Below are 112,428 nucleotides of genomic sequence, written 5' to 3' on the forward strand. Positions count from 1 at the left end.
AACCAAAGAATTAACGCCGTAGCTTATTTCTTTATTTCTTTTTTCCTAGACTGTTTTTTTGGAAGTAACATGAGCATTTTATCAATAGTGATAATGGTTTTACATTCTTGGATGGGTAATAAAGACTAAGAGTCTAATATGAAAATTGTGGCAGTGAAATGAAATTAATATTGCCTTGACCAATATACACTAATAATGGCTACTCTTCAAAAAGTTTTATCTTGATTCATATTTAGGTTTCTTAATGAATTGCAAGAAAATCAAAATATGATAGTTGTAATGTAGTAAGAAAATAAATAGGTTCTCATGAACTTTGTATTTTCTAAATAACTTAATCTAGTAAAACTTTTGACCTAGGTATTTACATATTTCTATATTTTAAGGTTTGTCAAAACCTTAATCTTTCTAACATAGATTTTCTTTGTAAAAATTATGGTTGACTACATTGACTTATATTAACTTGTGCTGAATTGAACTCTATGATGGTATATATGCTCTTGCAACACAATGCAATATCACACATCCAAAAAACTACCGTAAAATATTTTTTGAGATGGTAAAGATAACATACTAGTACTATGGGTAGTATTGCAAAAAAAACACTCACAAGTTGTCACAAATGTGACTTCAGTTATCGAAAATTATTTGGTGGCTAGTCCTTTCAAATATTCTTTCCCTTCTGTCATAATAGTAAAAGGTCAATATTGCTGAACCCTTTATCAGTCCTTCTTATGCTAGTAGAGTTGACTAGGCATTTCGAGTGTACTTAGACCGGATGAGCATATGGATGGAATTCCTACATACTATTAGTTTAAGCATACTTAGTCCAGTAAGGAGTTCCCATCTCATTGTGTCTTACACTGGCTAGTGACAAGATTAATCCCTCAATATTGCTAGATGATAACTTACCATGTCTGCCAAACACCTTCGCTATCATACCTTTTGCATTAGTCTCATTTCGGTCCCAAATGCTAATTATGGAAAGTGTCTAGATTTGCTCATTTGGCATATCTATAGAATGTAGAGATTGTCATGAATACAATGGTGTTTGTCCCGTGTCCAAATTCACAATCTAAGGACATTTCATATTTAGTAAGTTTCAAACTTGTATTAGAGACTAACTCCTTATACTAAGGGAGGCTTGGGGTGAAAGCCCAAAGCATGTGTTCCTCAGGGGGGGGTAAATGTATAGTAGGGATAGTGGGTAGGTATGGCCGACTAACCTAAGGTATAGTCTAACTCCTACTTGTGTGCCTGTAGCACATGTGATCATGGGATGAGATTTGGATATATTGTCACCGTGGATCCTTGGAACCTTGGGGGATAAATGGGGATAAAATAGCTACTAAGGGCTCTCTCATCAAGCAATTGCTCCTTTTCCAGTTGGCTTAAGGGGAGAGAGATACGGTGCGCTACAGTTGGTATCAGAGCAAATGGCATGGGTTCAATTCCTATTGATTAGTGGCTACTTAAAAAGTATAATATACCCTTGAGCAAGGTATATTCCTACCCCTAAAATTTGAAATTGTACGTATTGGGCATCCATGTATACGTCCTTCCTCTTGTGTGGAGTATCCATGGACGAAGGTATCCACCATAGGACTGCGGTACCGGTGGATGATTAGTTGCCTCACATGGAATAGTTGGTTTACACAATGGAAGGATTGGTAGATTGAGTGCAAAAATGGAAGTGTTAGTTCCCTTTGGCTCAGTAAGGGTTGCTAGTCAATAGTCAATGAAGACATTGACATATCTGAAGGGGGGGTGAGTGTACCGCATGTGATCATGGGATGAGATTTAGATATACTATCACCGTGGATCTTTGGAACCTTGGGGGATAAATGGGGATAAAATAGCCACTAAGGGCTCTCTCATCAAGCAATTGCCCCTTTTCCAGTTGGCTTAAGGGGAGAAAGATAAAGTGCGCTACAATGCCTGTCCTTGTTCTGCGTTCAGTTTGGATCTAAGCCCAAGTTCCATACCATGCTTGTGGGGGGTTCCAAATGGATAATAGGGATAGTGGGTAAGTCGGGCATGGCCAACCAACCTGAGGTATAGTCTAACTCTTGCTTGCGTGTCTGTCCTTGTTTTGTGTCTGGCTTGGGTCTAAGCCCAAATTCCATACCATGCTAGTTAGTGGAGTATCCATATCCTCATGTTAGGTCATCGGTGTGCTGAAATAATACCAAACTCCGTTTGGCTCTGTTTTGCGTGTTGGTCCTAACATTGGGATGTTAGATGCTCTAGGACTGTTCTCTTCGCTCCTTGGGCTATATGCTTCGGAATTGCTCCATGGTCCGGTTCCATCGCTCCTTGGCTCCATACTTGGGAGTTTAGCTCCGTTCTTTCGTTCAGTGGCCCAAGGCTCTAAAACTCGTGTTCCACACCACTGTCCTTTGGACATGTGTTATGTGACACGTGGCATATAGAGGGTTTAGGTTCTACTTTATGGTTATCCTATGGTAAAACACTATAGGATAAAGGGTAAAAACTACATACGTTATATTTGGTATTAGAGGATACGTCTCAATGAGTACTATCTAATGAGATTGGGCAACTAATCTTATTGCATATGCAAAGATGAAAACGATGATCTGAGTGGGTATATATTTAGGTGCTAAGACTTTGTATTTGTTCCTTGGATATGGATTTTTGTTACCATTTTGTACCATATTGTGTAAGCTTGCTCTTGGGCTCATAAGTTGGGTGTAAGATGTTTTGCTTATACAAGTTTGTGTTTAGGCTCGTGAGTAAGACACATTAGCAACTCGAGGTTACACTTTGAGTTGGCAGGATTAATGTTAGCCTATCAATGGTTCCATGAGTTGTTCTTTATACCATGGGAAAAAGTAAATCTTCCCTGGGTTTGCTTCCCTAGGTTAAAAGTCCCTATCTTATTGCATGTTGAAAATGATGGTTTTATAAATGGTGAAGACTTGGGTTGCAATGCCCAATTCTTTTCCAAAAATCCTTGTTATTGCTCTTTGAATAGCTTAGTATTGGATTAATTTTGAGTTTGGTGGAAAAAGAGTAGCATGAGCTTGTCCATATTATGAACAAAAGTTAGTGGTGTTGGGTGTTATAAATCTCTATCGATGGAGTATGGCATTTATGTTGCATTTGTCAAATCGAGTTAACACTTTATACTCACATAAACCTTTGAAGTAATGATATTGGCATTGCTCGTGGTGTTGCTTGATTGATGATCAAGACATTGTGATTTTTATATCATATCCATGTGATGATGAGTAATGTGTTTACGAAGTTGCTTGATTACACGATGATAAACCCAAAAGTGATTGATGGCAAAGCTAGTCTACTTGTATAAAGTAGCATTGTAGTAGCTTTAACTAGATTCTCGATGGTGGTCCATTATGCTAAATTTAAGTTGGTACCTTGTTTCCGTAAGAGTTTGCCCATGCAGTGTTAGAAAGGGTTATAGCATTCATTTGTTATAGCTTGTCGGTTGATCTGTTAATACTTGGAGTAGATTGTTGGATGAAGAAGGTGTGAGGTTTGAAGCATTGACATTGCTAGCACTTGTGTTAGAGAAAAATGGCATTGTTTTTTTGAGTGATGAGGAATTTCTCCTTAAACCTTGATTTTCCATGTTATTTTTTTTATTAGTGTTTTGGCTTTACATTGGATCTTGAAGGTGATTAAAGAAGAGTGTTAGTGCAATATGGATATCTGAAAATATGGTCCTCGTGATCAAACCTTAAATGTTCATTTTGCATTTTGCGGATATCAGTGTTAAATGTCACAAGTATAGGCAAAGATGTTTGATGCTTAAGCATGCTATTGGGTCATAAGAATTTGTGTTGAAGTGAACTTATATGAAGTTATGGGTAAAAAGAAGTTAATTAAGTCTTGAAAGTTTGCATTTTTAGACTAAGAGTCATTCTTTCTCTAGGATGGAAAAATTTCTACAAATTTTCTTAGACTTTTCTAATGGCTAATCTGTTGATCACTTTATTTGAAAACCATGCTGTTTTCATAAGCCAGTACAAACTAGTGAAAGAGTTGGAGTTGACTGTAGTTAGCTTAAACCTTAGTAAGTAGTTTGTAAGATGTAACCCAAAAAGGATGCTAACTTTTGGGGTTAAGGCAATTGAGTTGGATAGTGTTTGGAGTTGTTATAAAAAAGTGGTTGTTGTGCTTTTCTAGAAAAATGACCCTTGTGCCTTTCTTTTATAGTGTTATGTTTAGTGGCAGGTTGCACTTTTCATTTCATTAGACTCTATGAGAGTAGTGAGCTCTCATTGATCTTGACTTGGTCTTAGTAGCTCTACACCTTAGCTGAGGATAGTAATGTCCAACTTAGTTGTTTGAGGTTAAAATGTTGGTACCCATATTATAGCTTTGTCTATGAGGAGGTTGTGTACCAATATGAATCCATCTCGTGGTCTTCACTTTAGTTTTGGCTAAGTGTTGATCATGCATAGCTAGCCTCATCAATGTATGTTCAGAATTGTTAACTAAATGCATTAGTGAGCTTATTGTAGTTGAGTTAGATTCAAGTGGTCATTTAGTTTGTGTTTGTCTATGTTATTTTGTACCTGGGATATTATGTTCATATTGGACAAGTATATAACTCGATGACATGAGTTTAATATTTGGGTCTTGTGAAGGCAAGTTGAAGGGTGATTGTTAGTTGCTTTGTGATTAGTGATTACCTATAAACTTCATCGAAGACTATTGACACTTGCTTCACTCGATGAAGATTTAGCAATGATAGACTTGTTTTACCAGATGGTGTTACGAAGGATCATGTCATTAAACTTACATGGGTTTTCTATGTTGGCATGTCAACTCTACTTCTGTCAATATCATTTTGTTGCATTTAGTTCGTAATATTAGATTTCATTGAGTCTTGGATGTGGTGATTCACTCCTTGAGGAAGTGTTATCTGTAACTGAGTTTTGTTGAAGATTTGGTCTTAGATACTCTCTTCATCAACCACTTGAGATGGCTCAATTTAAGGGTGGTGTTTTAGAGCAAAATGATACTCAACATCAGACCTGTAAGAGCATTTTGCTCCAAGGTCCATACCAACTTCTTTCAGTAAAGGAAAAACGATACTTTGAGCAAATGGTCTTCATGTCACCAATAGAAGCCCATGGAGTATATTTCATAGATGTGTTATGGACCACTTCCTTCACTACAGTTGCTACTATTCATGTTGGTGGAGTCATTATCTTCTTCATCTGATCATGTAACATCTCAAACAAAGGTCCTATTTCTATATATCTTCTTTTTTCACATGCCAAGGCTTTTGAAAACTACTCTATAGCACATATCAAATCTGATAGATGTGATCTATATATATTTATATTCCTTTTCCCTACCTTAGAGGAACATTAGCTCCAATGCTTACTCTTTGAGAGATTCATAATTAGGGTGTATACAAGATTCTCAAGTGGTTGGTCCTAATGAAAAAGATGATATTAAAAGGTAATAAAAAGAGAAGAAAAAAGAAAAAATAACTTAAAAAGAGTGATGTCCCCATTAAAACATCCTAACTTTCCACCACCCCAACCACGACTTAAGTTGTGGTAAACAACTTATATCTTATATAGCCATCTTCACACCACCATATTTGAGTTTTATTTGTTTTTGCCTCATGCTCTTCTTCAGAAGTGCAACCTAAAATTATTTGTACAACTTCTTAAATGCTAATTGCAAACCTAACTTAATAAAGTGGTTATGTTGGTTTAGGCTCTAACTCCGATCAACTCACAAGTCTTCTCACAACCTTTTAGGGGTAAACATTTCCAAAACTACCCAGATGCCATTTTATTAGCCCTAGCCCATCTACTTGAAACACAAAGCTAGCAAGTTTACCAATCCGCTTCAGTACAATATGGGATAGGGACTTCCAAAATATTTCTTGAGCCATCTGGTCTTATACTTTAAACTCTATTATTGCAATTATCATGTTGGAATATAGTCTATGGAAAGGGCAATACTTAAAACCATATTAAGACAGTGAGAAAGAATAACTACCTCATATCATATACATAAGCTCCCATGGTTGTCCAACCCGATACCCACTCTATATGGTCAAAATATACCCATGCATTAGCAAGGTCATTCGACCCAAACATATCCATTTATGAGAGAAGATCTATACTAGAGGTAAGGCATATGGTAAATATTTTGAAGACAAAGAGGTGCTCCTGATGACTTGATCTAGAAATAAACTCCCATAGATAAACTTGTAGGGATAGGTTTGTTTTAGTTCAAAGTCAATTTTTTACAGGAATTTCTCCTCTCGAGATTCACACATCTAAGATTTTATCCTAAATAAAACAAAATGTAAGAGAGATATTATTGAAAGTAAACGCTAATTGTAGGTTGTATGTATCATAGTAACTCCCACAAGCTATCTTTGTCTAGTTAAGAGCATATTCAAAAGATAGTGTTGAAAGATTTTATTGCAAGCATCCTACTCGATCTAGGTTGCAAGAAGATCAGAGTTGTATATGAGTTTCTCACAATCTCTATTTGCATTGCATCTTTGAAATGATTGATTGAAATTCTTTATATCCCTTCCTGCATTGGATGTGTGTGCGTGCCAATATGTATTATAGCTCTACTAGCCTGAATCCAATACCATTGGTGTCATGGATGGTAGGATTGATTTCACATCCTTCAAAAAATATAGAGTTTTTACTGCACTCTCAATTGCATGCTCATTTATACAATCCAAATACCCACCACAATAAACCATAGATAGTATGCCTTCGAAATGATAGAAATGTATAGTTTTGATTTTGCACCAATTGTGGACATCCTGCTTGGTCTCCATCCCCTTTTATTTCGAGTTGACAAAAGGTGGTAGTTCAAAAAAAATGTTGCCATTGTTTATGGATGGGAGCTTGCTAATATGCTTATGTAGAAATGAGTGCATGTCGATAAAGAGGTGGGAAAACTGAAAAGTATTGCAAACAATTTTGAATATTAGTGAAGTTCGAGTTGGCAGATTCTAGGCTATCACTAAACTAGCATCTTCACTAAAACTAGAAAAAGAGGAAATGATGATAATTGACTCTTACTTCACATTTGTTTTGGCATGATCGCAACCTCAAACTTTAATTGGAGATCCAAAACCTCAAATCTCTTTAGACTTGGAATGTTCTAAATCCTAATATTGTCCACCTTCACCCACACTTGAAAGAAGAAACTCCAATTGTTCAATTACACTAGTATTGTTGTGAATTATAGCTCCAATGAAACAGAACCAAAAAACAGATCAAAATATCTGTAAAAAAAACTTTCTAAAAAAAACTTTGGGAGAAAGAAAGTGGTAATGTAAAAGAAAGCTCTCCATTTTATTGCCTTTAGGTTTTGGAAGTTTAAGCTTTTATGATAAGATCTATCAAAAGTATAAAAAGACTATGTTGTTATACAATATTAAAATTTTATATTGTCTTCCAATTTTTATACCAGATTCAAAAACATGCTTAAAGTTATCATATAGAGTATTTAAAGTTAGAATGAAAAGAAATATCACCTCAAATGTGTATCATTACTAATATGTCATTATGTGAAAAGTAAGCATGATTTTATACTAGGATCTACCATCAATTAACGTTTTTATAATAAAGTCTTTATGAAGTATAGAGGACTATGTTATACAATATTAAAAGTCTGTATACATCAAATTCAAAAACATGCTTAAAGTTATTATGTAAACTAACTTTCGGCAAAACGGAAAGAAATATCACCTCAAACATGCACCATAATGTGAAAGATAGGAATGATTTTATTCTAGAATCTACCATTGATCAACTGTTGCCAAAAAAATTAAATATTGTACATATTTTTAGTACTTCATCACATTCTTTTGAACTAATTTAAATATATTCCATCTATGTACTACCATCTATCACCTATAGTAAATTATCTATCATATTACTTTGGAAATAACACTTTATGATTTTAAGAATTAGAATCTTATATTTTATAACAAGATTCTATGACATGCAAGAAAACACATAATTCTTATTTATAATTTCATACTACTATCAATTCCATACATACCATGGCATAGTCATATTATAGCACACCTCTATTATTAGGTTATAACTTAAAAGGACTTTGTCACATGATCAAATCTGGGACAGAGTAGAAATTGTAGATTGCTAACAAATAATTGTAGAAAGAAATGCACATATGAGATTTACTACATCCACAATGAACGGCTGTGATGAAAGTTAGGTTAAAGTTAAGGTAACCACTAGTATTAGGGTTTTTACAAAAAGTAAAGTGGAAAATTGACCCAGTGGGATCCATCAACATCAAGAATAATGCCACCAAGAGTAAATCAATTTTTTTTTCCTCCTCTCCCTTGTAGTGCAACCTCAATTTGCAACACTTCCAACGAACTGCCACCTCCACACTCACCACATGAACTGGGCTGCACATTGCTACTGCACAAGAACAAGTAGGTTGGGCCAAGCACCACCCTGCACTGACAAGCAAGGCCACCCCCATATTGTGCTGCATAGACCAGGCCCATACACCTCATCCACGGCAACACCGAGCCCCACAGTACATTATCATACCGTGCGTGGGTGCTGGTGGGCTGTATGCTGTCTTGGCCCACAGTGGATCGGCTCAGCCAGGACAGCATACCATGCAGCACATATGGGCCTCAGTGCCATGCCACATATAGTGGATGGGTTGCAAGTGGGTGGACAGACTAGCATGGTGTGCTATATGGAACTCTCTAAAGAGTTGCTAAAAGGATAGTTGGAGTCAATTATAATTTCCTATTTATTTGAATTTGATTTGATAGAGCCTTTTCCACAGTTAACTGCTAGCAATGAGTATGTCATAATTGCTTCCAAGCACTTGACTCACTAAATGGAAGTTAGTGCTCTTACTAATATATCAACGACTGCTATTAGGTACTTTCTCTTCAATTAAGCGGTGTTCTAACATTCTTTTCTAGAGTGAATTCTTTTGGATAATGATCCTATATTTATAGATGAGGCATTTCACATTTTAACATCTCTATTGAGGATATGTCTATAACCAACTAAAGGGAACAAGTCAAAAGTTTAAATATAAAAGGAAAGGGCCCATAAATAAAAGCACACCCCTTTTTTCAATTGGTTAAAAGTTTTAAAATACTTAGAGTTAAATGTCCTTGGGTTTGAATAATATTGAGTTGGGTGAGCTCCCAAAAAGTTTAAATTCAAGAGCTTATAATACTACACTTTCTTATCATCTATGAAATTGGTTTTAATTTAGACCACTCACTCTTGTATACAATTGATATATACATTTTTATATTCCCTTTCCATATTTCATGCACTCACAACTGCTATTAAGCATACTAAACATTACTCAACACACAACAAATTATTTATACTTTGTTTATGGTTTATATCTTTATTTCAGTCAAAGCTCAAGACACCAAGATGAAGAAATTTGAGATCATCTTTAGGGGCTGATTTTCCAACATGAGGTAAGGTCTCATTTATTATCTTCTGTGCACATATTAAGGTGGCTGTGGTATTGTTCACACAAAGTGTTAGATGACTCTAAAAGTAGTGGACAATAACTTTTGGTACTTTGGCTATAGAGATTCCAGTCCTGTCATGCTTGCAGAATTGCAAAGGGTTCATGGATGACTTTGGACCCTGGTTCCATTGTTGTTCAGAGATTTTGCTCGAGGTGGCGTCTGGGCTCTGCACAACATTGATACTGGTGCACTTATTTGTCCTTGCAGGTGTTTCATATCATTGACAGGGACACCTGTGGCTGCTGTGGTGATTCCTACAGTAGATCAAGACAGGCTACTGCATATTCAAAATCAAGATTGCAAATTTTGAGAGATTGGTAAGTTTATGTGTGTGTGTGGATGTGACAGAGATGACTATCTACTATTTGCCAGATGCAGAGATGGAATTATGTGTTCAGACCTAGCAAAGCAAAACCCTCTTTCTTATGTTTTTGCAGGTGGTGGGTATCATTTCAACTTTGCATCATGTCTCTTTACAAAGATACTCTCCTGAAAATTAATATTTTTCCAACAATTGCAGCTGCTATCCAGCAGTTCAAATGATGTTCAAATGATGTTCCCTGTGATAGCTACACCAGATCAGGAATGAAGCAAGAAGCAAAGAGCAGGAATGCACTTCATTTTCTTTGATTGGGTCCAAATGATGTTCCCCTGTGATAGCTACACCGGATCAAGAATAAAGCAAGGAGCAAGGAGCAGGAATGCACTTCATTTTGTCTGATTGGGTCCAAACTTAATCAATTGTTGCTTGACCCATTCTTCAGGCTAAAGTCCTATAGCATGTAAAGCTAGACTTTTTTCTTGCAAAAGTTGTCAACATATTTTCTTTTCCAGATGTGGAATTTAAGAGTATATACCAGGTTCTTTTGCACTAACCAGAAGCCACTACCCTCCATCAAGTAGAGGTGAACTCACATTTAGGAACATGGAGAGGACCAAACTTCTGTTAGTTATAAACTGTGTCAACAGTCCAGTAGTTATGTCAAATTATTATTGATAACTCTTTTTTCCTTTTTTGACAGCCCCTAATGTCTTTAGGATTTAGGGCCCATGGGCAACAAGCTAGCTCGCACGACGCAGGCGTCCCCGACGGAGTACTACCTCAACGATCTCCCATCGGAGTTCAATCTGGTGCTCAAGGAGGTGATCGGCAAGAGCGAGCGATTCTTCAAGGCGATCCTCTGCGTGCACGACGAAGGTCTGCTGCTCGTCAAGGTGTATTTCAAGCGCGGCGACGTCCTCGACCTCAGGGTAATCCTCTCTCTCGCGCAATGCCACTGTCGATCGGCTGTGGTTTGATTCTCGCAGGAACACGCGCGCAAGCTCAATGAGATCCGGGAGCAGTTTCGAAATGTCGAGAATTCGCATGTCTGGCCATTCCAGGTAGGGATTCTCCTTGTCTTTCTTTGAAGCACTCTTCTTTGTTTTTCTCTTGTACTTTCTAGCGCTGGCACGAGACGGACAAGGCAGCTTATTTGCTCCGGCAATACTTCTTTAGCAATTTGCACGAGAGGCTTAGCACTCGTCCCTTCCTCAGCACGATCCAAAAGAAATGGCTAGCATTCCAGGTAGAGATCTCGGGCAAAAAAATTCTCTATGACTGACGATATGATTTCTATAGTTGCTACATGCAGTAAAACAAAGTCATGATCGCGGTGTATGCCACGGTGAGTCTCTGGCTTCGCCCTTGTTTTCCTTTTTTCTTTGGTCGTTTTTTTTTGCTTGTGGTGAGCTTTGGAATTCATGCAGGAGATATCAAGTGCGAGAACGTATTGGTAACGTCTTGGAACTGGATATACCTTACAGACTTTGCCTCTTTCAAACCAACCTATATCCCAGATGACAATCCGGCGGATTTTTCATTCTTTTTCGACACTGGAGGCCGTAGGCGATGTTATTTAGCTCCAGAGGTACTTTTGTTTCTTTCTTACGTGGTTACTGGTCGTGACATTATCATTGTAGCGTTTCTATGATCCGAAAACCGAGTCACCCGTGTCGCCAGGAGGACCGCTCACGCCTTCAATGGATATGTTCTCTCTCGGGTATGTCAAATATGTTTCCTTGAATCTTTTACATTTTTGTGACGTTTTATCAGTTGCGTTATTGCTGAGCTTTTTCTCGAAGGACAGGCTCTATTCGATCTCTCGCAACTTCTCGGATATCGTAAGAGACTTTACGATCCGTTGCCGTCTTTGGAGAAGGTTCGGCTATTTTGTGGCTCTAAATGCTTCTGTTTTATACGAAGTTTATTGATGGTTACAGATCTCAGACACTGGAATCAAGAATATGATATTGCAAATGATTCACATAGTTCCCGAGTCTCGGCTTTCTTGTGACGATTACTTGGAAACATGGGCTTACGACGTGTTTCCCAGCTATTTTTCTCCAGCTTTGCACAACCTGTTTTCTTGCTTAACTCGGACTATGGATCTGGAGAGCGATTCAAGGGTAAATTTACGTTTCTTTCTTCGTTCGTGCTCACTCTTCTCAAACCAGGTTGCACTTATTCAAAGTTCATTTTCCGAAATTCGAAGTTTGATGATTCGCGATGCCAAAGACAAAAGTTTTTCTGCCGACTGCCTAGATAAGGAGCTTCGAATAACTTCACCATCACCGCCTTTGCAAAGAAAATCTCGTTCTTCTCATGCTCAAACACAGCATGACTTGCTGACTGACATCAATCTGCTGTTGAAAGAAAGCAAGTCCTCGATTCAGCAGACAAAGCATCAGTCAGATTCAAGCGTTTCCGACCGTTTTACCTGTTCTTATCGACTGAAAGCGGCAGCTGTGAAAATGGCAGAAGTGGCACCAAAGCACGACGAAGAGGTACCGGGTTTAATTTTTTATCATTTTCAATTGTTTGCAAAGATTTTAAAAGTTTCTTGCCGTTTGCAGTTCAAAGAAGAAATTAGGAAATCCAAGGCACCCACTCACGAGGGAATGGTTCTTATTGCGTCTGCACTTTGTGCTTGTTTGCGGCACGTAAAACTTCCTTTTGCAAGACGAGCAGCTGTGCAACTTCTGTACAATGCTTCTGTGCTTTGCGACGACGACGCACGGCTGCAGCTCATTGTTCCGTTTGTGGCTGCGCTTTTGTCTGATTCAGCTGCTATTGTCCGCTGTGCCGCGCTGCAGACGCTTTGCAACGTTCTATCCATGGTTCAGACTTTCTCTCCGAGTGACGCCAAGGTATTTCCAGAATATATATTTCCGCTGCTGTCCATGTTACCCGATGATCCAGAAGAAAGCGTACGTATCTGTTATGCCGACTGCATCCACAAAATAGCGGGCACAGCTTACAGGTTTTTGGTTTCACAAAGTTCCGAGGGTGGTGGTGAGGAACTTAACGAGAAGTCACGCTCGGCTGGTTTTACTACAGAGTTGGCGCAGCTCCGTGAGACTATAGGACGTATTATTCATGACTTGGTTATGGGCCAGAAGCAGACGCCAACCATAAGGCGTGCTCTCCTGGAGCATATCGCGCCGTTATGCGAGTTTTTCGGAAAGAAGCAGTGCAACGACTTCCTCCTGCCAGTTTTGCCAGCGTTTCTAAACGATCGCGACAAGCAACTGCGGGCGCTTTTCTTCGAACAGATTGTTCACGTCTGCATCTTTGTTGGCGAGGTCAGCTCCGAAGCCTACTTACTTCCGTACCTCGAGCAGGCACTGAGCAACGTAGAGGAGCCCGTTATTGTCAACGCTTTGGAATGCTTGGCCGCTCTCTGTGTTTATAAGCTGCTGAAGAAGAGAGTTCTCTTGAAGACTGTGGAGCGAGCCTCCCCACTGCTTTGCCACCCAAGCCAGTGGGTGCGAAGAGCAGCCATCACGTTAGTTGCTGCCAGCGGCTCCAACCTTTCTGGAGCAGATGCTCACGCGTACCTGATACCGCTTCTACTGCCGTTTCTCAGACGGGAGCCACTGTCGATATCTTCTGAAGCAGCGCTTCTGGCATGTCTCAAGCCACCGGTTTCTCGTGACGTCTTTCAACGCGTTTTGAGCAACGTGATGCTGACTTCAAATTCAACAGAGGCTGCAACAGAGCGGCCTAAGCCTCGTCAACGAGTTCCCGATGCAACTTTTGGTCATGGCAGAACTCCGATGATGAAGATACCACTACAAAGGAACGTCCCCGACTTTGAAGATGGTGAGAAGCTCAAAGCTATGGAGGGATACATTCGAAACTTGTCTAGCACGATGCACAGCTGGGATTTGGAGAATCCAGAGAAGATGGATGCTTCGGCAACCGGCGCAGGGTTCTTCTCAAACTTTGATGTTGCAACGGACAGTATTCCGCTGTATTCTCGTCCGCCAACTGATAGAAGGTTGGACAACTCGGGTAATGAGGAGTGGAGCCGGATCTACCGTCAGCCTATGGACACTCTCGCGTACTCGCAGTCTGATATGATGCAGAAATCTATGATGCAGAAGTCTATCATCGCTATTCCATCAAAGTTCACAGGGTCCATTTACGGGAGAACTCCTTCACATGAAACAAGCACCGAGCCCGCATTCGATGCTTTCAACAAGTTCTTGAAGTCCAGCGCTAGCTCAGACAGCAGGTGGAGACCACGCGGTGTGTTGGTCTCGCATTTGCATGAGCACCAACGAGCAGTAAATCAAGTGGCGGTTTCTTCGGACAACAGCTTCTTCACGAGTGCGTCGGACGACGGGACTGTCAAAGTGTGGGACTGCCGCCGCTTGGAGAGAAGTACCTCTTTCAGATCGAAGTTGACGTACTCCTTTGGGCAGAACGAGCGCGTCCTTTGCTTGGCGATGCTAAGCCCGGATCAACAGGTTGCGGCAGCGTCGAGTGGTGGAGAGATTCGCGTGTTATGCGTAGACTACATCGCACGGGAGGGCAATGTTCCGGAGCGGTACTCTGGCATCTCAAACGTCCGGAGGACAGACGCGCAGGAAGGCTCGGTTCTAGCTTTGCAGGCTTTCGGGGGTATGCTTCTATACAGCACTCAGAAGAATGGACTTCACCTGTGGGACTTTAGAGAACAGCGGGACGCCTGGCTGCTAAAGGCAAAACCGGAGCAAGGCTACGTTTCCGCTTTAGCTGCCGATCCTTCTCGCAACTGGCTAGTGTCGGGAACATCCCGCGGTGTTCTAACACTCTGGGACTTGAGGTTCCAAGTTCAGGTTCACTCGTGGCAGCTTCCGTCTTGCCACCCTGTGGAGGCTATGTGTGTTCCCGTTGGCTCCTCGCTTCCTCGACCTTTTGTTTACGTTGCTGCTGGCCGGAACGAGGTTGCTGTTTGGAACGTGGAAAACGGGAACTGCCAACAGGTACTTCGCTAATCTCGTCCTTGTTCTTTTGTTCACGCTTTGGAGTTTTGCAGATTTTAAAGTCAGGCGTGCAGTCCAACGGGACAAGCTTCGTTGCAAATCTCCAACCGTGGGGCCGAAGGACAGGCCCAAAGCAGCAACACCAGGAAGCATCCAAGCTCTCGGACTACAAAGTCGAGGAGCTGAGCGATCCTCCTCCGAGGATTCCAGGCGTTCGAGCTTTGCTACCGACAACGGCAGGAGCCTCGGTTATAACTGGAGGGACCGACTGTAGAATTCGTTTGTGGGATCACTTGAGGTTCGTGGTTTCTCTTCAATTTGCTTTGCTCTACAAACTATGACAACTGTGTGGATTGGATTTGCAGGCCGGAGGCTAGCTACTGCATCTGCGGTCCTACAGTGAAGAACGCTCCTCCTTTCCGGTATTCCTCCAAAACCGTTTGTGGACTACACATCACTCAGGTACTGTAGGAAAAGGTTTGAGGATTTGTCTCGATTGATGGAGGTAATGGCAGGAATCGATGCACGAAAATGTGCAAAGCGAGGTCGCCTTGGCTGCGGTTGATATGGCTGGGTGTCACCGAGACTCCATTACCAGCTTGGCTGCGGCTAGTCAGCTGCTAATATCGAGTAGTAGAGATGGTACGATCAAAGTATGGAAGTAAAGCTTATTAGTTTTCAATTCCACCGTACAAACTGTTCCACTGCCATAGCGTGAATGGAAATCTAAAATCTAACACACAACTTGGACCTTATTCCAGTTCCAACTTAGCTAAAGGCAACATAAATACGAACTACTTAGCTAAAGGCAACATAAATCTGACCTGAAATATAATTTGTTCTTTTAACCTTGCTTCTTTGCTCACACTTAAGATTCACATTCCAGTTTTCGAGATTCATGGCCGTGCTGTGAAGCTGGGAGTAAATGTATAGGCCCGAACGTCTGGAAAGCGTTTTTTTGCCAAGTATGAGAGCTCCTCATCCGAGTGGCTAGAACACTCCCACTTCTTGTCCACCAGATGAAACGCTAACAGAGGATACATGCGGCTGGAGACCACAATCACATCACCTGCTAAATGAGCCATCCAGTTTTCATTGGGACAGTCGACATCACCAAGTGGCCATTTGTCGCCAATGGTTTCTCCAAGTATTTCTCGGATGCAACCATGGTAGAGTGCCAGCCACTTATCAGGCTCCTCGCCTTTCTCCAACACGCTCAAAGCAACTCTCCGGAAACCACCCTTACTTCCCTCCCTGTGAACCACTAAAATCCTCCGGCCTTTGTACATAAAACCCCGGATAGGCCAGCTGAAGCAGCCATCCTCTAGCTCCAGAATCCTCCCATCCCAGTCGCCTAATGGATTCGTACGCACCAACGGACGACTCCATGCCATGGCGTCGAGGTCATAGTGGTTGTAGCCAAAATTCCATACATTGCTCGGGGATTCCCCGGCCACCCAGCTTTCCGAACCGGAATTGTACTGTAAAATGTAGGCAGTCTCCTCAGTGTCTCCCTCCTGGACGTTGAACACCGCAATCCGGTAGATCCCAGTCTCAGGATCCACATCCATCGTCTCAACTTCCTCCACCTCCTCGACACACTGGAACACCTTCCAAGCGTTTGTGAGTGGATTGCCCACAGCCAAAGAGCGTGAGCGGGGAGTGTTCTCTTTCGGCCACCCAGCAAGCGTGCCACAGACGAGCCCACTCACCGTGAAATGGCTCACAAACATTGGCGAGGGGACGCCAGGCGGGGCGAGGGGGAGGGCAGTGGGCTCGGGTGGCAGGCCAGAAAATGGACGCCATAGAAGTGCAGATTGGCGGCCAGAGGAGCGAGTCATCCGAACCACCCATGCAGTGCCAGGATGCTGCTGCTCGCGGTGGCAATCTAAAAACGAGCGGGAGGTAAGAATGCAGTACCAGGAGCGGCAAACCAGACGCATCCGGGCCACATTGTGGAGATCCAGTCGCAGGAGGATGCTTACCAGCAGTTCATCCTCCCCCAGACGGTCGAAGGCGGAGCCCATCGCCATACTAAACCTGTGCCCTAACCGGGATAGGTTCATTCTATTCCTTTTTCTTTTAATGTAGTGAAAATCATTAAATGTTGCTTTACTAGATCTTAATAGCTTTTACATGATAACATGATATGTATACCATGTAAAAGTTATTAAGATCTAGCAGTTTCCAAAAGCTGGCAGCCAACGGGAGCGACTTGTCCGGACCACCTATGCAGTGCCAGGATGCTGCTGCCTGCTGTGGCAATCCAGAAACGAGCGAGAGGTAAGGATTGCAGTGCCAGGAGCGGCAGACCACTCGCATCCCGGCGACGCTGTGGAAATCCAGTCGCAGGAGGATCCCCACGAGCAATGCCCGGATCGATAAAAGAAATATCCCTTTTATTTTGGTTAATTAAGCTGAAATTATAATATTAATTAAAAATAAATTATTTTCAGTTATTTATATTCCTTGGCCAGGGAGGACGTCCGATCAATCCACGCTCTCTCGCCTCTCAGATCTTGGAGCTCGTGATTGTGATCCCAGGGGATTTCTCGCTCTCGGGTTGAAATCTTTCGTAAATTTGCTTCAGCTCCCGGGCTCAATCGGGGGCTGTGCATATCTTGCAGCTCGAATCGGTCGCATTCTGAAGAGGAAGCAAAGGAGAGGTGTTCTAACGCTCTGGGGCTTGAGGTTCCAAGTCCAGGTTTACTCGTCAGGGAGGCTGCTTGGCTCCTCACCTTTTGTTTACGTTGCTGCTGGCCGGAACGAGGAACGTGGAAAATGGGAGGTACGTTCTTTGGCAAATCAGGCGTGCAGCCCAACGGGACAAGCTTCGTTGAAAATCTCCAACCGTGGGGCCGAAGGACAAGCTCAAAGCAGCCACACCAACTACAAAGTTGAGGAGCTGAGCGATCCTCCTTGGAGGATTCCAGGCGTTCGAGCTTTGCTACCGTCGACGGTAGGATCCACTGGAGGGACACAGACTGTCACTAGAAGTTCGAGTGGTTTCTCTTCAATTTGGTTTTGGCTCTTTCTCTTGACAATTGTGTGGATTGGGATTGCAGGCCGGAGAGCAGCTACTGCATCTGCGGTCCTACAGTGAAGAACGCTCCACCTTTCCAGTACTCGTCCAAAACGGTTTGTGGACTACGCATCACTCAGGCACTGTACATAAGAAAAGGTTTGAGGATTTGTCTCGATCGACGGGGGTAATGGCAGCCTCCATTACCAGCTTGGCTGCGGCTAGTCAGCTGTTAATATCGAGCAGTACGATCAATGTATGGATTGTAGTTTAAACATATTAATAATATTCAACTGATTTCATTTCCCAACATATTTCTTTGCTCACGCTTAATTCCAACTGGGGTTCACATTCCAGGTTTGAGATCCATGGCCGTGCCGTGAAGCATATACGAGTGAATGTCCGGAGAAGCATTTGCTTGCAAAGTACGAGAGCTCATCGCTTCTTCTCCACCAGATGAAACGCTACCGGCCTGGAGACAACAAAAATAAGCCATCCAGCTTTCACTACGAGCGCCGATATCGCCAAGTGGCCATCTGCCACCAAGCATTTTTCGGATGCAACCATGGTAAAGTGCAAAACGCTCCTCATCCTTCTCCAAGACACTTGAAGCAATTCTTCCTTCCTTCCCTGTCAACCAATAAAATCCGTCGTCTTCTGTACACAAAACCCCGGATATCTACAATTCTCTAGCTCTGCGTCATCCTCTAGCTCCAGAGAGCTCCCATCCCTGAATGGATTTTCACGCACTGGAACGACACCATGTCATGGTATCGATCTCGTAGTGGTGGTAGCCAAAATTCCCTCCACAAGTCCATCCACTGGATCCACTACTCGGGGATTCTCCCGCCACCCAGCTTCCCGAACCGGAATTATAGTAGATTTCTTGCTCCTTGATGTGAAGGAAAAAAGGGTGAATTTTAGTTTCAATTAAGCTTAAATTATGGCTAAATTGCTGAATATTTTAGAATATTTTACCATCTAATGGTTATTATTTATTTAGATTAATTTTATATTTATAATTTTTTAAAATTCTATCATCTAATGGCTGATATGCAATAAGATAAATTACAAACATGCTTATAATTATAAATTTTAGTTGATCAATTGGATTAATAAGTGCAACTTTATTTTTATTTTCGGCATTACGTGGCGTTACGCTCGAGAGACAGGCACCCGTCAAACTAGCAGTGACGGCCCCTCACTAACGCATTGCAATTTTTTGCCATTTCTAAGTAGCTAGGTTTCCTGGCCTGGACGCAGCAGCAGGAATAAAAGAGGACGCTTTGTCCGATCGGTCCATCGCGCATCGCCTCTGCTATCTCGCCTCTCAGATCTTGCCGCGCTGCGCAGCGCCTGGAGCTCGTCATTGTGATCGCGGGTAGGAGCAGGGGATTTCTCGCTCTCGGGGTAAAATCTCTCGAAATCTTGCATCAGCTCGCGGGCTCAGTCGGTGGCCCTGTGTATCTTGCAGCTCGGATCGGTCGCATTGCCTCGCACCATGACGAATTTCTGACAGTAACAAAGAGGAAGCAAAGAACAAGGCATCGAGAGGTATGGCGACACACGAGCATTGCTGCGGTCCTACTTTCTGGGGATACATCGCCATCATCGTTGCTATTGTCGCGTTTGCCGGTTTGATGTCCGGCCTCACTCTGGGTCTCATGTCTCTGGAGCTTGTGGATTTGGAGGTGTTGATCAAGTCGGGCAAGGAGAAGGATCAAAAGCACGCAGGTACTTGTCTCTGGGATTTCTTCTCTCCCTTGCTTACTCCGCTCCTCTTTACAGGGAAGATCTATCCTGTCGTCAGACGGCAACACCTTCTTCTCTGTACTCTTTTGATTTGTAATGCTCTTGCGATGGAGGTCAGTTTTTTTCCTTTTTCCCCATTCATCGTTTCTTACACAATTTGTACTTCTTTTTCAACTTCGTTTGGTGTCGCCTTTTAGGCTCTTCCAATCTTTCTAGACTCGTTGGTTCCGGCTTGGGCTGCCATTTTGATATCTGTGACACTGATTCTTTTATTTGGAGAGGTACGATCCATCTAGTTGCTGTAGCGAGGTTTTGATTGTGTCATGTGTGTGCCACATACAGATTTTTCCTCAGGCAGTGTGCTCAAGGTATGGATTAGCTGTTGGAGCGACCATGGCTCCTTTCGTTCGTTTGCTCTTGGTCTTGTGTTTTCCGGTTGCGTATCCCATTAGTAAGGTACGTGGCTCTTTTTTGTTTTCCTTGGTGTCCGTTTGTTTTCTAGTGAATTCAGTCTGAAAGCACTGCAGCTTCTCGATGCCACACTTGGCAAGAACCATTCGGCACTGTTCCGGAGGGCGGAACTGAAAACACTTGTTGGCTTCCACGACAAGGAGGTGAGATTTTGTGATACATGATACTCTTAAGTTGAAATTTTTGGTGTATAGGCCGGAAAAGGAGGTGAATTAACTCACGATGAGACGACTATAATCACTGGCGCTCTGGAGCTGACCGAGAAAACTGCAAAGGTTGCGATGACACCTCTCTCCTCTACATTTTCAATTGATGTGAACGCAAAGCTTAACCAGTATGCATCTTACATGTCGAACGTCTTGTAGTTGCTGATGGCTCTTGTTTGAAAACTTTGCCAGGGAAACCATGACTGCGATTTTGACAAAAGGCCACAGTCGTGTACCTGTGTATTCTGGTAAACCAACAAATGTAATCGGCTTGGTCCTGGTATGTGCAAGCTCTTTGTCCAAGTGTCGTTTTCTGATGTAACAGCATGTGTTTCAGGTAAAAAATTTGTTGAGTATACGACCTGAAGATGAGACGCCAGTTCGAAACGTGACGATACGCAAGATTCCTAGGTAATTTCTTCACTATCCAGGTCCCGTTTTTCTAACATGGATAATGTCGTAGGGTGCCAGAGTCCTTGCCATTGTATGATATACTGAATGAGTTTCAAAAGGGACACAGTCATATGGCCGTGGTCATTAAAGATGGCGCCGAAAGTTTCAAGAAGGGGTTAGACCGTAGGCTAAGCTCGAAGAGGCTTGTGAAGAATGCCAATGGTAACGATGCTGGTTGCCTTTGAAACCAACGTAATTTTTCATAGTTTCCTTGCAGGCTTACTAACGACGCAGGCCTCGCAAAAGTTCAACGTTGCGGTGGACATAGACGGCGATCCCGGAAGCGAGCCAGTGCTTGTAAGGAAGCTCACCAAAGGCGAGTCGGTCGACCAGCGAAGACAAAACTGGCAGAGAGCCCGAACGGACGACATACTGGACGTTGGTCCCGCGCTGTCAAAGCTCTCTGCCGACGACGAGGCCGTGGGGATCATCACAATGGAGGACGTCATTGAAGAGCTCTTACAGGTAACACTTTTGAGTGCTGCAAAGATGATTAAAAGAAAAGAAGAAGAGGGGAGAGCATTCGTCAAAGTTGAGCTGTAGCTAATGCGTGCTGTCTTTTTGTTCCAGGAAGAGATATGGGACGAAACAGACGAATACGTTGACATCCACAACAAGTAAAGCTCTCCTCCATTAGCTAGTCTCCTCCTCTAGTCGAATTTCTTAATCGTTTTCCCGTGGTTTGTCTGTGCAATGGTGGTCAGGATCAAAGTTAACATGCTACCACCCGAGGACAAGTCCCCATCCCCATCGGCACTCTCCTCAGCCTTTCCAACAGCAGCAGCCTCGCCTTTATCATCGCTCCAGCCAACGCCGAGCTTCACGTCCCCAGTCCCATCTCTCCAGCACACTCCAGCCCCCGACTCTCCCCAGAGTCCACACCTGTACGCTCCGGGGCCTACGCCCACCAAGCTCGCCTCCCCATGCACGCCACGCGAGGCCTCATCGCCAGCCTCCTCCTTTGCAAACTTACCGCCGCATGGCTCCCCTGGGAGAATGACACCACTGCCAAGATCACCCGCCTCTAGGAATCGACACAACCACCAGCAGCAGCAGCAGGAGCTCAAAAGCGATGAAACTAGTCCACAGCGATCCACAGTTAAGTGTGCTGGATTCTCTCTTTTGGCTCTTTCTCATCCATTTTTTCTTCGCAGGGGTCCCCACTCTCTTACGTGAAACTCGATAAGAATCCGGGGACCGATTAACTAAGTTATCAACACAGGAGAGAGGAAGGAAAACAGCACTATCCTAGAGGTACCTTTCCCGAAAGCGGCCCAAAAGCTTGTTTGTTGTCCATTATCCTTTCGCGTTGTTGTAAACTAGTATATAGTCGCCTTCGCCTGGAAACATCCAGAAGAAAGAGGAAGATATATATATATATCTTGTATCGGGTCAAGAGAAAAGAGAGAAAAAAAAAAGACCAGACAAAAGAAATGATATTTCAAATATAAAGCGAGAGCTTTATTTACTTTTAGCAACCGCGATACTTACAATTTAATAGAATACAACAAAAACTCGTTAGCCAGGATACAACAAGAAAAAAAAATGAAAGAAAAGAAAACCATAGGATCGATAATATCAATCCTTCTTGCCATGCTTACTTCCCTTCTTGCAGTTGGAGATTTTGTAGTAAACCGACATGAAAGCCGACTCCGCTCCATATCTGCAAGGAACAGAAGAGAAAGAAACGATTTTAGCCCGTATGAGAAGACAAGAACGAAGATATATGGAAGAGAACGAACTTGTTGCGGACCGCGTTGTACAGCGACGGATCAAACATCTGCCAAAACTCCCCCTCCGACTGCTCAACCTCCGCATAGAGGCACTGATACGACCGGTTGTCTCGTAGCCACTTCTCCATGTTCTTGGTGGCCTGGACGCCATCCCACACCTCGCATCTCAGCACGGGCCCGGGCACGCCCCAGATGCCAACATCCGTCCACATCTGCGCGTAGTCCGTATCCCCTGGTTGTTTGTTGCTGCTGAATCCAGGCTCGCAGTCGAGCATGGTGCCCATCTCCGTCTTAAACAGCCGGTGGGGACAAAGCCATAGCGGATAAGTCTGCAGCCAAAGCCAGCCAAGAAACCAGACCGGTGAGAAGAAAAAGACCAGACTAAATGGACATGACCGGTGAGAAGAAAAAGACCAGACTAAATGGACATGACCAGCCAACAAACTCAAGCTCGAGAAAAGAATCCAATCTGACACGCACCTCAAAGTTCTCGTGACAAAACTCCAGGCAGGCAGCGAGCTTGTGATTCGGTACTAGCATGTCCTGGCAGGCATGACGCTGGATGTAATATTTTCGAATCCCGTCCGTTTGCGTCAGCTTTAGCAGGCTCACCTGTGAAGCAGTAAACAACAGAGAAAGAAAAAGGAGCTGATAACGCTGACGAAGAAAAACGATAGGAGGAAGGAAAAACTCGTCCAGTACCTTTGGAGGCATGAGCCAGCCGAGTAAGAGCCTGAAGAGCGGGTGATTCCCCATGGGAACAATGAGACCGCCCTCCCAATACAAGGAGCGAGTGTGCCGGTGGTAGTACGAGCGCACAGGCACATACTCCACAAACGTACCCCGCTCCAGAGCGCTCTGCGCGTGGATATGGAACCACGGCTTCCACCACCACCCGAAATCGTTGATCACATTCCCCTTCCTCGCCGCTTCTTCCCTGGTGGCATATCTCCCAGTTGTAATCACTGCTGTGGATCCCGAGTATACGATCCCTTCCACAAAATCAGGAACCTGGACCATCGCCTTTTTACACTCGAAAAGAGGAAGAAAGAAAAAAGAACGTACCTTCTCGGGATTGTCTTGATCGAGATCCCGTGGACAGAACAAATCCTCGTACACCTCCGCGATCTTGGCGAGGCTACCAACAACCGGGGTGTAAGTCACCTTCATGAACTCCTTGACGGGAATGAGCCGGATCTCCACTCCAACCAGCAGCCCAATGGATCCATGCGACCATGGCACCGCTTTGTAGAGATCCGAGAACTCGTTGTCAGCGGTGGCGCGGACCACCCTCCCGTCCGCCAGGACCAGCTCGAAAGCGCTGCAAGTCTCGGCAAACAATCCATAGATGTGGCTGCTGCCCTCGATCCCATACCCGTTGATGACGCCGCCAATGGTGAGGTCGTCCAGCTCGGGGAGAACCTCCGGCGCCACGCCAAACGGGAGCGTGGCGGCGCTGAGCTGCGACATTGTCACCATGGGCTCGCACTTGATGAGCAGGCGGCGGCGATCGATCCACACCACGTTGCGCAGCTCGCCCAGATCCACCTCGTAGCGCGCGCCGCGCTTGTGCTCGGCGTTGCGCAGCGCCACTCCCAGCCACGGCCGCCGCGCCGTGCACACGAGCCCGTCGCGCTGGGGGTCGCGCTGCTTGACGCGCCGCCGGACGCGCTCCACGGCCGCTCGGTGCGATTCCTCCGACGGCAGGCCATGGAGCAGCGTCCAGATCGTGGGCAGCCACCGCACAAGCTGGTAGAAGAGGAAGGAGAGCGGCAGGATGACCGGAATCACGACGATCCACCGGAACTGGATGAGGAAATCCGCAATGGAGGGCGCCCGCTTCTCCCTGGCCCTCTTGTCCTCGCCCCGCCGCTGCTGATCCATGGCGCTCGGAAAGAATCGATCCAAGCCGCCAGGGATCGATCGCCCCCTCTAGAGCGTCCACCAAACCCTAGAGCGCAATGCGCTACAAAGAAGAGAAGCAAAGAAGAACAATGGTATTCAAACAAAATCCCTCGCCACCCTTCATGTCCAACGATAAGTATATTCCTTCACATTCAATCTTGGCCGTCGGATCATTCACCTCGACAAAAGCATAATCCTCAACCTAAGAGAATATTTTCTCAATCGCAGCTGTTGGATTATTCATTATTTCTCCCAAAATATATATATGTACAAATATAAATGTGAATCAACCATCAAACAAAAGCTATCTATCCTCGATCAGTTCCCCGCCGTCCGATCCCCGCCCAGCGAAAAGAAGGAAAGAATCTGTTTCTATAGCGTAGTTTTGCTCGGCCTCGAGAGGCTGCTCGAGATCCCCGCCGACTTAAACTTGGAGCTCAGGCCTTGCAAATCGACCAGGTCCTCAAACAGCTTGTCCGCCGGATTGGATGGCTTGGAAGTTCCACTCCCTGTTGTTCCTGGCGATGGACTCCCAGTCGCGCTCGAGCCCGCCGGAACGAGAGCCAGGTGATTGAAATTCATACCTGGCTGCTGCTGCTGCGAGTAGGCCATGCCGTTTTGGTAGTATGAGCTCGCTCCATACTGATAGTTATACTGGTCCGCGTAAGGATACTGCTGAGCGTAAGGACTGTAACCCGAGGATCCACCATAGTAGCCAGCACCAGCACCACCACCGGAGCCACCGGAGTTATACAATTGCATTTGCTGCTGGGACACCCAGGGAGCTGGAGTTGGCTGCGACGGAGCTTGCGAGCCTTGGACGCCACCATAGATGAGAGCTTGCTGCTGGGGGCTCAGCTGTTCTTTTGGGAGAGCCCAGGGGGCAACGTAACTCTGGGGACTGCTCGCGTCGTTGCTGCCCGGGTTGTAAGCACCGCTCGTCGCGGTGTAGCCACTGTTGGGGTTGGTCGAGTTGTAAGGACTGCTCGTCGCGTTGTAGCCACTGTTGGTCGTGCCGTAGGGACTGCTCGGATTGTTGTTGTAAGCTGGTGCTCCTCCCGCTGCCTGTTGATACTGGGGAAATGCAAATCCCTGCGAAGAACTTCCACCACCATTGGCAAACTGCTGCTGCTGCTGCATAGAGCTGTATTGAGGAGGACTCGAGTATGACCCCGAGCTCGGGGGCTGACTGGCGAAAGATGTCCCGTTTGGAATCTGTTGTGCTTGAGAAAAGGACGGTTGAGTCTGCGGCTGCTGTGTCGCGTGAAATGCCGGACCAAACGGATTTCCGGCCGAAAGATCGGGTTGCGATACGGGAGAGCCTGATTGTAAAACGGACGGAGGCGTAGCGGGAGTAGCAGGAGCTGCCGAAGAACTCCCCACCAGGTTTTCTCCACTGAGAAGGTCTATAAGGTCTGCTGCCTTTTGCGGGGTACTTGGCTCTTTCTTCGGTGTTGGCGGAGCGGGCAGCGCGAGTTGCACGAAAGGATCACTTGGCTCGGTCGGTTGAGCAGGCTTGGATGATCTGGACAAGCAAGGAGATTGAAGATATTCACATGAACTTTATGACTTACCTGCGAGATAACTGAGCAAAATCATCTTCAGGTTCTTGTTTAACTGGAGTTTTGTTTTGAGACGCCCCCACCACCGAAGACGGAAGTGGCTCCTTGGGTAAGGCCTTCCCTGCTGCAATAGCATCGTGCTTTTCCAAGACCTTTTGTAAATCGTCATTTAGTCCCAATCCTTGACGGAGTAATTCTTCGTCACTGAATACGCAATCAACGTAAGTTCCTGAAAATGAAGATAAGATTCTTACGATGTATTATTCACAAGATGCATGACCCGTTGCTGCGTCGAGCGGCACTGCTCCACCAGCTCCACTATGAGCTCATCCTTAATAGCCTAAAAGATTTTGCAAAAGAATAAATGTTAAAAGCTACATTCTATACAGTGCTTGCCTGCTTGTCACGGGGGTTGACAGCATTTAGCATCTCCAATAGAACCTCCACTCTTCCACGAGCGGTGTCAATATCAGTCAAGCTGCCAAAAATTGGTAAAGTTCCGAAACACTCAAAACATATCCAAGCGTCTACCTGAGACCAGGCATGTCGTTGTTCATCAGTGATTCGAGTCTTGCAGGCATATGAGCAGGCGAGCCATAGCCTGGTGACGGCTGAACAGGATGCGTTTGAGGCGGAGTAAAAATTGGTGCATCTCGTTCGGCAGGACGATCGGGAAATTCAACACCCATCCTCTGAAAAAGACATTCGAGTTCATATTACTTTTAGGAAGGCAAGAACTTACCCTCAGCTCTTCAAAAGCCATATAGTATTGTGGATATCTTCCCCGCGAGCCTCCGAATGCCTCTTGCCATGAGCTCAACAACACAAGAATTTTGTCCCTTACATGCATGTCCGTCTGTCCGAGATACTCCACACGTAAGTAAAAACGTTACAATCCCAGACAAGTAGCCGAGCACCTTTCTCTTGACGATCTTCACCATTTCGTGCAAAACATCCTTTTCAGCTACTTGTTGGTGGACTGCCACGCCACAGTTTTTCACAATGGTCTCCAGCACCTGCGAGAAAAGAAGAGTTCAAAAAGAAATCAAAGAATAGCTTTAAGCAAAGGAAGAGAAAAACGAAAACACTCACTGTTAATGCTAGAAGCTGGACTTTGGGGCTGCGATTTCCCAAACGCTTCTTGATCGCCTTGACAACGTCCTTGGCCTGCCTGGAAAAAGTTTTTTTCCAATTGAATCGTGTGAGCTCGAGCTGGTTTTTACTTCCTGGAGCAAACTTACCCAGGATCGTGGTTGAGGATATCACATATCTCCATGTTCATGGCCCAATCGGGTCCTATGAGCATGTCGCTCGTCGCCTTATCGACCAAAGACGCCATAGCTACAACCCCTAGTCCAATCGAAGCTCAAACTCTAGCTACCCAAAACGACATCACAAATTCTCACTCGGACTGGTCAACTGGCCCCTTCCAAAAGACAAAGAAGAGTCTCTCTCCCGGTTAATCGCGCTACAGTAGCTCCTGATTTCCACTCTCCTCTCTCCCCAGATGAGGGGAAAACACACGAGGAAGAAAAAACGCGTCTACCTATCGATCGACTCCAGCTCCAGCGGCGACGAGAATCCAGCGATTTCGCGGAGGAATTGAGCTGATCAGAGCTGCGCCATAGCCCCGCGGCCGCCCATCAAACCCTAAACCTGCGAGGCTCATTGGTTAATCCGCCCGGTTAACTTGCAGCCTTTTGACGTGGCAAAGTGCATTGAACTATCCAACGGCGGGTGCGTGTGCCACGTCATCAGCTGCTGCCCGGGGGATTCGAACCCAGCGCCTGCCCCAGGCGATGCCGAGAATATGCTCGCGTCTGAACCAGGTAGTTACTGGCACTACACTGGAAGACGAAGCGTTTGAACCAACGTTTGTATAATCCTGGCTAGTTAAATCAAGCTAAAAATCTCTCAACGATCATCGAATTCTCTTAAGCGTACGGAGAAAATTAGGGCTAGTACGAATATTCTCCTTTCGCTTAAGAAACTGACGTGGATTTGCTTGCGTCTGTTTCTTTGCTTTTCAAAATGGTTCCCATTCTAGGGTTTGATGCGCGGATGGGGCGTGGGAGCGTCCGGCAATCAATCGCCACCGGGAGTGGAAGCTGCGCCGCCTCGCCATGGTGCTGAGAAGCTGCGCGCCTAGCTGCTGCCACAGGTATGCCCTACACGTCGCCCGCCGGAGGAAGCACTCAATGGTAGCCTCGGCGTCGCTGCGAAGAGCTTCTCTCGCGCTGCCCATCCATTTGCCGCCGCTGCCGCCGCCGCCGCCGCCCTCTTGCTCCACACCGCCACCGCTCGTGGATGTAGGGGATTACTTGGAGTTTTGGGATCACGTCATGTCGGGTGCTCTTCGCAAATCCTTGAGGAAGGTACTCCGCAAGAAGAAGTTGACGACTCCTACGGCGCTGTGGTGTGCTCCTCCCGCCCTCTACGTTGATCGGGGCCCTTCCTCTTCGTCTCCTTCCTTCTCTCTAGCGGAGTTTAGCTTGCAAGCGGCCAGGAACAGCACAAGTAGGCAGCGACTGAATTGGAACCCATTGTCTCTCCGGTGTCGGCAGCTCAGTGTTCGTCACAACACGCAGCCAGCGCAGACGCCACCCACGTCTCCTTCGAATCCGTCTAGCTCACTGCTCCTCACGTCATCCGTGGCGCCACCCACAGTGCCCGCTTCCTCCAATGCGCGAAGAGCTTTCCTCGTCGATACTCTCGCGGTGGTACGTGAAACTTATGGGATTTCTTCTCTCGCTTTTCTAACTCTAGCTTCTCCCATTTTCTCCTAGATGCGAAGGCTCGAAGCTCAAGAGCTCAACCAGAGGCAAGCTGAGGCTATCACCGCCGTTGTGACTTCCGTGTTGAATGATAGCCTGGAGAGCGTAGCACACTCGTACACGTCCAAGACCGACATGCAAAAGGTGTGTATGGACTAGTTCTTGCTCGTATAGCTCTGACTTTGTTTGCGTGTCTCTGAAACACAGTGTGAGATGATGCATGACGCGTCGCTTTCCAAGTTCAAGGCTGAAATGCAGAGTTCTTTGGTACGTCAGTAAACAGCTACTGTGACGGTTTTTTAAGCTTCGTTTCATATGATGCGTACAGGAGCACCACTTTGCTACCTTGCAGCGTGAATCGGAGAGGCTCCGGACGGACATGGAGAAAATGAGAAGCGAGTTGAGGTAGTAGACAGATTCGCGTTTTTGATCGAGCTCTCATGCTCGTGATGCAGATACGAAATAGACAAGGTACAGGCAAACCAACGCCTTGATTTGAACCTGGAAAGGGGGTAAGGTATCTATTGTTGTAGGAAAACTCCAGGTTTCTCTAGCGATATAACAGCGATATAAACCTGTATGACTTGTGCTCGGTGTGTGTGACACAGGCATATAAGGGACGAGTTGAACAAGCAGCAGGCTGAAACATCAAATTTAACCAACAAACTAGACCGGGTGAGTATTTTTTGTTTCTCTTAAAACGAGTCACAGGGACAGAAAACTGATAGAGGATGTATACAGGAGATTCACGGTCTCAAAACTCAATTGGAAGCAGGAAAGTACGAAGTAATCAAGTACTGCATAGGTAAGCCAGCGGATCTTGCTATTTGTACGGTGGATTCATGTTCGTGCTTGTGGTTGCAGGAACAATTGTGTCTATTACCGCTGTTGGCCTTGGTTTACTGCGGATTATAATGTGAACATTCAACAATTTAATCATTCATTTCGTGTTGTCTAAGAAAGTATGCCTAAGAACAAAAATAATGTTTTAACTCCTACCACCTTTTTTGTTTTTTTAGTCGCGCTGCTTGATCTTTAATCTGCTGAATTCGCATTGGTTGTCGATGAGCTTTGGCTTGGAAGTGTTGGCTAAGCCACCCTGAGTTTCTTCACAGCTGGATGGCTAGAGTGTTGTTGTGGAGTGAATCTCTTCCTTCCACAACAAGTTGTGATATTGGCAGGAGTAGCCCGTGTGGTGCTACAGTTCTCTAGAATCCAAGGATGATTGATCACTCGATCTAGTGTCAATCGCTTCCTGGGATCCAAATCCAGCATGCCCATGATCAGATTCTTCGCCTCTGGCGACAGATTGGCAGGCCACTGGAACTCCCCCTCGCGCAGCAAATGCATCTCCAGGTTCGATCGCTTGTAGCCCTTGAGGAGTTCGTATGCGATCACTCCAAGCCCCCAAACATCCACCGCCTTGGTGTAAGACAGCCCATATCTCTCGACAAAGATAAGCTCGGGAGCCATGTACTTCTCAGTCCCGCAGCTCTGGCTCATCTCTCTGGCATCGTCGGTCGCCACTCCAAAGTCCCCAATCACTGGCCTGATCGTGCTTGCATCTTGCAGCTCGGTGAAAACGTTCTCCAGCTTGAGATCGCGATGGACAACACCACTCGAGTGGACGCCCTGGAGTGTCTCCGCCAGCTTCTTAACGATCTCGGCTACCTCCTCCTCGCTCAGTGGCCCTTTCATCGCTAGATCGCGCAGGCTATGGCCACAAAGTTCCATGACCATCGTTCCAAAGCAACGCCCGCCAACCTTCCTCTCCCTCCTCAGCTCCCGGAGGAAGACAACTCCAGGAATGGGGCGAAGCTTGTCCAAGATCCTTGTCTCCCTCTCGGCACAACTCTCCGACTTAAACATCTTTCCTGCGTACCTATAGCGGTTGTGGGCTGCGTCGCTCAGCAAGTAGACCTGGCCCTGTCCTCCATGCCCCAACTTCTCGTGTCTGGTGTACCACTTGAGAAGCTCGCCACACTCGTCGTCTCTAAACTCGCCATCCTCGAGCGCCATCACGTCTTCTCCTTTTTTTTCGCTTGGTTTAAAGAAAACCTAGCTTCCCACAACAGCTTTATACTGAGGGTAAAAAGTGATCGCGAAAAGGCCATTAGTTTTACTAAAGTAACAACTAAAAAGTTCAGTAAAAAGCTAGTTCAATCTAAAATTATAATTTTGTTATTATAATAAAATTACATAATTATTATTATGGTGTTGTATACTATATTTATCCCATATTCAAGATGAAAATTAGAATATATCACTCTCAAATTTTATTTTACCATTTCTTTAATATTACTTCTTTTCAATTATTTGTTATAATGTTCATATAAAGTATCATGTTTTATATAGTATATAGAATATTTTCAAATTCAGTGTATTTGGTGGAGCTATGATGGTCCTTATACAAAATTGGTATTTGATGTTTTCAAAATTACTTTCAGTATATTTTTATTTTTGTTTGCTGTTTTAATAATATTTCTTTCTAAAATTATTGTGGCTAAAATTATATCATCAAAATTTCTTTTACATCATGTATTCTCCTTAATTTTTTAAAATTTATTAATAAAATGTAATCACATTTTAAAAATTTGTGGTGTATATATATATATATATATATATATATATATATATATATATATATATATATATATATATATATATATATATATATATATATATATATATATATATATATATATATATATATATATATATATATATATATATATATATATTCACTTATAAACCATTTAGTTATTGTGAGATGTTTTTTCGGAATAAAAAAATTCTAGACTAATATAAAACAACCATATTCAAATTACCTTTAGTCTTTAGGAGGGAACGCAAAACACTTTTGAATAACTGTAATACTAATGCTTAGTTTTTAATAATAGTGGCATATGTAACATATAAGGTGGACGTGCCAGAGTGGTTATTGGGCATTACTAGAAATCATGTGGGCTTGCCCGCCCAGGTTCGAATCCTGCCGTCCACGAATGTCTTGACAATCTTTGGACTTTTTTATTTGAGTGCTGGTCATGTTCTTCAATATTTGTTTCTAATAAAAAGTTTAATAGCTCTTCCAATGTACAAGATCAGGACAAGAAAGGAGAAAACCAAAGAAAAAGGAAAAGAAACCAGAGCAACGCTTGTTGCGCATTTCCGCCTGGCTTGGAACAAATATTATTTTCTCTCCGCTCTTCCCACAGAGCAGCATTCCTATGTCGGTGAAACAAAGAAGCACTTGAGCCATGAAGAAGATTAACCAAACGTCCTAGTAAGAACCTTGAAAGAGCTTGCTACATTGCTTTCACTTCGCTCGCGCTAGTAGCCCGACGACGGAGGCGGAGGAGCCTTGTACACCGGAGAAGGAGTCGGAGGCTTGTAAACCGGAGTGGGAGGCTTGTAGACGGGAGAAGGCGTGGGAGGCTTGTAAACCGGAGCTGGAGTGGAAGGAACCGTGGGAGGCTTGTAAACCGGAGCTGGAGTGGAAGGAACCGTGGGAGGCTTGTAAACCGGAGCTGGAGTGGAAGGAACCGTGGGAGGAGCCTTGTACTCTGGAGCCGGGTACGAGTAAGATGGAGGAGACTTATACTCTGGAGCCGGGTACGAGTAAGATGGAGGAGACTTATACTCTGGAGCCGGGTACGAGTAAGATGGAGGAGACTTGTACTCTGGAGTGGGATAAGAATAAGATGGAGGGGACTTGTACTCTGGAGCCGGGTAAGAATAAGATGGCGGCTTATACCCTGGACTTGGATGCGAAAAGTATGGGAATGGAGGAAGCGGCGGGAAGTGGAGCCAGTCGAGCGTCTTCTGCTCTTCCAGGGGTCTCGCAGCAGAAACAGTTAGTCCACATGAGGAGATTCCAAGGATTACCAGGACCGCTAGCAGCAGAGGAGACGAGCGCTCTCCCATTGCGAAGAAACGAGCGTGAGAGTGTGCCCGCGTCCCGAAACCTTCACTCCTCCTCCTCCTCTTGTGCAGATATCTAGAGCTCGCCCTGTGGCCCAGGATATATAAACCGAAAGCCGCCTGGATGGTAATTAAGCTCGTTTAATGAACTTTCGTGAGCGCCGCTGTATTGCAAAGCACGACCGCCGTAAACCTCGAGAGCGATGGAGTGCAGCTGGAAAGCGAGAAGAAACGAGGCAACCATGTCAGAAACGAAACCAAAGATGGGCCTGCATGCCACTGGAATGTGTGCGGTAACTTTGCACCTACTGGCGCTAATGGACGACCAGTTAGCCGAGAGGACATAAAGTCCGATTGGCTGGCGCCACGCAGAGGACAATTCCCTGGCGCCGTGTATGTGGATCCGCATAAAGGATGTGGACCCAAGGATGAATTCTCTTGCAGTCCATCAATACCCCGTTCTTCATGGATTGATCTGCACCATAGAACACATTTGGTTGTTAGTCATTCTGGCACAAGTAGACGAAGCTTGGTGTCATGTCTCAACTACCGTTAAAAACTCACAGCGTTTATGCACTGGAAAGCGCCCCAGCAATCCATCCATCCAGCAAAGATAACTGGAACATCAAAACAAATTGCTTACACCCCTTGTTCTTGGTCTTTCCTATTGGCCCTGCAAGAGAGTGAATGCAACCGTCAGCTCAACTCACTTCACATGGAGGAAAAGAGGATAAATTAAAAGAGTGAGAACCAACCAGAGTCAGTAGCAACAGCGGCAGCACTCCGAAGTAGTAAACTCATATTCCTTACCGGCGGAATACGGGCAATCCAAGGAAAGAAGCACCGTCAGACCAGGCAGTATTATTTACAACCGTAACCATAGTTTTCACAGTGTCTCACAAATGCCTGTGATGAAATGAGCTCCACGCAATCACACAGCATTAGATGACAGCATATATAGACGGATTGAAAGAGACGGTACTCCCTTAAGCAGTTTGAAAATCTCCAAACTCGTCCTCGCATTCACTTACAGTGTTCTCTAGGCTACTTGCTTTAGTATCATCTTTTGTCAGAGATTCTGAAGGGCCCAGTGGAAAAGATGGCCAACCAGTTGGAGCCTCGGAGGATTTCAGAGATTGCGCATCCGTGAATGTGGACTTTCCTGCAGCTTCGCCGCTCGGCTATACATGACACCCGATTAGTTACAAGAAACAGACAAAAATATTCTAAGCATGTTTACCTTTTTCAAAGACAAGCGGATCGTTTCGCCGCTCTTCAAACTGTAATCAACCGCGGGCTTGGTCTGGTATTCTTGTTCCAATTCTTCCGCTTGCTTCTTCTTGTTCAAGTAGCTATACCATGTTAAAGAAACCGGCAGAATTGTCTACGTAAAGAAAGGATACTTCACATGATCATAAAGAGCAGCTTCGAAATCGTAGGCTTGTGGCCTCTCTCTGAATCCTATCCCGATGAACGCGTGCCGAGACTTCCCACCTACATGCCAGTACAAATAGTCAGCTGTCTCCTTCACACAGCTGCACTTAACTGGAGTTGTCCTCTATCCGCAGCACAAAGTACCTGTAATGACACAAAAGCTAGAACACAATGAAACAAAAAGAAAAAGAAACACTCTAAGAAGTATGCTTATGTCGTCATTGTAACTTCTAACAAACCTGCTGCTGTCGATGACACGCTCAATAGGCAAAGGCTCGTCCTTGCGCACGGACGCCTGTGCATAGAGTTCTCCTACAAACACACGCCGCATTAGTTGTGTTTCAAGTAAAGCGCTTCCACCTGAAGTTTTATCTTCCAGTCTTATGGTGCACTCTTCACCCTTGCTGCAAATTTTCATAGCTCCTTCCCAAGCCCACTTGTTGACATCCCACTCGTCTGCTCTGCAGAGAGAGAGATTTTTTATTTTATTTTTTTAAAACAGGAGTTGGAAAAGTACGTGATAGTTTTAAGCAAAAGAAGGAAATGGTAAAATGCTATTCACCTGTAAGAAGCAGCGGATCGTCTCGGAGGTATCAAGTAGACATAGCATTCCTTGGCGTGAAAAAGAACGAGCTCGGTATTCTCAACCAAATCGTCAGCCGGTTCTAAAGTAGTTACGTCCTTCGGCATTTTAATTCTTCCAGCAAGATCACAGCCAAGCCACTGCAATCATAAAGAAAGATGTCACAATGCCAAACACACCACGCAGCAGCGTCATATAGCTTCTACTAATTCTCTCCTTTCCAGCGAATTCTCTACAAAACCTCTAGGTTCTACTTCCAGAGGCCCGAAATCGTGGAACAGCGAATTTTTGCGTGGATCAAGCGCAAGAAGCATTTCTAAGCTGTGGCGCTCGGATCACACGAAATTCTAAGCTGCACAGCCCGATGGGAATGGCCAGATTGCTTACCACGCGCGCCCAACCCTCGCTCTCTCTGTTTTTAGGGCTCCTCGAGGCACTTTTCCTCTTTTATGACCTTACACCTTTTTCCCTCGCAAAGCTCATTTGTAACAGATTATTTTAGGGTTCTAGGCTGTAGTTTTGGCGATTGAGGACGGCGATGTGAGGTAAGATCACCGATCCCAGCCACAGCTTGCCATCGCGCTCCTCCACCTCGCTGACGTGCTTCACGACCTTGCCCTCTCGATCTTCCAGGATTTCGAGGAGCTCCCCCTGGGCGCTGTAGCGCGCGACCATGCCGTAAGATCTTCCCATAAGGTAGTAGAACGTGTACTCAAGAGGGATTGGAATGCGCAGCAGGAGCGTCTTGAGCCGAGGATGGCTGGCCAGGAATTCCATCCGGCTGCTTCGACTGTACATTGCGACCCAAAACTCGCCCCTTTCGTTGAGCCGGACGTTGTCTGGATTGCCCGGAAGCGTCGTAAAGACATCCGTGGTTCCAGCTTTTGGGCCTTTGAGCCAGTAGCGAAGCAATCTGGTAAGATACATCGCGTAAGCAATCTTCTCCTTTTCTATAGCTTCCACTTCTTCTTTTTTTTTCTACCTTGCAGTGATGGATTCCGCTATCAAGATGAAGGAGCTATCGTTGTTCACCGCGATTCCATTTGGAAACCGGAGCTTGTCGAGCACCACGATGGTTTTCTTTGACTGAGGATCATACCTCAGTAAACGGCCAGTGTTATCCCCCTCGAGCACTGAAACAAGGTACTGTCTGCGCTTTTTTTTTCTCGCGCTTTAAAGAGAGAAGAAATAAGAGAGCTTTGTTACCTTCTTTGATATCTCGTGCTTGTATCAGTGAAATATACGAAGCCTTTGTCATCAAAGTCGACATCGTTGGCGAACTTGATCTTCTGGCCATTTACTTCGTTGGCCAGGACCTGTGCCTGGCCTCCCTCCGAACCAACGACCATCAAACCCATGTAGGCATCGGCAATGTAGAGCTTTGACGAGCTTTTGTTGAATCTCAGGCCCAGTGGACGTCCACATATGTGTTCCTGCTTGAAGTACACGATCGGGGGATTCCGGGGATCGCACTCTCTGGTCCTGTTTCAATCCATCATCAGAGGTAAAAAGTGATAGAGAAACCTTTTCTCGTCTTTCTTCTCCCACACGTACCTATTCGCAGACGTCGTTGCAAACTCCCTCCAGCCAACTTCGGAGCCTTGCCACAGAAGCACACGTCCGTCACTCACGCCAGTGTATGGGCCTCGTCCTTTGGAATCAAAGGCAATGCTCTCGGGTCCCAGGAACTCATTCTCGAACCGCAGCATAGCTCCCAGCAGCCGGTTGCTCGGATCCTTGAGCATGGTGGCGGCATTTTGGACTGGCGGCTCCACATACTTTGCCTGAAAGCTGGGGATCTGCCTCACGAAGCTGAGACGCAGCGGGTCCATTGCGACGATCACGACGAGCAAGCCGCACAAAGCCCGGCATGTTACGAGCGTGTTTCTCTGGAGCTTCTCAACAGCCATCTACTGTCAGCTTACACACGCAGACCTCGGTGAGGCGATATGCTTCGAAACTCGGTGAGTTTTTCTCACGGTTTTTTCGTTTTTCGTTTTTGGATTTCCACTTTTCGCGTGTGTTTTTCGGCCTTGCAGGCTGCAAGAAGACAGCCGGCATCTTTTCATGCGAAAAGATGGTGGGCAATTTTACAATCACACGGTGGGTGGTTCATTCTTTTTGCACTGTCTGACATGAGGAACATATCCAGGTACTTGTTTATGGCCCCAACCAAGATCCCGCGAGAGCTCTGGTGGACCTACTATACAAAATCTCTTCTCTTCTGTTTTCTCCAGGGACACGATTTTGACCAGTAGGTACTTTTCGCAACACGTCTTTGCTTCGAAACCCGCTGCTAGAACTCGAAATAAAAACGATTCATAAGCTGAGTAACCTTGCATGCGGAGTCTCGCTGCTGATCTCGAGACAACGTGACGGTAGAGTAGAGCACTTACAAGAATTACTTACAATTTAAGAAAATTGAAATCCCTCGGAGTCCAGAACATGAGAAAATAAAACAACATATAACGTGCAGTGATGTTTAGAAAATCGGCTATGGCTGACGAAACAGTTGACTTTACAAGTCTGGCTCTCTCTCTCTCTCACAAAGGTAATTAATAACATATAATTTGTCATTTTCAGCAAGGAAATTCATCCGAAAGTGTTGATGAAGCCTGCATGCTTTCACTTCGAACTCTCCAATATGCCGCCCAAACTTCCTGGGGTCTGAATGCTGGTCGTGTCTGCATGAAGCATATCCTCCACAAACTGGCATGTCCTGCATCACAACGATGTCCCTCTGAAGCAGCGAAATCCACAGCCGTAGAATCCCAGCTCCTGGAATCCAATCTTACTTGGCAGCCATGTTTTAAATCCTTTGGCGCCCAACTAGATACATAGGAGACTGAATGTTTTCCATTAAAAACAATCCACCAGATTGTTGTATTTTGCAAGGATATAGAAGTAACAAAGTCTACATAATTGGAGAAGTAATCCAAAGCTGTTCTTTAAGTAGGGTTCTATTGCAGGAGAGCTTGTATGGGCCATGCAGCTTTATTTTAAGTGCTTCTGACTGGTATGTTATTTCACTTTAGAAAACCACTGAGCTTGACTTCTTTGATCAAAATAGATTTTTATCGTACAAGTCAAGCTTTTGGTGTGTTCAAGTGAATTAGCATACAAGGAGAACACACTGAGATATGGGCCATACAAGCTCTCTTGTGAGAGAGATATATACCCGTACAACAACTCTGGACTACTTTACAATCATGTAGATTTTTTTGCTTCCAGATAGATATTGCATACCAGTCTAACTCACCAAGATTAAAAGCTCACCATGACACCAGGATTCCCCAAACACATATGTGGCAAGCATTACGTTCGAGCACATTATATCTTGTTAATGAATCTTCTGAAAGCCTTGCAGGGATTCCCTCTAGACCACTTTGTGTTAAGGCACTGCATTCCAGGTTTCTGCTTTGGGAATATGCTGCGAGCTTGGCATTATCCATAAAACGGGCATAGAATTGATTCAATCAAGCCCAGCTCCATATTATATACACTTTCAATATCAAATCCCAGGAGAAGGGGATAAAGCGAGTAGTCTTTGTTCACATCTAAGATCTTAAGCTTGCAGTGAAGCCCTTGAGATCCCTGATGTATAGCTTGTTCAGATTCATCAGTTAAAATTTATCAAAATGAGTGTATTGAGCATAAAATACTACAATATTCTTTTGTTAATTTTATATTATCAGTTTTCTCCAAAGTGCATTGCATAGCAAAAGGTGCTAAGACAAGAGTCCCTTACATAATTTGTTCTTACAATATATATAATTCCTGATGCTTCATGTTTCTTTACTAACGCCCAACATAGTTATTTCTTCTTGGTATGTTCTTGTTCTTGTTTTTCTTTTATATTCAGGAAGTTCATACGTTTGAACCCGTTTGGGAGTGGATGCGTAACTCCCCAATGTAAAAATCACTACGGTCAGTTTGTCTCGGCTTGCGAAGCTGCATTGCCGATCTGTTGTGCCGCGCAGATTCTCATTGTGTGCTTTGATCTTGCAGGAATATCACAAATCGCAAGGGCTGGGGCGAAATATTTCGACCCAGAGGTAGTAGATCCACTCTGTTTGATTTGTAGTTTTGGGTGTACTATGCTCTATAAACAAAAACTCTTCAAAAGTCCTCTCTAACCGGCTCTGGACGAACATCCAGCAGCCGCACAGGCTTGGTCATGTCCAACACTTTGCGATGATCCTCGCCGAAAATCTCCGCCGCGTTCTTCTCCGAGACCTCCACCACGAGCTGCGGGCCTCCCCTCGCCGGGTACACCACTCTCGTGTTCTCGCCACTGCTCTCCGCCGCCGGGTACGTTAGCATGAGCCGGATATATCCAGCCGACCATGGAACGCTGCTCGAGCTTCTCACGAACTCCTCGAACGCCTGCCTCTTGGCCTGCTGGATCCCAGCGTCCTTTCTCGGCGGATCGCCCCTCCAGGCCGTGTAGGCCGCCTCTGGATCCGTGCAGTGCATCGCCCCCGCGTAAGATCTCGTCCTGTGCTTGTACTTCACGTAAACTCCAGAGCCGATCGTTCGCCCGTCACGGAAGCGCACGAAGAAGAATGCGTCGGGGCCGGCCATGCCCTCGCAGATGAGGAGTGGAGCTCTCGACTCGTCCGGCTGGCTCATGAACTCCAACAGCCCCGCGTTGATGCTTCCGGCCTGGACCCAGGGGCCGGTCGCCTTCTCGGCGTTGACGATGCTAGCCGGCTGCTGGAAGATCTCCGGGAGCTCCACGCCTTTGAAGAGAGCGTGCTGGTGTAGCGGGGTGGCGCCATCGAAGAGCTTCACCAGGTCGTCGAAGAGGTGCATCTCCCACAGCCTGCCTTTGCCTTGGACGAGCGACGAGACTCTGAGCTCCTGGAGCAGCTCCGCGTCGGCGCTGAAGTGCTTGTGGAGGACTTTGACGATGAGCGGCTCGTCGATCTGTGCCGAGACCATCACCCCGGGGGCGGCCAGGCACTCTCCCGTGGCCGGGTCGTCGACTGGAATGGTTTGCATGCGCGCGAAGCCGAGGTAGACCATTTTCATCTCTTTCACCGTGATGGCCTGGAAGGTGTCACCCCACCACGCGAACGCCCTGTAGACGTTCCTCACCAGATCGTAAGTAGTCCTGTCGATAACTCTCATCTCCTTGAGCACGTAGGCGTGGGTGTGCCTCGCATCGATCTTCTCTAGCGCGTGAGTCTCGTAGTCCCGGATGCAGTTCTCCACTGACTTGTACGTCGTCGGCTTCGAGTTTGGATCCAGGCCACCGAGAAGCCCCTCGACGCAGTTGACCAGCGGCCGCATCCTTCCGCTCCAGGTCCACAGCAGAGCCCGGCACTCCTCCACTGTGACTTGCATGAACGTGTCCAGGTATGCCTTTAGTTGCATCTCGTTCTCCCATACCGAGAAGTCGGCAAACTTGACGGTTGGAGTCTGCTTGAGAGGTCCCAGGAGGCTCGTCTTGTCCTCGAGCATCTCCAGGCCCGAGCCGCAGATCACCAGCTCGTGTCCCTTGAGAGTTTCGCTTGGAAAGAGCATTGCCTTCACCATCGGGTAGTAAATGGAGATGGGAACCAGGTGGCTCTTTCGCAGAGGGAAAACGTTGGGCCGGCAATGGAAGAGGACGTGAGCTTCTTCGAGCACGACTCTGAGCTTGGGAACCCCGTACTGGAGGTGTGCCCAGACTTTGTCAATCTGACGGGTCATGTCGTCGTTCTCGTATTCCCCGCACAATACTGCCGTGAGCTCTCGGAAGATATCCATCCCAGTCATTCGAGGTCCTTCCACCTACAAAAAAACAAGCTCTTAGACAGAAACAAGGAAGACAAACAAAGTCTAGCTTGCCTGAAGCTGGAGAAAGATATAAGGATTAAACCCTGGAACACGCAGCCGGAAGATATAGTCGAGGACCAGCATTCTTCCCAGCAGCAACGCGCGTGCGTGTTGCTCGGCTATGACGTCCCGCTTTGGAACGTCGTAAACGTCGTCCATAAGAACTTGCATCATACGTTGGCAGTAGACTGTGTCGCCCGACCCCCGGTTAACTTCGCTCTCCGCCGTGTAGTAGAATCCATACTCGTTGGAGAGAAGCTCAAACATGCACCGTGTTTTTCCACAGCCGGGAGCTCCCAAAACCATCACGAACTTGTCCTCTGTCTCTCGCAGCAGCTGCTCAATTCTCTGTGTCTCGGGCTTGCGGTTCTCGAGGCCCTGCCACTGTAGAAGCGGCCTTCCTCTTGCCTCTGGCAATGGCAACTTAGCTCGCTGGTGCCGATAGGTTCTTAGGCCGGATTTTCCCTGAGCAAACCTTGCAATAAATTCGGCGATGGTCATGTTGTTATTAAGTTTGGTGTCGAGGTATTTTTTCCATGGCTCATCTGCAAGGGAGAACAAGACAGAATGAATCTCGCAAAACCAGGAAAAACAACACAAACTTCGAGAACTAGAACGAAAGTGTACCAGTTCTTAGATCATAGTCGGGAGGGCGGATTTTTTTTACTTTGACGGACCCAGGAAAGGCTTCAGCGTACCTGGAACAAGCAAAACCATCAATCGATCCTTCACGAATAAAAGCCAAAACAAATTATTTCACTTCGCCTGGAACGATCCACCCTCGACTGCTCGAGCGGCTGGCCCGGAGTAGAATCGCCGCTGCCTGCGACCCCAGGGATAGGGATATGCTGCCCAAAAAATCCACACACACGCTCGATTCAGACCAATGCGCGACCGAAATCCCGAAATGCAGGCTCAAATCGATCGAAGAACGCACCTGTTTTCGCCATTCGACCGGGCGGAGTGGAATGGAGCGATGGCGGCGAGCCGCCGAGCCAGGGCTTGAGGAGAATGGCCATCTTCGCCTGCGCCATGGATAAACCCTGCCAAAAACCCTAGCTCTTTGAGTAGTATATTCGCTTCTTATCTCATTGGAGGGTTTCCTTTAGCATGGAGGAGGAGCGCTCGCCTCCTCCTTTGAAGAACTGCTATTGGGTTCTTCGCCATGGTCGCAGCGTGCCAAACGAGATTGGTCTCATCGTTTCTCACAAGGTACTTCCCTCGATCCATAGCTACAAGTCAAGGTAGTGAGAAGAAATGGTCAAAAGAAAAAATTCGCTGCCTCGTTACTTTGGAGTATAGATCAAGGCATGGATCTAAACTTACTTGGATTGCGAAAAAAATCATAGATCATGCTTTCAACTTAGCGATGGTGTATAGTTTTATTTTCTCCAATTTTCACTTTCCAACTTGATTGATTTTGATTGTAGAGCAATGGGACATTACCTCAGCATGGCCTCGCCGAGGGGGGATTCGTTCAAGCCAAGGCTGCTGGCGAGATCTTTGTTAAGGTACCGATTCTTCTCAAGAGAAAAACGCCCCTGAGAAAACTTTTGTAGCAACTCGAAGAGCACGGCAGCTTTAAGAACGTCGCCATTTACTCTTCGCCCTTCACGCGGACCATGGAGACTGCAAACTGCGTAGCTGAAGTTCTCAAGCATGCATACGAAAATTTGGAGATCAGAGTAAGTCCTTTGCATTTCCTTGTTTGTAAGACAAAGAAGAATTCTCTCGTTGATTCAGGTCTTGGATGAGCTGCGTGAGAGGTACTTCGGGCCAGCTCTAGAGCTGCAGTCTCATCTTCACGTAGAAAGTTTGCTGTTTTTTTTTTCTCGCTCTGTCTTTAAGCTCCATTTACCATGACAGTATCCCGAGATCTGGGAAATCGATGCGCGAAACCCACTCGTTGGCCCCGAAGGTGGTGAAAGCGTAGCCGATGTTGCAAAGCGAGTAGCCGCAGTGATTCCTCAGCTCGAGTTACAACACGAAGGGTAGGCAAAACATGAAGTCTTTATTTCACTTTCGATGGAGCTTTTGCTGTTGCAGTTATGCTATATTGCTTGTAAGTCATGGTGACACACTCCAGATCCTTCAAACTATAACAAAGGCCGCGGAGGTAAGCAGGATCAAAACGGACAGTGAGGAATACGTCTCCATTCTTTCCCAGCATCGAAAGTTTGCACTGCTCACTGGAGAACTTAGACGGCTTGCATGACTATTCTTTTATTTTTATTTTTATTTTTCTCACACACAAACATTGAAACACTTGATAAAAACTTTAAGCTTTATTTTCATTTTTTCTTTCTTTTCTTACAAACTTTTCTCTGCTTGTTTTTGGCAGAAATCAAATGTCCTTTGGAGTATTCCAAGCACAAAGGGCCGGCAGACTTTGTCTTTGTGTGTTGGATTATCTCTTCTAACATTAATTTGTTGCAAAGTCTTTGTCTTTGTTAAAGCTATGGAGCTTCCCGATCTTCACAACAAGTATTGGGTGCTCAGGCATGGACGAAGCGTTCCCAACGAGTTGGATCTAATCGTCTCACACGAGGTTCGCTCGCTCTCGAAGCTTTATCATTTTCTCACCAGTGGTTTTACCAGGCTAATGGAGTTCTGCCTGGGTATGGGCTTGCTCCTCAGGGCCTTGTGCAAGCAAGAAACGCTGGCAAAATCTTCGTCAAGGTGATGATGGATATCAGCTCTCGAATTAAGTTGTCCTTTTTTCATTCTTTCTTCCTGACAGGAACTCAAGAAATTTAGTCTAGACAATGTCTGGATCTATTCTTCCCCGTTTAGCCGCACGATCCAAACATCTGAGTGCGTTTTGGAAGCGGTGGATGCAAGCTTTGAGAATACACGGATTCATGTAAGGCATAGATTTTCTCTTTTTCACTTTCCTATTGTTTGAACTTTAAAGTATAAAAACTTTTCTTGTCATTCAGGTTCTTAGTGAGCTTAGGGAGCGATACTTTGGGCCATTCTATGAACTAAAGTCGCGCTTGGAGGTACTTATCTTTGTTTTATCTCAAAGTATAGATGCATTTTTCTTGTTTCAGTACTCTCACGACGATAGAAAGGATCCCTTTGTTGGGCCTGAAGGCGGTGAAAGTGTCATGGACGTGTACGAGAGAGTGCTCAAAGCAATTCATGAAATCGAGCGACAAACGCACGGGTAAGGAAAAAAATCATTGCCGCAAGTTTTGTGTAGTGATTTTGCTAAAATTTTGAACTTCCAGGTCTGCTGTTTTGATTGTTGGCCATGGTGATGTTCTTCAAATCCTCCAGGCAGTAGTGGACTACAGGAGCTCAAAAAAGCTCAGAACATATGAAGAACTTGCCAGTAGCTTGTCCAAACACAAGAGATTTGAGCTTTCTAATGGCGAGCTTAGAGAGCTCAATTAGTCATTTTATGTTTTATATTTTTCCGCTTTCTAACTAAATATTAGTTTTTTATTCAAATAGACATGTGCCATAAAGCGAGAAATAGTTATTGAATTGACACAAACTTCGCATCTCCCAACCATTCAATCGAAAGATCCTGTGGAACAAACGTAGATACAGTCTAACAACCTCAAGGATTCACTAACCTCTAACAAAGAACAATTACCACAAAGCACAACCAATGACTGTGCGGCACGTGGATAAGAATGCCACGCCACCATGCCAGTCAGTAGTGCCACGTGATTTGCTGACGTGTGTAGTGAGTCAGAGCCAGCTACCGTACCAACGCAGTAACGAGCGTCAGATCGCCCTGCCATCGCATATAAATACGTTGGCATACCTTCACATTCACACGCTCCCGCTCCCTCACAGAAAACCACACGTCTCGCCGTCACGCCCTCGCGAGTGAGGGGCCAAAGATTCTCCTCCTGGTTTCTCCCAGTTGAGAATATCCGATCTATCAGCGATGTAATGAAAGCAAAGGGGTGGTGTGGTGGTGTGGTGGTGTGGAGCATTTAAAAACCTAAGCATTGTTTTTTCTTTCTTGCTGGGGCTGTGCTCTCTTTTTTCACGGCCAAGCCGGAGGAGCTCTGGCATTCTTTGACTTGATCGACTTTTTTCAATGCAGCGCCGCTAGATCATCGAGACGTCGCGAGGGAGAGCTAAAAAAATAAGGGAAGATCCAGGTTTCTTGTCTCCATTCTCAGCGGTGTTCTTGATGATCACTTAAGAGTGCCCATTCCGCAATCCAGATAGATAGAGCAGTAGAGGTCCTACCCTGTGATGGATTCATCGGTATTCCAAGCGATTGTGGCGGCCTTCTTTCTATCCCTCTCGCTCATCCACTTCCTCTTCTTTAGACCGATCAGGCCGGGAGCCAAGAGCAATGTAGATCCAGGCGTGAAAGGGAGGGATCGTCGCCAGCGATTGCATCTCCCCCCGGGTCCCAAACCATGGCCAGTCATCGGCAATCTCCTCCAGATCGGCCCCTTCCCCCACAAGAGCATGATGGAATTCACGCGCCGCCACGGCCCGCTCGTCTATCTCAAGCTGGGCGTGGTCCCCACGATCGTGACCGACAGCCCCGCGATCATCCGCGACATCCTCATCAAGCAAGATCACATCTTCGCGTCGCGGCCGGAGAACATCGCGTGCCAGTACTTCACGTACAATGGCCGCGACATCGCCTTCGCCCCGTACGGCCAGCACTGGCGGGCAATGCGTAAGATTTGCACGCTGGAGCTCCTCTCGCCGCGGAAGATCGCCTCCTTCCGCGACGGCCGCTGCCAGGAGCTCAATCTCATGGTGGAGAGCGTCTTCCAGGATCTCGGGAGGGAGGACGGATCATCGCCCACGACGCACAAGATCAATCTCCGCGACAAATTCGCGAGCTTGTCCTGCAACATCCTCACGCGGATGCTCCTGGGCAAGCGGCACTTCGGCCCGGGCGCCGCCGGGCCCGAGGACGCCGCCGAGCACAAGCAGATGATCTACGAGGGCTTCGCGCTGGTGAACGCGTTCAATGTGGCCGACTACCTCCCCTTCCTGCGCGCGTTTGATCTGCAGGGCCACGAGAGGAAGATGCGGCGGATCATGCAGCGCACGGACGAGGTCTACGACGAGATCATCGAGGAGCATCGCCAGAAGCTCGCCAAGAACAGCGGGCGATCTTGCCAGGAACAGCAGGGGGCCAGCTTCGTGGATGTTTTGCTGTCGGTGCCTGGCGCCAATGGCGAGAAGCAGCTGTCCACGACGACCATCAAGGCGATCATGATTGTAAGTGCCCACCACCTTTTTGCTTGCTGGCTTGCTTGCTTTCCTCTCGTGTTTGGGTCTTGCAGCATTTGCCGTCTAGCGGCATTTGCTGCCGATGCAACTTACCGTCGCTCGTGTGGAACGTCTTTGCTTGAAAAACTGCGGTTAACAATCTAGTGAATGCCGTTGTTAGTTGGTGAATAGGTGCTTACCCTAAAAGGCCCTTTTCCTGCTTTTTCTCTGGTCAAACATGGGTTAACTGTTGTGCTTGTGGCATATGCCCTTAAAGGACATTTGCTACTTTCTCGGGCGGCGAGTTAATGCGTTCTTTTCTGCTTCTTTTCGCTGGTTTTTCCAGGACATGCTCTCGGCGGGAACAGACACCTCGTCCGTGATCAGCGAGTGGGCGATGGCCGAGCTGGCACGGCACCCGCGAGAGATGGCCAAGGTCCGCGAAGAACTCGACGCGGCGGTGGGCGTTGACCGGCCCGTTGACGAGTCGGACGTGGTCAACCTCAACTATCTCAAGGCGGTGGTGAAGGAGATCTTCCGGCTCCACCCGGTGGGCGCGTTCCTTATCCCGCATTTCTCCACTGAGGACACGCGGATCGGCGGCTACGACATCCCCAAGAACACGCGCATCCTCGTCAACACGTACTCGCTTGGGAGGAGCCGATCGGTGTGGGGCGACGACGTGCATCTCTTCCGCCCCGATCGCTTCCTCGCCTCGCCGGGCGATCTCTCGTCCCAGATCGTGGAGCTCATGGACTCGGAGTGCCGGGTGGTGCCGTTTGGGGCCGGGCGGAGGAGCTGCCCCGGCGCGTCGCTGGGGTCGTGCATGGTGGTGATGGGGCTGGCGAGATTGATCCAGAGGTTCGATTGGAGCGCACCGCCAGGGGAGGAGATTGATGTGAGCGAGCGAGTGGGATTCACGGTGCTGGACAAGCCGCTGGAGCTCGTCGCCAAGCCGAGGGAGTGCGTAAATTTCTAGCTCAACTCAAGGTGGATCGATCTTTGGTTCTTCTTCGATTTCTTGCCGCAAGGGCGATCGTGGATTCTTTCATTTCGTCATGTAGGATCAATTCTCTCATTGTTTGCAGAGGCTTTGCTTTTATCTAGTCCAAGGCCGTGAATGAAAGAAGACCCCAGTCAACGTCTTTGACTGGGCGGGACTAGAAAGTCAACTCAACTAGAATGCGTGAAACCTCTTTGAGCTGCTAGAGCCATGGTAAACGAGATACAAAGACACTCGCCAAGAACAAGAGCGAAAAATAAAGCCCATCTTGGAACTTCTCTCAGAGATTTTTTTTCTGCTACTACTTGCCGGTGTTCATCATGAGCGTGATGTTATCGCCCTTGAGGAGGATCCGGCCCAGCGGCTTGCGGGACTTCTTCTTGAGCGAGATCTCGTAGGCGTCGTCCAGTACCAGATTCATGTACTCGTCAAACCCTATGATCCGGCCCTCGATTCTCAAATCCTTCTGCTCAAACAGCCACACCTGGATCGTCGCCTTGCTCTGCAGGAACCGGAAGATGAGATTGATGGGCTGGGTCATGATCCGCTGGACTTTGGAGGTCGCCATGGCTGCCGCGCGCGCTTCTCCTCCGCCTTGCCGAGAGCCCTAAAATAAATCTGCAAGAATCCTAATTTCTTCTGGTTATTTGGGCAATGGCGGCAGCGGGGCGCCTGGCGGTGGGATGCGCCGTCGCGTGGCGGAAATCCGTGGCGCCACGGAATGGATTTCGATCGAGATTGAATGCGGGCGTATTCCGGCAGCAGCAGCAGCGAGGATTTCAAGTGATAACGGCAGCTAGACGGCTGTTCACGGAGCTGAAGAAGATACGGGAGGAAGCCGATGGTGAGATTGCGTGGTATGCGGTTCTTGCCTCCTGATTTTCTTGTTTCCTCGCAGCTGGCCCCGTGGAATTCGATTCCAATCTCAGCATTGTCTTGTATCCCGATCCCAAGCTCCGCGCGAGGAACATCCGCATCAACTCCTTTGATGATAACCTCAAGAAGCTTGTCGATGAGATGCTGGACGTGATGTACAGGTATGTTCTTCCCGAATTTCATCGCTGCCAAACGCTGGCATGCTTTGTTTTCTTGTCTTCTTTTCTTTTTTGCCAGGACAGATGGAGTAGGCTTGTCCGCTCCACAGGTAGGCGTCAATGCCAGGCTCATGGTCTTTAATCCCGAGGGTGAAAGAGGCAAAGGCAAAGAGTACGTTTTCGTGAATCCAATGATTGTCAAGTTTGGGAAAGAGCGAGAAGCTGATAGAGAAGGATGCCTATCTTTTTACAGCGCTCAAGCCGATGTCGAGGTACTATTCCTTTGTACTTGAGATTCTCTTTTATGGTTTATGTCTTTGTTCCCAGAGACCGATATCGATCCGAGTCGAAGCTCAAGATATCAACGGGAAGAAATTCGGTACCACCTTCAGGGGCTGGACTGCTCGAATTTTCCAACATGAGTATGATCACCTGGAGGTAAGGTCTCGTTTGGTTTCTTCTGTGCAGACATCAAGGTGGCCGTGGTATTTGTTCGCACAGGGTGTCCTCTACATCGACCGGATGACTCCAAAAGCATTGAACTCCATTGGAAAAGAACTTTTGGTACTGTTGCCTGTATAGATTCCATTGTTGTATGTTCTCTCACGGCTTTGTTGCAGAATCTGGAAGAGGAGTTTGAGAAGAGAACTGGGACGCCTCGTCCCGAGTCGGTTAAAGACAAACTGTTAAGCTCAGTAGCGTCTTGAAATGCAAAGTGTTTGTTCTGGAAAGGTGCTCGGTTCGATTACGTTCTTTGCGCTCCGTTTGAACTTACCGGAAATTTCGGCTGGCGCTGAAGATGGAATCTAATCGAGCGGTGAGCGCCTTGCTTATATTTCCATCGTAGAGAGTTGAACCTTTTCTCTTTTCTTTTCTTGTGTGTTATTTTTTCAGAGTTGCTGTCGACGATCCCGCGCCACACGAGCTACCATCTGGCCAGATGGCTGACCTTCAAATCATCCTGGTTGACGTAGAATCAGGGCACTGACTACCTCCAAAGTGGTGAAGATGGCCCGAAATAAGTGTGAAGAACGAAGCGAGAAACATTGGCCCATTAGGCGGTGCGTGGCGTAGCCCAAGGAGGAGCTCTTGTTTTCCTGGAGTTCTTTTGTCTCCAATAACGCAGCAGACACAAGGAAGTTCCGAATTTTCTGGGAGGAGTCCCGCAGAGCTGTGAAGGGAGACATCGGCTCGTGACGTTCTCGGGCAGCTTCTCCACCAGATTTCGGTCAGATTATCGCTCAGAACTTTGTCTCAGGGAGAGAGAATCTGGAAGTCATCTCTCAGCCTCAGGCATTAACACCTTTGGGACGACTTAAAAAATCTCAAGTACTTGTCGTCACTCGGGTTCAATTCACGCAAAGTACTCGAGGAACGCTACGGCAGAAAATAAGTGCGGGCGAGAAAGCGGAGGATGCGTATCCCGGCAGGCGACAAGGAGGCAAAAACGCGGATACATCCGGAAAAGCAGGTGTCTCAGCATGGGGAGCCAGCAGCCGAAATCCAAACGCAACGACAGAGGTGGCAACAGCAGATATGAGATGATCGAGTACAGGAGACGACGGCCAGGAGGCTGACACGAAGGAGATCGGCGTGGAAGGACAACATCCGAGGTAGTGTTTGTTTTGACGAAAATGACTAGGGGCCTAATTTTGTGTTTTTGACAACAAAAACGTGCTGCAGGATACGTGCAGGACTAGTTAGCAGCCAGCTCGCATTGACTGAATTTTCCAAACACATTCCTCTTTGTAAGGAGTTGTGGTAAGTCGGAATTTCATGTTTTAAAGCTATCCTCTTATTCTTCTCTTCGCTCTTGAACTTTCCCATCGTGAGGCTCCTTTCAGGATGAGCGGGATTGTCGCAGATGATAGCAGCTACCTTGTAACACACTATACGAGCGTGTGGTCGTACCTGTGGCCTCACATCTCTCATTCTTTGGAAGTCGGGAGCGTGAACTTGGATTGGAGAGCGAGATGTTCTCTGTTTATGCTCCGGAGCGTGAGGTCTGTCTCTCAACCGCTGAAGCACTTTGGAAGATGGACGGAGAAGGCAATTAACCTGTGTGCAGCCAATGGAGGAATTCTCAGGACCTTGTATACACTTTCGATAGATCCACAGGGTAAATAGAATTGATTTCACGGTGTTGACTTTTGATTGTGTTGTTGTTCTCCAGCGCTTGTTGATCTTGCCGAGGACTCGGAGAGCTACCTGACTTTCAACGGCCACATGGAACCAAGAACCAGCCTCCTCCAAGCCCCTTTGTCTCAGCGTCTTTGTCTTTCATGTCCAGACTCCAAAGCGGTAGCAGATGTTTGTGCTATGGCGTCTAAGGTTGCGTATGAGAGCCCGAAGTTCATCGAATTTGTCGTGAATCAGAATTGGAAGGTAAGTCCAAGCCTTGCACAACCTCTGACTCCATCAGCTTCTCCTGTGCAGATGCATCTACTAGGAACTTACAACTGTTGGAACGGTAAGAGGTTATTTTTCTCGCTATCCAGTTTCATCTGACGTTGCTGTCTCTCTTTCATGCTACAGAGTTTCAGAAAAAAAACTCGACTCAAGCTTTCATCTTTGCCGACCGGGAAACTGATGCAGAAGCCATCGTTCTTGCCTTCCGGGGAACGGAAGCCTTCAATGCATACGACTGGTGCACAGACTTGGATTTCTCCTGGTACGAGCTGCCGCAGCTCGGCCGTGTCCATCTCGGATTCCTTGAAGCACTGGGCCTGGGCGACAGGAACAGGATGCAAAGCTTCCAGAGGTTGAAGCAGAACATCTACGAGAACTCGAGGACTCCGTTGCCACAGACTCCGACGTCTGGACTGCCGGACTTTGTCCTCAGCGACGAGACGAAGCTGCTTGCGTACGACCACATCAGCGCGGAGCTCATCACTATCCTACGGAACCACAGAAACGCAAAGCTCTACATCACCGGTCACAGCCTCGGCGGCGCTCTAGCGACTCTCTTCACCGCCATGCTCTTCTACAACCGGGAAGAGCATCGCATCTTTTACAACACCGAGGACGATGTTGCCAGGAGGCTCGCGGCGCTCTACACGTTTGGCCAGCCCCGTGTTGGAGACGAGAGCTTCGCGTCCTTCATGGACGCCAGCTTAAACAAGCCAACCATGAGGTACTTTAGAGTTGTCTACAATAACGACGTGGTAGCTCGAGTCCCCTTCGACAACTCTTTGTTTGGCTTCAAGCATTTCGGGAATTGCTGCTACTTCACTCACAACTACACCCTCCAGGTACTTTACTTCGAGACACTGCTCTCTGTGTAGGATCCATATTAACGTTCTGCACAGATCCTTCCGGACGAGCCATTTCCCAATTTCCTCTCCCCGGTTTACATGGTGCTGTCCCGGCTTTACGCGCTGTTCGAGCTCGTCCAGAGCTTCTTCATGAGCTATAGATATGGCGGGGAGTTTAGCGAGACGAGGTTGTCCACTGTGGCAAGGATTGCAGGCTTGCTCGTGCCTGGGATCGCCGGGCACAGCTTGGTGAATTACGTCAACTGCGTCCGGCTGGGTCCCGACCATCTCGATCCGGCGTGCCTGCAAAACTCTGAGTGGGATAAATCACAGTAATCATCGCAACTATTTCGTATTTTTGAACATAGAAAGGGATGGCAGGCTTCGAATCTGCGCTGGCAAGCCCACAGCCGCTTGGCACGTCCACCTTAGCTGCTGGTGTTAACTAATGTATTGTAAAATTAAGAACAAATAGAAAATAAATAAAATGAAATAAATAAAATGAATATGTGAGGGCTGGGTGTATGTCCAAGTGTATGGTTACAATGCCATATATTAATATTAATGGCTGTACATTAATATTAACATAGTAGCATTACATATTTATGCATGCATTTCCATATTCCATGCATTTACATTAGTGGAAATGTAGGGAAACTTTGATTGTCCATAGGATTTTTGTTTAAATCTAACTTTTGCATTATTTAAATTTTATTTTTCTTATAGCTTTCTGAATTTCTTCTTTTATGCTTTTTCCTTTTTATTCATCTTCATAGTAGAGTAGTAACTTCTTCCTCCTTTGACTCTGGAGCAATAATTGGTGTAGTTTCTTGATGTTATGCAATTGCAATTGAATAATTAAACTTAGTTGATAGTGGCATTTATAATGTGTGGTATAATTTTTCTTACTCTTACTACCAATCCTTACATCTAGTGAAAGTTTTTTAATGAGAATTCTAAAGATGATATATACCATTAGTTTAATCACTTTATAGTGATTATCACATATTATTCTTAGGATGATGTTTAATGTTTGCATGAGTTTACTACGTGTTTCCAAGGGACAGTATTATAGTGGTACCATGGTTTGGGTATAGCCACTCGTGTGGATTATAACATTCTCTTAGACATTTTTAAATGTGTATTTGGACATACTGATAATTGTGATGATACCTTCTAACAATTGCATTATCTTCATTAAGGGCTATTTGAGTTAATGATGCAATTTGACATTCGTTTTCAGAGCCTTTTGCTTTGTGCAAAATCAAATATATCGAAGTGGATCAAATTAAGAATATTGTGGCCAATTTTATCAAGATTTTGTAGGATTTATGCATGCACTTATTCTAACCACTCTTAATAATGTTTTTTGCCTAACACAACACTATGAGATTTTACTTCTTCCATTTTTAGATAGTCATGTTCTAATGGAGGTTGATGTTGTTGTTGCCAGAGTTTAAAAATAAAAGCAAAGATGTGGTTATGGTGTAACACATGTGATCATGGGATGAGATTTGGATATACTGTCACCGTAGATCCTTGGAACCTTGGGGGATAAATAGGGATAAAAATAGCCACTAAAGGCTCTCTTATCAAGCAATTGCCCTTTTTAAAGTTGGCTTAAGGGGAGAGAGATAAAGTGTGTTACATGTGGTATTAGAGCAAATGATATGGGTTCAATTCCCATTGATTAGTTAAAATATAATATACCTTTGAGCAATGTATATTTCTACCTTTAAAATTTGAAATCGTACATATTGGGCATCCATGCGTATGTCCTTCCTTTTGTGTGGAGTATCCATGGACAAAGGTATCCACCGTGGGACTGTAGTACAGGTGGATAACTAGTTACCTCACATGAATAGTTGGTCTATACAATGGAAGGATTGGTAGATTCAGTGTGGAAATGGAAGTGTTGATTCCCCTTGGTTTAGTAGGGGTTGTGAGTTAATAGTCAATGAGGATATTAAAATCTCTCAAGAGGGGGTGAGTGTAGTGCATATGATCATGGGATGAAATTTAGATATATTGTCATCGTGAATCTTTAAAACTTTGGGGGATAAAAATAGCTATTAAGGGCTCTTTCATTAAGCAATTACTCTTTTTTCAGTTGACTTAAGGAGAGAGAAATAAGGTGCATTACACATGGCTATGATGTCCATTATTAGGTGTGTGATAAAGTTAGTCACATATATCGGTGTTATTGACATTTTTTGGATTAGCATCCTCTATTTTCTAGATGGAGATTTTGGCATCAATAATGTCCTATTGGTACTATTGCAATGGAAAGTCTGAACACTGAGATGCTTCTGAGAAATACGAGTAATGGAAGTCCTTGCATAAATAAGTCAGTGACCTTTTCATCTTTCTTTCGGGAGTATTATCAAGAGGTTCACTCGGCACCAATTCATCCAGTATTTACTTTCCAAACTCATTTTTATTAGTTGATATAGGTTTAACCTTATCCTCTATTGCTTAGTCTGTTGCCACATGTTACCATCTATATATACATTGTGCGATAGAGCCAATTTTCATTCTTTATGGCAATAACCATACACATGCATAGTTGTGCATATGGGTGATCTTGAGTTTGAGTTAGTCATTGAGAATGATGCTAAATCAAGCTTTAACATCATCTTTGGTATAAATTAATTGCAATATAGTCATGATAAGTGTGACTTTGAGGCTTCTTCCCCTTATATCATACTTACTTATATTTCATCCATTCCTCTCACTTCTATTCTTCTTGGTTCCTTTATTTTTACCTCTGTTTCCATCACTTTTATCTTCCTATTACTTTTTCATATGTTTCCATTTTGTTCTTCTGTTCCTTCTTTAAATCCCTCTAATAGTTAGTTTTTATATTGTAGTGGTTGACTGTCTTATGAAGGAGTATGTCAATTTCTTCAAATTTGACCTGTCATCTGGAGCTAAAATTGCAACACATCATCTTAATCTAATTGAGGATACTCATTCAATCAAAATTTCTATTCATTGTCAGTTACCAAAAGAGATCAAGAGTTTATGTATAAACATTAACAAGATGTTGGAAAAGGGTGTTATCCGAAAGTTATAAAACCCTTGGGCATGTGAGCTTCATCTTGTGATGAAGCTTGATAGAAGTATTTATTTATACATGATTATTATCCATTAAATAAAGTGACTATCCCAGGTGTATACCCTCTTATTCACATTTCTGATTTCCTGGATTATTTGGGGAGAAGTTATTAAAGTAAGATCTTGCTTTTACGTACTGGCAAGTGCTAATAATTGAAGAGGATATGCCTAAAACTATTTTTAATACACTATAAGCTAGGGTTTTTGGGCTAATTGATATGCACATTTTCTATATTCCCTTTCCATATTCCAAGCACTCACAAACATGTTTATAAATTATAAATACAAGCTTAATCTAAATGAATAACAAGTGTTAGATGGTAGAATATCCTAGAATATCTAAGTATATTTTAAGTATATCCACTACTCACAAGTTTGCTTAAGCAAACCAATAAATATTAGCTAATAAAAAGAATACTTCATGCAAATTTGGATAATGTAGTAAATGTTTAACATGAGATTTAGCAGATACTTTTCTGTTTTTAGTGTTTTCGATGATGAAGCCTAAGTGCTTTTTGTTGAATGGGACTTTGAAAGATCTCCCAGTCGAGCACGAAGTAGTTGTTGCATATTTGCCTGCCCATCTCCACAACTTTGAGATGCTCGGGATGCTAAAGTGCTCTAGAGATCAGTAAATATGTCCCTTCAATACAAAGCTTGATAGCTTTATGAGCAATGCAGTTCAGCTCCTCTGCCATGAGAACTTGGACCAGCACCAGCAAATGGAAACCTCCAGGAGGAGTCCCATGGTCGTAGCTAGTGCCTCGGACGAGTCTATGTCAGAGACTCAGCTCTAAATTGTTGCTCGACACCGTGAACACCTGCGGGACCGACTGCTCATACAAGACCTTCATCAGCAGGCACAGCCCCACAGTCACGGCAAACATGACTCCAAAGTAAATCACCAGAGGCTTCGCCACCTTTGCCTCCAGATTCCCCAAGCACGGGTGGTGCGCCTGGAGAAAGAATATGATGAAGATGGTGTAGCACAAACCCAGCAGCATGAAGGATCTAACACCTCTGGAGCACAAAAGTTCTTGCATGATCATCCCTACCACCAGTGGAACAAAAGCATGCTCTTGGCGACTTCCAACGTTAATCCCCGTGTCCCTGAGGAAGAAGAGCGGGAGTGTTCTTTAGAGGAGGATCTGGAGCAGTTGAAAGCACGAGGATGGATCACCCTTTGCGAGAATGTTCCAAACCAGAACCATGGCTGTGCAGCGAGGTATGATTTCTGTATCCTGGCAAGTTTGGCGCCCATGCCAGGCCTGTCATATCAGCCAATTGAGGAGGAAACTCAGCGCCAGGCTCTTGAGCAGAGCGCCACCCACGAGCATCTTTCCTAAGAGCTTGTAGTGGACCCTGCACAGGACTGGATCATCACCCATATGTGTTTGTTATGCTACCTACAGGTTTGCTTAAGTAAATTGGCCAACAGCGATTGGGAGTGAGACAGAGGTGATGTTTGCGACTTGGAATGCCTCTCTCACTCTGTAGTATCCGAGCAGAACAACCGAGACCATCACTGTTAGGCGCCAACTTTGACCACGTGGTCAACGTCAGTCAAAGGGAGGCTCAAGGATATATTAAGGCATGTTAAGGTGAGGGACTTAACTTACCCTAGGGCTCACAGTGGAGTGGCGGCGTAGTGGAGCTTTTGAGGTAGTTCAGGGGTGGTTGGGTGGTGAGGAACCTCAAGAGGTGGTATAGCATAGTTTAGGGTGACCAGATCTTTGTCTTTTTTGCACCGGATCATAACATTGGTATCAGAGTTCTTGGCTACTAGGGGAATTCCAAATGCAGAGGCTTTAGTGGCTATTCTAATGGTTTTGCGTGATGAAGGTCTTTGATGGTGGAATTGGCTTGAGGAGTCTCGTGTTGCGGATAAGAAACCATCAGTGTCTACCATGGATGAGTTTGAGGCTGCTTTTCGTTTATGTTTTGCCCCTCATTACGATATGGAGAATGCTCATACAGAACTTCAACATTTCTAGCAAGGGAAAATGACACTTGGGGACTATATTGAGAAGCTTACTCACTTGATTAGTCGTGTTCCAATGAAGGATCCAGATCAGAACAAATCCTACTTCATTGATGGCCTATATAGTGAGAGTATGTGGCAACACTTATGTCATTCTCAGCCTACAAAAAGTTTGGAGGAGCTCTTTGATGCGGCTCGTCGACTTGACAATGACAAGCACAAGTCTTGCAAGCGTTCGCGGAGTCCTTCTATCAAGAATCGTCGTGATGATTGCCGTGGACACAAGGATGGGAACAAGCATCACAAGTTGAAGTCGGTGGTGACTACTTCGGATGCAAAGGGGTCCAAGAAAGTTCTTTGTGAAGAATTATAGACAGAGTTGTCATCATTGTGGCGAACTTGGACACTACAAGGCTGATTGTCTATAGTTGAAGAACAAACAGTAGGACAAGAAGAATGGCCAATCTTCTTCTCACGGTAAGTCAGATACTAAAAAGTTGCAAACTTTGCATCGTAAGGATGATGAGAACAACCATTCCGATCGGAGGAAGAGACTTTCGATCGTTGCTCGTCAGCTCAACTGTGTATGGAACAAGATGGAGCTCGAGGATACGCGTGAATCAGCTTTAATGCTGGAAGGCATGTTTTGTGGTGATCCAATGCGGATTTTACTAGATAGTGGGAGTGATGACAATTTTGTTTCAGCAAAGTTTGTTGCGAAGCATGGCCTGGTACATGCGGAGTTCTTCCATACATAGTGGAAGGTGTAATTACCTCTACTCAACATTTCGATGCTTGTGTCGAGGGGCTGGAAGTGTTGGTTGGCAAAACTACACTTGTGGAGACTTTTTATCTCGCAGATATCCATCATGTGGATCTCATTCTTGGGATGCCATGGTTGATGAAGGTGGATCCAGAGATAAAGTGGAGTATTAAGCGTATCTCGCTAGAGTATGGTGGCATTAAAGATGTGTGGTTTGGCGAGGGCATTCAACCACTAGTTGTTATGTTCTCTGTTACATCTTTGAAGCGGGCTTGTCATAATGGAAAACACTTTCGAGTTACTTGCTATTTGTTCGTGACTTAGGGGCCCAAGGCAAGTGTGGGGAAGAAGCAGCAGTATAGGATGTACTTGATGAGTTTTCTGATGTTTTTTCATTTGAACTTCCTCATGGGTTGCCTCCGTTATGAGGTGTGGAGCATGGGATTACATTGGAGCCGGGGTTGCGGCCAATTTACCGGCATCCATTTCGGTTAAGTTATGCGGAGGAGCAAGAAGTTCAATGACAAGTTAAAGAGTTACTTGAGTTTGGATTTATTCAGCCAAGTAAGTCCCTATTTGGTGCTCCAGTCTTGCTTGTGAAGAAGAAGGACGGTTCAATGCAGATATGTATTAACTACCGCGCTTTGAACAAGAAGATAGTGAAGGATAAGATGCCAATGACACGTGTGGATGATATTTTGGACAAGCTTGGTGAAGCACGAGTGTTTACCAAGATTGATCTGAGGAGTGGATATCATCAAATTGCAATGGATGATGCATCTATCTCCAAGACGGCATTCAACACAAGCTTTGGATATTTTGAGTTTACAGTTATGCTGTTTGGTTTGACGAATACACCGGCCACATTTACTCGGTTGATGACGAAGGTATTTGGGTGTTATCTTCATGAGTTTGTGGAGATTTTCTTGGACAATATTCTTGTTTTTAGCAAGAATATGGAGGAGCATAAGGTGCATTTGCACAAGGTTCTTTTGTTACTCCGAGATAGCAAATGTTATGTGAAAAAGAGCAAATATGAATTTGCAAAATCGGAAGTGGAATATCTAGGCCATATTGTGACATCTAAGGGTGTCAAGATGGATCCAAGGAAGGTGGTTGTGGTGGAAAACTGGCCTACACCAACTACAGTGGCTGAGTTGCGTAGTTTTCTTGGTATAGCTAGTTACTACCGACGTTTCCAGCATAAGGTTGGTTTATCCATTAGCACTTAAATTAAATTATTGGATGGTGAAAGTGTGAAGTTGAGGCATTGGCATTGCTAGCACTTGTGTTAGTAGAAGTGACATTCTTGTTTTGAGTGATAAGGAATTTTTTTTAGACCTTGATTTTTCATATCTTTTTTCTTGTTAATGTTTTAGCAAACTTTTATGCTTAGCTTGCATAACTTGCTCCAAAGTTTACTCCATAGTAGCTAGACCTTTCCCTCAAACTTTCCTCCCAAGTGTCCTCTTGAACTCTGGGCAAGGCCACTTCATTTTGACATGTTAAAATAAACCCTCTTGTTTATTTTAGGGTCGTTAAGGTGACTTTGGCTAAGATTGCATGTACTTTGTGGTTGTAGGGATTAGGGAGTTTTGTCCCTATAGAAACTTACTAGCCAAAGTCTAGTAAGTAATGAACAAAAACTAAGGATATTACTCTAGGTATCTTGATACCTATGACCAGTTTAGTAGACTTTCCAGCAAAGGCCATTGCTAGACAATGCTTGCTTGGTTGACTCGTTAGGTGGTGGTGCATCATCTTCACAACAGCAGTAAGCTTTAGGAGACATGAAGGAGAAGGGTGTAGTTAGTGATGTCAACAGTTGGCTTCTCCTCTACTTCCAGGAACTTCTTGAATGAACATATTGGCTTTAAAGATAAAGGTGCTGACTTTGTCAAGGGACAGTGACCATGGCTTGGAGAGATCTCTCATGAAAACTTAGCTTCTAGATGTTGGAGAAGGCTGGCTGACATGAACCATGGGAATATTCTGAGAATATTCTATGGCTTGTGGGATTTAAGGCCGTAACGCCTTAAGGGTTGGGAGGTTGGCCTAGGGTTTCCTCTCTTGTTCATTTCATTGGTATCGGAGCTGCACATTCTTTTGGGGATAGAGATTGATCCTGATGAGGAGTATGGCATTAGTGATGATGGCCATGACGATGAAGAAGAAACTCTTGATGTAGCAAGGATGCCAGATTTTTGAGGTTCAAAGCGACATAAAGGAGGTTAAGGATTCCGTCAATCTCATTAAGGACACTAAGCTTTGGATGAACCCTCAAGGGTTGAATCAATCTCATGTCCGTGATTACCATTGGTACGTCAAGCATGCCAAGGATTATGGTATCGTGGAATGGAAATCATCACAAAATGTTTGTGATAGTCAAGAGGTTGATTCTTGGTTAGAATTGTGAGAAAGTTGTTGATCTCACAATCGTTGTGAGGATAAGATGAAGATAGATTTTTTTGTGACTAAGCTTAGTGGCCATGCTTCTTCATAGTGGAATAACTACATCAAATCTAATTTGAAGTTGACTTCTTAGACTGATTTGACGAAGGTTTTGCATGCTTCATTTGTCAAGAAGTTTGAAGAAGTTGATCTCGTGAATCAGTTGTTAGAGATCCAGCAGGAGACTTTGTCATTGGATGCGTATGCCCACAAGTTCCATGATCTTTGCCTTAATCTCATGGGCACCTATAATGAGCTGCTAAAGGTGCAATATTCATCAAAGGATTGAGCTCAGTGGATGTGCAGCAGAAGGTCAAGAAGGATTTTCCAACAACATTGACTAATGCTATCACTAACTCAAACCATCAGTCAACTCAGTCAACTCTGGTCAACAAGATGGTCTACGGGGTAATCAACATGATGACGAGCTCGCCAATGCTTCATATTCGGGAAAGAAATGGCTGTTGGTCTATTGTGGCTCAAAGCATGAAGATGGTAGTGAGGCTAAGAAACTTTGTTTGGACCAACAAGAAAAAGACAAAGTGGAGGGAAATTTTTTTCATTGCCACTAGGCTAGACATTAGAGAAAGGATTGTTCTGAAGGGGTCAATGAATTATAAGGTGACTGTGATGGAAGTTAAAGGCAATGATATGAATGATAGTGTTTTTGGGGCCATATTGCTTCAAGTTAGGCATTCTTTCGCATTCATAAGCCACAAGTTTGATGCCATATAACAAAATTAGCCTAATTGCAACAAGGAGTTGTATATTGTGATTGCTGTTGTGAAGGGATGGCAACATTATCTATATGGATCGGACTTCCATGTAGATTTAGATCATCAATCTCTCCAGATGTGGATCTTTGAGGCCAACTTGCTTGTTTGCAAGAGTTCCTACAGGAAATCTCTATTAAGATCCAGTAAAAGCATGGAGGTGATAATAAGGTGGCTGATGCATTATCCAAGATGGTAAATTCTATCTTGTTTGTGAAGCTATCTAGCGATCTCTTGGATGAGCTTAAAGAGTTTTCTGACTTCGACTCCTTTATCATTGATATTTGTGCAAATGTTTTGTTGAGGGACACCTCTATAGATTTGAAAGGTGACAAGTTTGCATCATTCAAAATACAAGATGGAATCCTGGTGAAGAAGGGACGTTTAGTGGTTCCTCATGTTGATAAACTCATCAAATAGATTTTGGTTGAGTGTCATGATGTGCCAAGTGCTGGGTATTCGGGGGTATTAAGAACATATATGTTGGTGAAGAGGCATTTTTTTTGGCCTAGGATGAAGTCAGATATTGATAAGTATGTACGTTGTTGTTTGACTTACTAAGTGGTCAAAGTTGATCATCAAAAGCTTGCTGGCCTCTATCATCCTTTACGTGTACCCGAGAATAAATGGGATAGCATCTTGATAGACTTTATCACTGGTTTGCCTAAAACCTTTCGAGGAAATTATGTTATTTGGGTTGTTGTGGATCATTTGACGAATATGGCTCACTTCTTCCTCGTGAAGACGACGATAAAAGCTTTTGAACTTGCTTAGTTGTTTATAGATTGGTTATTCAATCTCTATGGTTTGCCGGGTGATATTGTGAGTGATCGAGATCCCAAGTTCACGCCTAAGTTTTGGCAAACAGTCTTTGAGAAGCTAGAGACTAAGTTGAGCATGAGTAGTGGTGAGCATCCACAATCTAATGGGCAAACAAAGCGCATGAATCAGTTATTAGAAGATATACTAACGTCTTTTGTTGGAAACATGACTCAACAGGGAGTATGGGAAAAGTATTTGCCTTTGCTTCAGTTTGCTCACAATAGCGCTCATCAATCGGCTATTGGCATGTCTCCCTTTATGGCGATGTATGCCTATGAGCCTAAATCTCTTGTGAGTTTGAATTTGGCTTTGGTTCGGGTACCTCATACTTGTGATTTCTTGGAGGATATGCAAGACAAGTTTGAGTTGGCAAAGTTGAACATGAGGCAAGCTCAAAAGCAAGACAAAAGATTGCCTAATGAGCATCGTCATCATTAAGCGTACAAAGTTGGTGACAAGGTTTTCCTTAAGTTGTTGGATGCACAACGGTCTTTGAAAGGAGGTGGCAGTCTTAAGTTGTCTCTATGGTATTGTGGGCATTGGATGATTTTACAATGTGTGGGGGATTTTGCATACACATTGGATTTGCCAGCTAATTTGAAGATTCATCTAACATTCCATGTGAGCAAGCTTAAAGTGTGTTTGCACTTTGATGATGTTATCGATCAATCTATCATCTAGGTCCCAAAGATTGATGCAGAGAAGGCTGGTCTGACCAATATTCTTGCTCAAACATTGGTGAAAACATGCTGGAAGACAATTAGAGAGTTGTTAGTTCAATGGAATGATTATTCCATGGAGCCTATTTACAGTAGTCTATCTAAACCTTACCGATGGGTTTGGTTTCTTTGCTCATGAGGGTTGGGGCCTCTAGCTTCTCTCTCTATGCCACCTGCAAGCAGGGGCGTATCACACTTTTGTAAGCTTGAAGTTATATGGGAAACTAAGGATGACGTGAAAAGAGTGTTTCCGAGCTTTGGTTATGACTTGGATGATATTCCTGAGGAAGGGGAGAATTGAGTTCTATAGCCATATTGCTATATGATTTGAGCCGTTTGTTCTATTTTCATTCTCTTGTTTCCATGACCATATTCTCATGTGAGAAAGCTGTATTGCTTTCTTTCTTTCGTGGCTGTTTGTCGCGATGTTAGCGTTGTTGTTTGCACATCTTTTCTCCATGGCTGTATTGCCTTGGACTCCCTTCATGTGAGGCTCGTTTAGCTTCTCGAAGCTGCCGTATATGGCTGGGTCATGAGGGAGGGGAGAATGACACGAACCACAAGAATATTCTAAGAATATTCTATGGCTTATGAGATTTAAGGCTGTAACACCTTAAGGGTTGGGAAGTTGGCCTAGGGTTCGCTCTCTTGTTCGTTTCACTGGCTATATTGTAGGGATAGGGCTAGGATCACATAATTAGGGTTGGATCTGTCTAGCTGAGGCTACCATGATTGTCAGCCATCAAGGAGTTGGCATAGGTACAATCTTTTGTGAGTTTTGAAATGTTGTGGATTTTGTCGAGGTGGATCATGGTTCTCAGACCTTCTTGGATAGTTAGGTGGATATAGATGCTTTCTATATTGTGATGCATTGACAAGTTCACAAGAAGGAAATGCTTCAATTGATCAAAGCACAAACAAATGTGGCATACAATGAACAAATTCCTCACATCACTATTCCTTTTTAAACTCTAGAGCCCAAGTAGTAGCCTCTTTTGATGATTTCAAGTGTTGAAGATCCATATATTCCATAGACAAAGCTATCTCATGCTTTGTGAGAACACCAACTGTACTCCCAAATTGAGGATTTAAACCTGATAAAACCAAGCCTTGATCTTCTTCAACTTTTTAGCTTGCTTTATAGATGTTGGATTAACTTGCCAGTGTCACCAACAAGCCACCTTTTTTCCAGCATATTTGGCAAGAGCTCCAACATCTAAATGTGCACATTATTGATGAGATAAGGGAGGTTGATTCTAGAGCATTATTTTGCATGGCCAAGGTTGGACTCCATGTGATTCAAAATACCATTATTTACTCTAGCTCTGAAAACACCATCATTTTGGCACATATACATTAGAAGCCCAACTTACTAACAGTCACAAAGACATTCAAGACTTTTACCTAGTATCAAGTGTTGCCAGCAGGTTTTCCATACAAACTTTAAGTCACTATAAAGGGAGTTCAAACCTTTCTAGATTTCCTGGTCATCAACCTTTTAGGAGGATGTGACACTATAGCTCAAACCTTCATCACGCTTAGCTAGAGAAAGTCCATATTCACATATATTAGGACATTAGAGTAATAGAGATTTTTATTGACAACATGTGGGGAAACTCTATAATGTTGCTAAAAGCTATTGTCTATATGAATCTCCAGTTGAGCTAGTGAAAGTTTATCAATTATAACCAAGTTTTACCTAACAATGATCATGAGTTTTATATGAACCAACTTCAATACCAAAGAAGAAATCATGGTACAACCCACAATATCCTTCTCAACATATCAGAAAGTTAAACTTCATAATACCAAAGCTAATGAAGAGTATATTTACATCAATCCAAAAGCCAAGCACAATGAAGCTATACTCAATAAGTGATCACTAAACAATCTTCCATGAATTCATCTATCTTTTGCAATTGTAATGCATATAATCATAGGATGAGATTTAGATATACTAATACTGTGGATCTTTGGAATCTTAGGGATAAATGGGGATAAAATAGCCATTAAGGGCTCTATTATCAAACAATTGCCCCTTTTCCAGTTGGATTAAGGGGAGAAAAATAGAGTGCACTACATGTGGTATCAGAGTAAATGACACGGGTTTGATTCCCATTTATTAGTGGCTACCTAAAATATAATATACACTTGAGTAAAATTAGCAATGCTCATTGGTAAACTTCTCTATTATATCCTAAGCTGCTTGCAAATTCCGTTTACACACCACTAGAATCTCATCAAATTCTGTGGCCAAATCAATCACCTCAGAATCAAGTTTATCTTGAACGTCCTTACTCAAATGCAATCCCAACTCCACCGCTGTTCGGGAATGCTTTCCAAACATGGCAAAGTAAGGACTTAGCTTGGTTCCATTGTGTTGGCTATTGTTGTAAGCAAATTGCACCAACAAAAGATATAAATCCCACTGTCCTTGCCTTTGACCAATGCTACAAGTCACGAATAAATAGCAAGTAACTCGAAGGTGTTTTTCCATTACGACAAGCCCACTTCAAAGATGTAGCAGAGAGTATAACAATTGATGGTTGAATGCTCTCACCAAACCACACATCTTTAATGCCACCATACTCCAGTGAGACACACTTAATACTCCACTTTATCTCTAGATCCACTTTCACCAACCATGGCATCCCAAGAATGAGATCCACACAATGGATATCTGCGAAATAAAAAGTCTCCACAAGTGTGGTTTTGCCAACCAACACTTCCAACCCCTTGACACAAGCATCGAAATGTTGAGCAGAGGTAGCTGCACCTTCCACCGTGTATGGAAGAATTCCATATGTGACCAGGCCATGCTCCGCAACAAACTTCGCCGAAACAAAGTTGTCATCGCTCCCACTATCCAGTAAAATCTACATTGGATCGCCACGGAACACGCCCTCTAGCATTAAAGCTGATTCACAAGTATCCTCGAGCTCCATCTTGTTCCACACACAGTTGAGCTAACGAGCAACGATCTAAAGTCTCTTCCTCTGATCGGAATAGTCGTTCTCGTCATCCTCACGCTACAAAGTTTGCAACTTTTTAATATCTGACTTACCGTGAGTAAAAGATTAGCCATTCTTCTTGTCCTACTGCTTGTTCTTCAACTGCAAACAATTAGCCTTATAGTGTCCAAGTTCACTGCAATGATTCCATCATGCCATACATCTCATTTTGCATCTCTTGCTGATTTCAATTAAGGGCTCACAACTCATGAACCAAATCTTGAATGGTCCAAATCTCTGTAGCTTTGTTTGCACCATCGTTGGCATCACTATCGACAATAGAATTCCAATGTTCAACTTGGTCAGCCATCGCAACCAACTTCTATAATACCAATGGTATGATCTGGCACAAAAAGATAGAGATTTAGTCACCCTAGACTATGCTACGCCACCTCTTGAAATTCCTCACCACCCAACCACCCTCAAGCTACCTCAAAAGCTCCATTGCGCCACTGGGTTTTTGTCCCCTACCCTAACATGCCTTAATATACCCTTGAGCCTCCCTTTGACCGACGTTGACCATGTGGTCAAAGCTGGCACCTAACACACAAGATATGCACATTATTGATACAGCCTCCTCTTCTAATCCAGATGTATTTTATGCACCCATAGACTTTGGCAATGGTTCTCTTGGCAATGGTTAATTTTCTTCTTCATCTTGTACTTCTTTTTTTAGACATTTGGTGCAACAATTCAACATGACTTCTATAGCTTGGTCATGGATTCTCTTTGTGTTGGAGTCCACTCGATCCCCCATGGTCACCTATCAGGACATGGAGTGTAGCTTAAAGCACTAAGAATATTCTAATTCTTGGAATATTCCCCTCTCTTTCCCGTGCAAGGAGGGCATTTAGGGCAATTGGAAAGAACTTGACTTTGTGATAGAGTCAGAAATGTTACAAGATAACCCTCATCTCCTAACACTTATTAAGGAGGTGGCAAATACAGAAATAAGGAAAGCCAAACAGAAGGATTTTGGATGGAGCTAGAGATTCCCACAAAGTAATAAGTAAAAAGAATCCTCTTTTTCAACTCAATTGGAAGTGGTAGAGAAGGTTCCAGGAGGTGTTAGTGGGTCAACTTTAAAATTTATTAGTAAGTGTCTAGAATGGAACATTACATTTCTTGTAGAAGAAATATTTGCAAACCTGGCCACAGTAGAGAGTTTTCATGTTTTCCATCTTCCTCAATTCAAACTTTGAGAAGACAATGTCTATATTACCATATGCAATTCTTTTTATAGGATTAGGGATCTCAAAGTGTAGAATTATGATATAAATAGTTATGTGAGATCCACCTTCTTTTGGCTTTGCAATGGCAACATCATACACGTCTTTTTCAAGTCTACCGAGGATCTGGCTTCTTCAAATCCTTTGTTTGCTTTACCAGAGGCTGAACAGGCTACGTCATACCACTTGGACCCAGTGACCACCACACAACTTGTGAGAATTTGAACTGGGCTGTGCATCCAGGGCCCATGATCAAGAAGAGGAACAGATACGTGGATGTCATTGAAGTGTGTATGGAAGAGGCGAAACTGTAGCAATTGCGTCTGAAATAAATAGTTGGCTCTTGGAAAGTTGATTTGGGCCTGCCACAACCACATGCATGACTTTATTCAAATGGAGTCTATAATCACATGACAATAGGACAGGAGCCGCACAACTCCATGTTCCACTTGCTCTCATGGTCCACATAAATGCCTTTTAACTTCTATTCAAGAATGGAGCTGACCAGAGAAGATGATGTTGCTCTTCATGAACAAGGGTCCTCCCCTCTCCATGGCATCCTGCCTTGACTGAAAGATGAGCCGTGGCTGCTCTTCTTCAAAACCCGACTATGGCAACCCCGTTGAGAGAAGAGACGCTCCACACAGTCTGAAACCACAAGTGGAAGAAAGCTATATCCACTGTCAATAGATTAAGTGTGCCATCTGTTGGGGCACCCAGCTCCAGGGCTTGGACACCAAGTTCCAGGCACCTCAGCTCTTACCCGATCTCCAGTGAAACATGCAGCATAAGCAGAAACATCAATGTTCTTGCCACTTCCATCACCATCAGATCTTCAGCCTCACGTCTACACAAGCTGCTGCGTCGATATGTATAGTATGGAAATGCAAGACCAGAAAAGAAAGCAGAAAACGGTTGTCACTGGTATAATACCTTAGAGCATCCTCCACTTTAAGCTTCTTTCATCTTGGTTTCCCCTACCTGCACGAATCAATCTGAGAAGACTTTGCTACGAAAACAAAGGAATAACATCATGCCTACAGTCATATCTGCAACTCCACTGGACAATTTGGCAATTCGTCATTCAGGTTCCAAATTACAAAAGTTTAAGAAAATGGCACTTCCATCAAGTTGCAAATTTGAGTGGCCCGCTTTGAGACGGCTTCTTGGTGATTCCATTTCCAACAATTGTCGTTGAATCCTTCCCAAGGACTTCATGGCCAGCTTTATCAAAAGACAGCCCAAATTTTCATGATGTACAATCCATAAGCAAAGGAAAAATAGAGAACTCTACTTACCTCCAGTGAGGATGGCAATATCGTCGTGCTTCTTGCGATCTCCTCCAAGATTCTCGGCTATAAAATGTAGTCAAATCTGAGACAAAACGAAAAAATAAAGAATCCTCTAACCGAAATCCTGCCTTAGCATGCGCACTGCTACCTGCCAGAACGATCCTGCGCGAATGAGCAAGCAACGCCATGATTGCTCCCTGGCTCGGCATAGAGATCTGCCGCTCCAAAGCCCTAGCCAATGGCGTCGTGCTCGGCAAGCTGCCATAGCATCTCCAAAATCTGCTCTGAGCTCCGTGAGCAAGAATCACTAAAACTTGTATAAACTCACAAGAAAATGTCCGTATAGTTAATCTTCTAGCACAAGTGCAATTTCAATAGCTGATTGTTCTCCACACAGTGGTTTAAACTGGCACCTCCCAAACTCAAGTCTGCTGGAGGCTGAAACTGTACGAACATGACTCCAGATAAGTACTATCAGCCCAGCGATGGTCTCGAGCATCTTGATGGTCTGCAAGTCTACATGGTAAAGATGAACTCTCACTCGCAAGATCTATATATAGTCACAAAAAGCTGGGATCACTTGTGCTTCAAGTACATGTGGACATGGAGAAGTTTCACATCAAAGATGTACATGTAGTAGTTACAAAGTCTTCCAAATGCAATGTGAGTGCAACTAACAAGAACAACTTCAGCTTGGCAGTGCTTTTATTGCATACAGTGCATTACAACCATTATTAATAACGTCCAATCCAGCACCAAGCTTGCTGCCCAGGGCATACAATACCCTTTAGCTCAAGAGCACACGCCTAGGCCAGAACTGCCAAGCGGGACACAAATTTGCGAACAGCACTGAGAAGTGCTAGGATTACAAACAGTTCCAGAAGGTATGCAGGCGTTTACATGGTCCTGAGACTCCCCTGCAAAAACATGACTCACACAGTGAATCGTGAAATTCTGAACAGTAGAGCACTGAAGTGTATACCATCATTGAGAGTGAGGAACGTCTCTGGGCGGAATGACTCCACAGCCACAAGTGCAACAACCAAGAGCACTACACTGCCTTACCCTTTGCCATTGCCATTGCAATGAACTTATCTCCTGAACGTGAGAATGTGGAAGGGATGTTGTTCCTTATATATGAGTTTGTGTTGAAAACAAACAGGAAAGACTCGCTCTCACTTTAAAAACTGTGGTCCTTGCTATAGCACCACCTCAACCTCTGCAGGGCCAGCTATCCGCACGTTTTTATAGTTACCAGCAAAACATGATTCTGTCATTTTGGCATTGCAATACTTTTACATGTGGTTTACTGGTTCCTAGACTAAAGTTGATGAAAGAGCTTCAAAGTAGAAGTTGTTTAAACTAACCAAATATGGCCAGAATTACATGCTCCTTCAATTATCAACCAATGAAGTACAATGTGATGTGATAAAAAAGCTTCATTTGAACAACTCAATCTCACCCACCTATTCAATCGTTTTGCCTGCTCTGACAACTTTTCCTTTCAACCAAGTTCACTGATTGAGTTAGAAGATATTGTGAAATTGTCATTACAACTGCCCAATCTGAGCCAGCCATTCTTTGTATAGGATAAGATGTTGGGATTGCTCATTGGCCACGCACATCCCGGATTGGGTGGTTGTAATGAAGCCAACATGGAATAAGATCCTCTAATCAATTAGTGTACTGCAACTTTATATGTCAGAGAATGGGAGGGTGAAACAGTTCTAGATTTACCTCTTTGATGCAAAAGATCTTCTTCTCCTTGTTAGACTTGTTACCAAGATCACTTTGGATGTTGCTAGTGTACAACAGTGACAATAAATCAGAAACCTGGATGCCAAAGGAGTGTTCTGTGATTTATACATTCAAATTTGAGAAGAAATCATTTATACAAGTACTATATAATTTAAAACAAATTTTAAGTGCTGTATTAAATGAATGATTAATTGGCAGATAACATATTAAATAATTTTCTGTGCATTTCAATATCCCTCATATGAATAGTATCAGTATTTCTTATTAATTATTAATTAAATTGATAAATTAGGAGTTTATAAATATCAAAATGTTTAATTAATAGACACAAGATTAATCAAAATGAATAACAGGTAGAATATTCTAGATATTTTTTAGGTATATCCAGTACCACCTACTATAAACCAAAAATATATGGATTTAAATAATTAATAATTTGCATTTGTGAGGTTGTATACTAATATTAGTATAGTGGGATTTTGGTAACTGTCAAATTGGTTTCAATCCATACCATTCATTCCTATATATAAGCTAAAGTTTTTAAGCTAATTCATATACACATTTCTTTCCATATTCCATCTAAGTTGTGTAAGTCTTTATTGCAAGAGATGTGACGTGACGTTATCCAATATGTGTGTAGCTGTGTTTGGTACTAAGTTATTAATACTCCCCTTTGTGCTGCAGAAGGACAGTTGAAGTTAATTACAGTTTCTCGTCCGTTTGAGTTGGTGGCATTTGATTTGATAAGACGTTTTCCACAATCGACTGTTGGCAATGAGTATGTCATTATTGCTTCTGACTACTTGACTTGCTAGGTGGAAGTCGGTGCTCTTATTAGCATGTCTGCAAGTATTGTTGGATACTTCCTCCTCAATCGAGTGGTGTTTCAACATTTTTGTCCGGAGTAATTCTTTTAGATAATAGTCCCATATTTATAGCTGAGGCATTTCACATTTTAACATTTCGGTTGGGGATACACCACACTCTCACAAGTAGTTAGACATTTTGATAGAATGGCTCATTTGGACTTTTAAAAGGATAATTGCAAAGTATATGAACTTTTAGCATTTGGATTGAGATGGTTATTTGCCATCTATTTGATATACATATGTCACAATGGTGCAGAGTTTTGTTAATGCTTCACCATATAAATTTTTATATGGTCATAATTCAATACTACCATTACCTTCACGATTGACGTAGGTTGTTGATACTATGTCGTGGGATCAGTATTTGACGAACATTCTTCCACTTGTTTGAGCAGAGTCTACTGAACAATTGGGCCACATACAAGTGGGACAACAATAGCACTACAACTCCCATCATTGTCCACTTGCGGAGTATAAAGTGGATGATTTAGTGTTAGTCTGATTTCCCTATCTTACGGTATGTGGTTTATCTAAGGGGCTGCTTGCTCAGTAAAAAGGTCCATATTAGGTGTTGTAGTGTAGTGCACCCTATTTTTCTCCCCTTAAGCCAATTAAAAAGGGGCAATTGCTTGATGAGAGAGCTTTTAATGATTATTTTATCCCCATTTATCCCTCAAAGCCACTAAGGGCTCTCTCATCAAGTAATTGCCAATTTTCTAATTGGCTTAAGGGGAGACAAATAGGGTGTGCTACATGTGTTATTAGAGCAAATGACACAAGTTTGATTTTTATTGATTAGTGGCTACTTAAAATATAATATACATTTGAGCAAGGTATATTCCTACCCCTAAAATTTGAAATCGTATGTATTAGGCATCCATACATATGTCCTTCTTCTTGTAGAGCATCCTAGACAAAAGTATCCACCGTGGGACTGCGGTACGGATGGATGACTAGTTGCCTCACGTAAAATAGCTAATCTACAGAATAGAAAGATTGGTAAATTCAATGTGGAAATGGAGGTGCTAGTTCCCCTTGGCTTAGTAGGGGTTGTTAGTCAATAGTCAATAAGGACATTAACATCTCTAAAGGGGGGGGGGTGAGTGTAATGCATGTAATCATAGGATAAGATTAGTCTATTGGTTCAAGTAGTTATTCCCGTGCTTTCTCATAAACTTTTCTTGGATTGGACTAAAGGTAGTGCGAACGCAAGCTTGAGGTTTGGATGAGACCAAAAAGAGAGTCATCAAGGACAAAGAATCAAACACGTAAATCATTTTTCTCTTCTTGGAGAGATGATTTGCAATGAGTGTTAACTCATTGCTCGTGTTCATATTATGCAATCAAAAGTCTCTACCTTGATGCATGTTGGAAATGATGGTTTTACAAATGGTGAGTTGTGGAATGGATAGTGGTGAAATGCTATACCATTTTGTCTAGGCTTGCTATTGAAGATTTGGGTTGCAATGCTCAATTCTTTTCCGGGAAAACTTGCTATTACTCCTTGAGTAGCTTAGTGTTGGATTTGTTTTGAGTTTGGTTAGAAAGAGAGTGGTATGAACTTGTCTGTGTTATGAACAAAAGTTGGTGGTATTGGGTGTTGTAGGTCTCTATTGGTGGGGTGTAATATTTATGTAGCATTTTGTCGAATTGAGTTAACACTTGATAGACACATAAACTTTTGTAGTAGTGACATAAGCATTACTCATAGTGTTGCTCAATTGATGATCAAGTCATTGTGATTTCCATATCATATCCATGTGATTGTGAATAATGTGTTTACGAAGTTGTTTGATTAAATGATGATCAACCCCAAAGTGGTTGATAGTGATGATACTCTACTTGCACGAAGTAGCATTGTAGTAGCTTTGACTGGATTTTCGATGGTGGACCATTATGCTAAGCTTAAATTGGTACTTTGTTTCTTTAAGTTTGCCCATTAAAGTGTTAGAAAGGGTTATAGCATTCACTTGCTATGGCTCATCAGTTTATTTATTAAGACTTGGAGTAAATTGTTAGATGGAGAAGGTGTGTAATTGAGGCATTGACATCATTAGCACTTGTGTTAATGGAAGTGGCATTGTTGATTCAAGTGATGAGGACGTGCTGCTCCGATACCAATGAAATGAACAAGAGAGCAAACCCTAGGCCAACCTCCCAACCCTTAAGGCATTACGGCCTGGATTCGGCCCGCATTTAGAAGTGGTCAGGAGCACCAGAGAGCACTCTCAAGAGGACTTCTCAACAGGTGCACATTGTCAACATGACAAGATATGGTGGAGGTCCTGGTCCATTTTTCGTCCCAATGCAGATTGGTACTTCCTCTTATAGGGTGGATGCTTTGGTTGACTCCGGTTCTGGAAGCAACATATCTCTCTTGAAGCTGCCCTTTCAGCATAGCTATAGATCGCTGAGAGCTCCTCCATCGTGCTCAAGACCTTCGCCAACCACACTGTTCCTCCAACGGGCATTTGCTATGGTGTCAAGGTCTTTGTGCAAGGTGTTATTTCGGAGGCAGATTTCCTTGTGGTTGACTACCAACATCTTGGAACATCCTCTTTGAAGGACTCTATCATCCTTGGCCGCTCATAGCAAGTCACAGCCCATTGCACCATTGACAGCACAAAAGGCAAGATGGAAATTAGCGATGGAACCCATAGTGCCACCTTTCTCAACAACCACGGCAGAGCTCTTTCTTAGCAAGCCCAGCAGGCTCAGACTAAGATGGCCTCCACACCACACTCCCTCATGAGCTCATAGAGGTTTTTCCTGAGTTGGCGGTGGAGTTGACCATCTATATGACAGATGCTTTCTCATGCAATGCGATTGACATGGTTGGAGGCGAGTCAGATAGCCCGAGACATCTCTCAGCTTCACTCTCTTTATTTGAGAGTAAGGCCGAGCCTCTAGACACACCCTCTTTATTTGATGGTGGGGCTTATAAAGTACGGGCCCCTATATCCAACTTTTCGGAGTGTTTCTCGATAGAGGAAGGGCTCCTCGATTCATTTCTTGCATGGGACCAACTCTCTCTTCTGGAGCTCGATGACACAGTCACTTCAGACCAGGCCCATCTTTCACAGGACACAGCTGAACTCAATCCTCCTCAGCAACTGTCTGAGGTGTCACACAGCCCGCATCTTCCAACTAAAATCGCGATAGCTGACAACTCTAAGCATATTTTGTCATGCCGTTTCTTGGAGATAAAGGATGACATCCGGACACAAAACTGGCAGAAAGAATCAAGCCAATTAGATGTGCTGCATGCGAGTTATAGCTCTTTGAGTTTAGAATTTCCTACCGTGGAGCTCCCGGTACAAGTCCAAGTGTATTACATTGAAACTTTAGCACCAGACTTGGACTGGACTTCAGTAGAGGATCTCCCTTCACTTGCAGAGTACTTGGCTACAGTCCTTGCATTGGACATCGAGCGCTCAGAGCATCAGAAGCAAAGAGAACAATAGACAAAAACTCAGGATCCAACAGCAGCATTCTTGCCTGACTTGCTAGAGATGGTCTTGCCAGATGTGGTATCCTTAGCATCTTTATTTGAAGAAGAGGACACTCCTATGATTATAGCTTATTTTGACGGTGCTTTCTACACCAAAAACCAGGTTGCCGGCATTGGAGTTTGGATGATTGATTCTATGGAGAACAAAGTAGCCGACCTCTCTATCACTTTGCCAGCAACATTAGCTAGTGAAGCAGAGTACTTGGCGGCTATCAGAGCCATGTGGTTGGCCACAGATCTCAAGTTTAGGTGAGTCACTTTCATTGGAGATGTGCAACTCATCATACGCCAACTTACTGGAGAATACCAAGTCCGCAAAGAGAACCTGAAAGAGCTATGGCAGCGGGTGGTCAACCTGAAGGACGAGTTCTCTCAGGTGACATTTCAAAGTGTCCCTCATGAAGAAAACTTTTGGGCGGACAAGTTATCATATGAAGCATTCACCTGAGGTGGCTATTCCTTTGATGCAGTTGTTACGCAAGAATGTGCCATTCGAGTGGAAACAGCCACAAGAGGAGAGTTTTGTGGCGCTAAAACCATTGTTGAGTGAGACTTCAGTGCTTCGCATTGCTGATCCATCGAAACCTTATGAGGTGACATGCGATATGAATGGTTATGCACTGGGAGGAGTTCTCATGCAAGAGGGACAACCTATTGTATATGAGAGTCAAACTTTGAATTTTGCGGAGCAACGCTATTCCACATATGAACAAGAGTTACTCTCTATTGTTCATGCTTTAGGGATGTGGCAGCACTATCTTTATGGTGCAATGTTCGTGGTGTTGACAGATCACAAACCACTTGTGTATCTTTTCACACAGAAGGAGTTGAACACTAGGCAAGTTCGTTGAACATGGAGTTTGAGGAGTTTTCTATTGAGCATCATCTGGGAAAATCAAATGTGGTGGCAGATACTTTATCTCGTGTTCGTCATATGACGATGTTACAAACACAATTTTATAATCATTTGAGTAAGGTGGTCAACGAGTTTGGGCAGTTGGTTGAACATGCTTAGGCTCAAGATGTTGAGGTGGCCTCTTTGCAAGACTAGATGGAAGCCCCTTTCTTATTGGTGGATGGGATTCTTTACTACAATGGTCTTGTATATTTGCCATGGGTGGATGCGTTAATTACTCAAGTTTTATTCCACTATCATGATCGTCCAGAGGCCGGTCATTTTGGGGGGAAAAAGACGTATGAGTTGATTAAGTGCAACTTTTATTGGAGGAATATGAAGGCTGATATCCTCAAGTCATGTGAGCTTTGTCAGCGGGTTAAGATGCCACAGGAGAAGCCAGGGGGATTTTTGCAACCTTTACCTATTCTTCAGAGCCATTGGTGTAATATCTCTATGGACTTCATCACTTATTTGCCATGAACACAGAGGCAAAAGGAGCAAGTATGGGTCATAGTGGATAGGTTGACGAAGTATGTGCAATTTTTGGTTCTTCGGAAAATTGTCATTGCCTCAAACTTGGTTGTGGTTTACTTGGAGAAGGTTTTTTCTGATTTTGGTTTGCCAGAGGACATCATTAGTGATCGAGATTTAAAGTTCACCAGTGGATTTTGGAAAAGCTTTGCAAAGGCTATGCAAGTGACTTTGAAACTCTCGAGTGGAGATCATCCTCAAACGGATAGGCAAACCGAGTGTGTGGATTAGGTGGTGGAGGATATGCTACATTGTAGCATTGGTCAAAGGCAAGGACAATGGGATCTATATCTTTCGTTAATGCAATTTACTTATAACAATAACCAACATAGTGGAATTAAGCTAAGTCCTTACTTTGCCATGTTTGGAAGGCATCCTTGAACAGCGGTGGAGTTGGGATTGCATTTGAGTAAGGACATTCAAGATAAGCTTGATTCCGAGGCAACTGATCTAGCCACAAAACTTGATGAGATTCTGGTGGTGTGCAAACAGAATTTGCAAGCAGTTTAGGATAGAATGGAGAAGTTTGCCAATGAGCATCGCCAATTCCGGGAATATAAAGTGGGTGATCTCGTCTTTGTGCAAGTGATCTTTCCGTCAAGTGAGCGGTGGAACACCTTGGTGCCTTTACGGACAAGGAAGAGTGATAAAATTTCCTATTGATATGTTGGTTCATATGAAGTGCTGGAGAGCATTGGTAAAGTGGTTTATCGGGTGTGGCTGCCAGCTAGGGTGAAAATTCATCTGATATTTTATATCAGCCAGTTGAAAGGTGTACTATTTTGAAGTGACGGGCCCAATGCCTCTTTAATGTATACGTTTGTGGAAGATGGACCAGGAGCTTGAGTAGGGTTCCCCAGAAAGGGTGATCATTAGTACAACTCATCTGTCGTGAATGTGACTTCGGGTATCGAAAGTTACCTGTCGACTAGTCCTTACAGACACTCTTACCTTACTGCCACGATGGCAGGAGGTCGGTATTGCTGGTTCCCTTTATTAGCCCCTTTTGTTCAAGTGTTAGTAAACTAGACTTTGCATCTGTACTTGGCCGGATGAGCATAAGGAAGGAATTCCTAAGTGTCTATTTAGCTAAGCATACTTGGCCTGGCTTGTTAGTTCTCTTTTGCTCTGTCTTGCACTGGCTTGACAAGAACCCTCGTGTATTGAGATTGGTCCCTCAATATTGTTACATGATAGCTTATTGTGTCTGCCAAACACCCTCACTATCATGCCCTTTGTGTTAGTCTCATTTCGGTCCCAAATGCTATTTATGGAAAGTGTCTAGATTCGCTCATTTGGCATATCTACGAAATGTAGAGATTGTCTTGAACACAACGGTGTTCATCCCATGTCCAAATTCGCAATCTAGAGACATTCCATATTTAGTAAGTTTCGAGCTTGTCCCAGAGACTAACTCCTGATACTAGAGGAGGCTTGGGGTGAAAGCCCAAAGCGTGTGTTCTTTAAGGGGGGGGGGGGCTGTGGGGGGTTCCAAATGTATAGTAGGGATAGTGGGTAGGTCGGGCATGGCCAACCAATTTGAGGCATAGTTTAGCTCTTGCTTGCGTGTTTATCCTTGTTCTGTGTTCAGTTTGGGTTTAAGCCCAAGTTCCATTCCATGCTAGTTGGTGGAGTACCCATATCCTCACGTTAGGCCACCGGTATGCTGAAATAGCGCCAGACTCCGTTTGGCTCCGTTTTGGGTGTTGGTCCTAGCATTGGGATGCTGGTTGCTCCAGGACTGTTCCAAGTCGCTCCAGGCTCCTGTTCCTTCTCTCCTTGGGCTATATGCTCGGGAGTTGCTCCGTGGTTTGGTACCACCACTCTTTGGCTTCACGCTTGGGAGTTTGGCACCATTCCTTCGTTCAGTGGCCCAAGGCCCTGAACCTCGGGTTCCTATGGACACGTGGCATGTGACACGTGGCATCTGTCACGTGGCATAAAAAGGGTTTAGGTTCCGCTTCGTGGTGTTATCCTATGGTAAATCACCATAGGATAAAGGGTCAAAACCACGTGCGCTACATTCGTCCTTGGGACAAGGACTTTGTTGGTGGGGAAGAATTGTTAGGCGTTAACTTTGACCACGTGGTCAACATCGGTCAAAGGGAGGCTTAAGGATATATTAAGGCATGTTAGGGTGAGGGACTTAACCTACCCTAGGGCTCATAGTGGAGCGGCAGCACAGTAGAGCTTTTAAGGTAACTTGGGGGTGGTTGGGTGGTGAGGAACTTCAAAAGGTGGTATATTATAGTTTAGGGCGACTAAATCTCTGTCTTTCTGTGCCAGATTATAACAATCACAGCCAGGATCCAAACGAGGTAGAGGTCCAGGAAAGAGACCTTTGAGTAGGATCGCTTCTTCTTTCTCCATGAGAAAAAAGAAAATGAAGAAAATTAAGGCTGTGGATGGCAGGATTCAAACACGGGGGAAGCCCACATGATTTCTAGTCATACTGATCTTGTTATCACTAAATATTTACACATTCTATAAAGTATATTATTTTCTATTCAATAAGACAATTCTAGCTTAAGCAGCCGACATGTTTAGAATAATCTAATGTCCACCAAGCTCTGCTTGGATATATTGTCAAGTAGTTTACCAGTTTACAATTATTTTAAGTTACAATATAAGTTAAAAGTAAACAGTTTGGTTTGTCATAACAATACTTTTTGGGGGACTATAATACATTTTGTTTAAAAGTATATAATATTAAATTTCCATCATTTTGAAGATCTAAAAAACATTCTCCAAAATATTCATTATTTAGAAATTCCTTTAAATTACTTTTTCCAGAAAACAATGCAAGTTTACAATTCATTTTGATATAAAGTATATTTATACTATTTAAGGATTGTAAAAATTTACCTTTATACAAAATAGATAGCAGTTTTGGGGGAGGTACATCTCCCAAGAGGGGAGGTATACTTGGGTGGCCTTGTAAAAAATTATGGAAGCATGTAAAATATATGAAAAAAGCATAAATCATTATAACATATATGTATGAGTCACAAATAATATCTTGAACATAATATTTTTTATGTATGAGCATGCATTGGATTAGTCAAACACCATATATACAATCTTTTGCACTGCATAAATTTCAACTCCATATTGACACATTAGCAAATTTTAGACTTAAAGCTTCTAGTGTGATGTTTTCTAACACTGGAGTTAGGTTTTAATTGTTTTTGGATGCCATAAGCTAATTTTACTATCGTTAGGGCTATCTCCTTGGTAAGGGTAATGAAAAGTGTTTTGCACAAGAAGCCCAAATGCAACAAACCATTTTGATGTTAAAAACTTTAGTGCATATTAAAAATGCAAAAAATTGATGAAGCTAATGCTTTACTGCACTTACAGTAAAATTCACTTGCTCGCAAAAAGACCACTTCACTCAACACTCCAAGCACTCAAAAAAATTAATCAAACAAACTTGCAGCCACATTTCAATCAATTGAGCTTGTTGTTGTGCTCCAATTGATTGTGATTAGGGCACCACACTCTAAATAAACCATGAAAAATTGATCATATGATGTTCTAGAGTTTGAAACAAAACTTTATCAAAACAAGACATAGTTAAGGTTGACAGTTACCTACTTTTAACTCTCCAATCCATATAACTATACAAAACTTCTAAGGGTTGATTCATTATTATAAATGCATATCATGAAGTGGATTAGTTTATGTGAACTATCATGAAGAGGATAAAGATCTCATTTAACTAGAAGCTATAAATTAGCATATGTCATAATTAAGAAATTTAATTATTTTAATTTTTTATAAATATAAATAATAAATAATATTTAAAAATTCATTTTGTAAAGTCCAAGTGTACAGCTATGATACTATATACTAATATTAGTGTAGTGGGATTTTGGTAGCCATCGGATTGGTTTTAATATGGACCACTCGCTCCTGTATATAAACTAGGGTTTTTAGGCTAATTAATATGCATATTTTTTTCTATGCACTTACATTGGTGGAGGTGAAGGGCACTTTTGATTGTTTCTGAGGAGTTTTTGGATTTGAGATTTTGGTTTAGATTTAACTTTTGCATCATCTAGATTTAGTTTTTTCCATTTCCTTTTCTTTTTGTTTTTTTTCTTTTGGGATTTTGGTTTAGATCTAGCTTTTGCATTGTCTAGATCTCTCTTTCCTTTTAGTTTTTTTCATTTCTCTTCTTTTGCTATTTCCTTTTCATCTTCATGGCAAAGTAGTAGTTTCCTTCTCCTTTGACTCTGGGGTAGTACTTGGTGCAATTGCTTGATGTTATGCAATTATAATTGAACAACCAAATTCAATTGATGATAGTATCCATGGCATGTGGTATAACTCCTCCTACTCTTGGTGCCAAGCTTTATGTTTAGCCGGAGTTATTTTGTGGGAATCTTAGGGATGATATGTACTATTGGTTCAATCATTTCACAGTGATTGCCACATATCATTTTTGGGATGATGTTTGACGTTTGCGTGAGTTTCCCATATGTCTCTAAAGGATGGCGCTACAATGGTACAATGGTTTGAGCACAACCACTTATGGGGATTGGAGTATTCTCCCAAACATCTTCAAATGCGCATTTGAACATGCTGACAATTGTGATAATGCCTTTTAATAATTGCATTATCTTCGTCAAGGGCCATCTAAGTTGTGATGTAATTTGGTATTTATTTCCAAAGCCTCTTGCCTCATGTGGAGCCAAATAAGTCAAAGCGGATCAAGCTAAAAATGTTGTGGCCAACACTTCGTTAAAATATTGTAGGACTTGTGTATGCACGTGCTCTAGCAACCATTGACAATGCTATTTGCTTTGCATAATATTTTGAGATATCGCCTCTTCCATTTTTTGCTACATATTCTTCAGCTCCACTTTCTATGGGCGATGGTCTTGTTCCAATAGAGGTTGATGCTATTGTTGCTTGAGTTCAATGACAAAGGCAAAGACATGGTTGTGGCTGTGATGTTCACTATTGAGTGTGTGATGAAGTTAGTCATATTTATTAGCATTATCAACATTTTTCGGATTGGCAGCTTCTATTTCCTGGGTGGAGACCTTGGCATCAACAACATCTTATTAGTGCCACTGCAATGGAAGGTCTAAACACTAAGATGCATCTGAAATGCATTTGAGAAATGAAGAGTTGCACAAGTAACAAAAGGACATTACATGAATAAGTTAGTGACCCCTCCATCTTTCTTTCGAGAGTATCATCAAGGGGTTCACTTGGCACTAATTCATTTAGTATTTACTTTTCAAGCTCATTTTTATAGCAAAAGGTCTCTTATTATTCTCTCTATGTTTGTTGATACAGGTTTAAGTTTATCCTCTATTGCTCGACTTATTGCCACACGTTGCCATCTACACTTGTATCGTGTGGCGGAACTAATTTTCATTCTTTATGGCAATGACCTTACACATGCATATGCACAGGATGAAGTAGACTTAATTGTGCGATCTCGAACTTAGGTTGTAGTCATTATGGGTGGTGCTGAGTCAAACTTTTAACCTCATCCTTGGTATAGATTGGTTACAGTGCAATTATGCTAAATGTGACTTTAAGGCATCTCTCCCTTATTTCATACTTCCTTTTATTTCTTTCATTCCTTTCATTTCTATACTTTTTCATCCCTTTGCTTTTACCTCTACTTCCATTACTTTTGTCTTTCCACTACTTCCTCATATATTTCCATCTTGTTTTGCTCTTCTCTTTTCCAATCCTTTTAACAGTCTTTGTGTTGTACTAGTTGACCAACTCATGAAGGAATATGCCAATCTCTTTGAATTTGACCTATTGTCTAGGGCCAAGATTGCTACACATCATCTAATTCCAATCGGGGATGTTTGTCCAATCAAGATTCTTGTTCATTGTCGGTCACCCAAAGTGATCAAGATTTTATGTGCAAACATCAAAAAGATGTTGAAAAAGGGTGTTATTTGAAAATTGCGAAATCCTTGGGCATGTGAACCTCATCTTGTGATAAAGCCTGATGGGAGTTCATTTTTACATCAACTATTGTCCATTAAATGAAGTGACAATCCTAAATGTGTACCCTCTTCCTTACACTGTTAATCTCTTAGATCGTCTAGAGAGAAGTCATTAGTTCACCAAATTAAATCTTACTTTTAGGTACTAATAAGTACCGATAACCGAAGAAGACATTCCTAAGACTACTTTTCGTACACTATTTGGTTTGTACGAGTTCTTGATGATGCTGTTTGGTTTGAACAATGCTCTAGCAACTTTTCAATGGATGATGAATGAAGTTCTTTGTGATATGCCAAAGATGACTACTAACTTCATTGATGATGTTTTGATCCACTCAAAAGGGATGTGGGAGGAACATGTCCGTGATATTTGTAAAATATTGGATCGGTTACAGGACGTTGGTTTAAAGTTGAAGTGGTCAAAGTGCATGTTTGGGTCCAAGAACACGACTTATGTTGGGTATTATATTTCTTGTGAGGGTTTGCAAATTGATTTTGACAAACTTATGATTATTCGAAAGTTCCCTACCCCGAAGTGTGTGAATGATGTGTAGTTATTCCTAAGCAAGATGCAGTATTTTGGTTATTTTGTGGATCATTGTTTTGATCGTACTGCACCATTGCAAGCGTTGCTAAAGTCATTGACATCACCTTTCATTTGGTCTTGGATTGTGAGTAAGCATTCATGGATCTCAAAGAGCTATTGACGACTCTTCCTGTTTTGGCATATCTTGACTATACTCGACCTTTCATTTTGCGCATGGATGCTTCTGATATTGGTCTTGGAGGTATGTTGATGCAAAAGAGCCTGAATGTGTTTGATCAGTGCCATCCCATTGCATATATAAGCTGTATATTACAACTAGCAAAAGTGAACAACTCCACAATAAAGGAGTGTTTAGCAGCAATCTAGGGTTTCAAGAAACTTCATGCATATCTACATTGTTTTTGGACATTACTAAAAGGTGATCATATTACTGTTACTTCATTATTGAAGAAAAAAACCTAATTGGTCTTATTGCTCGGTGGGCCGTGAAACTTCAAATATATGATTTTGATATTGTTCATCACCTGGGGAGTTCTATAGCTGATGCTAATGGCCTTTCTCGAGTTCCTCTTCCTTCTTCACTCTCTTCTCATATTTCTGACGAGCCTGTTGTGTCAGCATCTGTGAATTTTCTAAATGAGGATTCTGTGCCATTGGTAATTGCTATACTTGACATTCAATGTCCATAAGGTGCAGAGCAAGATCTACCTTCTCTTGATGAGGTTCATGAGGCTAAAAATATTAAGTTATGGATTCGAAGGCTTCAAGATAAGTTTAAGAATTTTGCATCACTTGTTGATGACTTGCCATTCCGGCAATTACATTCTCAATATCACATTGAAAAAAGCCTTCTTTATTTTATGGGGATGGATTCTGATGATCATTTATAGCTGGTGGTGCCTTCAATATTTATTCCATAGTAATATATCTTAATCTATAATCTATCAATATCTATCGGTATTTATCAACGTTCCTCTACATCCTGGCCCATCTACGAGAGAACCCTAATGGTCTTCCATTATTCAAAGAGGAGGGGATGATGTGAGGTTCAAATGTATAAGTACGATGCCATATACTAATATTAGTGTAGTGAAATTTTGGTAGCTGTTAGATTGGTTTCAATCTAGACCACTCGCTCCTATATATAAACTAGGGTTTTTGGGCTAATTGATATGCATATTTTCTATATTCCCTTTCCATATTCCATACACTCACATTTAAATTTTATTTATGCATTATAGAATTTTATTTGATAAAATAAATATATATTAGTGATTTACTTACTGAGAAAAATATAAATACAATTTTATATCATATTAATATACTTGCATAAAAATTACATAAATCTAATTTTTATCCATAAAATTATATTAATATCAATTTAATAGATATTGACAGCATAAATCTTGTTATTATAATTCAATATTTTGCTGCAAGTACTCCATATTATTCTATAGAAATTTCAAGAAAACTAGTTTTAGATGGTTCTCTCCAAAATTCAATGAAATAATTAGTAAGGTAATAAATGATTTATTGTAAGGACTTTCTAGTGAATGTAGAATTGTGTCTAATAATTATTATTGGAAACTCTTAATAATTTTAGAAAATATAAATATTTTGAAAAATATGATATCACTATAACTACTTTAAGTGCCGGTATAAACAACTAAATTTTCCATTCTACTTTAGTCTCTTAGCCACATCTTTAACCACTTAAAAGAGTCTTATTCACCATTTTCTTAAATCCTAGACTCACTGGCACCTTAAATGGATTTTATGCCACTCAACCTTGGCTCTTGGTCCAAGTGCTCCACATGTCTAATCCTATGATACACACTTAAAGGTATTACTGACATATCAACATATTACATTAAAGCTATGTTTATTCACTTTTATCTCATTGATAATCCAACACCATTAATACCATAGTCCTATATCCTAAATATTAATCCATCCGTTTATAAGTGGTCATCCCATCACCACGCCTTAGCATCTTTAAAATGCTTAAAGACATGGGGAACATTATTCCCCCATATCCTTTCTTTGGTCCCCACGAAGTTCCTTTCCGTCCATGATTGTGCTCACCAACACCACCACTAAGTTAAGGCTTGAAGACTTGACCACTAAGTCCTATTGACATTTGGGACTTCCTTGCCACATGACTGTATCCTTAGTCATTACACAAAAGGATTGTTTTTCTTCCTTTTCATAGTCCAAGACTTTAAAGTGACATTTTAAAACATTGTTGCCCAACATGAGCCTCGTAGGTACTCTCCCCATTGTTTGCCTTTAAGTGCCCTAGCCATGTGGCTAGAGTGAGGTTCTGATGAGCCACACTAAATATCCAAGTAAGTAATGCCACCCACACTTGGATTGGGAATATCAACCATTTGAGCTCTCAGGGGAGCTAGAGCTAGCTCTTGAATACTTCATTAAGTACCCCATTTGTCCATCCATAGTCATTCTAGCCCTTGATTCCTCAGTGGTTATATTATCACCTATCACATAACTATAGCCTTTCTAGGCCACATTGGCCTTTTCTGGCCAAAATGATTCCATTTAGAGTCCAGCCCCCACTCTCTCTACTATACTTTTGAACTTTTGGACCCCCCCCCCCCTAGGGGGATGATCACTATCACTTTGGGCTTTCATCTCTGGACCTGTATTAATATTCAAACTCAGACTCGAACTTGGTCTTGATCTTGGTCCCCATCTCGGACTTGACCTTGGTCTTAGTCTTGGCCTTGATCTTGGACCTGGTCTCAGTCTCCATCTCAATATCGATCTCAGTCTTGAACCCAATCTCGGTCTTGGTCTCAAATCTAGTCTCAATCTCCATCTTGGACTTGACCTAAGTCTCGGTCTTGGCCTCAATCTTGGACTCAGTCTCAACCCCGATCTTGAACCCAGTCTTAGTCTTTGTCTAGGTCTCAATCTTAGTTTCCATCTTGGACTCGACCTTGATCTCAGTCTCGGCCTTGATCTCGGACCCAGTCTCAATCTCCATCTTAGACTCGATCTTGAACTCCATTTCAAACTCCCCCTTAGACTCCATCTTGTCCACCTTGGACTTGGTTCGGACACTTCTATATATCATGACACTTGTCATGTGTCAGTCATTTTTGTGTCCCTTTCTAAAAACTCATTCATCGACCACTTTATACTCATTCTTTAAGCATTTTATTTGGAGTTCCACTCCTACTTTTGACTTTCCAAATTAGAGTATTTGGTCTAGATGTGTTTGTAAGACTTTCATTTTGCCCACTACAATATGGCATACTTTTGGCTCTACTTTGGGGTTTAGGGATTTGTTTTTTATAGCTAGTTTCTTTGGTAATGAATATATGATTCTGTTTGGGAGTATTATATATTTACACATGTGGAGAATTTGGACAGACCTCACGCTCCAGAGCATAAACAGAGAAAATCTCGCTCTCCAATCCAAGTTCACACTCCCGACTTCCAAAGAATGCGAGATGTGAGGCCACAGGTACAACCACACGCTCGTATAGTGTGCTACGAGATAGCATCGATCATCTGCGACACGAGTGCCCATACTGGTAAAAGCCTCACAATGTCGAAGTTCAAGAGCGAAGAGAAGAATAAGAGGGTAGCTTTAAAACATGAAATTCCGACTTACCACAAATCTTTACCAGATTTTATAAAGGCTGCTAAGTCTTCTATAAACAGCTCGGCAACTTGGGATTAGTCTAGTCAAACCGTGGAAACTTCAATCCTACACGTATCCTCCTGCAAGTTTTTGCAAAAACACGAGATTAGCGCCTACACTGTATACTTTGTATACTAGCCTTCCATGCCAATCTCAACGTCCTGGATGTTGTGTAATTGCTTCCCACGATTCCGGATGCTGATCTCTTGGAACTTTCACTGCTACCTACATTGTTGTGTTTGGATTCCTGAGTCTCGACTCCACCTTCCCTGTGTTGATACATATCTGCTGTGATAAACATCCGGAAGACTTCTACCACATCTTGCCTGGAGTGCTGCACTTTCTCTCTGCTGCAAAGTTGCTTGAGTACCTTGCATGAATTAAAGCACCTTTTTGAAAATCAATAAAGTAATATATTTCTTTAAATCAAAAGTTTTTTTTGTTTGTTCATTTTGGGTCAATTTTGGCAGCCTAACTTTGGCACTTTGGTGCATGGGTTCAATCCATAATCATTGGGGATAGATCACAATTACCTATTTTTCCAAAAAAAAAAGAATCCACGATGGCAACGAGCGCAATGTCTATGATCTGGCAGCCCCAAGTCCAGAAAGGTGTGTTCACGAAAATAATTTCATTTATCAGTTTATAATATAGAGTTAATTTTTGCTTAGGGGAGTTAGGCTTCTAACTCTCTCTATCCATCCCTAGGGCAAAAGGTTATATCATTTTTTTGTAAGTCAAATGGTATTCGAAGTGGATGGTTAATTCTGTTAGAAATTTTTTCTAATTAGTGACAACAAAAAAGTGTTTAAGTGTTAGTGTCTTTTGATGTAAATGAGAGGTATCTCCCCCACTCATTTAAATAAGTGTATTTCTCATAAAGAGTTTTCAATTTTTTTTGAAATTGTTTCCTTGATGAATATGATAGTTATGTATTCTTTTTGAGTCTCAGAGAAATAAGAATATCATTAAAATAATTAAAAATAAAAATATTTAAAAAATCTTAAGAAAATATCAGCTATATGCTGAAATATAACAAAGGTATTGATCAAATAAAAGGCATCATTATATAATCAAAGTGGCTATAAAAGTTAATTTTTCCATTCATCACCTCTTAAATATAAATGATATTATAAACACCAATCTTGGTGAAGAAATAAGCCTTGGAGAGTTGTTCTAACATTTTAGATATCATTACAAAAGGATAAATAGAATTAGGAATAGTGATTTTGTTTAGGTCTTGATAGTCAACTATCAAACAAAAAAACCCATCATTCTTGGATATAAAGAAAACAAATGCATTAACTAAAGTTTGATAATGTCAAATAAAACATTTAAAGATATGCTGAATTCACCATTAATATCTATTAAATTGGAATCAATATAATATATAGATTATAGAAATTCTTTAAATTATATTGTGAGTGCTTGAAATATGGAAAGGGAATACAAAAAATATGCATATTAATTAGCCCAAAAACCCTAGCTTATATACAAGAGCAAGTGGTCCAATCCGACGGCTACCAAAATCCCACTACACTAATATTAGTATATGGCATCGTAGCCGTACACTTGGCCCTTACATCATCCCCTCCTCTCAGAATAATGGAAGACTATCAGGGTTCTCTTGTAGATGGGCCGGGATCTGGAGGAACGTCAGGAGGAGGCATTAGCGAATCTGTAGGTGGTATTAATTGCTCCTGATCCTTTTGTATGAAGCATTTCAATTGCAACACATGCACAATCTTTGAAGGATCGGCCAGCTAGACGTCATGCCAAACCTCATAAACTTGTAGTTCAACTTGCCACAACACTTGATATGGTCCTTTCCACTGCACAAGAAGCCCCTTAGATAAACCATGTACCGTAAGATGGAGAAAATGGACTAACACCAAATCATCTACTTTGTACTCTACAGGTGGATGATGATGGGAGTTGTACCGCTGTTGTTATCCCATTTGTACGTGGCCTAAGTGTTCGGTAGACTTCGCTCGGACAAGTGGAAGAATGCTCGTCAAATACTAATCCCATGACTTAGCATCAGCAGCTCATAGCAATCGCGAAGGTAAACCCAGCTCTGTTGGTAATATTGGATCATGACCATATAGGAGTGTATATGGTGAAGCATCAACAAAACTCTGCACCCCTGTGACATATGCATACCAAAAAGACGGCAAATAACCATCCTAATCCGAATGTTGAAAGTTCACATACTTTGCAATCATCCCTTTAAATGTCCAAATGAGCCGTTCCACCAGACCATTTGATTGTGGATGATAAGCACTCGTGAAAGTGTGGTATATCCCCAATCGAGACGTCAAAACATGAAATGCCTCAGCTATAAATGCAGGACCATTATCCGAAAGAATCTGCTCTGGACAAGATTGCTAAAACACCACTCGATTGAAGAGGAAGTATCCAACAGTAATTGCAAAGGCACTAGCAAGAGCACCAACTTCCACCCAACAAGTCAAGTAGTCAGAAGCAATAATAACATTGCTAGCAATCGACTGTGGAAAAAGTCCCATAAGATCAAATGCCACCAACTCAAACGGACGGGAAACTGCAATTGACTCCAACCATCCTTCTGCAGCATGAGGGGGAGTATTACGAGCTTGGCACCAAATGCAGCTATGCACATACCGGATAATATCACATCGCATCTCTGGCCAATAGAAAGATCTATGTAGCTTCTTGGTTACACAATGATGTCCCATATGCCCACCTAGAATAGGAGAATCATAGTAGGCATGGAGAAACTGTGAAATAAAGACAAAAGGCACCACCAGGCGTAAATGATCATCAGAATCCATCCCCATAAAATAAAGAAGGATTTCTTCAAGGCAATATTGAGAATATAAATGCCGAAAAGGCAAGTCATCAGCAAATGATGTAAGATTCTCAAACCCATATCGAAACCTTCGAATCCATGGCTCAATCTTTTGAGCTTCGCAAACCTTATCAAGAGAAGGTAGATCTTGCTTTGTGCCTTATGGACATTGAACGTCAAGTACAGCAACCATTGATAGCACAGAATCCTCATGTAGAAAATCCACAGATGTTGGAATAACAAGCTCGTCAAAAATATGAGAAGAGAGTGGAGATGGAAGGGGAGCTCGAGAAAAGGCATCTGCATTAGCCTTAGAAGTCCCTGGGCAATGAACAACATCAAAATCAAATATTTGAAGCTTCAAAGCCCCAAGCAATACGACCAATCAGGTTCTTCCGCTTCAATAATGAAATAACAGCAACATGATCACCTTCAAGTAATGTCCGAGAACCATGTAGATATGTATGAAGTTTCTTGAAACCCTAGACTACTGCTAAACACTCCTTCTCTGTCGTGGAGTAGTTCATCTCCACTGTGTAAGCGACTAAATTTTCCATTCTACTTTAGTCACTTAACCACACCTCCGACCACTTGGAGGAGTCTCAATCACAACCTCCATAAGTCCAATTCAGGACTTGGGACTTGCTAACCCTGAGAATGGCATTCATGCCACTCAACATTTACACTTGGTCCAAGTGCTCCACGTGTCCATTCCCACGACCGACACTCAAAGGTACCACCGACTTGGCAGCCTGTTACACTAAGGCCATGCCCAATCACCTTTGCCACACTGGTAGTCCAATACCACTTGCATCACAGTCTTGGCTCTCCAAGACCAGGCAAACCATCCGTGAGTGGTCATCTCAGATCCACTCCTTAGCATCCTTAGGATGCCCACCGACAAGGGGAATAGCCTTCCCCAATATCCCTCTGTCAGTCCCCACTAAGTCCCTTTTTGCCCCTGGCCGTGTTTGCCGACACTGCCACTGGATCGAGGCCCACAGGCCCAACCATTAAGTCCCACGGTCCTCTGGGACTTCCTCACCACACGACTGTGTCCTTGGTCACTACCCCAGAGGACTGCTCCTCTTCCTTTCCACAATCTGGGCCTTTGGGACAACATTTCGAAACACCGTGGCCTTACGCGAGCCACCTGGGTACTCTCCCCGCCTTCCGCCTTTAGGTGCTCTAGCCATGGGCTTAGAGCAAGGTTCCGTTGAGCCACGCCTGGTATCCAAGTAGGTAGTGCCACCCACACTTGGACTGGGAGCATCGGCCAGTCGATCTCCCGGGGGAACTAGAGCCGGCTCTTGAACACTTCACCAAGCTACCCCACTTGTCGGTCCATGTTCACTCTAGTCTTGGACTTCCCAGTGGGCAGCTCATCACCCAACACTGGGTCCGGCCTTCCTGGGCCAAACTGGCCTTTCTTGGCCAAACTAGCTCCACTGCAGTCCTCCCCCTACTATACTTTTGGAGCTCACCAAACCCCCTAGGGTCTGGGAGACGAACGCTTTGGGCTTTCACCCTCTCAGACTCGAACTCAGACTCGGACTCGGACTCGGACTCGGACTCGGACTTGGACTCGGACTCGGACTCGGGCTCGGTCTCGGTCTCGGCCTCGGCCTCGGTCTTGGTCTCAGTCCCGATCTCGGTCTCGGTCCCAGTCTTGGTCCTGGTCTCAGTCTCGACTTTGGACTCCATCTCGGGTCCATCTCGGACTCCATCTTGGGTCCATCTCGGGTCCATCTCGGACTCCATCTCGGGTCCATCTCGAACTCCATCTCGGGTCCATCTCGGGTCCATCTTGGGTCCATCTCGGACTCCATCTCGGGTCCATCTCGGGTCCATCTTGGGTCCATCTCGGACTCCATCTCGGGTCCATCTCGGACTCCATCTTGGGTCCATCTTAGACTCCATCTCAGTCCATCTCGGACTCCATCTCGGACTCCATATCGGACTCCACTTCGGGTCCATCTCGGACTCCATCTCGGACTCCACTTCGGGTCCATCTCAGACTCCATCTTGGACACTTCCACGTGTCATGTGTTGGTCCTTTTTGGGTCCCTTTTTGGATCCTTGCTTATTGCTCGCTTCGTGCTCGCTCCTTGAGCACTTTATTGGGAGTTCCACTCCCGTTCTCGACCTTTCAAGTCGGAGCTTTTAGTCCAAACGTGTTACGCTTGTTTGGCTTTCGCTTCGGCCACTACCACGTGGTGCCCTTCCGGCTCCACTTTGGGGCCTAGGGATTTTGTGTCTCACAACTCCACCACCCATAGACGAAGTTCGATGTCCTCATTGAACGGTAAACCCTTTCATAAAGTAACACCCGCATGTGTTACCATTTCCATCCTTGGCACCCAGCCAATATTTGTCTATGGTTTGACACCAAAGGCTCACCATGCCTTGTCCATCCTCTAAGGAGCATAGCCCCTCCAACTTAGAGGCTCATTTGACCACTTGTGGTGGTTCTCTCTTTTTATTGGTTTAGTTCTCACTAAACTTATTAGAGACACCTTCTCTAACTCGATCCCACTACTCGTTCTCAAGTGGTCTCACTTTCCAACGCTATAACCCTTGCACTTTGGAACTTTTAATTCTTACTTCTCGAAGTCAATTTCCTAGGTGTCTCCGACACCTTGCATTGCACATATTGTGCAACTCCACTTCCTCATCCTAGGAAGTTCTCCACTTGAGGGCGCCATCATCCTCTGTTCGATTTCATGCCACCTTTGGGCACTGAATTCTAGTTATCATATTGTGTGTTAGGGCTGTCCATGGCCCTATCTTTTGGCTACTTTGCCGCTCCCTCACCGTGAGCTTTTACTTTGCCAAATTGGAGCACTTAGGAATCCATCCTTGGAAGTCCACTTCTTTTCTCACAAGCCGTTAGCATCAAACACATTAGTGTTCCTTGGCTAACTTTGCCATTTGGATCCCTTCCATTAAATTCCATGGCCCAAACTTGGCCACTAGTCCTTTGCTCCTATCCTTGATTGTTGCACCCAGCAACATAGGATTGCTACCTCCATTTTTGAGGTATCCTTTCGGTTCCATAGCAAAGACTCTTCTTTGCTAAGTCCGGAGGATGTTCACCCCTAGTACGTCTCTTTAGCATCTTCTGCTATAGGCTCTATCCATGGCCCAACTTCGTGACCCTCCCATGGGTCTCTTATAGAGACTACTTTCCTTGGACTCACTATGCCATCGCACGGACATAGTTTATTTCCCTTAGGTGCTCTTCCCACTTGGTCATCATGACCAAGCCACACCACCTTAAATAGTTCAATTTCAACATTTTGAACCAGAAACTTCATTCCTTAGCCAACCAAGGACCTTGTCCTTATTTGGCCATACGATCACCTAGTGATCTCACCTTGGCACCTTAACAGAGTTGCCAAGAGGTGCTTGGTCTTCTAGACCTTTAAATTGTTGACTATAACCCCGGGGGTATCCCCCACACTTGGCGATGCACCTAAGCCAGCCCTTATGGCCAAGGGTTCATAGCAACTGAGATTAGGTGTCCCCATCTCACTCACCATGTGCTTGGTGCCACTTGCACCAAAGCGTTCAAGTTAGATATGCCGAGCTTTCACATTAAGCAATCTAACCGTGCATTACGACTTCGAGGCATCCCTCGCTTAGCGGTGTGCCCAAACCAGTCTCCACACTGAGAGTCCATGACCACCAAAATATGAGTGTCCTCATATTCCAAACCATCACCACGCCCTAGTGATTTGGGACTCGAACCCAAACACTAGAGGGTTGGGACTCGAACCCAACCTTCGTATATGCATCTACGGACGGCATCACCCAGGATGCCTGGCGTGACTCCCCACGCTGGTGCACCAACTTATACTCAAAGCACGCTATAGATCACAGTTTAGGAACCTAGTTCCTCCCCACTGCCAAGTCCTCTCACTTGACAAGCCTGTGATCATGCATGGACTCCTCCATGCTTGGCCCTATGGCCCACCCTTTTTGAAGTTATCACCTTCAACTAGGGTATTTGTTCCCCTGACTTGACAATCTCGCTTTGGCAAGTCCTCCGACCACTGTAACATGGTTCCTGCACAAGCGTGAAAGCCCTTGATCATCAACTTTCGTTCAAAGCTCTCTTTTTGAACACTCGGGAACTACTTCTCTAACCTTGATAGCCTTGCCTCATGGCAAGCTTCAAGAACACGCTTCTGCTGCGCCACTCTGATTTCGCGCGTTCCTTGAACCATTTACGCTTAGCCTTTTTAGGTACTAAACTACCTAGAATCCTCTTTGGGAACCTTGAAGGAACTTTGTCCCTTAGCTTGCTAAGGCCTCCTTTTTTGCAAGTTTTCCAATTACCATATAGTCTAACATGGACAATTCCATATTTTAGACACTCCATGGCATCACGGTTGCTAGCAGCAACACCCTCGAGCCCCCACTTGATTTTCCACTCCCAGCTAGCATAACCAACCTTGGTTATACCCTTCGATTCCTATGGTTTGGTTCTATCCCTTTACTTCTTGCTTTTGGCTTCACACCTTTCCTTCGGTCATTCTCCTCCAGACCAGAAGGATAACTTTGCACTTTCTATCATGCTTTAGCAAGTATTCTTAGGAATGAATCTACCCGATAGCCTAGGGAGTGGTTCCTCAATCCAGGTATGCTCACCCTATAATCCCACACACCGGGATTATGTTGTTGCTTACGGGCCTTTGCATGCCCATTGCTAGCCTTGCCAAAATTCCATTTTTTGGCTTTATCCAATTCGAGTAGACAGTCTTCTCCTGTCTTCGCCACTTTGGACATTTGGATAGCACCTACTATCCATCATTCTCTAAGGACTTCGTTCCTTGGGCCTTATCTACTACCCTCGCGACATCAAACACCACCTCCTGGTGTTCTAGAGTGTTTGGGTGTTCCAATGATGGCTTCCTTGACAATGAGGATTTCCTTTTATAACATTGACTTACTATATCGCAACATAAGCAACTTATCCCCCGTAAGGGTATATCCACTTCCCTATGCCATTAAGAAGGCTTGGGTAGCTACTTTCTACCCGTTTAACCAATTATTTTGCACCTCTTGCTTAGTTGCCTTATAGTTATCAAGTTCTACAACTCATTGTTAGTGCTTCCACACCTCCATCATTATCTAGGTCACCACACTCCAACTGCATGCTTTGTAGCTTAGGCTATGCCATTCCTATTTCTATTGGGATTCTTTTGGCAAGGGGTTCTCATGAACCCACCAACATAGCCTCAAGGTATCACACCTTGGCACATTTAGTGTCTCCACACCATCAGTTCCACAAACCTACCTCTATGACACTTCTTCTTTGTGTCTAAGTCTTTGCCAAGACCAATACCACTCTTTCTCATGCCAACCATCCGTTAGCATTACACCATAGAGGTCAGACACAACTTTGTGTCAAAGTTGTTTTCTTTTTGGGAACACCTTTCCCACGACTTTAGCATGACACATTTTGCCATCGATGAGATACCCTCTGTTCTCATCCTTGGATCCTATGATCCCCCCCCATCCTTCGTGGGGTACAACACACTTCAGTCCAAATGCTTCCATCAATCCTTTTAGGACCATCCCTTGACTCTACTTGAGTCATCCAACAGTTTTGGACTTGGTTAATCCACAAACCTGTAAGGTCTTACTTGTGAGGCACTAGCTCACTGGAATACACTTATTGCATTCCTGTCCTACTCAAAAGGACTATTTTCACAAGTGTTACTCTAACACTTGATTTTGTTCTTTGGGGATAACCTTTGCCCCTTAGGACTACTTGTCCATGTGATGAGAATACCAACTCATCTCTAAATACACCCCCCAACTCCTTGGGTCGTTCCAGCATTTATTAAAAGTAGTCCCGACTACCATTTCAAGGACTTGAGTCCTTTTCCGTATTTGACCTCCCACAGTCATTACCTTTGGTCTCACATTCATGAGCACCAACCTCAACTATATGAGGATAATCTTGTGACTCCTTTATTGTTTTGGAGTCTACATCTTTCCCGTGATCCCAACTGTAGTTTTTTATCACAACTACGTTAGCCCGTTTGCTGCGTCAAACGCTCATTTGGATCACATCCTCAGCTCTCTGAGGAGACCTTATACAGTTCCCAAGATCCCAAAGTCGTTCCATTATTGGCCCTTTTCTATCCACCACATTGTGCCCAAGTTCACGCATGAACTTGAGTGGAGAGCCATGTCCTCTCGACATGCTACTCCTCCAGGATAGGCCCATTCCTAGGACCTTCCGATGCCAACATCAATGGTGATATACTTGAGCACCAATAAAAGTTGGACTAAGGAACAGCTCCGATACCAAATTGTAAGCGACTAAATTTTCCATTCTACTTTAGTCACTTAACCACACCCTCCGACCACTTGGAGGAGTCTCAATCACAACCTCCATAAGTCCAATTCAGGACTTGGGACTTGCTAACCCCGAGAATGGCATCCATGCCACTCAACATTTGCACTTGGTCCAAGTGCTCCACGTGTCCGTTCCCACGACCGACACTCAAAGGTACCACCGACTTGGCAGCCTGTTACACTAAGACCATGCCCAATCACCTTTGCCACACTGGTAGTCCAATACCACTTGCATCACAGTCTTGGCTCTCCAAGACCAGGCAAACCATCCGTGAGTGGTCATCTTAGATCCACTCCTTAGCATCCTTAGGATGCCCACCGACAAGGGGAATAACCTTCCCCAATATCCCTCTGTCAGTCCCCACTAAGTCCCTTTCTGCCCCTGGCCGTGTTTGCCGACACTGCCACTGGATCGAGGCCCACAGGCCCAACCATTAAGTCCCACGGTCCTCTGGGACTTCCTCACCACACGACTGTGTCCTTGGTCACTACCCCAGAGGACTGCTCCTCTTCCTTTCCACAGTCTGGGCCTTTGGGACAACATTTCGAAACACCGTGGCCTTACGCGAGCCACCTGGGTACTCTCCCCGCCTTCCGCCTTTAGGTGCTCTAGCCATGGGCTTAGAGCGAGGTTCCGTTGAGCCACGCCTGGTATCCAAGTAGGTAGTGCCACCCACACTTGGACTGGGAGCATCGGCCAGTCGATCTCCCGGGGGAACTAGAGCCGGCTCTTGAACACTTCACCAAGCTACCCCGCTTGTCGGTCCGTGTTCACTCTAAGCTCTATTTCGTTAAAGTGGGAATTGTCATTATCCCACTTGTAAAATAAGGTTTCCAAACCTTTATATAGTATATAAATATAACAAAATTCAACTGCATTGAGGCACATGCCATTTTATTTTAAACAAGGAAATGTCTACTCAATCACTTCTCCTCCCCCTGCCACTGCTTCACCTCTCTCTTCTCCTTGTCATCGTCGTCCAATTTCTTTCCATCCTTTTAATATTGGCTCAGTTGCTCTGAGTCTAGGTGGAGCCCAAGTCCCCATTCAATCTTTACTTTCCCCTTATTAATAAAACAACTTCGTAGACTTCCAATAATATGCTGTAACACTTCTAGTATAATGCAAATCCTCTCAAAGAATTGTCTTTTAATATTAATACAATGGCATGGAACCCCATGCCATAATAAGTTACATTTTTAAATAAATACATGCCATCTCAGACTGTTATTTTTTGCCTCCAACGCCTATACAATAATCTTGGAATTTCATCACTCTCCACACTATCAGGATTTAAACCCAATAGTAATGCCATCTCTTCTCTAATACGTCCACGCTCATGTTCAGTGGTCGAAGAACCCATCCGGTTGAGCAGATTATGGAGATGCGGATAGTGCTTGGCTAGACAATATACATGCCATAAATGATGACTGGTGTCTGTCCGATCAAATGGCTTCTGATATACCGTTCCATCTGCCATTTGGTTGATTTCTGCAGCCACCTCCTGGACTGGCCGGTTCTCTATCACCATCGCTTCAAGCCGTTTTGCAAGGTCCCCCAGAACATACGATTTCTTCTCCCTAGTTTCCATACTGCAAGAGATGGGGTGCACTGCATATGTGTGCGTGTTCGCTGCAGTTTTAATCGGCGAGTCATCGATGATGAGGATTTCACTTGACCTAGCAGTCCGGTTCATCACTACAGCCTCTGCCTTGACGAAGATGGGCTTGCTACCCCTCACATGGACCATAGTCAAGCAATCCTCCTGCGTTAGGAGAAAGTCAAATGGTAATATTACTCGCGTCTGATCGTGCATCATCTGTAGCAACGTTAATGCATTGTGGCGCATCATGGATGTCCAAACTCCCAATTGCAAATTGAACCCGACCCTCTGTTTTAAGTGTCGCATGGTCATTATTAGATCCTGCAGTTTCTCCCGTGTGATTAATGTGAATCTGTCTCTTTTGACCAACTTGCGACCGCAGGCTTTGGAGGGTGCAGTGACATTCGAGGACGAGCCACGCTCATGGGAGAAAAGGACACCGTTCAGATCAAAAACGATATAGTACTTTCGCCGTGACTCTGAAATGAAATGCGTCAGCATAAAAAATGGTACAAGTCAATTTTACCATCTACAATATTAGCGAATGGTGCTCCCGATGGTCGTTCAGAGGGTTTTGGTCGAGGAAACGTGAAGGGCGGAAATACTCTCCTCTGCAATGTGGGGTCAATTGCATCCGATGGCGTGTGGGCACATGCCATTTCAGCTGTAGACTCTGGTACAACTGGCTCAACAGTGGTATGGGGTGGTTCCGATGGCGTGTGATCACACGCCATTTCAGCTGGTGCCTCCGTTGGCAAAGTGGACATGACCGAACAGGCAGCAGGGGCGGTGTAGGGAGGTTCCAACGGCGCGTAGTCAGACGATTGGGCACAAGTTGGAAATGAGGATACAACCGGCTCGGCGGCTGGGGCGGCCTCATGCGGGTCCAATGGCGCCTGGTCACCGTCAGTTGGATACGTGGACAAGATTGACTCAGTGGTATGGGCAGCATCAAGTGGAGCGTGGTTAGCTTGCTTGGCGTTGATATGGATAGTAGCCTCCACCAACTCTGATGACTCTTGCAGGCAAGTAGAGTCCACTGGCGGATCCATATGCATGTCCAAATATCTCCCTTCGATTGAGATGGTATCCTCCCGTGCTACTAAAAACAAACTCATTAGCACATTGAATCGACTATACTATATTTACCATCAACTGCTATTGAGGAACTAGGACCGATATCACTTGGGCGCACTGCTGATTCTGAAGGATTGGACATACGTTTCGACCCTTGCTTGGCACTATCCTTCCTCGACACTAAAGGCTAGAGTTTGTATCTTAATTCAACTGAATAATCTCTACTTACCATTTCTTCTGCGACCTACATGGACAATGTTAGAAATGGTAAAAGGTTAGGAATGGATGTACTATTATTTACCTGATGGTTTGTCTTGTATGACCTTCCTCCGCTGCTCTTTGGCCACCTCAGGCTGGCCATCGTCGTCATCATCGTCATCGTCGTTATTGTGATCGTCACCATTGTGAGGACCATCCAAGTCCTCTTCGTCCTCCTCTTCTTCATCCTCCTTTTCTTCGTCCTCCTCTTCTTTGTCCTCCTTTTCGTCCTTCTGCTCTTCCTGCTCATTATCTTTCTCTAGCTCCTCATCCCCCTCTTGCATTTCTTCCATAGGCTGCTCAGGCTGGATTGCTTGTTTTTCCAGGACCATCTTGGAAAAATCATCTGGCCGAGTCTCCATCTCAAAATACAAGACATCCATAGCCTGTTTTAGTGCGTGACCTAGGACCGTATCCTCACCCGACTGTCTTAACATGGTTTCTGCACGTTCTTGCATCCTTCGAAGACGACGAGATGAGAAAAACGTGGCCCTGACTTGAAAAGCATCCCTCATCCATTGTACCTCTCCATTGAGATTGGGGAAGGGGAGTCCGCCATAGGAATCTGAGTCAGAAGGTGGTGACTGGCTCCTTTCACTCAGCCCTTGATCTGCAATGAATGGCATGAGCACACACGCCATAACCGCGAGGCATTACCTATCATCTTTTCGTTGCCCTTCTTCCTTTTCGAATCAAACGCCTCTGATCCCGATGACTGTCCAACGTGCTTTCGCTTTTTATGACCACTGTCAGTTTGAGCTTGGCTGGTGCTTGCCTGTTTTGCCTTTGAAGAAGTGTCTCCTGCAAGGAATGGCATGAGACCACACGCCATTGCAAATATAATTTGTACCTCCTTTTTTCCTATTGCTTGTCTGTTTGTCCTTCTTCGACGCGCCACCAGTGCGCTTTTCAGTCCTCGTGTCTGAATATTCACAACGATCTATAATCAAAATGGCGTGAGGCCTCACGTGACCTTACCTTGTGCAGGTTGTGACCTCGGCCTAACATCAGTAGCTGTTAACGCCGTTTCAGCATCTGGGGGTGGCCACGCTCCTGCATACAGAGCTTGTGAGATAACATTTAAACTTAAAGTGCGTACTCACCAGGTTCGTAGAGAAGATACTGTTTTTCTTTGGCAACTGTAATTATATGCTCCATTGAAGTCACCTCTTCAATGGAGTTTGTCACCGCAACACACGGGACACCCTTGAGTAGTGCGGCTCGAAAGAATAGTCCGCCGCAGTTGTACTCGACAACGCATTTGCCCTTGGAGTCACCCGCTATTGCGTTGAAGACCCAGCTGAGCATTTCCCATGCTGCACCTGGAGCTTTCTTTGGATTCGAAAGTTCCATAGCCGTCTTCAGTTCCTCAGGCACGGGTAAATTGACCTCCCTCAGATCAATTCGATCGGCTTTGTTGAACGAAGCTGGGAAGTCACTCCAGTCCCACTCTGCTGCAGGACCAATAACAAGGGCGACTGTGAAGATGCGGACATTCGTCGGTATTTTCTTCTTAGCCATTATCCCATGGATCTCCCGCATCTCCTTGCCTTTCAACCGAGCCTTCACCTCGTTCAAGGCCTTCCAGAACTTGTGATAGGATTCGGAGTCGTAGATCATATAGTGGACTGAAGATTCCACCTCCGCAAGTCCCACCATTAAGTCAATGATGGAGCTGACTTCGTCTGCATGAGTGATCTCCTCGTTTGTGAAGTCCATCATACAAAAGATGTTCTTGACCTGCTCATCTCCGCGGGAAACGATGCTCCTCCACCTTTGATCCTCATCCGAATTCACGTATACCCGGTAAGGTTCTCGATAGGCCTCTACTGCGGGGTCGAGCTGTTTCTAAAGCCGGCGGTTGACATCCCTCTTAATGAAATTTGGATACTGATCTAACTTCTCAGCTTTACTTTTCGTGGCATCCCGCAGCAGATCGATGAACTTGGGGGCCCCCTTCACGTACTCGTCGATGTCTTCATTTGACAAGTCCAGCTCTTCCATCATCTCTTGCGTGGTGTCGATGCTCACCCTCGCCACGGCCACTTGCTCAAAGATCCAATCCTTCAATAGCGCACGAGCTCTCAGAGTCGTGCACAAGTCCTCGTATGTCACAATATGGCCGGGAGTCATTTTGGTCTTGTTGAAGACTACCTCACCACGTAGAAGAGCATTAGCCACTGTCAGAAGGTCGTCGTCGTCTAGAGACCGCAAGAAACGCAAGGCGTTGAGCTTCAAATCATTGGGCTTCCGGCCGTCCTCCACACCCATTGAGTTTAGCAACTCCCCGTCATGGTACCTCCTTAGCACATCTACCCATTTGTCAAAAACAACTTTTGTCGCGAGTAGAATGTTATGGATGCTGAGTGTATCATTGACCCCCAGTGTTTTCGAGAGAAGACTCGAGAATTCCTGCAATGGAAATGGCGTGAGGCCACATGCTATGCCACATGCAACGAGGCTTACCTGCCAGGCGCTAGTTGCTAGTGCACGTCCTTGTCCTGGTTTTTGTGGCTTCTTCAGTTGAACCCAGAGCTTCCGTGTTCGTGCCAATGTCTCGTGCAGACCCGATTTGTAGCACGTTTCTTGCTTGACATTCTGCGCGTGGGAGATGTATATGATAGATCGGAGGGGCGAGTTGCCTTTTATCAGGCGGACAACTCTTGTCTTGAAGACTTTCTTCACCTCCTCGCCCACCATAATATCCACAACTATCTGTTGCATCGCCAAGCTAGAATGCTGCCCGGAGACGGCATAGAACCGGATGTTCTGATCGTCCAACACCTTCCTATTGATCAAGTCTGGAAACCTCGTCTCGCCCTTCATTGTTCGGTAGTAGGGGATCACGTCTGCGATGTCGGGTGTTACTGGACTTGCCAGCATCTTCTGCTTCAGTTTCTCCACCCACTCATCAGATACTAGCCTGTGGTTGTATTTGCTTTGGATCTCGATACGGCTCACGTCGATTGTATATACTTTGTTGGAATAGTAACAAGTACTATTATCTGCGACGATTTTTGCTGCCTCTTCTTGCTCTTTCTGCTCTTTGCGGCTCTTCTTTTTGGTGGGTGTAGTGTTCGAACCCGAGGCAATGGCATCACCGAGTAGCTTCTTTTTTGGAGCAGCAGAGTCGGACGTCGGCTTGAGCTTGACCACCCTTTTCTGCTTCGGGGTAGTTTCCAGATCAACCCCCTTCCCCTTCGCTTCGCAAACTGGAGGCACTCTCAACGGCTCAATGTTGGAATATAGTTTTTGAACATCGCCGTAGGTGAGGTCCGTGGATTCCATGTGATCTTCATAGACCCGCAGCGTCTTTGAAATTGTGGGCCTCCTGGACAACCTCTCCCTAGCTCCCTCTAGGAATTCCTCATAGCCGCTGCCCCCCTCCGGGAAGCCGCTAGGATGTGCAAGGTGGATCTTGAAGGCGGACGTTGTCTCTACCACAAGTGCCAGTCCATATTCTTGCATGGAACTGCATGGAGTGTCTGTCACTTGGATGAGGATCCCCATGCATTCTTTTCTCCCACCATCTGTGTTGTACAGCATCAGATCCTCACCTTCCATCCCGAAAGTCTAACTGGTGAGCTCCTCCCCCTTCTCTGCATCCACATTGACAGTGGCTGGAAGAAGAACGCAATTCCTCGCCTGTTCAGAAATGCACAACAATTAGAGCTGACAGATGAAAAGCTAGCAACTAGAAATAACGTGAGGCCACACGCCATTCACCACTGCATCAGATGTCTTGAGGCTGCATCCTAAGATGGCGTGAGGCTACACGCCATCTGTAACCGGATTGCACTCGAGAGCCCAATCGGTGCATGCCAATGTTGCTACTGAATGGCATGTGGCCTCATGCCATTTTCTACTTCGTCTAAAAGACTTACCATTTGAAGCCGAATGGAGGCCGTGACAATCGAGGCCGGACTCGCTGGCGAATGTGCACTGTGTGTGCAGCGGATCGTAGCAGCAAGGCTACTCTGCCACTTACAGTTGGAGAGTGGCGCTGAAATCTCCCGGGACGCCAAGTGGGCTGCGTGTGGGTGGCGGAGTGGGCGGCGGAGTTGTCGGCGAAGTTACAAACTGGGTGTGTCTTGAAGTGGACACCGATGCACACGAGCGCGATGCGAGCGCGAGTGTGATGCAAGCGCGAGTGGACGCCGATGCACACGAGAAACCTGTAGAGAAGTGAGCGTGATCGCGAGTGGGAGAGCGAGTGTGATGCGAGCGCGAGCGCGAGTACAAAGCAAAATGCAAAACCTAACCTCACACGCGCGAAATGTCACAACGGTTGGTAATCCCGCCACGTCATCATTCCTCGGACTTGGGCGCCACCATTAATTTCTGGATTGCCGCGCGCATGCAAGCACGCAAAATCCAAAAGAAATCCGCAACGTCATCATTTCTCGGACTGCATGCACGCGAAATCCAAAAGAAAGATCATGATTAGGATATCATTTAATTTATACCATGCATGATTGGATATTCCAAAGCATCTTGTATTTCCAAAAATGGCAGATGTTCAGCTAAATAAAGAAATTCTATCTGTTTCTATTTTTCTCTCAAATCAATATTATAGCGTGTGGGCTCATGCAATTTTGAACCAAAGAAACCCAAAAAACGTTGGACCCAAAATATTTTGAAAAAACCCAAAAAACCCTAAACATTTTAAACCCAAAAATCCAGGCGTCCTGTGGCGTTAATCCTTCAATGGCATGTGGGCGCATGCCATTTTCAGGGCCAAATGCTGAATGGAGAAAAATTCCCTTTCAGTGCAAATGCTGCAAGAGGCAGATGCCGAGCACAAAGGACTGTAACTACCTCACATGACACAGATAAACTTTTCTCTATTTGGCAAAGATAAACTTTATAGCGTGTGGGCTCATGCAATTTTGAACCCAAAAAATGCACCAAAAAATTCTCGGCGTCATCTGGCATTATCTCTTGAATGGCGTGGGGCCGCATGCCATTTTCAGGGGCACATAGGAGTATATTCCTAGGATATTCTGACACACGCGAGACTTTTTTGAGTTTTCTGAAGATCCAACCGTTAGATCGCAACTAGATTTTACAGAATGGTATACAATGTCTTTCTTGATGACCCTGCAAAGAAGCATCTCGATCGGACACCACATGAGACCACACGAGCCTTACAATGTTTCAGGGGCATTTGCCATAGATCCAACCGTTATTTTGCTCCAAGATTTTACAGTTTGGTGTGCATTGACCTTTCCATCGAAACTGCAAAGGGACATCACAATCAGATGCGGGATCACAAGAAACTAACTTCACTAACTCTGGTTTCACCAAGATGTACGTAAGGAGTTATAAAATGAAAGGACCCTCTCTATTGAAATGTGTTTATGGTCCTAGGGGCATTGTGATATATCAAAGGATTTTGCATCAAGTTCTGTATTTGCATGTTTATCAAGCTACTGAATTGCTAAACCCTAAACCCTAAACCCTAAACCCTAAACATGTGGCAAATGCTGCGTGAAGAAAGATGCCCTTTCTGGGCAAATGCTGTAAGAGGCAGATGCCGAGCAGATGTATCTCAAGCTAGCGAAGGGGACAAACGAAAGCTAGCTATAAACATGACGGGATGCAAATAGATTACTAGGCTGGTCCTACGAAAATCAAAAACCATAATTGAAAACATTGAAAATGCAAAAAGAAAGGTTTATAATATTTTTGAATTTTAGGCAACCAAAGGAATGTAAGTAGGGCATGTGTTTGTAAGTTTAAAAATGCCTCAACCACTTAAATTCCCAAGTAAATAAAGCTGTTTCTATTTTTGGTACAGGTAAACTTTATAGCGTGTGGGCTCATGCAATTTTGAACCCAAAAATGCACCAAAAAATGCTCGACTAGCATTATTCTTTGAATGGCGTGTGGCCTTATATTGCCATAAATGGACGTACACACACAGCATAATTATTCCTTTACACGGCGAATAATCTTGGCGCGGATCGCTGACATGGCATGGCAAAGTTCGAATCACTGACATGGCACAGCTGGATCGAGGCAAGGACATGATGTGACAAAGTTCAACCTCCGACAGCAAAGTCTAGAAGCTACTCAGTTTGAAATTTGTCAGAGGAATCATAAGATCTGGTTTGTCAGAGGATTTGATGTGACGTTCAAGCGTGTGTTATTTTTGAATTCTCGAACTCATTCCTAGGTCTATCATTTTTGTGCGCCGTGTTCTTGGTTCCGCTGAGCGCAGTGAGCGCTGCTTGTGTAAGCGGCGTTGTGGGCTGTGGTTTATGCGTCTACGAGCGGTTGCGGCATTGCGAGCGCCATTGCGAGCGGCAGTTTATGCGAGTGGCAGTTTGTGCGAGCGGCGCTACGAGCAGTTGCGGTGTTGCGAGCGGCGCTACGAGTAGTTGCGGTGTTGCGAGCGGCACTGTCTTTGGTGTGGCTACCGCTTCCTCTTGATATTCGGCACTTGTGCTTCCTGGTATATTCACCATGGAATGGCTTAGGACCACATTTAGAAATGGCATGAGGCCACATGCCATCTTGGGCCCTTGCAATTTCATGGCTAGCGTATTATCATGTATGTTTTTACTTGCCTGCAGCTGTGTGTATATCAAGATGGCATGAGGCCTCATGCCAATTTTGTGAATGCGAAATTTCACATGGGTGTCAATAGCATGTTTGAATAATGGCATGTGGCCTCATGCTATTGAGGTTGTTTGGTATGTTATGATTTAGGCCATTCTCCAATCATTTTTTGTATGGTCTTAACTTCTTTTCTGCACTTTCAGAATGGCCTTCAGGGTTGGGGAAAAGGTTTACATTTTGAATGGTGGGAAGAGAGTTGCAAAAGGGACCCTTGTGTCTATGGATCGGAACTTTGTTATACACTGTCAAAGGCTTGGGGAAGGCAATGCTGCTGTATCAGTAGAGACTGTCTTCGATGGGAATGTGGTCACTATTGAACGAGGAGAGATGGTCGTCGGGGTAAATGTTGTTGTTGCCTTGAAAAATCTTCAGAAGAAAGCAGATGTTGGGGACAGCGCAAGTGCGACGCATGTTCCCTCTGTGGATCTTAAGAACCGTGCTACATTGATTCAGGCGAAGGTGTTTCTAAACAACCCCGAGGGGGAGGTGGTAGCTGAGGGCTTAGCCACAGTTGTCGATCCAAGAGATGCGGTTGCTAATCAAGAATTGGGCTGGGATGATATTGGAGTTGCGATTTTAGAGGTTGTTGACACAGAAGAAAACAGTCTGACTATTGGAAGCATTGTGCGGTGGAAATTGAGGCACTTAGTGTTTGAGAATGTGAAGGATTCACAATCAAACACCACTACAACTGATGACAGAACATCTCTTCATGGGAAAAGAAAGTACACCTTCCTAAAGCGCAGCCAAAGGGATCTGAGCAACGAACCGAAAAGGCAGAAAATGGCGATGGAGGTTCGAATGGTCTCGACAGTTGCTTGTTGCAAGAGGAGGTGCTGTCAACATGCTGATTGGGATGCTATTGAAGAGGAGAGAGCAAGATACAAGACATTGTCCTGGAAGGCAGCTCGCAATTTTGTGTATGAGGCATTACGGTCATCTGTTGATGCTTCAGAACATCAGGTGGGGGGCATGGTCTTCCAGAGGGGTTTGGTCTGCATGAAGGCATGGAGAATCATTTATGGAGTCCCTCGAACCACATTCTACAGAATCAAAACTGAGTTCGAGGAACAAAGGGTTCAACAGGCAGTCCATGGGAACGACGGTACGCACAAAACCAGGGGTCATGTTGTATATGGAGAGGCAATCTTCAAGAGGTTTGTCGAGACATGTAGCGAGCAGCAACCACATAAAACCCGCCTCTTGGAAGATGGAACATGAGACACCCAACGAGTTCTCCCTTCCATGTATACCAAGGGGGCCATATTGGAAGATGTGAATCGGGAACTCCAGAGTAATGGCTACAGGAAGCTGAGCCAATCTAGATTTAGTAGATTGTGGAGCAACAGGTTCAGGGATGTGAGTATAGGAAAGTACTCCAGCTTTTCAAAGTGTCACGAGTGCACTGCTATCAAAATGGCATTGTCGAAGAATTCTTGCAGCGCTCAAGAGCGAGAGACGTTGGTTAGAAGGCGGCTCGACCACAACATCGAGCAGAGAAGCTGCAGGACTGCATATTATCATAACAGGATTCTCTCCATGGAGAGACCTGACTCTTACCTCTGCATCATCCACGACAAAATGGACCAGAAAAAGACGTGCTTACCTCGACTCAATCCTGCCCCCAAGGCAATCTCTTCATCCATGCAGCTGCCTGTGTCTCTGTTTGGCATAATCGCTCATGGGCATGGTGCCCAGAACTATGGGAACTTCTTTGTACCTCTATGGGGTGGCGGGGGTGCAAACATGATGATTGCGTCCCTAGCAAAACACTTAAGGTCTCTGCAAAGTGCGCAGACTGAGCTGAACGGCCAACCCTTGCATAAGGCCCTTGTCGATCGAACCCCATACAGGGTTCAGCTGGAGGAGGAGCAAAGGCTTGCAGTATCGCGTGGGGCCCCATGCCATCCCAGTGAATATGTTGGCCGTCAAATTGTAGGGTTATCACGTGAGGCCTCATGCCATTCCGACGAGGCTGGTCGCCCGGTGAATGCACAGCCTCATCCAAACGAAGCAGAATCTCAAGGAAGTTCTTGCGGCCGATGTGGCCTTCCACCCCATCTTCTGCTCCAAACAGACAATGCTGGCAGTGAGAACAAAAACATGTACGTCTTCGCGTACTTGGCGATGCTTGTTGCCAAAGGCATATTTGAAACGGTTACACTTGGCTTTCTCATGGTTGGGCACACTCATGAAGACGTCGATGCCATGTTCAGTCACCTGGCAAAGTCCCTCCGGCGATCCAATATCCTCACCCTCCCACAACTCTACGATGAATTCCAAAATTGCATCAAAGGCACTGTTGAAGCTGCACTTCTGACAGAGGTTCCAGACTTTAAGGGGTTTGTAAGAGGCTACATCAGGGACGGATCCGAAATGCTAATTGGCCACTCCAAGCCTCTTCAGTTTCATTTCAGCATGCGTGACGGTGCTCCAGTGATGAGGTACAAGATGAGAGAATGGGACACAGTGTGGCTGCCAGTGGACGGCATTGAACTCTTCAAGAGAGATCCCATAACTGGGGAACCTATGATTCCTCAGGGTTCCCCACGGCCGATGCACCCGGATGGACTCAAAGACCAGGAAAGTATAGTGGCCGGGATTAGACAGCATATTGCCTTCTGGAAGAGGGGGTTGGTGTTTGGTGGAGAATCCTATTTTTAGAGGTGCAAGCCTTTGCTCGAATACTGGGAGAAGATTATATTTGCTATCCAAAATGGGCCGGTTGTATATGAAGAATTGGAAGAGTCCTTTTGGCCAGAACCCAGAGCACCAGATAGTAGCGGAACAATGTCCTTTGGAAATGCAGTGACAGATAACGATGTTGAGGATCATTATTGTGGGCCGAGGAACAAGAAGCCGGATTCAGCATTCAATCCAGTACAGGTCTGCAAAGGAATGGTCGTGCTTGTCAGACCCAGTAATAAAAAACAAATGATATGGGTGGGGCGCTGCATCACTGATGCAGAGGAGGACGCGGAAACTAACTCCTTCAATGTAACTGTGGAGTGGTTCAAGCCAAGTTCCGGATATATGAACGATTGCCTAGAAAAGAGATGGGTGCTGAATCCAAGGGATCCCAGCATGAGCATATCGGTGGATAATGTTGTGCATGGTTGGATGCGGAAGCAGAGTGCCACCATCACCTTGCCAGACCATGCAAGAGATGCAGCAAGAGCATTCATAACCCGGGTTCAAGGTGAGATTCATTAATATTCCTTTACTAAGTTTCTAATGTATTTTATTTTAAGGTGAACAATCCGAATCTGAATCAGAGGAGGCGTGATGGCATGTGGCCTTACGCCATTCCTAGGTGAGATGATACAAATAACAAGTATAAATTCTTAATTGTTCTAGCAAATCTTACTTAAAGTTCAAGGTGAACAAGCCGAATATGAATTCATCGGATTGTTATAACAAATTGCGAGGTGATGGCATGAGGCGATACGCCATTTGAGAGTGGTAGCCATTCCTATATGAGGTGAGTGAAGTATTTATTAGAAATACCTCATTCAATTGTGCACTTCTAAGTCTTGGTCCACTTAGTACTGTTTGCATGTTTTTATTTTAATTCTTTCTCTAAAATGTTATTTAGCATGTGGCTTCATGCCATTGCTCTCCACAATCATGCATTGAATTTCTATCCTTGCATAATACTTCTCCATATATATAGCATGTGCGCACATGTGATATGGTTTATTAGGCCTGATATAGTGTGTGAGGTAAAACAAAGATGATGTGACATATGCATTTACCAATCACACGTGCATAAATCTAATAATATGGCGTGTGGCCCATATTAATGGCACATAAACCCATATTGTGGGCTTACGTGCTTTATGTACCATCATTCCCTTGCAGCGTGTGTGTTGGTTTCCTTTTATAACACAACAAACTCCATATTTTAGGGTGAAGAGCGTTCTCATGGCAAGCACAAAATCTGTAAGTGAGGCAGAAAAGGAGACGGAGAAGGAGATAGGTGAAGATGTAGAATATATAAGTCTTCCAAACTCCCCGTACTATACTCCAGGTGATCATTTTTCTGAACAAACGGCAACATTAACAACTATCGAGAACGCCCCAGTAACGTCAGAGACAACAATCCAAAGCAAAACAACTGACCTGGAGAAGGATGATAGTACCGCTGAGAGTACCAAAAAGGAGGTGTCCACTAGCGCTTAGGCTTATAATGGTGTGTGCCCTCATGCCATTTACTTGATCACCAAATACCTTTTTCCCTTTGCACTAGTATATCTTAATACCGGTCTGAGAAATAGAATGGCATGTGCCCTCAGGCCTTTTACTAAATCACCTTTGAAAGAAATGCAAGCCTCTATGTCGTAAAAAAAAGGTACTAGAGAAATTCCTTAATAATATGAATGTTATTTAGTTTCATGAAAATACACTAAGGGTCAAATGAGTTAAATGACTTCTCCAGACTAGCAATGCCTCTTGCTACACCTTCACAATTAGATTCGTTAGAAAAAGATAACATTGAATAATATCTAAATGTTCTCACCATTAAGTTATATGTCTGGCTAATAGGAATGATGTTCATCTTGGAAAGCTCACCACACGCTCAATGAACAAACAAATAGTGTGTGCGCGCATGCCATCGCTCTTCTTTAGCTTCAGATTCGGCTTGTTCACCTTGACAATGAGATTTATTATACAACTAGATGGACTCAGTCTGGACATAAGGTCACCGCGCTAGTCACCATGCCCCAGATATGTCTAGCCCCTGGACAAAAAACATATAATTTCATGTCATTTTCAAATACTTGAAAATTTGTACCTAGTCCCATTTTACTGAATAAATCCCACTTTAACGAAATAGAGCATCTCTAGTCTTGGACTTCCCAGTGGGCAGCTCATCACCCAACATTGGGTCCGGCCTTCCTGGGCCAAACTGGCCTTTCCTGGCCAAACTGGCCTTTCCTGGCCAAACTAGCTCCACTGCAGTCCTCCCCCTACTATACTTTTGGAGCTCACCAAACCCCCCAGGGTCTGGGAGACGAACGCTTTGGGCTTTCACCCTCTCAGACTCGAACTCGGACTCGGACTCGGACTCGGACTCGGACTTGGACTTGGACTCGGACTCGGACTTGGACTCGGGCTCGGGCTCGGTCTCGGCCTCGGCCTCGGTCTTGGTCTCAGTCCTGATCTCGGTCTCGGTCCCGGTCTTGGTCCCGATCTCGGTCTCGACTTTGGACTCCATCTCGGGTCCATCTCAGACTCCATCTCGGGTCCATCTCAGACTCCATCTCGGGTCCATCTCGGACTCCATCTCGGGTCCATCTCGGGTCCATCTCAGACTCCATCTCGGGTCCATCTCGGACTCCATCTCGGGTCCATCTCGGGTCCATCTTGGGTCCATCTCGGACTCCATCTCGGGTCCATCTCAGATTCCATCTCGGGTCCATCTTAGACTCCATCTCGGTCCATTTCGGACTCCATCTCAGACTCCATCTCGGGTCCATCTTAGACTCCATCTCGGTCCATTTCGGACTCCATATCGGACTCCACTTCGGGTCCATCTCGGACTCCACTTCGGGTCCATCTTGGATTCCATCTCAGACTCCACTTCGGGTCCATCTCGGACTCCATCTTGGACACTTCCTCATGTCATGTGTTGGTCCTTTTTGGGTCCCTTTTTGGAGCCTTGCTTATTGCTCGCTTCGTGCTCGCTCCTTGAGCACTTTATTGGGAGTTCCACTCCCATTCTCGACCTTTCAAGTCGGAGTTTTTAGTCTAAACATGTTACGCTTGTTTGGCTTTCGCTTCGGCCACTACCACGTGGTGCCCTTCCGGCTCCACTTTGGGGCCTAGGGATTTTGTGTCTCACACACTGGTTGTAATGTATGACTTATATATGCAATGGGATGGCGTTGACCAGGCACACTCAAGCTCTCTTGCATCAACACACCTCTAAGACTAATGTCAGAAGCATCCATGTGCAAACTAAAAAGTCGAGTGTAGTCAGAATATGCCAAAACCGAAGGAGTCATCAATAGTTCTTTGAGATCCACGAACACCCGCTCACAATCCGGAGACAAAATGAAAGATGACGTTGATGACTTCAACAATGCTCACAACGATGCAGTGCGATCAGAAAAATGATCCACAAAATGGCCGAGATACTGCACCTTGCCCAAGAAGCGTTACACATCATTCACACACTTCAGAGTAGGGAACTTTAGAACAGCCACAAGTTTCTCAAGATCAACTTACAAACCCTCATGAGAAATACGATACCCAAGATAAGTTGTGTCATTGGACCCAAATATGCACTTTGACCGCTTCAGCTTTAAACCAACGTCACATAGCCAATCCAACACTTTAAAAACATCATAAAGTGCTCCTCCCACGTCCCCTCCAAGTGGATCAAGACATCATCAATGAAGTCAGCAGTCACCTCTGGCATATCGCAAAGAACTTCGTCCATCATACGCTGAAAAGTTGTTGGAGCATTGTTCAAACCAAACAGCATCACCAAGAACTCGTACAAACCAAATGATGTACAAAAAACAGTCTTAGGAATATCTTCTTTGGCCATTGGTACTTGCCAGTACCCAGAAGCAAGATCTAACTTGGTGAACCAACGACTTCGCCCCAGACGATCCAAGAGATCAGTAGTGTGTACACATCTGGGATTGTGACTTCATTTAACGGACGATAGTTAATGCAGAAATAAATACTCTCATCAAGCTTCGTCACAAGATGAGGTTCACATGCCCAAGGACTCCACAACTTTCGAATAACACCCTTTTTTAACATCTTGACATTTGCACGTAAAATCTTGATCTCCTTAGGTGACCGACGGTGAACAGGAACCTTGATTGGACAAGCATCCTTGGTTGGAATCAGATGACGTATGGCAATCTTGGCCCCAAACGATAGGTCAAATTCAAAGAGATCAGAATACTCCTTCATGAGCCGGTCAACTGCTGCAACACAAAGATTGTCGGAAGGATTGGAAAAGGGAAAAGTAGAACAAGATGGAAACATAGGAAGAAATAGTGGGGGAAAAAAAGTAATGGAAGTAGAGGTAAAAGTAGAGGAACGAAGAAGTACAGAAATGAGAGGAATGGATGAAACATAAGGAAGTATAAGGTAAGGGGGAAAAGCCTCAAAGTTACACTTGGTATAATTGCGCTGCAACCAATCTATACCAAGAATGAAATCAAAAGCTTGACTTGGCACCATTTGCAATAACTATAACTCAAGCTTGAGATTGCCCACACACACAACCAGGTCCGCCTCATCCCATGCACATGCATGTGTACAACCGTTGCCATGAAGAATGAAAATTGGTTTCACCACACGATGCAAGTGTAAATGGCAACATGTGGTAATAGGTCAAGCAATAGAAGATAAACTCCAACCTGTATCAACCAACACAGAGAGAATAATAAGAGACCTCTTGTTATAAAAACAAGTTTGGAAAGTAAACATTGGATGAACCAGTGCCGAGTGAACCCCTTGATGATACTCCCGAAAGAAAGATGGAGGGGTCACTAACGTATTCGCGCAAGGTCTCTCCATTACTCATGTGACTCCTTGTTTCCTGGATGCATCTCGGCGTCCAGACCTTCCACTGCAGCAGCACCAACGGGACGTTGGTGACGCCAAGATCTCCACCCAGGAAATGGAGGTCACAAATCTGGAAAACGCCGACAATGCCGATAAGTATGACCAACTTCATCACATGCCTAGCAGCTAACATCACGGCCACAACCACGTCCTTGCCCTTGTCCTTGGACTCGAGCAGCAGCAACATCAACCTCTATTGGAACATAACCATCACTCATAAGAAGTGGAGTTGAAAGATGTGCAACAAGAAGTGGGACAGGTGACGTCTCATAACATTGTGCCAAGCGAAGAGCATTGTCAAGGGTGGCGGGAGCAAATGCATGCACAAGTCCAACAAGATCTTGACAAAGTGCTGGCCACAACATTCCGAGTTTGATCCACTCTGACATATTTGGCTCTACACGAAGCAAAAGACTTTGGAAATAAACGCCAAATTGCATCACTGACTATCATCCCTAGGATTCCCGCGAAAGAACTCCAGCCAAACGCAAGGATTGGCACCAAGAGTAGGTAGGAGGAATTGTACCATGTGCCATGAACACTGCCATCAATTGAGTTTGGTTGTTCAATTACATACACATAGCATGAAGCAATTGTACCAACTACTACTCCAGAGTCAAAAGAGGAGATTGCTAATCTGCCATGAAGATGAACAAAAAAGAAAGAGCAAAAGAAGAGAAATAACAAAAAACTAGAAAGAAATGGAAAATCTAGACAATGTAAAAGCTAGATCTAAACCAAAATCCTAAAAGGAAAGAACAAAAGAAAGGAAATGGAAAAAGTTAAATCTAAACGATGCAAAAGTTAGATTTAAACCAAAATCCCAAATCCAAGCACTCCTTAGGGACAATCAAAGGTGCCCCTCACCTCCACCAAGGTGAGTGCTTCAAATATAGAAAGGGAATATATAAAATATGTATATCAATTAGCCTAAAAACCTTAACTTATATACAGGAGTAAGTGGTCTGGATAGAAACCAATCTGATAGCTACCAAAATCCCACTACACTAATATTAGCATATGGTATCGTAGCCGTAATCTTGGCCCCTCATAATATAAATTGTATTAATATATTCCACATTATGTGAATTTATATTACCCCAATACATACATACCTATATACCTACATATACCTATATATATATATATATATATATATATATATATATATATATATATATA

At 44.2% G+C, this 112,428-nt stretch overlaps 13 protein-coding genes, 1 long non-coding RNA gene and 1 other non-coding gene across 24 annotated transcripts; 8 read left to right on the top strand and 7 right to left on the bottom strand.

The window, feature by feature from the left end:
• Positions 1-10,568: 10,568 nt before the first annotated feature.
• Positions 10,569-15,582, top strand: LOC9653193 (serine/threonine-protein kinase VPS15). Its single transcript, XM_024683106.1, has 13 exons — positions 10,569-10,786; positions 10,844-10,918; positions 10,981-11,103; positions 11,157-11,202; positions 11,285-11,445; positions 11,498-11,577; positions 11,631-11,736; positions 11,798-11,983; positions 12,032-12,361; positions 12,431-14,827; positions 14,881-15,125; positions 15,193-15,289; positions 15,343-15,582. The coding sequence occupies exons 1-13, from the start codon at positions 10,586-10,588 to the stop codon at positions 15,490-15,492; spliced, it is 4,197 nt and encodes a 1,398-aa protein (XP_024538874.1). The 5' UTR covers positions 10,569-10,585; the 3' UTR covers positions 15,493-15,582.
• Positions 15,583-19,094: 3,512 nt separating this feature from the next.
• On the top strand, positions 19,095-22,127 carry LOC9657840 (DUF21 domain-containing protein At4g33700). Its single transcript, XM_024683108.1, has 14 exons — positions 19,095-19,259; positions 19,324-19,583; positions 19,638-19,714; positions 19,799-19,882; positions 19,944-20,057; positions 20,129-20,215; positions 20,267-20,406; positions 20,471-20,558; positions 20,616-20,689; positions 20,742-20,893; positions 20,949-21,196; positions 21,302-21,348; positions 21,436-21,829; positions 21,886-22,127. Exons 2-14 carry the CDS (start codon positions 19,406-19,408, stop codon positions 21,934-21,936), a joined length of 1,734 nt encoding a protein of 577 aa, XP_024538876.1. The 5' UTR covers positions 19,095-19,259; positions 19,324-19,405; the 3' UTR covers positions 21,937-22,127.
• Positions 22,128-22,170: 43 nt separating this feature from the next.
• On the bottom strand, positions 22,171-24,451 carry LOC9657841 (delta(24)-sterol reductase). The gene is made up of 5 exons (XM_002978132.2): positions 23,530-24,451; positions 23,167-23,475; positions 22,945-23,076; positions 22,474-22,793; positions 22,171-22,394 (listed from the first exon to the last, which is right to left on the bottom strand). The coding sequence occupies exons 1-5, from the start codon at positions 24,346-24,348 to the stop codon at positions 22,310-22,312; spliced, it is 1,665 nt and encodes a 554-aa protein (XP_002978178.1). The 5' UTR covers positions 24,349-24,451; the 3' UTR covers positions 22,171-22,309.
• Positions 24,452-24,582: 131 nt separating this feature from the next.
• On the bottom strand, positions 24,583-27,588 carry LOC9653195 (TOM1-like protein 4). Its single transcript, XM_002978133.2, has 9 exons — positions 27,173-27,588; positions 27,024-27,102; positions 26,849-26,947; positions 26,674-26,787; positions 26,463-26,623; positions 26,328-26,409; positions 26,186-26,271; positions 25,944-26,135; positions 24,583-25,894 (listed from the first exon to the last, which is right to left on the bottom strand). Exons 1-9 carry the CDS (start codon positions 27,268-27,270, stop codon positions 24,742-24,744), a joined length of 2,064 nt encoding a protein of 687 aa, XP_002978179.2. The 5' UTR covers positions 27,271-27,588; the 3' UTR covers positions 24,583-24,741.
• Positions 27,589-27,757: 169 nt separating this feature from the next.
• On the top strand, positions 27,758-29,667 carry LOC9653197 (developmental and secondary metabolism regulator veA). 2 transcript variants are annotated; one of them, XM_002977963.2, is made up of 8 exons: positions 27,758-28,651; positions 28,718-28,849; positions 28,913-28,972; positions 29,034-29,110; positions 29,161-29,217; positions 29,314-29,380; positions 29,447-29,510; positions 29,570-29,667. In XM_002977963.2, the coding sequence occupies exons 1-8, from the start codon at positions 28,055-28,057 to the stop codon at positions 29,623-29,625; spliced, it is 1,110 nt and encodes a 369-aa protein (XP_002978009.1). In that variant the 5' UTR covers positions 27,758-28,054; the 3' UTR covers positions 29,626-29,667. The 2 variants fall into 2 exon arrangements, with proteins under 2 accessions (XP_002978009.1, XP_024538814.1); XM_024683046.1 differs by lacking the exons at positions 29,447-29,510; positions 29,570-29,667 and having other exon boundaries at positions 29,161-29,222.
• Positions 29,668-29,794: 127 nt separating this feature from the next.
• On the bottom strand, positions 29,795-30,724 carry LOC9657842 (calcium/calmodulin-dependent protein kinase type 1). Its single transcript, XM_002978135.2, has one exon. The coding sequence runs from the start codon at positions 30,722-30,724 to the stop codon at positions 29,795-29,797; it is 930 nt and encodes a 309-aa protein (XP_002978181.2).
• Positions 30,725-31,625: 901 nt separating this feature from the next.
• On the top strand, positions 31,626-31,706 carry TRNAS-AGA. Its single transcript has one exon. It is a non-coding gene; the product is annotated as a tRNA-Ser (tRNA).
• A 44-nt stretch (positions 31,707-31,750) lies between these two features.
• Positions 31,751-35,104, bottom strand: LOC9653199 (extensin). Of its 4 annotated transcripts, none has more exons than XM_002978137.2 (10): positions 35,031-35,104; positions 34,623-34,783; positions 34,421-34,521; positions 34,300-34,372; positions 34,173-34,204; positions 34,030-34,120; positions 33,867-33,978; positions 33,382-33,807; positions 33,191-33,299; positions 32,901-33,101 (listed from the first exon to the last, which is right to left on the bottom strand). In XM_002978137.2, exons 2-8 carry the CDS (start codon positions 34,748-34,750, stop codon positions 33,613-33,615), a joined length of 732 nt encoding a protein of 243 aa, XP_002978183.2. In that variant the 5' UTR covers positions 34,751-34,783; positions 35,031-35,104; the 3' UTR covers positions 32,901-33,101; positions 33,191-33,299; positions 33,382-33,612. The 4 variants fall into 4 exon arrangements, with proteins under 4 accessions (XP_024538816.1, XP_002978183.2, XP_024538815.1 ...); XM_024683047.1 differs by having other exon boundaries at positions 33,177-33,299; XM_024683050.1 differs by lacking the exon at positions 35,031-35,104 and having other exon boundaries at positions 34,421-34,516; positions 34,623-34,707.
• A 295-nt stretch (positions 35,105-35,399) lies between these two features.
• On the top strand, positions 35,400-36,977 carry LOC112349125. The gene is made up of 7 exons (XM_024682915.1): positions 35,400-35,559; positions 35,735-35,786; positions 35,878-36,001; positions 36,050-36,147; positions 36,208-36,582; positions 36,683-36,746; positions 36,796-36,977. Exons 1-7 carry the CDS (start codon positions 35,400-35,402, stop codon positions 36,892-36,894), a joined length of 972 nt encoding a protein of 323 aa, XP_024538683.1. The 3' UTR covers positions 36,895-36,977.
• Positions 36,978-38,699: 1,722 nt separating this feature from the next.
• Positions 38,700-41,506, bottom strand: LOC9653201. Its single transcript, XM_024683135.1, has 5 exons — positions 41,404-41,506; positions 41,227-41,314; positions 41,094-41,164; positions 40,479-41,011; positions 38,700-40,421 (listed from the first exon to the last, which is right to left on the bottom strand). The coding sequence occupies exons 1-5, from the start codon at positions 41,498-41,500 to the stop codon at positions 38,763-38,765; spliced, it is 2,448 nt and encodes an 815-aa protein (XP_024538903.1). The 5' UTR covers positions 41,501-41,506; the 3' UTR covers positions 38,700-38,762.
• A 53-nt stretch (positions 41,507-41,559) lies between these two features.
• On the top strand, positions 41,560-43,878 carry LOC9653202. The gene is made up of 12 exons (XM_002977964.2): positions 41,560-41,678; positions 41,897-41,977; positions 42,026-42,151; positions 42,210-42,272; positions 42,333-42,457; positions 42,513-42,582; positions 42,808-43,014; positions 43,065-43,145; positions 43,207-43,329; positions 43,406-43,468; positions 43,520-43,635; positions 43,700-43,878. The coding sequence occupies exons 1-12, from the start codon at positions 41,577-41,579 to the stop codon at positions 43,863-43,865; spliced, it is 1,323 nt and encodes a 440-aa protein (XP_002978010.2). The 5' UTR covers positions 41,560-41,576; the 3' UTR covers positions 43,866-43,878.
• A 548-nt stretch (positions 43,879-44,426) lies between these two features.
• On the top strand, positions 44,427-46,758 carry LOC9657843 (cytochrome P450 703A2). The gene is made up of 2 exons (XM_002977965.2): positions 44,427-45,680; positions 46,018-46,758. The coding sequence occupies exons 1-2, from the start codon at positions 44,688-44,690 to the stop codon at positions 46,648-46,650; spliced, it is 1,626 nt and encodes a 541-aa protein (XP_002978011.1). The 5' UTR covers positions 44,427-44,687; the 3' UTR covers positions 46,651-46,758.
• A 93-nt stretch (positions 46,759-46,851) lies between these two features.
• On the bottom strand, positions 46,852-47,298 carry LOC9657844 (small nuclear ribonucleoprotein E). Its single transcript, XM_002978140.2, has one exon. The coding sequence runs from the start codon at positions 47,240-47,242 to the stop codon at positions 46,976-46,978; it is 267 nt and encodes an 88-aa protein (XP_002978186.1). The 5' UTR covers positions 47,243-47,298; the 3' UTR covers positions 46,852-46,975.
• On the top strand, positions 47,290-51,317 carry LOC9653203. 4 transcript variants are annotated; one of them, XM_024683070.1, is made up of 8 exons: positions 48,430-48,525; positions 48,603-49,321; positions 49,392-49,469; positions 49,542-49,827; positions 49,882-50,093; positions 50,145-50,178; positions 50,244-50,959; positions 51,017-51,317. In XM_024683070.1, exons 4-8 carry the CDS (start codon positions 49,554-49,556, stop codon positions 51,296-51,298), a joined length of 1,518 nt encoding a protein of 505 aa, XP_024538838.1. In that variant the 5' UTR covers positions 48,430-48,525; positions 48,603-49,321; positions 49,392-49,469; positions 49,542-49,553; the 3' UTR covers positions 51,299-51,317. The 4 variants fall into 4 exon arrangements, 3 of the variants coding, with proteins under 3 accessions (XP_024538838.1, XP_024538839.1, XP_024538840.1); XM_024683071.1 differs by having other exon boundaries at positions 49,553-49,827; XR_002993302.1 differs by lacking the exons at positions 49,392-49,469; positions 49,542-49,827; positions 49,882-50,093; ... (1 more) ...; positions 50,244-50,959; positions 51,017-51,317 and adding exons at positions 47,290-47,518; positions 47,573-47,711; positions 47,788-47,980; positions 48,036-48,146; positions 48,210-48,272 and having other exon boundaries at positions 48,329-48,525; positions 48,603-49,050.
• Positions 51,318-67,037: 15,720 nt separating this feature from the next.
• On the bottom strand, positions 67,038-68,237 carry LOC112349189. Of its 3 annotated transcripts, none has more exons than XR_002993315.1 (3): positions 68,103-68,237; positions 67,127-68,037; positions 67,038-67,052 (listed from the first exon to the last, which is right to left on the bottom strand). It is a non-coding gene; the product is annotated as an uncharacterized LOC112349189 (long non-coding RNA). The 3 variants fall into 3 exon arrangements; XR_002993314.1 differs by lacking the exon at positions 67,038-67,052 and having other exon boundaries at positions 67,188-67,202; positions 67,269-68,037; XR_002993313.1 differs by lacking the exon at positions 67,038-67,052 and having other exon boundaries at positions 67,385-67,399; positions 67,449-68,037.
• Between the last annotated feature and the right edge of the window lie 44,191 nt (positions 68,238-112,428).

Source organism: Selaginella moellendorffii, unplaced genomic scaffold (genome assembly GCF_000143415.4).
Source record: "Selaginella moellendorffii unplaced genomic scaffold, v1.0 SELMOscaffold_36, whole genome shotgun sequence".
Classification (NCBI taxonomy): domain Eukaryota; kingdom Viridiplantae; phylum Streptophyta; class Lycopodiopsida; order Selaginellales; family Selaginellaceae; genus Selaginella; species Selaginella moellendorffii.

Excerpts from the sequence above, each read along its gene's own strand:
- LOC9653197 (XM_002977963.2), top strand. The coding sequence starts at position 28,055 with ATGGTGCTGAGAAGCTGCGCGCCTAGCTGCTGCCACAGGTATGCCCTA. Across the intron at positions 28,652-28,717 it reads TCGTCGATACTCTCGCGGTG|ATGCGAAGGCTCGAAGCTCA; the intron begins GTACGTGAAACT and ends ATTTTCTCCTAG. Across the intron at positions 29,381-29,446 it reads TAACCAACAAACTAGACCGG|GAGATTCACGGTCTCAAAAC; the intron begins GTGAGTATTTTT and ends GGATGTATACAG.
- LOC9657844 (XM_002978140.2), bottom strand. The coding sequence starts at position 47,242 with ATGGCGACCTCCAAAGTCCAGCGGATCATGACCCAGCCCATCAATCTC.
- LOC112349125 (XM_024682915.1), top strand. The coding sequence starts at position 35,400 with ATGGCTGGCCAGGAATTCCATCCGGCTGCTTCGACTGTACATTGCGAC. Across the intron at positions 35,787-35,877 it reads CCCTCGAGCACTGAAACAAG|TGAAATATACGAAGCCTTTG; the intron begins GTACTGTCTGCG and ends TGCTTGTATCAG. Across the intron at positions 36,148-36,207 it reads GTTTCAATCCATCATCAGAG|ACGTCGTTGCAAACTCCCTC; the intron begins GTAAAAAGTGAT and ends ACCTATTCGCAG.
- LOC9653201 (XM_024683135.1), bottom strand. The coding sequence starts at position 41,500 with ATGGCGCAGGCGAAGATGGCCATTCTCCTCAAGCCCTGGCTCGGCGGC. Across the intron at positions 41,315-41,403 it reads CGGTCGAATGGCGAAAACAG|CATATCCCTATCCCTGGGGT; the intron begins GTGCGTTCTTCG and ends TTTTTTGGGCAG. Across the intron at positions 41,012-41,093 it reads CGACTATGATCTAAGAACTG|ATGAGCCATGGAAAAAATAC; the intron begins GTACACTTTCGT and ends TCTCCCTTGCAG.
- LOC9653195 (XM_002978133.2), bottom strand. The coding sequence starts at position 27,270 with ATGGCGTCTTTGGTCGATAAGGCGACGAGCGACATGCTCATAGGACCC. Across the intron at positions 26,410-26,462 it reads AACGACATGCCTGGTCTCAG|CTTGACTGATATTGACACCG; the intron begins GTAGACGCTTGG and ends AATTTTTGGCAG. Across the intron at positions 25,895-25,943 it reads TTTGCTCAGTTATCTCGCAG|ATCATCCAAGCCTGCTCAAC; the intron begins GTAAGTCATAAA and ends TTGCTTGTCCAG.
- LOC9653193 (XM_024683106.1), top strand. The coding sequence starts at position 10,586 with ATGGGCAACAAGCTAGCTCGCACGACGCAGGCGTCCCCGACGGAGTAC. Across the intron at positions 11,104-11,156 it reads AGAAATGGCTAGCATTCCAG|TTGCTACATGCAGTAAAACA; the intron begins GTAGAGATCTCG and ends TGATTTCTATAG. Across the intron at positions 11,984-12,031 it reads ATCTGGAGAGCGATTCAAGG|GTTGCACTTATTCAAAGTTC; the intron begins GTAAATTTACGT and ends TTCTCAAACCAG.
- LOC9657841 (XM_002978132.2), bottom strand. The coding sequence starts at position 24,348 with ATGGATCAGCAGCGGCGGGGCGAGGACAAGAGGGCCAGGGAGAAGCGG. Across the intron at positions 23,476-23,529 it reads ATCAAGACAATCCCGAGAAG|GTTCCTGATTTTGTGGAAGG; the intron begins GTACGTTCTTTT and ends GCGATGGTCCAG. Across the intron at positions 22,794-22,944 it reads TTTGTCACGAGAACTTTGAG|ACTTATCCGCTATGGCTTTG; the intron begins GTGCGTGTCAGA and ends CTTTGGCTGCAG.
- LOC9653203 (XM_024683070.1), top strand. The coding sequence starts at position 49,554 with ATGAGCGGGATTGTCGCAGATGATAGCAGCTACCTTGTAACACACTAT. Across the intron at positions 50,179-50,243 it reads AACTTACAACTGTTGGAACG|AGTTTCAGAAAAAAAACTCG; the intron begins GTAAGAGGTTAT and ends TTCATGCTACAG. Across the intron at positions 50,960-51,016 it reads CTCACAACTACACCCTCCAG|ATCCTTCCGGACGAGCCATT; the intron begins GTACTTTACTTC and ends CGTTCTGCACAG.
- LOC9653202 (XM_002977964.2), top strand. The coding sequence starts at position 41,577 with ATGGAGGAGGAGCGCTCGCCTCCTCCTTTGAAGAACTGCTATTGGGTT. Across the intron at positions 42,273-42,332 it reads AGCTGCAGTCTCATCTTCAC|TATCCCGAGATCTGGGAAAT; the intron begins GTAGAAAGTTTG and ends TTACCATGACAG. Across the intron at positions 43,015-43,064 it reads ATCTAATCGTCTCACACGAG|GCTAATGGAGTTCTGCCTGG; the intron begins GTTCGCTCGCTC and ends TGGTTTTACCAG.
- LOC9657843 (XM_002977965.2), top strand. The coding sequence starts at position 44,688 with ATGGATTCATCGGTATTCCAAGCGATTGTGGCGGCCTTCTTTCTATCC. Across the intron at positions 45,681-46,017 it reads CCATCAAGGCGATCATGATT|GACATGCTCTCGGCGGGAAC; the intron begins GTAAGTGCCCAC and ends TGGTTTTTCCAG.
- LOC9657840 (XM_024683108.1), top strand. The coding sequence starts at position 19,406 with ATGGCGACACACGAGCATTGCTGCGGTCCTACTTTCTGGGGATACATC. Across the intron at positions 20,216-20,266 it reads TTGGCTTCCACGACAAGGAG|GCCGGAAAAGGAGGTGAATT; the intron begins GTGAGATTTTGT and ends TTTGGTGTATAG. Across the intron at positions 20,407-20,470 it reads GTGAACGCAAAGCTTAACCA|GGAAACCATGACTGCGATTT; the intron begins GTATGCATCTTA and ends AAACTTTGCCAG.
- LOC9653199 (XM_002978137.2), bottom strand. The coding sequence starts at position 34,750 with ATGCCGAAGGACGTAACTACTTTAGAACCGGCTGACGATTTGGTTGAG. Across the intron at positions 34,522-34,622 it reads CGATCCGCTGCTTCTTACAG|AGCAGACGAGTGGGATGTCA; the intron begins GTGAATAGCATT and ends CTCTCTCTGCAG. Across the intron at positions 34,205-34,299 it reads CGTGTCATCGACAGCAGCAG|GTACTTTGTGCTGCGGATAG; the intron begins GTTTGTTAGAAG and ends GTGTCATTACAG.
- LOC9657842 (XM_002978135.2), bottom strand. The coding sequence starts at position 30,724 with ATGGCGCTCGAGGATGGCGAGTTTAGAGACGACGAGTGTGGCGAGCTT.